General features: G+C 53.2%; 2 protein-coding genes across 2 annotated transcripts in view; one reads left to right on the forward strand and one right to left on the reverse strand.

Annotated features, from left to right (window-relative positions):
• Positions 1–6119: 6119 nt before the first annotated feature.
• MYOCD (myocardin) lies at positions 6120–91221 on the forward strand (the record flags this gene model as incomplete). The annotated part of the gene is made up of 13 exons (XM_084273552.1): positions 6120–6267; positions 68006–68071; positions 72978–73033; positions 77434–77509; positions 79618–79779; positions 83350–83522; positions 84270–84395; positions 84914–85164; positions 85496–85649; positions 86594–87547; positions 88831–88944; positions 90026–90083; positions 90653–91221. 13 exons carry the CDS (start codon positions 6120–6122, stop codon positions 91219–91221), a joined length of 2907 nt encoding a protein of 968 aa, XP_084129678.1.
• A 6615-nt stretch (positions 91222–97836) lies between these two features.
• MAP2K4 (mitogen-activated protein kinase kinase 4) overlaps positions 97837–141951 on the reverse strand; it is a gene marked incomplete at its 5' end in the record, with an annotated part of 58852 nt that continues 14737 nt past the window's right edge. Inside the window, 10 exons of the mRNA XM_084273510.1 lie at positions 97837–98791; positions 99778–99823; positions 102127–102275; positions 102815–102892; positions 110542–110669; positions 110990–111041; positions 112140–112259; positions 117556–117675; positions 126815–126989; positions 140215–140317. Of these exons, the coding sequence (XP_084129636.1) occupies positions 98678–98791; positions 99778–99823; positions 102127–102275; positions 102815–102892; positions 110542–110669; positions 110990–111041; positions 112140–112259; positions 117556–117675; positions 126815–126989; positions 140215–140317 (1085 nt within the window). The 3' untranslated portion in view covers positions 97837–98677. The remainder of the gene's footprint in view (positions 98792–99777; positions 99824–102126; positions 102276–102814; positions 102893–110541; positions 110670–110989; positions 111042–112139; positions 112260–117555; positions 117676–126814; positions 126990–140214; positions 140318–141951) is intronic.

Consider the following 141951-nt stretch of genomic DNA (forward strand, 5'->3'; position numbering starts at 1 on the left):
CATTGTTTAGCAGAGGTTTCAAGCTGTTACCTTCTGGACTGTTAATACTGACCCATCATTTCTCTAGGAATCACCAGGGCTGCAGGAGCAGTAGGCAGACAGGGAACAGAGGGTGTGCTTTGCCACTGCCCTTGCCATGGAGCTCACTGCTCAGAAACATCCCCACGGGCTCAACCCAGATCCCATCCCTGCTGCAGGCTCTCCAGGCTTCCCCACACATCCCATGTCCAGGGCACTGTGCTAGCAAGGGAAGGAGATAACGGCAGCTTCAGTTCTGCAGCACTGCAAGCAGGAGGACAGAGAGGGCTGGCAGCCCTTTGGGATGTCCTGCTGATCATCAAACCCCTCAGGCTGTTGTTCTCCATGGAGACACCTCCTGCCAAACTGTTAGACTCCAGCTACACCACTGTGCCAGCCCTGGCAGCCTCCCTTTCTTACCATGGTCACATTGCACCAAACCACTGTCATTCAGACCGATCTTTAATGTTCTTAATTCTGACATTTTCAGAGCTTTTCTTCCCTTGCTGCCACATAACTACAACATCTGCACTGCTCTATGGGGTACATCCTCTCCAGACTAGCAGGGTGGCTTCTAGGTCCTACTGCAGTGCTCTAGAGGGTCTCTTCCAACCCAGGTGATTCTATGGTTCAAAATGGGGATGTGGCTAAGGCCAGAGCTGAGCTGCTCTCCTGAGAACAGCCCCTATCTCTCATCACTGTCCTGAGGCTGAAGGCCAGGAGCTGTTCTGGATGGAGACAGCTGCCTGGGCTCTTTGCTGCTGTCTTGGGGCACGTGGCCTTTGGGCAGCCTGGAGCTGATGTCAGCACTGGGAATCTGGAGGCTGGGAGGGAGATACTGTCCTAAAACCCCCGGGGGTGGGAACAGTTGGCCAACGTAGCTGAGTGTGGGGATCACAGTGTGACCAAACACTCAGCGTGTCTGCCCTGAGTGGAGATCAGTGTGATGTTTGCACAGCTCTGTTCCACAGGCACCGGGCCCCTGGTTTCACCCGGAGCTGCAGGGAAGGACTCCTCGGTGGGGGTGGGAGGGTATCAAGGCTTGTGACAGGTTTCCTGGGCTGGTTTTCCGTTCACCAGGGAAGTCCCCTGGCCACCTTTCCAGGGGCTCCTCCTGAGCTGCAGCTTCTGGAGGGGAAGTTGAAGTGGTGAGCAGGTCACTTGTCGGGGCCATGGGAGGAATGTGCCGATCTGTGGGAAACAGCCCGTGGCTCCGCGCGCGCCGCTGCCCTCAGCCCTGTCACAGGATGGGGCTTTCTGCGTCCCCAAGGAGGCATCACGGGGTTCAGTGAGGGGAATCACCCAGTGGGGACGTTGTCTGCAAGGAAAACAAGGAGATAATAGCAGCAGTGCATTCCCTGGCAATTCCCTGGCAGCCCCAGGAGGGTCTCAGAGGAGCAAAAGGTCTCTTTCTGGGTGCAAGGCAAAGTGGTCAGAGTTGTCTTCTTGCCTTGCCAAGCATGATGTGGCTCTAAGGAAGACCAGGCAGGATTCCTGCTGGAGCTTGGAGCAGGGTTTGACCAGCATCTGCCACAATATGCAGCACAAATGTCCACAGGACACTTGCCCATGGAAATCCAGAACTCCTCTTACTCTCTGAGCACTGTAAACATCAGCTGAAACACAAATTCCATGTTTAGTGAGATGGGTTTATCAGCAACATTCCTGGAGCAGAAGCCCAGGAACACAAACACACCACAACAAGCGTGAGGAATTCGATAAGGCTCAGCTGCATCCCTGCATCTCCCTCCTGGATCTTCTCTGGCTATTTAAAGTTTTATTGGTAGGTCACGACTGCCTGAGAGGCACCCCACGGGCACCAGAGCAGAGCATACTGACTGGGCTTCAACCTCTGATGGAGCAAACAGGGAAGCAGGGGAGGGTTTGGATGAATCCAGTATGTGAGGAAGAGCAAGATAAGCTTGTTCCCATCTCGGTGCAGAAAGGGGGAAAGGTGAGAAGGGAAGGGAAGGTTAGATGTGTGTGGGTCCATCCCAGGCAGGGAATAACCGTGCAGACCACCAAAGCTGCATCTCAGCAACCTGAGCAGAAGCCAGCCGTGTAGAAGAGTCGTTCACTGAGCCGCTTCCAAAGGTTAGAACACAGCACACTTCAGGGTGCTGCGCCCACCCCTACGCAGGCTGGAGGCAGGAGCCAGCTGCTGACACAGGGGTGTCTCCAGCCTGTGGCGATGCCTCAGGTCCCTGGAGCTGGGGTACCCCCAGGGTGCTGGGGGCTTTGCTCAGACACCAGGATCGAGCCTGGAGCCCGACACGCTGGGTTTTCCCTTCCTTTTGGGTTGCTGGGCTGTGTCTGCAGGACTGGGGTGGCCCTGGGCAGCGGCTGTCCCTGCGTGACAACCCAGAGCTGGGCACAGGGGGGTCTTGTTTTGCCCCTCTGAGTGGCAGATCCAGTTTCTGGTGTGCACCTCAGTAGAAGCTTGCTCCTGGAAGGGTGGAAAGAAGCTTGATCCGGGCATCTCCTTGATAATGTGAGTCCTGAGATGTGGAAGAGGAGACCTGGACAGTGAATTTCTCAGTCAGGAGTTTTCCAGCCAAACAATTCCAGTATTTTTGGTGGAAGAGGGAAGGTGAAACTGGTTCTCATTAAAATAATTCTTTTTTTTTCCTCCACTTCTTAAAATAATTTTTAATTTCAGTGGTTTAGTTCATTTTTTTCTGAGGATAAAAATGTTTTATAGCTGTGCAGTAAAAAATGATGAGTGAAGTGCTACACTTTTTCCTCTGGTTTATCTGCAATATCTTCCCCCCCTGGCTTGGGACAAGGGAGAGTTGTAAAAGTCACAGGAGATTTTTCTGTCTCAGAAAACACTCACTGCAGGACCTGGCTGGGTAGGCTGGGGTTGCAGTGTCCCTTCCACAGCCACACAGGCAGGGGCTGATCTCAGAAGAACCTGAGTTTATGTGTGAACCAAAGGCCTTGGGAAAGAGACGTGACCAGGACCCACTTGGGCCATTGTGGGTGGGCAGGTCAGTCTGTGGGAGAGCAGATTTCATCCTGATTGATGCTATGCTGCTGTCTGAACTGAAAGAGGGGAGGCTGGTGAAACAAGCATCAGCTCCAGAGGATATTTATATCTATACTTATATTTACATGTATGTTTACATGTATATTTACATTCATATCTATATTTATATTCATATCTATATTTCTCTTAGACTTCTTTTATATACCTATATCAATGGGTATATACATTTATTTATATATTTATATTTATAATATTATATATTTATAATATAAATATAAATATATTATATTTATATTATTTATATTTATATTTATATTTATATTTATATTTATATTTATATTTATATTTATATTTATATTTATATATAAAGTGCCTCTCAGCATCACACAGGGAAGTGCCTGTGAGCTACCATGGTGTTCCAGGTTTCTGCATTTCCCTTTCCAGGCAGAGGGGGATGGCACAGGGCCCCTGCAGCCCATCACCCTGATGTGCTGGCAGCAGAGGCTGATGGGCGATGCGCTCCGAGGCTCCGCAGCTCTGTAAATCCAATCCCTTCAGGCTGAAGGGGATGAACAATGTGGGATGTTTTGAGGCCAAATTTGACTTGAAGGGAAAAAAAAAAAAAAAAGAGCCCCATTGAGCCAGTGGTACTTGAGTGTGTTGGGAAAGCAGCACAGCCCGGGTCACGGCGTGACCTCCTGGCGCAGGCACCGGGACCCCCGCACCCTCGCTGCAGATGGAAGCCTTGCACATGCTGGGAGTCAGGGGCTGCACACAGCGCCTGCAGGAAGCCTTCCTGCGAGGCTCCTGCCTCTGCTGGTGGTCCTGTGGCTTCAGCACTGCCTGTCTGGCTCGCGCTCTCCCTATTTTTCAGAAACATTAATAATCATAATCCATATAAAACTGTCATATTGGTTCAACATGTACGTCACCAAAGCCCTGGCTAATTTATCAAAGATTTAGTGTTCAGCTGAACAAAGTCTCATTTTTGTAAGCAGATGCAGTTTGCTGGATGGTCCTGTCATCGCTCCCTGTTTCCACTGGGAAGATGCATCCTATCAGCAACTTCTGGGAGCTAAAAGACCCTCCATTTCTAAAGGGCAATGTAAACACTGGTTGCATGTCCCACGCTGGCCCTGAATTGAAGGGAGAGCTCTGGGGATGGTGCTGCTTGTGCCAAACTGGGTCTGCAGCCCTACAGCCACCCGTGGGTCAGCTGCCCGGTGTGGTGGTGATGGTAACACAGTCACACTGCTAGAAATGAGGCAAAGAGCTGCTCAGAGCAGCTAAAATGCTCAGTCAGAGGTGGAAACTGAGACTGTTGGTTCAAAGATGTGGCACACGACACGGCCCTGGCCTGTCTGGATGCCTGGAGGGGCTGTTTCCACGGGTGGTGGCAGCATGTCAGGTTTTGGTAGGAATAGCTGAGCACAGGAGATGGGGAAAGGGCTGCAAAGGCAAGTGGAGAAGGCTGGGTGGGAGCACACAGCAGAAGGGAAGGTCTGATGTGGGACTTTGCTCAGGGAAGGGCTGTTTGGGTCAAACATGGTCTGCGTTTTGTTTCAGAGCCCAGACAGTGGGGTTGGGTGGGGGTGCTGTCTGTCCTGGGTGATGTGCGTGGGGACAGTTCTGTGTCCCACCTGCAAGGGGACACAGGTCACCTTGGGATCTCCTCTCAGCCAGTGCACCCACCACATGGGCACCCTACATGGAATTTCTCCCAGAACAACACAGGGTGAAGCAGGACAGATGGACACGGTGTGAGATGCAGCCTGGCGGGGGGGGGTGGGCACTGGGGTGGACAGGGATGAGCAAGCAGATGGCAAAGTCCCTGCTGGTGCAGGGCAGGAAGAGGGGTGTGAGGCAGAGCTGGCACACGTAGCGTGGGGGAGATGCTATCACACCCAGTGCACTATTCTTACTGCCTTATACAGTAAATTGGTAACTTTTTTGTATTAAATCAGATTTTATCAACGAATCAATCTTGCACTTTTCTATTCTTGTTCTGCACAAATGACCTTTTTTAGCTCTCCTCAGCTCTTTCCTGATGGGACTCATTAGGAGCTGGTGCTGATTCTTACAAGCATTCACTTTCACTTAGCATCTGGAGGCTATTGTTTTCTTGGACAAGGCTTTGTTGCAACGCTCCTTGCAGCTTTCTCCTGCAGAGCTCAGCACCAGCAGCACTCCTGGGACAGGCTCCTGCATCCCACAGATACGTTTGGTGTGAGCTGAGTCCTTCCCCTCCCTGCTGCCAGTGAGACTGAGGTGTCATCAAAGGAAGCACCTCCTAGACCAGATGTTTTGTAGATGCACAACCTGAGTTTGTGTATAAAACCTGAGCTTTCCTGATGTGTTTTGACTGTACTCCTCACATAAACCTTGAGTAGAGCAGCGTGTAAACAAACAAACAGACAAGTCCCCTCACCCTTCAGAGAGCTTGGAAACATTTCACCTGATGTCCTCATGAAGGCTGTGTGTGCTAACCATGGCTGTGATAGGAAAGAATCAGGATTGCAGGCATGTTTTGCTTTGCAGGGTGTTGGTACACTTGCTGGTGTAAAAGCTAGCTGGCATTCACTACTCATCATTTGCTCTCAGTATCAAGTAACCAGTGGTCTGTTCTGTGTGGTGCAGAATTATTTCCATCACCCAGTTTGCTCAGCTCACCAGAGTCGCCTTCAAAGGAAGATTCTTCTTGTTTGTAGGTCTGTCCTGCATTTCTATCTGTTCAGGAGCTCTCCCGTGGGTGCCCCATGGCTCTGCTTTTCCAGAACACCCCTGGCTGCCTGCAAATAGTCGGTGCTTACAGCTGGGAATTCTTCCAGCCAGGGATGCAGACCCAGCAGACAAGGTGAACAGAGTCCAGCAGGTCACAGGGAACCCTGAGGGCTTCCCCTGCGCAGAGGATCGGGTGGAATAATTGTCTGTCTGGTTAATTGCCTGATTGCTTCACAGATACCAGCCTCTGCTCACTGTCCCAAGGGTTGGTTGGGGGCTTTGTCCTAACCTGCTCTGCTTCTCTTCCAGAACTCACTCTGGTGTCTCCTTCCCAACCCCATCACCCAAAGTGGAGCAGCCAGAACCTGGACGGGTCCCTTCAGGCACGGTGATGAATGGTGGGATCAAGCAGGATCGCTCGGACCACAAAAGCCCCCCAAGTGACAATGAAGAGGAAAAGACACCCAAAGAAAAGGCTGCCAGCCAAGTGAGAGATGGCACCAAGCTCCAGCCACCACCCTTTGCCGAGCGGAAGAACGGTGAGTCCCTCGCGCAGCGGTGTAAGGGTGGGGAGGCTGGGTCAGTGCATCTCCCCCCCAGGCTGGGTCAGAGCATCTCCCCCAGGCTGGGTCAGAGCATCTCCCCCCCAGGCTGGGTCAGAGCATCTCCCCCAGGCTGGGTCAGTGCATCTCCCCCCCAAACTGGGTTTGCAGCTCGTTGTTTTTATGTGTGGTGCTTCTGAGGGTGTTTCTGATGGCAACATTGGGAGATCTGATGGAAGTGGCTCCTCAGCTCAGTCTTTCTGGGTCAGATCTAAACACTGCTGTCAGGCTTGAGGCAGTTACCTTGATTGTTGCAAGTGTTTGGTATCATTTTGCCTGAAATGTGGCGTTTCAAGGTCTTGGGAAGAGACTGGTGTTCTGGCCACAGTCATGGGATGTGCTGGTGCATCAGGGTGATGTGGTCAGGGGAGAAGAAACGGAGAGGGTGTCTTGTTTGCAGAGGCACCGATAGACCTGTTCTGCTCTCACAGAGCACTGGATGCTTCAGATAACCTGATCTGCTGCAAATTTACTTCGATGTGACAGGGAAAACTTTGGCCTTGGCCTCTGCAAGGGTCATTTGTTCCTTGGTGATGGGGCCAGATACTGCTGATCTGAGTTTCAGTGGAGATCTGTTGGTAAGAGAGCTGATGGACAGAAGCCCCCACATCTCAGCCTGCACAAAGCATGCTCAGGCTGAGGAGTTGTTTGCCACTTCTTTCAGGCAACTGTATAATATATGAAATGGAGAAAATTCCTTCTGTGCACTCTGAGGCTCCCAACGTAAGCACTCGGAGCAGCGTGCAGCCCGGAGTGCAGCTCGGAGGCACTACTTCTGCTCTGTGCCTTTGGTTGTTTGCATTATTGCACAGGACACGATTTTTCTCAATCACTATAAATCAGAAATAATCCAAATGATGTCATCATGGCAAAGTACTGGTGTCAGACTGGAGTAACACAGCAGAGAACCAGGCCCAGGTCTGCCCACAGTCAGACTAAGTCACACCAACGAGGGCACATTTCTACAGCCCCAGATCCCAAAGGACACCTGGGATAATGTGGTAACAATGGGAAAGATGACCCAGACTCCTAGAGAGGCAGATTGTTTGGTGATGGAAAGAGATGGCATTTTCTCTGCCCCTTTCACATCCTTGCTTTTCCATCTGCTCCCTCACATGGTCTTTGTTATGGCACAAGGCAAAGAAAGAAACATCTCCAGGTGCCCAGAGGCAAAAGCTGCATCCCAGCACGACCAGCAGTGATGCAAATGCTGACTGTGCTGTGCCCTGCAGCACCACAAGCTTCTGCCTTGCAGCTGACCCCATGCCAGGGGCTTGTGCTCCCCGGGGGGTCGGCTTGGTGGCCCAGCAGGACACGGCTCCAGCCCTGCAGCCCCTCTACTGGGTTGTTTGCAGTTTCTAAATGAGAGGAGCCCCTGACCGTCTGGGCATCCCTCCAGCCCCTTGCTCTCCTCCTTGTGCTGCTTTTCCCTCTCTTTCACACTTCAGACAGGGCAGGGGCTCTGCTCTTCCTGCCGCCCCTGCTTGGGAACAGCCGGCTCTGTTCATCTCACATCATCTCAGGAGCTGGTGGGCCCACCAAGTGTCAGGCATGTCATGCAGCACCCAGGCCTGCCTTTGATGTCACAGTCTGTGGTGTGACAGCTCCTGCAGAGCTGGTGGAGCAGCCTGACAAGCAGAGAGGGAGTGGGCCATCCCGTGGCCCCGCAGCCTGCCCTCCACAGCCGTACCCAGCAGCCCCCCCCCCCGCCCTGCGGGACACCACAGGCTCCTGGAGCAGATCTGCCCCCGTCCCACCCAGCACCATTTGTTGGGTTGTTGCAGCAGGGACCTTTCACCCCATCCCCCCACCACAGGGTGGTCAGTGGATGGGATTGCCATGGGGAAAAAGCAAGATGTGTCTCCTCACATGGGTGTGTTCACCACTGCCACCCTCATTCCCCCATCCCACAAATACATGGGGGAGAGCAGCAAGAGGAAGCAGGGACCCACCATCCAAGGTTATGCCACTGAAGGAGACGATGCCCTGGAATGAGTGTGGTGAGAGATGGAACTCCCATCTGTTGTCTCTAGGGCATGTGAGGAGAAGCAAGTGCAAGGCGTGTGACCCACCTGTCCCCCTGTTGCATCCCATCACATCTCCTGGGGGTAGCAGGGTGTGCACACCTCAGGCAGGCAGGATGTGGCCCCTTCCCCATGCTCTTTCCAGCTGTGGGATGATCTGTGGTGGGTTGGTGGGCACTGGATAGACACCCACCTCTCATGGGCACAGCTCCCCAGAGAGGACTAGCTCCTGCCTGAGCCTGAACTTTCAAACTGCAGCCTTTATTTGACTTAATTTTGATTCAATAAAAGCAGTCTAGCTAAAATATTTTTTAAATAGGAAAATAGTCCTTTTAACTCTAGTATTACTCCAACTGGCTGAGGGGATTTCATTTAAATTTGTAAAAATAAATCACCTTTGAGCAAGCAGAGAGCCCATTCAGGACCTACAAAAACTCAGGACTGGATGCACAGGTCCAGGAAAATAGAGACTGTTTCCTCTACAATCCTGACATCAGCTTTTCAGCTGTACCCCCAAGCCCTGGTCCTTCTCTGCCCCTGGGATGGTGCATTGTCCTGCTGCCCTTTTACCACAGCTGTGCCTAATCCCACAGCCCATGGTGTTTCTATGTTCAATGACATCTTCTCCTCAGAAGTTCTGGTCCACACTGGCCTGAACTGGGAAGAGCTGTGAATTATTGTCTTGGAAAAGCCTAAGGCAAAACATGGCTGTGGGTTTTCCTTCCTTTGTGATACTGAGTTTAGACACAAGATCTGGCTAGACCTCCCACCCTACCCAATATGCTTGCACCTTGGCTGGGTACTGGACCCGTCCTTCACTGGCTCTTACACTGTTGTCTTGCTGGAGATAGGCACTTTGAGCTCAGCACGGTGGCTTCACCCTCTCAATCAATCCCTACACAGCCCATTTCACCTACAGTCCATGCAGTGAGACTGCTGGGTTGCCAGGTCAATGCATGACATGTCTCAGAGCGTGGATATATGATGTTCTGCCCACACCTCTCTTCCTGCCAGAGCTGTTTGGCTGGACAAAGGCAGCTACAAAAAGCAGTAATTTGTGATGCAGTGGGTACCTGGGCACTGGAGTCCCCAGCAGCCACCTCCCCAGGGTGCTGGAGCCTTCAGCCTGGGGATGATGCAGGACCACATCTGCACTGCACAGTATGAACCAGAGCCCAACAGTGCAGCTACAAATTGTCACCACCCCCTGATCCAGAGGGGCTTTGTGTGTGCATCCTTCACAGGCCCAGTCATCCACAGGCTCAGTGCTCTCTGACCAGTGTGGGGTCAGAGAGGAGTCTACAGATCAGACATGGGGTCTAATTACTAGGCCAGGGAAAGAAACCACACTCTCCTCAATACTGTGTCTGCAATAAGTTGAGTGTCCTGCTCCTTGGGTAGGAGCTCCTGGCTTAGGAATCCATAGAGGACAGGCTCTGTGGATGACTGACCATGCGTCTCTCCCAGTGCCAGGTGGATTTCAGAAGGAGTTTAATGATAACAAACACCAGAAAGGGGGTGGAGCACAAGCAGGAGCTGTTTACTATCAAACAGCTCCTTGAAAACTGTGTTCAGGCTGTGAGGAGTCAGGCATCCTCTGGTGCAGTCCAGAGACAGCAAGTCCCTGGCTTAGGACTTGTTCCCTGCCCTAGGACTCTGAGAAAGAGATGTATTTCACTTGCAGGTACCTCAGTGTGAGACATCCTGCCTGATCTGAGGAGGATCTCTGCCTCAGAAGCTGTGCTCAGGATAGGCTCTGTCCCCTCTCCAGGGTCCCATTTCTCTCCAGTGACTATTGGAGTCTGGATGACCAGCTCTGACCAAGACACTTTAGAGAGGAGACTGGTACCCATGTCTCCCTGTTTGGGTCTCAGAGCTCCCACTGCAGGGGATGGATCCATCCCAAGGCACGTGCCCAGAGGCCACTGGCTACTGCGCTGAGGGGAGCGGAGTTGTTCCCACCCTGCCTGCTCCAGCCCTGCAGTACATTCCCTCGCTGCTCATAATGTTTCCACATAGGTTTCCCACTGCTGGTTTTGGAAAATAATGTCGTTAAACTCTTCTGTTTATTTGTGTAGTGAAGCAGACCTCCTGCCCACCGGCTCCTTCAGCCCCTCGCAGCAAAGGGGGGATTGTGCAGTGCCCATCTGGTTTGCATTTAATGTAATGTGCAGAAAGGTTGCACGTTTTCAGGGCCTGTGTTCAAAGTAGTAGACTGTACAACAGTTTATTACACAAATGGAGCTTTTTATTGCTGGGCTTTGTTGAGCTGCCAGTTGGGATAAAAAAAAAAGTAACGTGCTTCATAGTCCCTATCAAGGAAAATTAGAAAGCATTAAATTCTGCTCAAACTATCAGCCATCGGTGAGCTGGTAATCAAATCCAGATAGGCTGGTGGGAGGTCAAGACTTTCTTGCTCTTGGTGTTTCTGAATCAATAACTAGTATGAAAGATGTCTAAGTGAAACAGAAAAAAAAAAGAGGGAGAGAGAGGGTGTCTGACCCAGAAGTCATCCCAATATCACAGTGCATAGGCAAGAAGGGGCGAGATACCTACAGGTTTGGGGGAGAAGCCCCCACATAATCTCCACTCAGTTCTCGTGGTGAGCATGTGTTTTAGTTTAAAGCTATATTGGAATGGTTATTAAATTACTATCTAGTCCCAAATAAAATCTAGCCCTTGTTCCACATAGCCAGGTAAGAGGTGTATCTGCAGGAAGATTTTTCCCAATTACCTTTGGATCCAAATCAAATAAATCCTGCAAACACCGTCCTGACCCCAGGTGACAGCTAATCCACAACCAAATATCAGCCTGAAGCCTCGAACCACACAGCCCAGCTTTAATGCCACTTAAATCAGAATGTAAGAACTAAAGGAATTCCAGGAATCCAATGATATAAACTGTATTTTTAGAGCTGTGAGTGACTTGTGAGAGTGAAACATTGCAGTGCCTAAAGATAGCCCAAGCAAGGTTTTCCATGATTTATCGCAGGAGCGCTCGCAGGGAGCTCGAGCCATCGAACGCTGTGATAGCAGCGTGCTGGCTGCCTCTCAGGACAAGCCATTCATAACATATTTGTCACAGAGCAGAATTTCCACACCAGGCTCTGAGCTGCGTCCCGCTTGCACAAGCACCACACACACACACACACATCGCTCTTCCATCACGGCACTGAGAGGTTCAGTCGCTTCCTGCGGTCTCCTGTTTCCTTTGGGACAGCTGGGGGGAAGCCACTTTGCCTTCATGTTTCAAACCCCTCACAAGCTCTCCATCTGGCTGAGGTGGTGGGGTGGAGGACGAGCCCAGCCAGTCCTGGTCCCACTCCATTCCCTGTCTGGAGTTTAGTCATCATTTTAATGGGCGTTCCTTGGGTGACCCGTCGTTCCTCCTTGGGGGTCTGTGTTGCTTTGGGTACTGAGAGGTTGGGTAGGACCTTTCTTTGCTGATCAGAATGTCTACGGGGGTTATTTTAAGGATAAAGTCATGGCAAACATTTCCTGACACCTCATGATCAGTGTTGCTCTTGGCTCCTGGCCCTTGCTAGCTGTAGTCTGCAGGGGAAAGGAGCTGTCTTGTCAAGAGAGGGCTACGTCGCAGGATGCTTTTGTCCCAGCTCCTCTCACACTGGGATGCATCCAGGCGGAAGTGACCCACCCTGCAGAGCACTCACCTCACAGGCAGGTTGGCCTTTGCCTCCTGCAGCCCCCGGCCTCACAGCCTGAGAGTCACCTCAAGTCTTGTTGCCTCAGGTGTCAAGTCCCAAGGTCAGCATCCAGCACAGACACCCACGGACAATCAGGGCCACGGCCATGGGGTCCCTTCTCTGCTGGGTGAGGACATCTTGTGCAGGGTGATGATGGCAGCTGGGAGATGGGTCAATTCCCCTCTCCCCCATCCTTTGACCAAACCTGGTGCCCTGCCCAGCTGACTGGTCTTTACACAAAACCAAGGCTGTGCCCAACTCTGTGTAGGCATCTTCCCCCGCTCTCTCACGGTGGGACTATGTGTGAGTCACTCCCATTTCTTCTTCTGGTATCTTGTAAGGTGTTTCTAAATACAATCTTCATCTCATTATGACTCAAAGCTGCAGCTTTGTTGTCTTTCAGAAATCAGTCTGAAATGGGATAGCCATGTGTCATGATCCTTCGTGTTCCATCTCCACATGCTCAGGACGAGGTCCCCTGATGTTTCCACGAGCAAACCCATCCTGCTGCAAATCAGAGCAGTGCTGAGGCACAGCTACCTTCAGTGAGCCCATCCCTGGTGTGAGCCTGAGCGCCCCACCAGTCAGGACCATTGCTCAGCACCCAGCAGGACTGAGCCCCCAGGAGACTGGCTCTGCTCACCCTGCTGTCAGAGCAGCCTCCACACTCCGCAAGCAGGCCCTGCCTCTTGTCCTTCCCTTGTAGCCAGGCCTGGGATTAAATAAACAAAGCGTGTCAGTGATTGTAAGCTTCCCCCTGCCTGCTGCTCGGGGCAGAGAGGACTGATCCCCACGTGTGCAGTTTGGGTTTGTTTTGTCTCGTTTACATTTGTGGTTGTTTCTGTGTTGCTTTCAGGATCCGCAGGTTCTTGATGCTCTGAGCACCTGCAGCCAGGTGACACTTGGCATCTCCCTGGGGTTTTGCAGCTCATTTGGGGGACTAGCTAGTCAAGGGCAAAGTTCAACCCAGGACACGTTCCTTCATGATCAAGCCTGGTGAATGGCACGGGAAGGATACCTGAACAGGGAAATCTGGTTTCGAAGCTGATCTGTGGTATAAAACCTGAGAGCCCTGAGAGCATAAAAAGCAAACACCCTCTGCAAGGGGGACACTGTGTTTGCTCCATGCACATTAGACCCCTGGGACTCGGCAGCACGTTGATCTCACTGACACCAAAAATCAGGAGGATTCTAAAAGGTATTTTTGGAGGTAATGGTGATATCTGCAGCATCATAGTGAGCACGTGTGTGCATTCCCAAGGGGAGAATCCAGAGGGAAAGGGAAAGGCACCTACTGGAGGAAGTCCCTAGGCAAACTGGCATCATGAAATGAGGATCAGACAGCTCTTCAGGGTAATTCGTCTGTCAGACTTACTGCATACTCCAGCACTTGAAGCCTTTCAGCTGGAATGTGCTGGTTCCTTCCAGAAGATCCATCCTTTATGTAAAAGGAAATGACACGTTTATGCAGAAACATCTGGGGAAGTTTCTGTGGCGCTGGTTTCGTAGTGGGATGCCTCAGTGCACTCAGCAGGCACGAGGCTGCCACAGGAGACACCAAGTGCTCCAGGCTGCCTTACAGGCAGATGCAGCCATGGCCTTGCTCCACCAGCACACTGTCACTGACACCTCACCGGGGACACTGGCAGCCTCTGAACCCGTGTGTCTGCAGTGCTGGCAGGATGGGGACAGCTGGTGATTTTAGTGGGGGATGGCTGAGCGGTGCAGAGCAGGAGCACTGCAGGGATGATCCTAAGTGATGGCTCTGGCCTTGAGCAGAGTGAGTCTGCGGCCGTCCTGGAGCACAAGATGTTTCCAGTTAAAGCACCATCTGTGTTCGATTTGTCCATTCACAAAGAGGAAACATGTTTTCCCTCTGAGTGACTTTTGAAATTAAGAGGCAACAAGGAGAGCGAGTGCGTAAGTGGTGTCTGTGTGTCTGTGTGTCTGTGTGTCTGTGTGTCTGCGTGTGCACGGGCATGCCAGCCTGTGTGTGTGTGTGTGAACTTCACCCGGGGCTGCCCAACCTCTGCACAGCCTGCTGAGGAATGGCTCACAGACCACAGGCCCCCCGCAGTCCTCATGACATTCCCCACGCTGCAGCACCAGCTCTTTTACTAACTAACTTGGTGGAAATCTTCGTCAGCAGAGGCAGCCCCGGGCGAAGTGCCTGGGGAGGGCGGCTGGACCCCAACCAGGGGCTGCCCGTGTGCACCAGGGGCTGGGCATGGGGCTTTCCTGGGAAGCTGGGGTGGGACATGGGACTACTGCAGGGTGCCAGGCTCCTCAAGGAACCAGGTCCACCCTCAGTGGTGAGCCAGTATCTGGGGTACACTGGGGCTGGCCCTCAGCTCCCCGCACGGGGCATGGACTGCGGCTTCACGAGCAGCGTTCCGCTCGCTGGCAAAGCCCAGAGGAGAGGTCTGAGCAGTCAGGACAGTGATGCCAGCTGCTCTGGGGCTGGGAGGAGATAGTGCACCCAGACTGCTGCTTGGGCAAGGCTTGTGCGCTGACAGTGACCCACCAACCTCATGGAGAGCTGGGGAGCACCAGAGACCATCATGCCAAGCCAGAGCCTGTTCCCATGGCTAACCATCCTCCAGGAAGGTCTCTGTGGGAGTCCTGCTCAGAGCTGGTTGTGTGGGGCTGGCTGGGGCTGGTTCCTCCCTTCCTTTGACATTCCTGTCCCAACAGCTCTGCCTGCCCCTGTGCTCCCTTGCATGCACAGTTCTCTGTGTGGCAAGCCAAATCTCCCAGGGGGATGGACAGGCTGTGATCACAGCAGCCCTTGCAACTCTGTTCCCGTGGTTGTTGGAGATCCTGCTTTCTCAGGGCTGGTTCTGGTCAGGCTTGAAGGGGTGGCACTTCCAGGAGTCTATCTCCAGACCCAGCTCTGCATCATCTTCTGGTAACATCTGGCACAACACATGCACACAGATGTTCAAGGCTGTGGCATCTTCCCAGTAGTTTGCTGGGGTGGTGGCTGGAGAACAGCTCCACAGATGGGAAAAGCTGCTTCATACTGGGATTGTGCAAAGCAGCTCATATATTTTAAAATGAGAAGAGAGGAAATTCACAGCTGTGTCGTTGTCATACATGAGTTTAGGGCCAAATCAGGCCTGTTTCTGGCTTGGGTGTAGACAATGGTGCAGGGAGAGGGCTGTTCCTTCTGAGGCTGCTGAGCAGCAGCAAAATCTCTCCCTAGCTGCTGCACAGCCTTGTGTCTGCACATTGTTTCTCCTGCACTGCATCTCCCAGAAGATAGCTGGGATCTAGGAAACCTTTTGGTTTTACTATGTGTTTCCTCATGCCCAGTTCTGCTGTGTTGCTGGCCCTTTGTTTTCATGGATGATGTCTGATTTTCACAGTAAGGGATGTAAATCGCTGCAGTGAGTCCTCTTTTAGGGTTTGGTAACCAGAGTACTGTCCCACCCACACAGATGAAGGATCAGAAATCAGATGAAGAACCTGGAGATTTTGCAAATACATCAGCACCAGTCCCTGAGCACTTGTGTAACCCTCAGTGCCCTGTTTGCACAGCACCAGCCCTTGGAGGCTCCAGAGAACAACATGCTTTATCACCATGGACCACGCAGGACTGCTGGCTTTCACATCTCCTGGACTAGGGCTCGTGAACCTCTCTCCAGGATGGGTTGGGCAGCAGCTGGTTTTCTTTTCCCAGTGCTGTTTGGCAATTGTTTTGTCTGGGAGAAGGAGGTTGAGCTTCCCCTGCAACAGGGAAAGCTCCCAGGGAGGTGCCCAGCTCTGCTGCCTCTGGCCTGCTGGGATTTCCAGGTGGGGGCACGTGTGGGAAGGTGTACAGCAGGGACAGGGAAGGAGGAAGCCTGACACCAAAATGCTTCATCCAGGTGGGCTTACAGGTCAGGGCCTGTTGCAGGCTGATGATTCCTGTCTTGGCAGAAAAATTAATCTCATGGATAAGCACTGTGATGGCCATGGCTGCCACATCACACTGACCAGGGGACATGGGCACCTGTGAACACAGAGCCAGGCTCTCCCACCATCACTGTGTTCCTTCTCCCCATATTCCTGATGCTCCAGGGCTGATTATGGCACTTCCAAGCACTTGTTAAACATTCTGGAGCTCAGCAGCACCTAAAGAGCTGTAGGAGCTGGAGCAATTGCAAATGGGTTTTAGGGGTATGGCACACACTGCTGTTAGCAGTGGACATTAAACATCAATCAGCTTGGGAGTAATGAACTTTGGTGGGTCCCTCTTTGGGTGCTTCTCCCAAAGCCACAGTCCTACAATGCTCACACCAGATGTGAAGCAGACCTCTGGCCAGGCAGCAGCCCCAGGACAATAGACATTGTCCTCAGTGGTAGGTGGTGTAGCCAAGGATGGCTGAACTGGGAAGGATGCAAGAGACTGTTTGGAGACACGAAAGTAAACACTGAGCAGCACTGCCTGGGCTGAAGCAGAGCTTCCAGCTATCCAGGGAAGCTGAAGGGGAGAGGGAAAAGAAGGACCAGGACATACAAATGCTGTTAATCATTAGATGGTATCAGGGGGCTGGCTGGAGTTTTAGCGTGCCCGTAAACACGGAGCAGTGAGGCTCTATGTGGAGCAAGAAGTCCTGGAGGACCACAAAGCAAGCTTGGAACAGGCTCCAGGCTGTTCCCAACCAGAGGAGCACGGCCCAAGCAGCAGGAGCTCTGGACTGCCAGAGCTGCTGTTGCCTGCAGCTACGAGCAGCCATGGTTTGCTGCAGAGTGACAGGCATGGAGACCAAGGTGGGTGTGCATTTGTCACAGTGCTTGTGTCCAAATCGGCTTCAGGAGAGGCTAACGTAAAGCCAGCAGAAGCACTGCACGTCCTGTACCCAGGGCTGTGTTTGCAGACCCCCAGAGCAGCGTGGAAGGAAGGCTGTTCCTAGCAGAGATGTCAGTAAAACAAGAGGGACTGTAACACTGCTGTAAACAGCACAGATCCCCTCCCCATGGGCGCCTGTGGTCCACAAACACCATTGTCGCGTTGGAGATCTCGCCAGAGATTCCTGAAGGTGCTTTCAAGCATGCTGCAGCCTCCCTCTGTGGTTCCTGGGCTTTCAGAACTATGACCATCTGTTTGCAATTGAGGCCCCTTTGGAAGGGGACAGTGCTGCCAAGAGGCTTCTCCTGGACCGAGTGCCTTCAGTCCTGCTGAGAAGCTCCCACAAGGAGCAAGGGCTCTGCATCCTCCCAAGACGTGGTGGTCAAGCTCAGTGAAGAGCCCTCTGATGGGTACAGTGCCAGGCAGGCAGGAGGAGATGTGAATGTGACAATGACTGCAGGTTTCTCAGATTCAAGGACCAGCCCTGCAGACATCCCCTGCCCAGAATCCACCCATCTGCATTGTGTGGTTTGCCCAAACACAGACTGCTGTCATCCAAACATGCAGCTGGTACCTCTGAAATTCCCACTGATAGGTGCCTGCTCCCTGAGCTCTGTGGAGCCTTGGGAGCAGTCAGCAGCTTTGCTCTACACCCAAAGGTCTCCTGAAGGAGGCTGCCAGGGTTTGAACTGTGGGTTTAAGTGTTAGTCTGCCTTAAAAGCCTCAGGCAGCCACTGATGTGTGTTGTGATCCTGCTCACTCCTTGCTGCAGTGAAAATGAGCCTGAAAGTTGGTAAGAGCCCCTTGTTAGACCTGAAATAGCCCTTTGCAACATGGGGCTGTCTGGGATAGGTATCAGATGAAGGGGAACAGCCACAGACCGTCAGAAAGGAAGCTGAGATCATACCTGCACTTTGGTCCAGCCACAGGTGCACAGGCTGCTCAGAGGTGTTGCTTTGCTTATGCTGTACATCACCCAGGATGTACAGTCCTGGTGCTCCCTGCTTCTGAGATACAGCACCAAAAATATGTAGATAGAAAGAGCAGAGAGAGATTGAAGAGAAAAGAAACAAGGCTGAGAATTGTACTGGAAAGGGTGCAGTGGGTGCAGTCTGGAGGATGGGTAAGGAGAGAGGGCTTCCATCTCTGGGGCAGCTGCAGAGAAAGGACAGAGGTCTGTCCTCAGGTACCTGTAGCTGGGTGAAATGCAGCATCCTGATAGGGAAGTGCCCCAGCAGTGACGTGTTCCACTGCCTCCAGAGATGGAGGAGTGAGTGTTCCTTCCTTGCAGCCTCTCTGGGGCCGTGTGGGGAGCGCTGTTACCACCCTGTCAGCTGGGATGTCGTCATCTTAAGGTTTTGCTCACGACTCCTCTCGCCTTGGTCACTCTGTAGGGATGAAAAACACGTCTGGGCATTCGTGACTGACTTTAAAGTCAGTCAAAACTGTCTGAAAGTGTGTTTCTCTGCTATAGAACAGCAAAATATTATGCTTCTGGCATGGCTCCATGAGAATATTAAAAATAGCTTACTGAGTTACTCTGTGCATATCACTAATGTAACAAGACTTGTGTGTCTTTCTTCATTAATGAAGGGACTCTAATGCTCTGCTTGAATGTGATTCTGCTGCAAAGCTGAAGGAATATTTCTGGAAAAACGCAGTCCTGTTATTCAAAGATATTTTCCTAGGGTGAAGTTAAAAGGAACATTGATTGCCATGACTATTATCCAACTCAATAAGCTGTTTGCATCTGAAAACTTGAGTGCTGGTTAGATAAAAGCATGGCTCTGAGCATGGGATGGGATTTGCTCTGCCAGTTTATTACTGTCCAGTGCAGGGGAGAATGTGTTTGGAAGAGAAAGGTTTGGAGCTAAATCCTGTCCTGACCCCTTGCAGCACAACCCCGTGGCTTTACCTAGGGAAGAGTCAGAGCAGCACAGGGCTCCTGGCTTTTCCTGAACCTCATCCAGAAAACAGCCAGCCTGGAATGTGGCCTGACTCTGAGACGTGGGATCCTGTCCCATTTCCAGCCTCCAATTGTTTGTTATTAACCCCCTGGGTCTGTGGCCATGCCTGATGGATGCACTGAGAATGCCATGGGGAGCAGAGGGATGGTCTGGCAGCGCTGGGCCGGGGGTGCTCCAGCTCACCTTCCCCTCTACAGCACCAGCAGCCAAAAGGAGTGGGAAAACAGGACAGGGACACAGTAGCAACGCTCCCACCCAGCAATTAGCGGTGCAGGACTTCCCTTAGCCAGGAGAAAGACCTTAGATTTAATGGCCTTGGTGGATATTTCTTCCGTGGGCTTGTCTAATTGCCTTTTGAACCCTGGAAAGGGGGTGATTTGCTGCTTCCGCTGCAGCCTACCGAGGGGTGTAAATCACAGCCCTGCCGCAGCAGCCAGAGCCACGGGCAGCATTCCTCCCCCGGCTGCTGCACGCCCTGGCCACTGCCTCTGCTCGCCGCTCGCAGTTTCTGGTGCTTACAGAAGCTCCTGTGAGGCTGTTGTGAGGTTGGAAACAGGGTTCCCGTAACGCCGAGGTGCCTCTCGGTTGGCTCTGCGGGGTGGGAACTGGGGCAGGCAGCAGGAGCACGGATGAGCTGCAGGAGAAGGGTCCTGCTGGACAAGGAACAGTGTTCAGCTGTTAAAGCTGAGAGTGCATCTGGGGGGACATGACAGAAAGCACCACAGCGTGTTGTGAGCCTGGAACTGAGCCCTGCACACCCCCTCTAAATCCATACGGGCACGCTGGAGGAAACCTCTCCTGCCCAAAGCCGAGGTCAGCTTTACCTCAGTCATTCCTGACAGAAGCTTGCCCACCCTGGTCTTAAAAACCTTCTTGGATGGATACTCCAACTCTTGCCCAATCCATCTCCACTCCAGCTCCTTCCTGAAGGGCCAGCCCGTAACTCCTAGTCCTACCCAGTAGGGATGAGGAGAATAAAATACCGTGTCTTTCCACAGAAGCCTTCTCCAGATAAAAACCACTAGCCTTCTCCAGATAAAAACCACTAGCCTTCTCCAGGCTGGGGTTTCCCTCAGACCAGTTTTCACCAGACAGACCCTCAGTCTCTGGGTCTTCCCTTGAAGGTCTCATTTTCTAGATGCCTGGTCTGTCTTTCAAGCTCCCTCCTGTCCCCTCTGATCTCAGCAGGACATGGTGCTCAAGCTGCCAGCATGCCCATGCTGAGCCCAGCAGGAGGTTTAAGTGATTTACTTTGCCCTCTGTGCTGTACAAACCCTCCTCACCCTTGCCCAGCATCATCAATGGTCTGGCCCTGGCTCATGATCCAGGTCTGCTTCCACAGAACTGCTCCACAGCGTTTTGCTGTACACACTGTGGATGTTCAGCAGGCCATCCCTGACCACTTCTCACTGGGTTTGCTTCTGTAAATGTCCTCACATCCTAAATTCTTCTGAAAGCTAATTCCCAGCTGTAATCCTGCTCTGCTGCATGCATGTGCCCCTTCCAACCTCATCTCTCAGTGAATAGAATAATTTTCCTCTGCAGCCTGCAGAAGGACACGTAGAGCACAAGGGTCTCTCTGGCATTTCATGGCCCATGCAGAGCTTTCTAAGCATCTGTTGCACCACCTTGAGCAGCTTCACACAGAGCATGTTTTCCCAATAAGCTTGTGAGAATGTCGTGTCAGACAGTGTCAACAGCCTTGTTAAATGGAAGATGGATGGCATGTACTGCTTCTTCCCTATCCACCAGTGTCACAGAAGGATTAGATTTGACACATTCACACTGGCTGGTTTTTATTTCTTTCCCCTGATTTGTTTCAGTTTTTGTTTGCTGGCTCCGTTATTTATCCCAGGACTTTTCTGGAAATGGATGTTAAACTGGCTGATCTATAATTTCCCCTTTTCAAACCCAGATATTCTGTTTAGCATTTTTGAAAGCCCTGAGTGTTTTTCCAGCCTCGTGTCTTTTAAAATCTGTTTAAGTTGCCAGTACTTAGAAAATTACAGTAGATGGACATCTCCCAGTTATTGCCTAGAAAGCTGAATTAAATTGTACCTTGACTGATTATTTCCAAGCCTTACTCCTTCCTGGGCTGCTGGCCCAGTGGGCAAGTGGCAGATGCTTAGGGATGTGCTTTGCACGAAGGGGTATTCCCCTGAAATGAAACACCCTGATGAGAGGCAGAGGAGAGCACTGGGAAGAGCAGCATGGAGGCTGGAAATTCCCTTTTAATAAACAAACCCAGTATTCCCAAGGCAGAGGTGCCACTGGAAGGGCGGTGTAGGAGTCAGTGCCCTCAGTGTGGGGGAGTTCACAGGGCCTGCCCCTGCCCCTTGTAAACCCTGCTGTTGCTCTGCATGGTCTGCATGCTGCTGTCAGAGTACAGGGATGATTTATCATTGACTCAGTCAAGTTGGAAAAGGCCCTTAAGATCATCAAGTCCAACCAAAAAGCCCAGCACTGCCAAGCCCAACTGCTAAACCATTTCCCCAAGCACCACACCGACACGTCTTTTAGATCCCTCCAGGGACGGTGACTCCGACAGTCCCCTGGGCAGCCTGTCCCAGTGCCTGACAACCCTTCCAGTGAAATGGGATTCATGGAAATGTGGGCATTTTGAGCAGGAGGCAGGACATGATTTCACATCCCCACGCTCTGCGAGGTGCAACTGCCCCCTCACAGGAGACGAGGAGGTGAGGGGCAAAAAGCCAGGCTGGATACAGCATCAGCAGAAGAGAGGAGCAGGCCATAATCTCTCCTGCATCTCCTTCTCACAGATGCTGCTTGTCCATTTAGCTCCCTCTGGTCCCACATTTCTTCCTTCCAACCTGTGAGGAGCTCACATCTTCACAAGTGTTGCCCCTTTCTCTTGCCCCACAAGGAATAAAACACCCCCCAGCTCTGGTAAACCTGTGGTCAGATTCACTTCTCCTGTTGTCCTGGTTCTGGCCAGGCCAGAGTCAACCTCCCCAGGCAGCCAGCACAGGTGAGCTGAGTTATCCCAGGGGAGCTGAGTCATCCCAGGTGAGCTGAGTTATCCCAGGGGAGCTGAGTCAGCCTGGGCTGTTTCCACACCCCCTGACATCACTGCCCCATAAAAGGGGCTGGTTGGGAGGGGTAGGGGTTTGATGCCTCCAGGACAGTCTGAGTTGGTCTCTGCATCGTGCAGCACTCTGTATTCATCAGGTCAGTGAGTTACTCTGTGTTATCACTGGGTGTGAGTGTAACTGGCTGTTATTGTTCTACATTCATGGGGATTTTGTCAGTTAACTGCCCTTATCCCAGCCCATAGAGGTTCTGTCTTTCTCCTCTGAGAGTGTGGCGCTCAGCCTCTGGTTGGGGCTGAACCCCCACACATGTGGTGCCAGCTACAACCCTTTCAGCTTTCTATACCTGTGCAATAGTCTGTTGTCTGGGATTTGGAGCAGAAATCCATTCCCCCCAACTCTGGGTAGAAGCATCCAAATCACAGAACAGGAGTTGGAAGGGACCTTGAAAGATCATCCAGTCCAACCCCTCTGCCAGAGCAGGATCACCCAGACTAAATCCCACAGGACACATCCAGGCAGGTTCTGAGTGTTTCCAGAGAAGGAGACTCCCCAGCCTCTCTGGGCAGCCTGTCCCAGGGCTCTGCCACCCTCACAGGGGTAGGGAGCCACCAGCAATTGAAGAGTGATTTGGAAGGTGGTAGTGTGAAGATATTTGAACACAGTGTGGGATGTGATGGGGGTGATGCCCCTCCAGCCCAGGAAAGGGATTAGTCTATAGGATTACTCCTGAATTACCCACTTACAGGGTGAACTGGGCCCTGAATTCAGTCCACCATGGCATGTCAGTGTGGGTGAGTGCTGTGTTTCAGTGCAGGACTGGCTGACTGCATCTCGCTCTCCTCACAGACACAAAAGGAGGACAGAATGAGCAAAACTGTCTCAAGCTCTGGAATCTGGCAGTGAGGCCAACAGCCTGTATCTTAATGATCTTGGAGATTTATTCATCTTTGCTTTTTGTAAGAAAACCCTTTCCCTGCACTTTTCACCTTCTCCAGACAGTTTGACTTTCACTTGCTCTGGGCTGCTGTGACTTTCTGTGCTGCGTTTTATTTCCTGAATAATATTCTCTGGTTTTTCTCTGCAAGAAAGCAGCAACTTTAGATAATCACCAGAGAAATGCAGCTGTATTTGTGGTGACCAGGACTGGAGTGTCTCCCCTCCAGGTCCTTCAGCAGGAGAGCAAAGGGACTGGGTGCTGTTCATCCGCAGGTGTTAGCATGGTGGTTGCTGGAAGATGAAAACTTGACTTTTTTACATTTTTCCCCTTTGGTACAAGGAATTTCACAGGCTGTGAGGGTGTAGCAGGACGTAGGAGCAAGAAGCCCCATGAATTAGGACCTGGCTGAGCTCTTGAGCACCCACTCAGCCCCAGGGAAGCTGGCTTTGGGCACGCTGCTGCTACTCTGCCAGGTTTTCTTGATATTTCACTTAGGTTTTACCCCACAGGACTGTGGGGTTTCTGTCTCTCTCTGTCTCTCATGGTATCCCAACACTGAGCTGTGGGGTAAAGCAGCTGCAGTGCAATATTAAACACCTACACCAGTTGCTCTGAGCCCCATCACCCTTTCTCCCATGGCAGGGTCTCCCTGCATGTTTTATGAGTTGTGGAGGAAATGTCAGGAAGGAATTACTCTCTTAAGCTCTCCAGAACAACAGTGATGTCTTCTCTTGCATCCTCATGGCACAGAGTTGCTTGTTCTGCCTGTCAAATGGTACATACTGGCAAAGGTTTGCACTCTTCCTTGGACAGAAGGGTCTCCCCACACTTAAGGCAGGTATGAGAGAGGCTTTTCTTGGAGCAAAAGTGGAATGTGTCCATGCATCTCTCTGAGGGGCAGGGAAGGGGAACAGGGGTGCTTGATTTCTCCTCAGGGTAGTGGTGGATGTTATGGTTTGGTTAAACACCCCCAGATGGGCTGCAAGGGAAGGGATGATGTTTGCCACATCCTGGCTTCTGTCCCTGGGGCAGGGATGAGGAGAGAAGGGGAGCTCATGGAGGAGAAATGAGACAGAGCTGGGTGCTGGAGCAGAGGTGGGAAATTCCAGAGAGGAGGAGGACCAACCAGCAAATCCTCTCATCGGAGTGAATGGGAGTCTGCACCCAACAGGAGTCTTACCAGAGATGGTTTCTGGCAGAGCCAAACCCCAGTGTAGGGGTGTAGGACCCTGCTTTTCATGGCAGTGCAACACTGCAGAGGTGTCCTGCAGCAGAGGGCTCCTCTGTCCGGATGGGGAAGGGCTGCCAAGGACAAGGAGCTTGAGAAGTTGGTGACAGAGTCAATCTGGGTGACCTTTGCTCATGGCTGGGCCATTCCCAGATGACCTGGAGGTGGGGAAGTGAGCCAGGCACTTGTGTCTGTCTCAGTGCTGCCTTGAATTCATGGCAGAGCAGGAGGCATGGAGGCAGGCTGCAGCTCTGAGATGTGGAAGATGGTTTGTCCAGAGTGGGAAGGCTGTGCCAGGATGTGTGGATTATTGTAACTGGGCAGGAGGGATAATTAATTTATTAGTTAATCCATATTTCTGGAGAGAAAGCAGTTAGTTTTCCCTGCATTCCCAGGAGGAAAGGCAGCAGCAGCCCGGGGTCCCCAAGCACCTGTTTCCCCCAGGGCTTCAGTGCATGGTGTCCAAAGTCCCACTGCCCATCTCATGCTGGGGTTTAAGGGCTGCCAAGAGCTAGATCAGAGCAAGGCCATCGGGGGCCTTAGCTGTGCACGGGCTCCTGTGTGTGGAGCAGTCCAGAGGACGCAGCTGTCCTGCAAGCAGACACACTGGAAGCCATGGGATACCCTGGCAGCCGACCAGGCACTAGTACATCCAAATAATGTCTGGGTTTCCTTGTAAATTAATAAAAACTGGTGCATTTCCATGAAACATTTTGATGTCTATGAATCAGCATTTTCCAATAAAATTGTTTCATCAGAAAATTCCCAGCACGATCCAGCTCTGATAAGGCCCCGAGCGTTGGCTGCGGTTCAGACAGCAGGCCTCAGCCCTGGGGCCGTCCTGCAGAGTGAGCTCTCCGGGCGATGACGATTATTCCTGACCTTTCCTGCAGTGTGACTGTGTGGCCTGGGCATCTGAGATGTTATTTATAGACAGGAGCAGCAAGTGCTGTGGAGACAGTCTCCAGCAGGCCCTCGAGGCAGCGAGCTGCAGCTGGACGTGCAAGAGCTGCTGGCAAGGAGCTTGTCCAGTGGAAAAGCCACTTTACAGAAACACGAATAGAAACAAACTCCCTTTCAGAGATAAATCATGTCTGCTGGGGGCTTTGTTCGGTGCATGTACTCCTATACAGTGCAGGGATGCTGCTAGCTGTGTGGAATTGCTAGTAACAGTGATCTGTGGTTTGATCTCCTGTCATCCCTCGCCCTGGTCTGTTGTTGGAGGAAGGCTGGTTACAGTACAGAGAGGCTCTGGTTTTGTTGGGTATCTGCAGCTCTGTATATCCATGGAAATACATCTCAAACTGTAATAATTGCCAGGGAAAGCTTGCTGGTATGTGACTGCAAGGTCTATACCACCAGAAACGTGTTACTTTGGCTTCACCTGGAGAATGAAACAATGGTCTGTAATGACTCCTCCTCAGAGCCACCTGCATGGACTTTGACTTTTCTGGAGCTTCTAAGCTCTCTAAAGGCAATTGTCTGTTTTGGCCCAAGGTGCTGGCTCAGGAGCTGCTGGAAGGGTTTTGCAGGGCTGAGGACAAAAAGGGCAGGGTCAGGGAAACTTAGGGTCCAGTTTGCTTCAGAAAAAGAATAAATCTGAACCAGTTTTTCCTAAACTAAACATTATTCAAACTTTCCTCCCATTAGGAAGTTAAGCCTGGCTGTCCCAGGTCTTCTATTAATTACCCATAGCATATTGGAGAAGTCATTTTCTGCTTCTGACCCTGCTGCTTCTCTGTGAAATTAGGTCATTCCAACATCCCTGTCACTCCAAGTTCTTGACACTTGCCAATGGATTTCTCCCCTTGGGTAAAATACAATAAAGAAATGAAATTAAGGTGCAGATTCTGCTCAGATCCCTTTCAGGGACCTGTTCAGAAGCCTCTGTGGACTGGTGAGGCAACAGGCACATGCTATTCCAAGCTAGCACCTTGTTCTGGTGTAAGATATAACCTGTCTGGAATGCTGTTGCTGTGGGTAAAGGGCCTCAAAAGTTAAAGAATGGGGGACTCTTCCACAGTTTGTTTCTTTATCTGATCAAGCTATCCAAAAGGCTTTAATGTCCCTCTGAAGAGGAGAAATGCCTTGGAGTACAGCTCCCTGCAACCTTGCTAGAGCCATCAGAGTGTCTGGCAGGGCCAGCAGAGATGCCTGAGGAAGAATCCTCTCTGGTTCAAAGCATGTGAGGGAGTTTGTCTCTCAAGAAGACTGATGTGTAGATATTGTTGGATCTAGAACATCCCGAGAAGCCAAGGACATAAGATTTGCAGGGTGTCTTTTGTGTGAAGCTGACATCTGAGACTGGAAGGGAAGGGAGCAGAGGAGGGAGTCAGGGGCTGCTCTGGGATCTTCTCTGGGACGCAGGCAGTGCAACAAAGGCTTGGGGCAGAGTTTGGCTTACAGGCACACTTAGGAATCAACAGATTACAGCCTGAGACTGAGGAAAGGGCAGAACAGTGCAAAAATCTGCTAGTTCTGGCTGAATTTATGTAAAGTTGCATTTTAGCTTCCATCAGAACATGGAAGTCAAACACCACTGCCTTAAGACTCTGCATAATTGTGTCTCAGAAAATGATAGGATGGGATTATATGTCCTTGAAAGAAAATTCTGCTTATTAACAAACAGGGAACAAATCCCTTATTCCATTTTTTAATGTCAGAGACAGTTCAGAGACAGATTTATATCTGTGGTTTGATGTAATGCTTTGACAATATGTATATTAATGGATTTACTTCAGAGAGACATTTGTTTGCATACGTGCACTCTGAGTCCCCTTTGGTAAAGAGAAATATTTATTCTGACAGCATATATTGTGTTTCCAAGATGGACTGATTTAGGTTTTCATTCAGCAATGGAGAGTTGTGGCAAATTAGGACTTGAAATGGCACAAATAGATTTTCATTCTTTACTTTGTGCTTCTGCTGGTGTAAGGTGTGCAAAACAAACCAGCCACAGTTCTTCTGACCCGGCAATGTTTTTGTTTGATATCCAGGACCCACCTTGAAATACACTGCCAGGGCAAGCAGTGCCTCCTGACAGCCATCTCTTAAGCACTCAAGGATGCAAGGGCAGAAGTAGGTTGAAAACCAGGTTATATTACTCAGGTAGAGACTCCAAGCACTGAGCAAAACCTTGGAAGTGAGCAAGTGTAGACTCAAGAGATCTATCTGCTTCTTTCCCTTACCTGCCCCTCCATACCATCCAACCTCCCAGCCATCTGGAACACACCAAGTCTCACCTAGAAGAGGTCTTCAGCTTGGAAAGGAGATAGATATGTGGATGGTGTGGAGCAGTTGTGTTGGCTGTAGCAGTGCCCAGGTGATGTGGACCTTGGTTGCCGGAGGAGGTCCAAGAACTCTGGCTGATACTGGGTCTATTAATTGTAAACCCTTCGCTCCCCAACAGCACAGAGCAGACCCTCAGGGGTTTTCCCTCTCCTGTTGCACCTGAAAGGGAGGGTCTGCTCTTACATGTCCCCATGGTGCCCTTGGAAGGTGCTGCTGTCACTGCAAATGTGCAGGTTGGTTGAGATCAGCCTGGGGATGAGCAGCAGATCCAAGCCCCGCAGTGCTCATAGGTGAGTGGAGAGAGCAGGGACAGGCAGCTGCCTGCAGCTGAGGGCTTGGAAGAGGCGCTGGGGCAGGAGCAGGAAGAAGTGAGGGAGTGGCTGGTACAGGGAGGTGGACACTTCTCCAGTCTATCCTTGATGACAGTGATGCAGCAGAACTGCAAACAGGTCCTGCTGCAACTTAGGCTGTAATAATTCATGTCATGATTAATAACACTTAGCACTCGGGGAAGAAAGGATCGGTTACAGCTGAGCTGACATGGCCAATGTATATTACAAACTCCCTGTGTGCATCCTCCCTTGACTGAGAGCCAGAAACTCCTGTATCCAGTGACACAGAGAAAGAAAACTCTGGGAAATATTGTTCTACCCATACTGGAATAGGCAACTGTGGCTCACTGCTGTCCATCTCTGAGAGCTGTGCTATGGCTCTTCAGCTTTTCTGTTATCCCTGGTATTTCTGCTGCTCTTTCTCACTTCCCTCCTTCATCCCAGCATTTGTTCTTTGAGAAGGAGAAATAATTTCCTCCTATTCAAGTTTGTAGGCTCCACAGTTTCAGAAGTGTCATCAGTCTACAGCATTTTCTCCCCACCCCAGTGGAGTCAGTGATGGGCCCTGGCTATCTGATTCTAGCAAAGCAAAACAAGTATTCAGGCCCAATGATCTTCTGACCATATATAGGCTTAAATAGCCTTTTGGAAGATATCACTGATATCTGTGATCACTGTGCAGCAATTAGGAACCATGATGAAACAACCATCCTACCAGTAATTTGTCAGGCAGCCTGAAACTCCTTCCTGTGGGGTGTCAGCTTCAAGACCACCTCCTGCTCAGGAGATGCAGTGAGTTGATGTTGAAGGAAGGTCTGGCAGGGGTGATGCTGGGAGCAGTAATTGCATGAACCTGAGCAGAGTTGCCTCTCAAATACAACGCCCCAAAGGGAAGCAGAAAGGGCAGCTTTAGTGTTGATGTGCTTCTTTCTGAGAGTACTTTGACAGTTACCTACTCTGCCAAAGAATGACATTTCTGTTGTGTAACAAACAAACAGTGCTACTAATTGCAGTTCCCCACTCTGCAGTAGTAGGAACAGGCTGTAGCTACCTGGGATGATGGTGCTGCTGCACCACAGTGCGTTGTGGCTGTGGAGAACTCACCTCCAGCATCCTGCTGCCTTTATTTATGGAAAAGCTGCATTGCTAGCAGCCCTCAGGTCCAAAGCATGGCCTGAGGGGGCATTGGGCAGACCAGCAGTGGCACAGCAAGGTGTACTGTTGTACCTTGGCATCCACAAGCCTAGTTCTGCTGGGCTTGTCAGGGTCTTGGTGGGACACGTGATTTTGTTTGCCACGGGTGTAGTGGAAAGAAGCAGAAAGGGCAATTCCAGGCTCAGAGAAGCTGGGCTTGAAGGTTCCTGTCATTTTGTGGTAACTTTATGTAAAGCACAGAGCAAAGTGGGCAGCTGACAGTTGCTGCTGGGGTAGGAAGGCCCTGGAGGAGGGACCAGAGGTCAGGCATGACAGGAGCAGCGCGGGCAGTACAACAAAGGCTGAACTGCAGACCTGGCTTTTCTTTGTAAATTCATTTGTTACTAAGAATAACCTGCCTGGACAATGTCCTACAGCACGCTCCAACCTAAAGGGCATTTTGGTCTGACAAATGAAAACTAATAGAGCGAGGTTATTACCATGTGAACAGGCGGATTGGAAACATGTGTCGGGTGATTAAAGGCGAAGGCTCGATGACAGGTCGGTGCTGGAGCTGGTGCATCTCGGGGAGGAGAGTCCCTGCTTGGGAAATGCCATATTTTACCATTGAGTTCATTAGGATTTGCCATAAGGAAAACAACTAAGGTTGTCTCCAGCAAAAAGAAAAAGCTCCAGCTGAGATCCTATCGCTGCCTGTGAGATGTTTGCTTTGGAAACACCTCCACGGGGTTTCTGTCAGTGTGTCGCTCTGCGGGTGCCGTCTCACTGACAGCTTAGGATCTCACCCTGCCTGTGTTTGGATTGAGTCCCAGGAGTGTGCTCAGGGTCAGGAATCCAAGCTGGGGAAAGTGTGTGTTCTGGGAGCTCAGCCACTGAACAATGCCCACGTGCTGGGCAGGTCAGGGTGTGCTGTGGGCTGGCACGGGCACCCTGTGATCCGGGGAGTGGGGAGACCACAGACAGTGAGTGCTGTGGGTGCTGTGTGGATAGAGGCAGCACAAGGAGCTGTGAGGAAGTTTTGGTTCAATACGTGTTTATTATAAATCACTTTCTGCCTGTCTGTTTACAATACTCTTCATGTTGTTAAGGTAGTAACAGGCCCTGCATTTTAACCTGACCATAATATTTTTTACATGAAAAAATAATTACAGACCCTTGTTAGTCATATTTTTGGAGGAGAGGTTAACCAGAACCACAGGTCCAAGCACCTCACCCCAAGTGTTGAGATTGAAGGACAAGAACAAGTCTGTGTCAGCACAGAAGCTTTGCTGATTTTTGTGACAAAACCCAGCGTATCTGTGACTCAGTGTGATGTCCCTGCACCAGAGTCACATCTGACAGTCCTTGTCAGTCACTGTCCTTCTTGGTTTTCCACCAAGATATCGCATCAAGCCCTGGTACTTAAACCCCAACTGCATTAAATATTTAGGTCCCTGAAAACACATTGTTGTCCAGGCAGCAGCACTGTGGTGTGGGCAGGGATGTTGCAGCAGAAGGGCTCTCAGTGCAGTGCCACCCCATCTACAGCCCTAAGCAAGAGCTGAAATCAGAAGTGCCTGCTCACCATAGCTGCATCACAGGAAACTATAAACACTGGCTGAGAAGGGCTCATTCAGATGTGTGCCTGGGTCTGTTCACTGCATCTTTTGCAATGTATTGTGATGGACCAGGATACCCTGTCTCTCTAGCCTGTTAAGCCTTACCCTAGTCTGCTCAGAAATGTTTCTCTTTAGTGAAATTTAATCATTCAGGCTTTTGTAACTGCAAAGGCTGGTGAGTGATGGTGGGGAGAATTGATTTTCAGGCCTGAAGGAAATCATGTTACAGCACCTATCTGGCTTGTGTTGTCACAGATTTAGTTTGGAATTGGAATAGTAATAAAAAACTTAATCTATACCATTCCCCTGACCTCTCCTAAGCATCACCTAGGTGGTGTCTCCTGTCACCTGAGTGGTTGTGCTGGCAAAAGGGAGAAGCAGGCACAAGGACTGAATGTTACTATTGACAACATCAACTCTTTGCTTCATGTGACTGCATGCAAGCCAGCAGCATGGCACCTGGGCTGAGGGACACACCAAGCTGCTGTGCCCGCTGCAGCTCGCAGAGCCCACCCGGATCAGTACCAGGTTCTCCACTGTAGCGACAGCATCAGCCCTGCTGCGCTCACCCTGCCCTCCTGACCAGCTGTTTGGAAGCAGCAGCATGCCTGCTGTGGCATCATGTCCCACTCCTCCTCTGGGCCTGCAGGAAGGCTGGCAGATCCCACAGGCTCAGCAGCCCATCCAAGCCAGGCTCCTTCCCTGCCCGCAGGCAGAGCCGGCGCTCGGCACGGGCAGAGCTGCCTGCAGCAGCTGCCTCCGCACGCACCCGCCCATGGCCTAAACATGTAGAGCTCTCTCTCTGCCCATCTGTGTTGGAATACATAAAACTGGTCTGTGTCTCATGGTATTAATAATCCCTTGGATGTCTTTGTTTAAAGTATTGCAGTGGGAAGTGCTATTTTAAGTCTCCATTGAGTCAGGCGGAATGTGAGCCCTCCTCCCGCCGGACACTTCACACTTGGTGCTTATCTGCATGCACACTGGTATTTTGTCTAATACAATGTGGAGATTAGCTCTCCTTGCAATTTCACTTTCACAATTTACATTTCAACGTGTTTGCAGCAGCCACAACAGTCTGCAGGAGATCGTGTCCATATGTTCCTGGTGCATCGCGTAGGCGGCGGCGTAGCTGCGCAGTGGAAGGGCTCTGCTCCAGGAGATGCTGAGGGTCAGGTCCGGTGAGGTGCTCACTGGGCAGACCCTGAAGCTGGCAAGTTGGCCCTGGAGTCATGCAGAAAGTTCAGCTTGCTAATAATTCATCAAGTAGCTACAAACTGTGTTTGGCTCTTTAGCTTGAGATAACACTCAGCTGACTTGCTGCATGTTCAGAAAGTGTTTCTGGTTTTGAAGTGCCTCTGAGTTAAACTCCCTCCTCCTGCTGGCTGAATCGCTGTGGGAGAGGTCCTGGTGTAAGCACTCCTGGACTGGATGGGATCTGCTGTGTGGCAGCCAGCACGTCAGATCTGGATGCTCAGCCCAGCCCAGCACAAGAAGTGCTTTGCTTTCCTGTTTTAAATCAGCTGCTGTTTCATTGTCATTGTGGACTGACACTTCCTTCTGAAACCCAGAAAGGGGGATCCCTTTGGCTAGAAAAAGGTGTAGAAGTCATTGCTGAAAAGGCAGTATTTTTATTACAACAGAAGCCCAGAATAAATAAAAAACTGCCCAAAGAATGGCCTGGGTTTTGTTGACTAAACCTTCATGAGATGTAACCAGGGAAGGGGAGCTGGGCTGCCAGAGTAAGTGCTGCTGTGACTGTAAAACTGTTTGCATAATATGAGTATATATTAAAAAGTATTATGAATAAGAAGGGAGGAAAGGGATGTGCTTCACAAAAGGCACAGGAATTCATGATTTTAGAAATACCCCAAATGTTTTAATTCCTTGTTGTGAAGTGTAGCAATAGTGTGAGTGTGTCAGGGACAGGTCAGGCTCTTCACAGCTCCAGCCGTGCCCAAGACAGATGATAATGTGGGAAGTTTCATCTCTGGTGAATCATGGGGGAAGCTTCTCTCATCCCAGCTCTCTGGAATGGTTTCCTGCCCTGTTTGCCCACCTCCTGGGGTGGAACTACCAGGGGCAGGCAGGTTCCTCTTCCTTTCTATTTGTCTGTCCTCTGTCTCAGCCACTTGACTCTCATCTTGTAGGGGAGGATGGAGAGGAATTGTCTCCAGCTCCCACTCCTTCAGACAGTAACTGGGACAATCTCTTTTCTGTCCTGGAAACACTTGGCCTGCTGAGGGAACAGTCATGGGAATGATTTCTCCAACCCTGGAGAAGAGTGAAACTCTGAGGAAGTGAGGAACCCCTTTGGGCAGATCTGCTCTGCTCTGAGATGGTGAGATCTAGGCTTGGAGGTGTCCCAGGTGGGAGGTTCACAGGAGCAATCCCCAGCACTGGGGATGCCCATCCAGGGCGATCCCAGCAGCGGAGTTATGACTCTGCACAGTGAGGGACAGTCTGGCTGGAGCTCCTCAAAGGAGACAGTTTTGGAGAGGCAAGCTTTGCTGGGAGTAGGCTTCCAGGGCTCAGCAGTGTACATTACTGCTGGGTATCCACAGAGCATGTCACTGCTTCCCCCTCTGCACCCTGCTTATAAGCTCTCTGGTCTCTGTTTTCCCTGTAACTCCGACAGAACAAGTTGATTTATGTTTGTTCTTTCAGCTGTGGCTAATAATAAAGTGTGAGCTCCGTGCAGAGCTGATCTGCACCGGGGGTCCGTTGGTATGAGAGCAGTGAATCCAGCTAGAGGGGAGATGGGGATATGTGGAAGGTGTTGCTGAAGCGGTGGTTGTGCCCCTTCCCATGGGAATGGCTGTCCCAGGTCTCTGGGTTCCCTTGCCAGGGACCAGCTGGTATCTCTTTTTTTGGTGTTTTTTTTTCCAAGTGGCACAAGGAGCTCAGGGTGATTAACAAGTCAGAACCAGCAACATGCCAGCTACACTTTTGAAGCATGTTTTTTTCCTCTTAATCATTTTGAAGTACTTTTCTGTAGAAGCTGGAGCCCTGCTGAGGCTCAGCACTGCCTGCCTCCCGTTTATGGTACCCCAGGCATTGGCCCTGTAGTTCCCTTGCCATCACAGGGCTGCCTTTGGAGACATCAAGCCCCTGCTTCTGGCCTGGCAGGGCTTCCCAAATCACATCCTGCCCCTCAACCATCACATACTCACTGCAAACAAGTGCTTTCAGTTCTTGCTGGGAGGATCCTTTACTCTGACTCTGCTGGGAAACTCAGCACGATGGGGAGGACTTTGTTAAAAAAGGTTAAAACCCAACCAAATCCTCCTAGGCATGACAAGGAAGAAAAAAATTAGTATTTAAAATGCATGTGTGATGTAATGGGACTTAAAATAGTTTGTATCCTGGAAAAAAGAGATTAACTGCTTAAGGCAAACTCATGAAAAGGTCACTTGGACAGTACTTGCAAAGCACTCCCTGCGCTGCATCAGGGACTTATCGGTTCTGTTTGACAGGGACTCACACATGATCCCAGGCACTTATCTCTGTTTTATACTTTATGAAAAATTGATTGACTCCTTTTGCCCAAGAATTCATGTTAAATAAGAAATAAAAGATTGTTTATGGGCAACTTTCTCTTCCCATAATCAGCAGGGGCCAGCTTTGTAAGAACAGGGCATCAAATCTTAATACTGCAAAGTACCTGCATGTTTGACATGGCGAAGTGAACTCTCCTGTTATTATCTGGGCTGGATCAGTTCCTGAAGTTAAACAGAAACAGCAGGGAACTTTTTCCATTCTTTCTGCCTTTACCCAGCTTCCTGCGCCCTCTGGCACAGACCACAACCTGCTGAGGTGGCACGTCCTCCCAGACTGAAATGGGTGGAGATCTCCATCCCTCCCCTCCATCAGCTCATCCCCTGGGCTGTCTGAGCTCCTGTGTGCTGGGGTGCAGCAGGCTTCCTGTGTGTGTTTCCCTTGGGCACCAATCCCCTTCCCAGCACCATCAGTTGCCCCTTGGGTAAGGAGCATCAGTGATGCCCAGTGTGGCTGGCATGGAGCTACCAGTGAAAGCCCATGTCTGGCAGTGTGGCTTTTGAGCCATTTCCACCAGCATCACTGTGGTCTGGGTGGCAAGTGGGGACAGCAGAGACCTCTCCCAGGCTGTGCATGCAGTCAGCAGGGCAGGAGGACAGTGGTGGGAGAACATTTCCTCCCCAGGGATGGGGTCAGCCCGAGGGATCTGGGTGTGGAGACCTGGTGGGACACATCATGGGTGGGTTTCCAGTTCTTACCACATGCCACTAGGTGGAAGGGATGCGATGTGCTGTGCCCACCACGAGCACTGTGGGTGAGGGATGTAATCCTGCTAGAGCAGAAGGTGGTCCTGCATGCTGTGGTGCAGCCTTGATAGAGTAGGGCTGGGTTAGAAATGGTGAATCGGACAGGAGAACACACTCCAGCCCACGCTGAGCTCACACTTTGCTTGCTGGGCTGCCCCAGCAGCTGGATGAGAACAGCTCTTTCCACCTACTTACCATAGCTTCTGCCTCCCTCGTCTTGGGACATCCCATGTGGTTGTCCTCTCTGCCCTGGGCTGAGGCAGCCTTGCTCAGAGCAGCATGGAGGAGCTGAGCTGCTCCTTGCAATAGCTGCCCAGAGGATTTCATGCCATGGTGCCATTTCTGCAGCACCTCTCACCAGTGATAAATTCCTCCAGAAACAGAGAGAAAATGACCCAGAAACGTTGTTACACATAAACCCCTCAGTTATACAAAGTCCTGCAAACATCAGATAAGACCATAACAGAGAAAAGGTCACGGCAACACCAGCTATGTCATGAATAGCAGCAACAAGTAGCAGCCAGTGCCTGATCCAGTCTCAGGCTGGAAAGATGAAAAGATAGAAATGTTGTTGGCTTGAATCCTTTTGTAGTGTGTTCCAGGCAGCTGTCAACTGCTGAATATTGGAACAACCAGGGCCTCCCAAAGGGAAATAACATCTTCGGAATGGCCAGGCTGAAGAAAACACCACATCTCAGATGATGCATTGATGGGGGGAAAATAAATTCAGAGAGAGAGGCTGGTGCTCTGCCGAGCAATGTCCTGCAGATAAGCCTGGACCAGTCCCTCAGTCACGCACTAATGATCTTCGCTTCATTACGTGTTATAAATCAGGCTGATGGATACAGAAAAGGGTAATAAATGGATAAATAAATAGCAAACACTCTGTGGATAGTGCTGGTCTTAGAAAGATGGATTAATCACAAACACTGCTTCCAAAGGCTGTGACACGAAGGAGCATTCCTTTGATATCAGCCGCGCTCTTCTTCCCACCAACTTGTTCTCAAATAAACATCCCAGTAAATATTTGTCTCCTTGCTCTGGGCTTGCAAATAAAAGGAGAAAGGCCACATCCCTTCCTGGCCCACAGGCAGCTGCTCCCTCGGGCTGCTGCTGGATTTCAGGTTGGGATTCACCTCAGCTCACCTCGGGCAGCTTTGGGCTCTCCAGCTCAGTCTAGACTGGGCTCTCTGGGCTCCCTTTGGAGGTAACCACTTGTCTGCTGCCCTCCACTGCTTCCAGTTTCTTTTCTCATTGCTTCATGACCGCAGTGTTCTCCTCTCTGGAAGCAGCAGCTGCTGCTGTGAGCATCCCTGGAGCATCCCCTGCTCCTCTGAAAATGATTCTTCATGGTACAAAGTGTGCCACTGGCAGGGCAGAGGGATTGCTTTGCTGTGCCCAGCTCTGCCGTGGTTCAGCCCATCCCCTGCCCAGCACCAGGGCTGGAAGGGCTGAGTGGGGCAGAGATGAGCCCTTTCGGGGTGCAGGGATTGCTCCCTTGGACTCAGGACAAGCCTTTCAGGGTGATTCTCCAAAGCCCCATTTCCTCTTTCTAGTGCCCTGTGGTTCAAACTCTTGTTTCATTCTCTGCCAGTTCTCCTTCCCAGCCAAGGCTGGTTCATGCTTTTTAACTTCATGCATAACTCTTCCTTACCTCCAGCCCTCCTGTACAGGCTGACTGCATGTGCTCCTGGTAACTCCCCTGAGCACAAACCATCTCACTGCTCCCTTTCTGTGCCTCCATATGCAGCAGCCAGATGCTCTGAGGAGGCATTTTGGATGCATGGGGCTGCAGCTGCTACCCCATCGCTCAGGCTGCAGAGGGGCCACTGCTGGGCAGCAGCCTGCCCTGTGAACACCCCTACCAAAACATCCTGCTTCCACGTGTGACCACGGCCATCTCTCCCTGCACTTGTCCTGTTCAACCATGGGAATCCCTTGGTGACTCCAGCCTGCAGGAGACCTGGTGTGGGCACCACGCCTCAGCCTCCAGCTGTTGCTCCCGGTTTCAGCTTTACCTTTAACAAGTTTTGAAGCCCAAATTCCCATATGTCAAAGGCAAATGCTGCCTCTAAGCTGTTCAAGCTGCTGGTCAGCAAAAGGTTTCAGGCAATAGGAATGCTCCTATAGGTAAATGGTACTCAAAGGGTTTGGGATCCTCTGCTTGGCCTGGAATGTAAAAGCCTGCATGAGCAATGCCTTTTAGCAGGAAACTTGTGATGTTCTACCAGATAAATAGATCTGGTTACCTCCCCATGTGCAGCATTCCCTCTGCTTATCCTCCATGTTAACACTGCCTGGAGATCACAGATGGAGGGTAATTAATGAGAGACACTTTATTGAGTAATCTCAGGCAATCAGCAAGTTCTTTGCTTCCCTTGCTGCTCATTTGCCCTAGATTGGAAGTGAAACGGGTGACAAAAGAACTGGGAGATGTTTTTAAGTGTGGTTCTGGCCTGCACAAATTATATTGCTGCATATTGTTTCTTAATAGGCCCCTCAATTAGTTCTGCTGAGTACAGCACAGTGGGAGAACTGGTTTTATCTCCCTGCCTCCAGCCTTGGTTTTAACTCTGCCAAGGAAGGCTGTCCACTGCTCTTTCCCAGCACAGGGCTTGAGGAAACACTGGGCTGGAGACAGCACAGAGATTAGTGCAGCTGCAGGAGGAGAGGATGGAGAAGCAGATGCCATAGTCAGTGGCCTCAGCTGACAAACTGTCTTCCCTAGCTGGCACCACAGGCTGTAAGAAACATGCTGGGCTCCTTCCAGATGAGATGCCACCATCAGTAACAACAGACGTGCAGGGCTTTGTGATGCTTGGTTTACATCCCAGCCTCAGAGACGCCGGCACAATCCCCTTGCGTTCGCTGTGACTTATGAGATGCCTGGGCAGGAGTTCGTGGTGTAGCAGGGCAGCACGCCCATGGCTGGAGGTGGAAGAGGCTGGTTTCTGCTGGGTGATGAGGTTCTGTTTGGTGCTGGTGATGAGGTTCTGTTTGGTGAATGCAGAAGAGCCTCCAGACTGCAGGTATGGCTCTGAAACGCCTCCTGTTCAGCCCTGGAGCACATCTGGGTGATGTGAACACGCTCACTGGTGCAAAGGACGACACTGGGCCCTCCAAACCCACTGCAAGTGGGACTGCTCTTGTCTGTCCACCTAGAAATAGTGCAGACCTGTCACTCTGCCCACTCACAGAAGTGTTTCCACAGCTCTGTGTGCTGTGGACTTGTATTTTCAGGTCCTGGAGGCCTGGCTGTCCTTCCTCACCCCATCTCCTCTGCATGACCCACAGTGGTTCAGGAGTTCAGGCAGCCTCTTCATGCATCCCAGCAGGTGTTTCTTGGCTCTGTTGTTCTCTTCTTGTACACCCATAACTAATAATTAAGCCACCTCTTCATTCATTGTTGTCTTTCTGCCTGCAAAAACCAACCTAGGAGAACAGATGGACATCTGAGAGAGAGGGCAGGCTGTAATGAGATTAATATTAAATAATGCACCGATGGCTTCTCACAGTGAAGTGGAAAGTATTGCAGGTGTTGGAAAATTATATGGCTTCAGTGAAAACTGGAAGGAACCCAGCTAAACTGAGGTCAGTCTGACAAGTGAATTTCTGAGCTGCTGGTAGAGCTTTGCATCCAGAGGAATTACGTATGCTGGGTCCAAGCAAGAGGTCAGTGAAAAGCTTAGTCAAAAGCAACCAAAAATGGGCTTACTTTTCCTGATAGTGAGGGTAGAGCCTTACCCTCCAACAGGCTTGTGTGACAGGCTGGCACTCAGCTGGCATGGAGCAGTCACCTCTCCTCAGGGGAGGGAAGATACAAAGGCAGAAGGATGGGGAGGCAGGAAGCATCCTACCTGGGGACAAGGCACAGGGCTCAGTGTTAGACCCAACAGGGAGGGAAAGCAGAGGAACACCAGAGCGTGTCGAGGTTCCTGCTTGGTTTTTTGTGGGCATCACTCAAGTGCTGGACACATCCAGTGCATTTACACACAGCCTGATGAAGGTGGGGCAGAACCTGATGTGTGACTGCAGAGACCGTGTGGATTCCGAGCACACCACACATTCATGTGGGTAAGAAATCTCCTGTGACGAAGCTCCAGGGGATAAATTTAGGTCTTTGAGGCTCTCTCCAGCACTGCTTTAAAGTGCAAAGTGCTCACTTGAACTATTTGTCTGATTTTCCTCTGGAAGTTTTATGTTCTCTGCAAAGCATCCAGCACAGCCCGTGTGTGGGACGCACGGACTGGCTGCTGCTGCGGGCAGGATCAAGAGGCTGGTGTCCCACGGAGCTCCCCTGGGGCATGCAGGCCAGGTAACAGTACACCTGTGGTTTGGGGTGATGGCAGAAGACCTGGGAGTTTAAAGGAGCAGGGCTCAGGGGAGCACTGTTTGGGGGTGTATGTGCACAGGGTGACTCTGGGTGGGATTAGTGTTATTTGTGGCACTCAGTGGCCTTTCTTCCTCTCCTGGAGAGGTGGGACACCTGCCTGCTCTGCCTGTTGGTACCTGTGTGTTGGTAGAAGCTGGACTATCCCTGGAATGTTTGGCTGCTGGCAGGATGCTGTCCTTGTAGCTTGGCAAGTCAGGAGGAACAGCTCTTGTCTTCACAACTTTGCCCCTGAATAGTCCTTCACCTACTAAGTTTCTCTTAGGAAACTCCTACTTGCAAAGAGCCCCAGGGTCTCTGACTGACCCCAGATCACAGTGTTGGAGCCCCAAGTTCAGACTAGTTAGACTGAGCAGAACCAAGGTGGAGCAAGCTGAGGAGCAAGCTGTTTTCCTTCTGGGCTTTGCATTCATCTCAGGTGACTGTGGCTTGTCCAGCCTCCACCACCCCACCCAGACACCCTCAAGTTTCCTCTGCCAGGTAGATGTGGACTCCTCAGCCCTGTTCTCTGAGGCTGAGTGCTGAAGCCTGACCAGGAAAACATCTGTGCTGGGCAGCCCTGTCCCTCCTTGGGACTCTTGGGTCTCAGTCTGTGGCCAGAGCACCACAGAGCACGAAGGTAAAAGTAGTATCATGCCAGTAGGTGTGAGTCCATTCCAGATCAGCAGTTGAGGGGGGCACCCATCCTGCCACGCAAGAGGTGGCTCCACAGAGTACAGGAGGTCCTGCCAAGAGCTTTTTTTGGCTGTTCAGTCAAAACTTCCCTTTGCCTAATTTTCCATTGCTCCTGGGCACAGTATGTGCGTTCTTGGAGCACCCCAAATAACCCTCCCTCGCTACCATTAAGTTATTGTTTCATTTAAATGATATTGGAAGCTCCTTCAGCCCCAGCCAGGGAGAAAGGCTTTCCCTCCCTGCCAGGGGACTATGTAATGCAACAAGTTTCCTGCCAGTTCTTGCTCTGTGGGGGCCAGGAGAGAAGCAGGAGGGACATAATGTGCTTTCCATGAGGGAAGCCCGTCCTATCAAGGTCTGCTGGGGCTTGCTCTGCTGCTGGCATGGTTGCCTCTCCCAACTTGCACAGGACTTGATAGAGTCGGACAGCTGGATGAAAAGGCATAAATACCCTAAACTTAAACATGCTATTGAGAAGCTGAAGGCAGGACATAAATAACTGCACTCTCGCTTTCATGTTTATCATACAATTGCAACAGGACCATATTTGGAATAAATATGCCAATATTTGAATGAAACATGTGATTGGAGTTTATCTGTTGTTATGTTTTGGATAAATGCTCAGGAAAAGTCATTATTTTGGGTATCCCCCTCTCCTCACTCTTCCAAAACCACCGTGGAGATAGGTGGCATGGACACTGCTCGAGCTCTGTCGTGTCTTCAGAGGTCCTGAGTCTGTCCCTGGGACTGAGCTCAGCACTGTTCCTTCCTGAGCCCTGTGGGAGGCAGGATCTGTGCAGGGCAGTGGCTGGTCCTGCCCCACACACCCCACACCATCCCGGAGGGATGCCCACTCTGCTGAGCCACAGCTCCTCCACTCTGGAGGCCTTGTTGGGTAGGTGACAGTGCAGCTTTCCTCTGGCAATGACAAAGCAAAGGCCATGGCAGGGTAAGGTCATGGCAGCTGCACCTTGAATCGCTCTATTCTCCACGGACAGGCTCCCATCTCTGCCTGTCTGTGGTTTCTAGACAGACTTCCAGTGGTACAGGGTCAATCCCAGGGCCATCAGCTCTTGAGGACAGAAGGAAACTCTGGTGCCATGTCTCAGGGCTGCCAGAAGTGCTGTGTTGCAGTGGCACACGGGTGCTCAGGTGATGTATGAGGCGCCCTTGAGAGGCTCCTGCTCCCCTGAGTGCCTGGAAAGTGTGAAGCACAAATTCTTGTCCAAAAGCTTTGAGAAGAATGTAACAAAACCAGAGGATCAAGGCAACTACAGGGGGATCTTTACCCCCAAATCAGTGTTAACTGAGGCTGTGATTATACACTTTTGTGAGAAATTAAATTCTGCTGAGGGGTGGAGGATGCCCAGTCTGCTCTGCAAGAAGGCTGGAGGGCAAATCCTCTGAGGGGCTGAGGGAGTTGGGGGTGTTGAGCCTGGAGAAGAGGAGGGTGAGGGGAGACCTTCTCCCCACCTCCCCTGCCCTGGCAGGAGGGTGCAGAGAGGTGGGCGATGGTCTCTGCAGCCAGGGGACAGGAGATGGGACAAGGGGCAATGGGCTCAAGCTGCCCCAGGGCAGGGTCAGCTCAGCTGGGAGGGCAAAGTTCTTCCCTGGCAGAGTTGTGGGGCTGTGGCACAGGCTGCCCAGGGAGGGGCTGAGTCCCCAGCCCTGGGGGTGTTTAACAGAGGGGAGATGAGGTGCTCAGGGGTGTGGGTCAGCACAGGACAGGGACAGTTGGACTTGATGGGCTTAAAGGGCTTTTCCAACCTGGTGATGCTGTGACTCTGTGATGCTGTGAGCACTGTGACACACACAGGTGGAGAACTGTTGCCATCACAGAGATTGTTTAAAGACAGACCTGGGGTAAATGCAGCTTTCACACACTGGAGGTTGGTGTCCCTGCCTGTGGCAGGGGGCTGGAGCTCTGTGACCCTTGGGGTCCCTTCCAACCCAGACCAGGCTGGGACTCCATGGTTCTGTGACTGCTCACAGCCTGCTGCAGCGCTGATGCAAAGCTTGACCACTGCCCTCAGCCAGCAGCACGGCTCAGCGCTCCGCAGGCTCCTGTGAGCCGGGTCCCCAGTCCTGTGTGTACAGCTCCTTCCCCAGCTCTGCTGGCTGAGCTCTGCTCCAGCCTTTACAAACACAGCGGGTTAATGTGGGGATACCTCGTTAGGACAATGTGGATCTGATCAGAGCTCGTATCCAAGGTTATCTGTGCTGGGGAAATGCAGGGCTGCAGAGCAGTGTGACATTCCACCCATTCTCCCTTTCACTCTTACTAGATCAGATTTTGGCAGAGAACCTTTTATTTATTTTTTTTTTTTTTTGCTTAATTCCATTTACTGTTAAAAACACAAGTTCTGCAATTAATTTTCATCTTTCTATTGTCTCAGAAATGTTGGTCAACAGGGAGAATAATGAGCCTTCTGGGCCTGATTCCGAGCGTGCATGGGGGCACCACACTGCCCCGAGCTGCCAGCTGACTCCAGGCACGGGTTGCATTAGAGAGGAGCTGAAATGGAAGGGCACAGTGTGGGGAAACTCCCTGCACGCTCACACAGCCAGTGGCACACGTGTGCTGAGCACTGCCAGAGGGCTCACACAGCCCTTCACCGTGTGCTCTTACTGCCTGTGGTAAGGCCCACGGGTCCTGCACCAGGGACCTGCACCATGTGCTGCTGCCCTCAGCACGGGGCTGCTGCCATGTCAGGGCGTTTTGGCTCTAATGTTTTGGGCTGTGACCAGACAGGACACCAGGTGCATTCCTGGGACTGGTGGAAATGCCATCCCTGCAAACCCTGAACCATGCACCTTCACGGAGCCTTCCCCAGCTGTCCCTGCTGCAGGGAGCACAAGCTGTGGATGGGCAGACAGTTCACAGCCTTTGATCATGTCCTCCTTGCTGCTGGCTCCGTGGCTGCACCCCCATTTGCTTTGTGACTGGGAACACTGGGGTACAGAATCTGCCACTCCATTCCCCCAAGTGCCACTGTCCCTTTGGCAGAGGTCCTTGCCAAAGACCCAGGGGCAAGTCCTCACTCAGTCTCTTCACTGCTCTGCATGCAGGCTGGGGGCATCTGGAGCATTCCTCCTCCCTGGGTTCATATCAACATCCAAACACCCCATTTATACAAACTCATGATGTTCAGCTGCTCTTCTTTGAAACTCCATTTTCACCTCTTAAGAGAGCAACGTGAAGAGGGGAGCAGCTGGGGGGTACAGAAAGAACTGTGTGTGTCCCCAGGTCTGCTTCTTTGTGATCTCCAGTGCCCTGGGATAGGGCACCCTGGAACATCTTCTTCCTTCATGAGGTCCTGCTCTGAGTGTGACTCAGACCCCGCAGGTTCGAGCTGCTCCTAAACACGCTGCTCCTTCCCTCCGAGCAGCTAACTGGGAACAGCGAGCAGCTAACTGGGAACAGCGGGTTGAATTTGTTGACACATCTCAGAGAGATTGCACTGATTAATGTGCTGAATCTCAAACAAAGGCTAAGAGCATGAAATCCCTAACAGGGGTTTAGATCAGAGATAACATAATAATACACAGAACTCTTGGAAACATTCTCAAGCCGTGTAATGTCTATATTCTTAGTGTTCCTGACACTGCTAATGGAACCAGCTAGTTGACAAGATCTCCTCTGTATTCAATTCCCTGATTGCTTTTAAACCTCTGTTCATGTAGACATGGTTCTTCCAGAGCCGTTTCGATCTCTCCAGCAGATGAGAGCTGGTATCTCAAGTCACTGTCACTCTGTGGTTGGGGACGAAGGGCTCCAAAGCCTTTCCCAAAAGACACGATGCAGGACGTGAGCTTCACTGCTCAGCTTGTGAGTCTCTGTTCTGCTTCTCAGCAGTGTGGGGAGGGGAATGATGAAATGATGTGTCTGAGGCAGGTTAGGGAATGCTTATCACTGCCTCATCCTGCAGGGGAAGGCACAGGAGAGGGCAGAGCACGCAGTGATTCATTGAGGAGCTCCGCTTCCCCTGTTAGAGCCTTACATGGTGCACAGCTTACGCCTGCTGCCCTAATCCTCTGAAGATGCTGGGTCAGTTCTTCCTGTTCATCTGGCTTTAGCTGCACGTGCTCTGGGTTCAGCAGCTTCCTGACCTGCAGGAAAGGGGCAAAGGCGAGTTTTAAGTCTGTTACTTCTCTGGTCTGTGCCCTGTATTTTGTTTGCAAAGGGAAGCAGAGTGGGGCTGGTGCCCCTGCCTTTCCCCACCCAGCCCCACACGGCCCGTGCCACCCTCTGTACCCTCCTGAGGATGCTCAGGAGGCAGCTCTGGGTTTTCAGGCTGCAGCAGCGAGGGGTATTTTCTGCAGGTTGTGAGGCAGCGAGCAGGGGGGAGGGTCCCACACCCCCCTCCGAGCTCTGGCACTGGTGCAATGCAATGAGCTGGAACAGGGCCCTTCCCAGCACGGCCGTGCCTGTGCTCACAATGGCTGGTGCTCGCAGGAGGGGAGAGGGTCCCCAGCCAACCCCCCCACACAGCTGGCTCCGGAGCCCACTTCACCTTCACCTGGCTCACTTTCGGGTCTCCACTCTCAGTCTGATGTTATCTGCTCTGTTCAGCTTGCTTCCTGCCTGCAGCAGCTTTCCCTGACACAGGACTCCTGGCAGTGAGCAGGGCAGGACTGCGCCGGGAGTGCTCCCTGAGGAGCAGCCTCCAGAGGGAGATGCCAGCCTGGCTCTGGCACTGACACCTCTCCTGTGCTTGAGCTCCCTGGCTCAGCTACACGTGCTGCTGGAAGTGTGGAGCACTCTGTGCCTTGCAGATAGCAAAGGCACTCTCAGAAGTTACCCCCACCGATCTCTGTTCCACACAGACCCCACAGGGCTCTTTTTTAGGGCACACTCAGCTCCTGGAGATGGTCATCCTGGTTCCTCCCCAGGAAACCCAGCTGTGCACAGCCCAGGGAGTCCCAGCTCCACTTCTAGGTAGGGAGACGCAGGGAATGTGTGGAAGGCTCAGTGATGGGGGTGGGGGAAAGATGGGCACATCCCACATGGGAGCTCGGTTAATCCTTCCTATCACACACTCAGGGCAGGGAAGAGGTGGGAGCCTGCTGAGATGTGAGTGGAGGGAAGGAAGGATGTGCTTGTTGCCCCTTAGCACAGGGTAGTGACAGCTTCTCTCACGCTGAGGAGCTTTTAACCCCCCTTTCCTGGTGACACCCAGCAGGTCCTCTGACATGAGCCGTTGGCAAGGGGGAGCACTGAGACCCCACAGCCAGGAGCCCGGCTGCTCCCCAGGGCTCTGCCATGTGCTTTATTCATGAGCAGAGAGTCTAAGCAGCTACCATGATTTGCTGGCCTGGTGTGACTGATACTCTAAATCATCTGCCATTGTTTCTGTTCCCTAGCTGGATGGCTTTGAAAGGGGACACCCAAAAATACACCCTGGTGAGGAGTATCAGCTGGGTGTTCTCTTGGGACTGGCTTCGCGTGCTTGTGCCTTGTGAACACTCGCCCCAGGCTGGAGTTGTTGTGCACGAGCTCTCCAGGAGCCCCAGTGCTCCCAGACATCCCAGCAAGCTGGATGTTGAGCCGTGCTGAGCACACATCCTGGCAAAGCTCTTGTTCTTTATGGGGGTACTGAGCACCTGCATTGAGCTGGGGGGGGCGGTGAGGTACCCTCCCAGGCTTGACCTGTTTTACACGTCAGCTTTGTCCTCTCTCCTGCACATCTCCCCGTGGAGGCAGTGGTGCTTTCAGAGCCCTGGTGTGACCTCTGCACTGCACAGCAGAGGTGGGAATCATGGATTAGTAGAGTGTTCATGGCATCTGTCTGGGCAAGTAAGCAGGGTGGCTAGCAGCCCTGTGCAGTGTCTGTGCCACAGCCCCTGCTCCCACACCTCTTGCCTGGGAAAGGTGTGCACAGGAGGGATGCACTGGCTGTAGCAGCATCCCCTGGCACCCTTACCAAGCGTCCCAACTGGGCAGCCTTACCTCTCCCTGCTCCTGCCTTGGCTGGAGGGAGCAGGAAGGGTATGGCAGGAAGGTGCAGCCGTGGGGCAGTGACTCACCTCAGCCAGGTACCCCACTCTTCTCACTGCCTGTCTCTCCAGAGGCCTCCTGGAAACAGGAGCTGGTACCTGCTGCAGGTCTCTGAGGCCTTGCAGGGAAGACAGGGAGCCAGACACTGCTGAGTAACCTCAGACAAGGGATGAATCCTGCTCTTGGTGTGGGACAGGGAGCTTGCCTGGCAGGGAGGCAGTGGTGTGCTGCTGGACCAGACAGGGAGCAGAGCTCCTCTGCACTGTGGTGAGGAAGCAGTGTGGTACCAGGCTCGGGCACACTGGCTTTCCAAGGAAGTGCTGTGAGAGTTCCTGGGAACTGCTGTGTGACCTCTGAAGGGCAGGGCAGAGTGGCTGTCAGGCTGCCAGGCAGCGCAGCAACGGGGACTGATGCTGGCTGGCAGGGAAACCACAACCAGTGCTAGGGACAGGAAACCCATTCCAGGAGCTTCCCAGAGCAGGATGGGGGTCCTGACCACATATGGCTGTCACAGGAGTGGGTATCTCCAATGCAGCATTGCTCTGACCTCAAGGTGCATTTGCATCTTGCCTGCTGGCAAGGTGAGAAAAGCTGAGGGTGAGGATGGCAGGTGAGCACAGAGCCCGTGGGTGAACTGCTCACTGCTTCACATCTCTCCTCTGCTGCCTGGGAACTGGGAATACTGTTTCTTCCAGACAGGTTTCAGATCCCCCTGCCTCCCTCTAAGGAGTCAAGGGCACGTCTGTGCCCAGAGCTTGGGGCTCAGAGCTCCTTATCTCAGGGAAGACTGGCCTGGCTGTCAGCCCCAGTGCACAGGGGCAGCAGTGTGGGTGCAGCCACGCAGGGTTACTGCTCCCTCAGCTCTCCTCCAGTCCCTGTACACCCTGAGAGGAGCCTGGCTTGCACAGCAGGGCAACCCCTGCAGAGAGAAGCAGAGGGTGCAGCTTCTGCTTGTCTCCCATGGGGCTGCACAGTGCCTGGCTCTTGGCTCCTTCCCCAGAGCCATCTCTTGCAGATGCAGCCCTGCGCTGCAGCTGCATTTTGACCCCTGCAGTGCTCAATACCCGTGCTTCACACGGGTGCTTGAAGGCTCCTCCCCTTTCATTGGGCTTCTGAGCATTGCTCTGCACTTCTCCTCTCTGCATTACTTGGTCTGTGTTGTTTTCAGCTGCTCCCTGTCCAATCTGCAGTCCAAACACTTCCAAGCAGTTGGGTTTGCCTTTTTTTTTCCCTGCTGGGTGAGTTCCTTGAATTCCTCTGGATCCCAGCTCATGGCAGGATGCAGATAGATACTTTCAGAAGCAGACAAAACCAAACCTCTTTTTTTTTCCCCTCCCAGGCTGTAGTAGATTTTCCCTTGCTCATTTGGTGTGTGGCCAAGAAGGGATGGGAACTGTCCACCACAGCAACCTAACAGTGGCCATGGAGTTCTCTGCTGAAGGCACTGATTGCATCCCCCAACAAGCAGAGGCTCCAGCACAGCTCTGGGTGCTGTGCAGTTGGTTTCAGCAGGGGGTTCAGGTTTACAGTTCATGATGCCATGGAACTGCCTTCTGGAGGACAACCTCTGCCTGCAGAGGCTTAAGAGTATTTTCCAGCCCTAATGAAGGATGGGAGAGTGTAGGCACCAGGAGGCAGAAGTGCTTGGGTGTGTTAAGGATCTGGAGAAAGGAAAGTCAAGTGGGTTGTCCATCCAGGACACGGAGGTGGGACTGAGGGAGGCAGTGGCAAGGGCAGGGGCTGTGGGACATGCCTGCCATCTTGTGTTCCCAGGAACACACACCCCATCATCCCCAGCATGTCTACTGGTTGTGCCTTCTGTCACTGGGGTAATGGTGGAGACCCTCCAGTTAGATCTGGGAGAGGTTCTGCTCTCTCCCAGCTGGAACAGCTTGTGCCCCCAGCCAACCCGTCCTCCCCGTTTGCCTTTCAGAGGCATCAGGGACTCTAGTTGAGGATAACTTTATATAATCCTCTTAGCCAATCGTTTCCCTCTGGAAAAAAAAACAATTCCTTTCTGGAAAACACTGGAATTAAGCACATTCTGCTCCAGTGAGGTATGAGCAGCAGCGAGGTTTCCCTTGCGAGCGGCTCCCGAGGCAGCTGGCACTGCCTTTCCTTGGCCCCACACACCATCCTCATCAGGAGGAGCATGATTGCTCCTGCATCACGACTTCTTAGCATCCAGTTCAAAGCCTGTCCCCTTTTCCCTCACCCCAAGGATTCCCTTGCTGTGTTCTCTAGGTGATGTTTCTGTCACTTGTCTGCACCTTTCAGCACACACACACTCACATCAGAGTTAATAATAAGTAAAGCTATTCCTTCCAAAACAGAAACTCATTCTTGTCAAGATTCCCATCTATAAATATCCCTGGAAAGGACAAGAAAGTTTAGCTTGGCATGAAAATGTGGGTACCAGGAGGAATACCAGTTTTCAGTGCTACCAGAATGGGCCCCACAATAGATGCACAGTGTGGATCCATCCATCCATCCATCCATCCATCCATCCATCCATCCATCCATCCATCCATCCATCCCAGAATACCTGCCTCTCCTGTGCCTGGATGTGCACTACAACCTATGGGTTGGACACTCCTGGTAAGCAAAAGCTCTTGGAAAGCTGTAGGGTGCTTCAGGTGACCTGACCAGCCAGGCAACTGTGCACAAATTCCAGGAACAACCACCATGTACAATGGGTGAGAAGAACAGGAGGTGTTTGGGTGTGAGTGGCACAGGCCAGGACAAGGGACAGCCCCATCCAGAGGCATTTAGCATCCCAGTAAAGCCCATCTGGGAGGGGAAACAGGCCCAGAGGTGACTTGCTGGGGAGGGACTGCCCTGAGCTGGCAGGTTGCAAGGGCAGGTGCCCTCAGCTTTGCTGCCAACCCGTGCTCTGGCTCCTGGACCAGCTTCTCCAACTTGAAGTGCTCCCTCCAGCCCCAGAAACTGGTGGCCCTACACTGCTGCAATCACTGCACTGCATTCCTGGCTACCCCCTGGTCTCTCCTTGAGCAGTCCTCGCTTCCTCCACAGAAGCCTGCCCCATCACTGGGAGAACCTGCTCTCCACACATGGATTCATCTCTTCCCAAGCCCATCTCCCACCTCCTGGGAACCCTGCTGCTCCCAGGCCATGGTCCCACGCTCTGCATGCCTGGTTCCACGCTCTGTAGGAGCAGGTAGGAGGGCTCAGGGCAGGGGTAGCTTTCCCATGTGCCTGAGCAGTGGAAGCACCTGTTTCTCTGGCTGATACAACATCCATGGGTAGGTGGATATTCCCCCAAATCAGATGTCTTCTCAGTAACACCAGCACAAGAGACTAGCAGCTTTGCTTCTCCAAAGGGATCATCCCTTTCCCGAGCAGCTGCTGTGCTCTGACTGTGTCTCTGGCACACCTGGGGATCAGAGAGCAGAACAGAAGGGACATTCCCACCCCCTGCACACCAGGCACTGAGCTGGGGTGGGTGATGGGAGATCAGCCCCTCCTCCCTGCTATCAGCCAGACTCCTCTCAGAAAGGCCCCCTGGGTGATGGCTGCTGGGGCTGCTGACAGTGATGTCTCTCAGCCAGGCTGCTCCTGAGTGAAGCCCCCTGTCTCCCCTCAGAATCCTCTCCCAGTGCAGGAAGCGCTGGCTGGAGAGCCCAGGCACTCTGGGCAGGGGTGCATTTGGCTAATCTCTGTGCCTGGCAGCTGGAAGTGCAGCTGACACCTGTCACAGCGATAGTGAAGGTGGCTTCCCAGAGAGGCCTCTCCTCTGAATGCCCCCAGGCTCACAGCAAGCAGGAGCCAGTGTCCCTCAGCCCTTATCTCCCCGCTGCACTGAGAGGAACCCGAGGTGTGTGAAGGCAGCTTTATCTCCCCAAGTGACAAAACGCCTCCTGTAAATAAGCTACTGGGTTGGGGAGGGTCCCAGATGTGTTTCTGGGGCATGCTTTGAGCCATCACAGCTCACCACTGGAGAGGAGTGTCCACAGCCAGCACAAGTCTTCCTCCTGTCCCACAGGGAACAACAGGACCAGGGCAGGGAGCAGAGACCCACAGCACTCGGCACATTAGACCCCTCTGAGAGCAGTCAGAGGATGTGCCGGCCTCTGATGGGCCTGGGCACGGGCAGGGTGTCACAGGCTGGCCCAGGAGCAGGTTCCTGGGGCCAGGAGCAGGTTCCTGGGGACCCTGATGTCAGTTGCCACAGAGATGTTGATCTCCTGTACTGATGGAAGATGGAGCTGGATCCCCCTGGGCTGGAAGCTCAGCATCGCTCTGGGTGTCACCAGGGGAACTCTCCCCTCTTTCCCTTCCCTCCTTTCCCCAAAACCAGGCAGGTGTCCCAGCAGCAGCAACAGCTCTACCACGTACCTCTAGGTGGAGGTGTGGGTGCTCACTGGCCTGCTCACCAGGTTATGCACACCAAGGGTGAGGAACCAGCCCAGGGAGGAGTACATCCAGGGAGGACGGGCAGTCCCAGTCATCTCCCCCTTTTAGCTCTCTCCCAGCTGCTTCCCTCCTTCTCCCACACGAGGGAAACTGGTGACCAGAGCCCCGGGGTCAGGGCTGTGCTCTCAGCAGCCAGTCCTGCCCTGTCCTGATTATGTCATTGGAAGCCAGAAAGAAAAACCAGGTTTTTTTACATTTTTTCCCCAAATGTCATTTCCATTAGGTCGTCTGTTTGGGCCAATTTAAGCTCTCAGCAGAATTCCCACCAAATTTTACATCCACTATTTTAGGGAAGAGTTTAAAAAAGTGAGAGAGTCAGGCTAATTTTAACCCCAGCTTTCCCAAGGGGCACTTACCCAAACAGCCAGAGTCTAAAAACCTTTTGCTGTTTGGAAGAGTTCAAAATAACATTCCAGAAGGGATCTGCAGCAAAGCGTTCCTGCCCTGCTCCTGTTCTGCTGCTGGGCTGGGCTGCCTCCCCTCTAATGCACCACATTTGTTTTCCATTTAGTTATCAAACCTATATTAAAATGAAAGCTCAGGGTAAACGAAGTGAGGCTGACCTGCCCCCTCTCATCTTCAGAATATTTAGGGCATATTAAAGGAGCAGAGCCTGTCTGTTTGCATTTCCAGAGGGGGGTCAGGTACCAGAGCTCGTGCCTCTGAGCCTGTATGATGGAGACAGGGCTGAGCACACCTTTGCCTTTCCTGATCCCACGCTGGGATGGGCTCTGCAGCATCAGTCCCAGAGCCAGGACAGGCTCCTGGGCTGTCCCCACTGTCCCCACCTCAGTACAGACACATCCCTGCCTGTGAAGCTGCCACTTGCTGGGAGCACAGTGAACCTCTGCAAGCAGATCAAGTCAAAACAAATGTCCTGCAGCACCCTGAGTGGTTTTGTGCCACCAGGATCTCCTGCCCCATTGTGCATCCTCTGATGCCACCATTCCTTACTGCTCTGCCCTGACTCCACAGATCCCAGTCTGCTCTCTTCCTGCCACCCCTCTGCATCCCTCTCACTTCGCTCTGTGGTCTCTACAAGCCCATTTTGTCCACACTTCTCTTTCCATGGTGTCCAGTGGTCAACTGTCCTCTCTGTCCCTTGGTCTTGGCCACATCTGGGGGGATCCATCTCCTCTCACGTTGGGTATCTGAAGGTTAGGATCTAATCTTAGCTGTCTTCTGGGCTTCCTCTCTGCTTGATGTAAAGGGAGTGTTTCCTCCACAGACCAGTTCCCCCCAGTCTGAGCTCGGGGTGGAAGATAAGCAGAGCAGATGGCCCTCTGCCAGCATCTGCTTCTGTCCTTCACCTGTGCAGGAGACCTAAAAGTGGAATTCTCAGCTGATGTGTAGACAGTCGAGTTGGGAAGGATGAATGTGGCTCTCACAGCCCAGCAGCCCTGCTGTGTACAGCAGAGAAGGGGGCTAAAGGCAGCCCCCTGCTTGTCCCAGGACTGCCTCCTCCCACCAGCACAGGGAGGAATCACCTCACACAGGCAGCACTGGTCAGGTGTGGGGTTCTCACAGAGTCTTTTCTTTCTCCAGAGGGATGAGGCTCTGAAAAGCCCCTCAAAAAAAAAAAAACCCAGGAAGAGGAGAAAAGAAAAATAAAAATAGAAAAAGAAGTGATTTCTAAAAAAATATATTTGTAAGGAAGGGGATATGGTAAAGAACAAGGACAGACACCTCCTTTTGGTTGGTTTTCCCTCAGAAAGGACAGGAAAAGGCTTTTAGAGCAGGGTGTGAAATGATTTTCTTTCCAAGAGTTCCCTCTTCATCTGCGTTACAGCATCAGCTCTGTGTTTACACAGCAGCTCAGAGCCCTGTCCAAATAACTTTCCTGACTGTTTACAAGTCAACAGCAGGAATCTCCCCATCCCCAGGGCTGTGGTGGCTTCTCGGGGCAGAGGTGGGACTGCAGACACCCAGCTGTGTGTGGTGGGCGCAGTGCAGCGCTGGCTCCAGCAGCAGGTCTCTCTCTCAGCGTTCAAACCCCCAAACCACTCACATGTTCAAAGGTCACCCTGAGCACTGATCTCTCTCTTCATAATCTTTACAATAGTAGGTAAAGCCCCAGGGTTAGATCAAACTTGCCCCAGTTTCTCCCACTGTTTATTTGGGTTTGATCATCCTGGCAGAGGCTCTCTGGAAGTTCAGGGTCTCTGCTCAGCACGGTAGCAGAGCAGCAGCACTCGGGGCTTTCCTCAGGTTATTCCTCTCCAAATCTGTGTTTCACAAGCCTTGGCACCTCCCTATCCCTCCCCAGCTGGGAGCATTTCACAGCCTCTGTATCTCTCCTGCTGGAGTAGTGGGAGATGTGGGGAGGCTGCTGCACGCAGGACTGGGCAGCAGCTCCCCTGCCCTCACAGCAACGCTGTGAGCTGGTGAGGGAGGCATCTGGGATGCCCGGCTGAAGGGGGTGGGTTTTGGCAGAAGGGAGCTGCCCTGCCTGGGGCTGTGGGGCTCTCAGGGGGCTCAGGGGTGATGAGCAGCCCCGTGTGAAGGGAGCTCAGGTCCCTGCGGCGCGGTGCTGGCAGCAGGGGCTGCTCAGCTGCCAGCTGAGGTGCAGGACAGTGGCAGCCTGAGGTGTTACAAACACACAGCACAGGGAGATGGGCAGGAGCAGAGTCCTGCTCCAGCCTCGGGCTGCACGGACACGCAGCCCCCGCTGCTCCCTGAAGTGTGGGGTGCCTGGGGTGAGCTGATGGGGGCTGCCCTGGGCACAGGCTGTGCCTTCACCGTGTCTCATGGTGCTCTGAGGAAAGTCACAGGTTCTCTGGGTTTAAGTGTTGTCTGATCTGGGGGTGGAGGTGAGAGGATTGTGCTTGAGAAGGTCCATGTGTGAGGGAGCTGTGGTAAATGATTCCTGGGAGCCAGGAGCCTCCCAGGATGCTCCTGGGGAGGTGAAGGAGCTCAGAGGGCTGGGAGCAAGGTGCTGGGCACCAGAGACATCCACGGGCTCCTGTTCTGCCCAAACCACTCAGTATTCCTGCCAGATACTGTGGTCTGAGGGGAATCACTTCCACAGCAGGGAAAGGTCCAGGCTCAGGCATGAGGGGTGAGCAATGGCAGGGCACTCAGAGCATCTGTGGTGGGGATGGCACCTCCAGGGGGGAAGGACCGTTAGCCCAGGGACACCAGAGCAAAGCCCTGTCCTGAGAGGCTCAGGAGGGATCAGCATCCCTGCATCCCTGTGCCTGAGGAACTCACCTGAGCACAGAGGTCACCTGGGTAACTGCAGGCACGGTCCTCCAGGAATCCAACAGTGTGAGTGAAATTTGGGATCCATCCCCAGCACCCTCTCCCATGGCCAAGGCAGGGAAGCAATGGCACGAGCTGCAGTGAAATAATGCATCTAATCCGCCTGAGTAATGCTAATGCAAGCCTCTTGATTAGTGTTTAGAAACCAGGCAAACAATTGATTTAAAATAATTGGTAAATTATGATTAAATAAAAACATTTATACAAAAGAGTTTGTCATTGATATGGTTAAATAAATATTTGTAGAAGTAACTTATACTTGGCCCGGTGCCTGGGCGATGAGCTCTCTTGGGCTGGCTGTGGTTTCATTTTAATAAAGACCAGAAGGCATTCCAGGAATACATAATGCTCCCAGCCCAGCCCATGTGTATCTGGGGCTTTAGCTCTGCTCACCACTAACCTGGGCCCAGCTTTGCTTGGTATCACTCACTGGTGCCCGACACGCCCCCTCCCCAGAGCCCTGCTCCTTCCTTGGGGCTGAACCACGAACGAGTGGCTGCAGCCAGGCAGTGGAATCGGGCAGGAGGGGAGGGCTGTGGGTGGAAATGCTGGATTTGCTGACACCCTCCTGCATCCTGGAGCAGGGGTAGGGCTGGGCAGGCTGCTCTGTCGTGAAACCTCAGGCTTTGGAGCTGCTGCAGGGCTGACAGCAATACAGCTCTTATCTGGCCCTGCTCGGTGGGAGATTTCCAGGAGCTTTACGGAGGGGTTAGCCCCATAATCTGCCATTTAGAGATAAGGAAACCAAAAGAAGACGTGACTCCACCACGGCTGGGCTGCAGAGGGAACACAAACCAGGTCACTGCACCGAGCGGGGCCCTGTGGCCCCGGGCAGCTGGCAGGGAGCTCAGGCACGTCTCCATGGGCCAGCCAGGCTGAAGGGCTCTGTGCTGCTTGGCCAGCAAGCTGCTCCTGAGGACTAACAGGACTTGTGCAGCCCCTCCAGACACCTGCATACTGCTGAGGATCTCTGCAAACTGAGGGAGCAGTGGGTGAGGGGGGCACAGGTCAGCAAACGTGTAATCTGGGGCTCTGGGTGCAGTGCTGGCACTGCTTGTGCTTCAATCCCTCACTTCCAGCCAGCCCTCGAGCCTCCAGAGCCTGGAGCAGCCAGGCCAGACACTAAATAAACCCTTTCCTGCCTGCACTGGCCATCCAGTGAGCAGCCAAAGGTCACTGCTGCTTGTGAAACATCCCAGCACAGGCTGGAGGCTCTCCTGCTCCTCAATGCTCCAGTAGTGGTCCTGCAGCTTGCACAAGATGGGCTGGCTGGGAAGAGGTGTCACTGCTCGTAGAGGTATCCCTGTGGCTTCAGCTTTCCCCTTCCTGTGCTTTGGTAGAGGGTCCTGAGCACCCAGTGCCACCTCAAGGTGTGCTGCCAAGCTGAGGCAGGATGAGGGGTGCCCAAAAGGGACGCACATGTGGCTGGCAGGAAAGGCAGGGGGGCCAGGCAGTTCCTGTGTGCCACAGCAGCCCATTCACCCTGACATCCCTCCAGGGACACACAGTCAATCTGCAGCCTACACAGCACATAGACTGCACCTAGCAGCGTGGTCTGGGGATGTGAAGGCTGCTGGGACTCCTGCCTGGGTTGACCTGTGTGGCTGGATGCTCAAGGGAGGAGGAGAAGGAGGAGAAGCTTGAGGAATGCAGGAGGAAGGGACAGGCAGCCAGCTGCAGGCTGGGTTTGCACAGTGCACGGGGCACTCCTGGGTGGAGGAGGCACATCCCTGCTCTCCTGAGGGCAGCGTGTGGGGCTGAGCCTGGGCACTGCTGCAGGGGAGCCCAGCACCTGAGAGCACCCTGCTGCCCAGAGCCAGGGAGAGGGGGGTGCCTGTCAGTGCACCCACCATCCCCACAGCCTGCCCCCCAGCAGCTCTCAGCACTCACTGCCCATCCCTGCTCAGTAAACACATCCAGCAGAGTTTTACAATCAAATATTTATCCCAGTACAAAAACATTTTACATAATCTTTAAACAGCTCTGTCATCTCCCTATTTCCATTCTCTGATCTCTCTGTTTTGAATTGGGATGGGAGAATTCAGCGTATTTACCAAGAAGTAAATATTATGATGAAAAGATGGTGCAGCTTCATAGTAGCTTTAGGAAAGTGCAGGAGGATCTTTGTGTCCACGTTGTCAATTGCATAATATCTCCTGGGGCATCATAAATTAAGGGAGCTTGCTTGGATGCTCACAGCACTGTGATAAATAGTTCACAGCTCAAATTCAAGCAGGGCCTGTCAGAATGGGAAGAGCTCACGACATCTCCCCCACAAACTCCTGCCCTGGAGCCCTGGGAGGAGAAAGGGAGGTGACACAGCAGTCCAGTGCCTGGCAAGCAGTGCCAAATTCAAGGCAGGTGGATGCTGCTGTGATGGTGCTCACCTGATGCAGTCAGGAGGTGAGGACTGGGCTGTGTTGGACCATCCCTGCTCACAGCTTCCTGGCCAAAGAAGCTCTGGGCTAAGCCCTGAGGTAGGACCAAGCTAGGATCATTCTGAGCTACTCCCCAGAGAACATCTCTGCTTCATGGTGACACACACTGCTGTTTTGTTGGCTCCAGCTCAGATAAGCTGTGTTTGTCCCTGGTCATGGAGAGGAGCATCCTGACTCTTTGCCATGTGGCAGCCAGAGGACCTCTTCTCTGGGCAGTTTGCTCCTGGGCTCTCAGGCATGCAAAGAGAAACTCATTTCTTTGCAGGTTCCTGAAGATCATGTCCAGCAGACAGCTCTATGCTGGGGCAGTCTCAGAGCAGGAGAGTCATACCTGCCCTACCTTCTGATGACTTCAGGGACCTGGGTCTCCCTCATTGGGACCCATTAATGGGCAGTTCACCTTCCTCCTCAAGGGAAGATTGCTTCTTCCACTCCCTGTCAAGGAGATGACATCCTGACAGTAGGTATCTTCAAAGGATGCCCAGAGCTCTGTATGAGCCTTGGCTACTGGTTTCCCAGTAATGCCTGTCCTGTGCTCCATTTCCCAGAGTGGTGATGGTTATGGATGGTAGAACACACTCCTCCTGAGTAAAATATTTTAAAGGCTCTCTCCAGCCTTCCTCCTCCTTCAGTGTCCTGTTACAGCAGCCTGGGGGCATTCAGCACACAGCTCTGCCAGTGGAGCTGGACCTCCCCAGCACAGCTACACAAGCATGCAGCACATAGTCACTAGTCTACACGTGATGGGGAGAGTCAGGGTCATGGCTCCATCCCATCAGAGTTACCTTCTCAGAGCTGTGGGGATTCAGGAAGTAAGGCCATGACAGGAAGGCTCTGCTCCAAATGGAGCTGCCAGGTGCTAGAGGGAAACCAGAGGCAAACTGGGATGGGAGAGGATGGTCTGAGCAGATGTGACCAGCAGGATACCAGATTTGGGGAAAAACTGTCTGCTTGGACAGCTGAAAACTGTTTGTGAGACCTTTTACTGGGCATCCCACCCAGCCCTTGCAGTGAGCTGGGTTTTTTGAACTCGGGGGTTGCTGCTGGCAGTGCTGATGAGGACACTGGCATCACCACTGGATGACTCCTGTCAGATGGCAGGATTTCTCTGGTGCAGGGCTGGGTCTCCTGTGCAACCAGAAAGCAAATGGCAGAGCAGTGTCCCAAGCAAAGGGAAGCCCCTGCACACGGCTGGGAGGACCAGAGCCAGACCCCAGCCTCACCTGGTACCCCCCAGGGGCTCTGGCACACATCCCTCCCTAAGGCTGCAGCTCCACAGCCCTGAGACCTGCTGGAGTCTGGCCTTCTGTGGCACAGACAGTGTCACACACTGACCCCTCCACGTCCCCAGAGAGATCTCACAGAAACATCAGCTCGTTTGGCTCTTTTTCCCACAGATGCAAATCGACACAGAAACAAACAATCTGCTTTAAAATAAATCAGTCCCATAAACACCAGGGTGTGCTGGGAGATTAGAAGGGGCTGCTTCCTGCTATCTGGTGAGCAACCAGAGCTGATATCCTCATGGCTCTGGGGTGTGACTTCTCAGTTCAAAGGAATTCCCTATCATGACTAATTTATTCTGGTATTTAAGGCTCACTCCTTCACTTGATGAAATCGATCTGACCCTCTTTGCTGCCTATAGCAGTGCTGGAAGCAGAAGAGGGAGCAGCACTGATCTTGGAGGCCTTTGGTACCCATGTGCCTATTTCATCTTCCAAAGAAAGGTGGCAGCTGGTGGTCCTGCCTGCCCTGCTCAGAGCCACAGGCGTGTCCAAGGCATGGGAGGACTGGGCAGTCTGAACTCTGGAAACACATGAGGACCTTGAGGAGGGTTTTACAATTTCTGGGCTACTGAAAGCAGATAGTCTCCAGGAGAATGGCTCGATGTATATGTCATCTCAGCACCTGTCCTCCTTGTCTCTAGGCTGAGGTTTATGGGACACAACTTACCTCAGTTTCCTGAGGACATGGAGAACACGTGGTCAGGGCTGACTTCCATGTCACGACCAGCACAGGGAAACACCAGCTCTGGACTGTGAATTCAGCAGTTGAGTCATTTGTGGGGATGAGTCCTCTCACAAAGGTTGCATCATCCCCCAAGAAACAAGCATGGGCAGTGAACTGAGAGCTTGCAAGGTTATACACTGCATTGTTTAACAGTCTGACTAACTGGCTTCCTTCCCTGGCACTTAATTCTATCACAGGCTCGTCTCTGCATCAAATGGAGCACTAAATAGCACAGAGGTTTGTTTAATTCTTGGAGAGGATGTCAGGTGGGAAACCAGCAGTAGGAACCCAAGGAGGGTGCCTGGTGGAGCTCATGAACTGACCTGCCTCTCCCCCAAGTACCTGTGTGACTGACCTTACCTTTCCCACCTGGCTTGGTAAGGGCAGGGCCCTCATTTGGGATAAATAACTGCCATACTATGTAGAGCGTCCCAAGGAGGGAGGAGCAGCATCACCAGGAGAGCAAGAGGTAGGAAGGATGGTGACCAGGTAATAAGAGCTCCAGGGCTGTTGAAATAGCATCACAAGTGATTTTAGAAGAAACATGTGAAATGAGTAGTGATGAATCTCTGGGACCTGGTAGTCTGTGAGGGCTGCAAAACTCTGAATGTTCAATGCTCACAATGTCTCTGCTGCTAAACACAGTGTGAGACCCAACACCCCTGTCTGCCACGGCTGGGGGAGAGAAGTGATGCTCATTTTTAAAAAAGCTCCAGTGGGGACCTAAGGAACTCTAAATGGGTAAATACTCATTCCAGTTTGTGAATCTGCTGAGTAGATTTAGCAGAAATAGGGAGGAACTCTGTGTATGAGGCTTATCACGGCCACCAGTCCCTCAGAAGTGTCTGTGGGTTTCCAGCAGCCTTTCAGTGAGATTTCCCCTCAGACACCTCTAGCTCCAACCTTGCAGGCAGCAAGAGGAGGAGCCTTCCAGGGACTAATGACTTGTTAAAGACAGGAATAAATTGGCATCTTTCAGACCTGAGTGAGGCTGTGAGGAGTGCCCCAGGAACTGCTGGGAGCGGGTTCTTCACCAGAAGCGTCAGGGAAAAGGGCTGATGAGTCAATGTGACTAAAGCTGTTGGAAGTGAAACCTCCAGCAAACCCTGCTGAATGCCTGAGAGAGAACATCAGATTAAATCCAGCATCAATACATGTAAATAACACCCAGAGCAGGGAAGAGAAAGGACCAGGCCAGAGACTGGATCCCCCAGTCAAGATCCCAGCATCAGCAGTTACAGAATCAGACTCCACTCCTCCTCCACTGGATTCAGAAGACTGGAGGTGGGAACTCGCAGGCAGTGGCTGTTCCCCAGGTGAGACCTGAGTGTCAGGGAAGCTGAGCCCCATCCTTGACTCAGCCTGACTGGTACCATTTTTAACAAGGCCAAAGGTGCCAGTGGTTCATCTCCTTCCACTTACCTCAAGTGAACCAGAGCTGGGCTTGGGGACAGAAGAGCTCAAAGGGGCTGTGTCTCTACTTTGTGTGTTCACAGAAAGTTTTCCTTCTCTGAGAGAGTGTTTGGTAGGTGGAGAAACCTCCATGTCCAGCACATGGCTGTGCCCAGCCTCTCCGGGACTGCTGTGTGCACCTGTAGTGTAGGAAACATGAAGCCAAGACTCAGCCCTGCCTCACCTATTTGGCATCATTCTGTGTGCCTGTGCAGCAGGAGGAGAGACGTGTTCTCAGTGCCTGCAGCTTGTGCCCCCCGAGCCAGGGGTGTGTGAGCACCTCGGCTGGATAATCCCACAGCTGCATCCTGATGAAGATGCTCGGGGTGCAGAACAGCTCTGGGCACAGGAGGGAGAGATGGATGAAAGACCTGAGCACCCCTCTGCTCACTTTCATCCCCCCTCAGTGCAGCACCAGGGCACTGCCTGCTCCTCACGCCAGCACCCAGACCAGGGGCAGCAGCAGCTGCCGAGCAGCCGCATCCTCCGGCTCCCTGATGGGAAGAGCATCCAACGCCGCGCTCTTGCCGGAGGAGCCGTCCCCAGCCAGCCCCTCACCCGGGACACCCGCCCTGAGCCCGGCCCAGCCCTCCCGCTGCCTCAGGGGCACCCAGACCCCCGAGCCGCAGCGGCGGGGGAGCCGCAGCCGGCGGGCGCTGCCGTGCCGCTCGCTGCAAAGAGTTAAGCCCGGGCGGTGTTGATACTCCCGAGCTCCCGGAGCCGTCCCGGGCCGGGCAGAGCCCTGATTGGCTGCGGCCCGGCCGGTAGTAATTAGGATCAGATATCAAACTTCTGTCTTTGCGGAGACCCTTTCCGATAGTCGCTGCTCCCCGCTAGACGATGACATCAGCCAGGACACCCAGCTGCTGGTAGTAAACTCCGAGCGGGAGGAGGCTCCGCGTTAATTAGTTGAACACAGCGCAGGGGCAGCAGTTGGAGGGTCAGTGCTGGATGGGACCAAATCTTTCAGGAGCCGCTTGCCGCTTCTTGCCAGCCGCCTGTAAAAGCCCCCGGCGAGTCCAGGGGAGCTGGAGGAATCCCGAGCGCTGGAGGAATCCTGAGCGTTAGCTGTGGTCTGGTCGGCTTTTCTCTGTGGAGGGAGTTAATGGTTTAAGTGAGGGGCGTCTGGATCCGGTCCCCGAGTCACCATGACGCTCCTGGGGTCTGAGCACTCCTTGCTGATTCGGAGCAAGTTCAGATCAGGTAGGGGAAACCTTGAGATTTCTCTTAAACCTTCTCTCTGCGGCGAGCTGTACCCACGGGCTGTTCTGCATTAAGTGTCTGGAAGCAGCATGGGAGCAGAATATTCAGGGAGCTGTCACAGCTTTGCTCTTGCAGAGGCTGTTCCGCCAGCGGAGAGACGCATCTTCCTTCCCCTCTGTTGCTCCTTTCCACCCCCCCTCCCTGGTTTTTCATTGTCTTCCATTTGTGTTTGTGGTTTATAGAGGTAAAACTTGAGTTCCCAGCTCTCCTGCCCTGGCCCTGCTGCGAAGGATTCGGGCAGGAAGCCAGGAGGGCATCTGGGATAAACAAGGTGCCCGAAGCCATCAGTATATTCCAGGTGCTCCCGCGGGTCTGTGGGCAGTGACGGGCGTGAGGATGGGCCTGACACTCTCCCTGACAGGCAGGCAGCTGACTTGGTTCCACTGAGTTGTGACTAATTGGAGAAAAATGGGTTTGAAGAAATGCGTCATTTTTAGAAGTAAAAATAACAAATGGAACATGAAAAGTATTTAAAGTGACATCATCAGAGAAATAAAACCGGAGCCACACAATTGATTGCCGCTCTCGGGTGGCTCACAAGGAAAACATGCCTCCGCCTCCTAAGTTAGGGACAGCACTGGGAAGGGGCTTCTCAGAGGACCTGCAGCGTGAGTGAAGGTGAGTGAAGGTGAACTATGGGACGGTCACTGCTAAATCAGAGCCTCTGCTGGATGTTCGTGCCTTTATTCCCTGGCTGTATTTATAGTAAGTATGCCGTGTTCGTGAGCGCGGATCTTTACTTGGAACCTTTCTAATGAGCAGAACATCCTGTAACATCGCTGGTACTGTCAGAAAATACCCTTGAGGGGCTTTCTCTGACCTTCCCAGAGGTGAAGTTCTCCCTGGGAATATTATCTGTGGGGATGTCCAGACAAACCAGCTGTGTGTGCTGTACGGGACGCTGTAAAACCGGACAGGGGAGTCACGTTGGAACAGGCACCCCGTCTGGCGTGTCACCCGTGCCAGGGGTGTTTTTGCCTCCTTGTACATTGTAGATAATGAAATTAGAGATTTATGATACCGATGGTAGATATGAGTGGTGTTATCAGGATCTTTTAGATAGCTGGGTGGTCAACTTAAACTTTGTTTTCTCAGCAAATACAGAGTTGGCAGTTGGTTGAGAACCCAAGAGTGTGTGTGCAAACACAAGTGTCCTAGTCTGGCTGAATTATACAAAGCTTGGGTCCAGGGCTTTGCTGTGGTTTCCATATCTCTCTGATCTTACATTTCATTAGATTAAGTCATTCTTTAGATTTTGTTGGTATATTATGGTACGTTGCTGTTCATTTGAAAAAAAAATCCCAGCCTGTAACAACTCCAAAGCAACACTGCCACCTTTCTGAGGAAGGAGGCTGGGCTGCGTTACATGGCCCTGCATTCTTTTCAAATGAACCAGTATTGTTTTTAAGGCTCATTTCTGGTTTATTTGTAAGCTGGCTTTATTATGGAACCAACAGTGGGATCTCTAAACATATTTTTCAAATGATTCTCCAGTAAAAGTAAACTTTGCAGGCCCCTCCGTCCATAAATCCTTCTGCCTCTCAGCATTTCTAGGGCAGTCGCTTCGTGGGGCATTCTTTGGTTCATGACTTATTCCCACAGCTGCCATCCCTCGCTAATGCCTGCTGAAAGATCCATTTCCCATCTGACAAGATCGGTCTGACTGTTTATGATGCTTGTGTGGGGCTTGCCAAAGTCCCAAGCGCCTGTGTGCGCTGCGCTCGCCCCGCTGCCGGAGTGGCTGCAGGTAACGAGGGGCACAGCCAGAGCACAGGCCTGCTCAGCGCAGGAGGAGGATGCTGGGGAACACAAATAAACCATCCCAATGCTTTTGGCTTGTGCTGGAGCTTTGGGAGCATGGGGAAGAGAGAAGGAAAGGCTAACATTTCGTGGTTGAAGGGCTCAAACCTCTTGGGGTGCAGAGTCTCCATGGGACGGGGTGTCCTCTCCAACCTGTGTAGCTATAACATCCCACAAGGGTGGCAGGAGGTGTGCTGCTCAGATTTACTGTCCTCCACGTGCTTGGCAGCAGGATGAACGTCTCCCACAACCCAGGGCCCCGCACCAGGGCCCCACACCAGGGCCCTGCACCACAGCCCCACACCAGGGCCCCGTACCACAGCCCCACACCACAGCCCCGCACCATGGCCGCGCACCACAGGCCCCTGCGTGGCTTGGGGGCTGTGACGTGCCAGCAGCTTACAGAGAGCGATGTGTAACCTGCACACAGAGGGGTCGTGCCCTGAAGTGCTGCGGCTTCCCCTTGCCTCGGGCAGGGTGCTGCACAGGCAGGCGCAGGGCTCTGCTCGCTCCCCAGGTTCGGGAGGGATCAGCTGTGCTCCGTGACTCATGGCGAGTCCCAATCCCTTCTGAAGGATTCCAGGGTTAATGAGGGCTGAGGTAAATCTTAATAACTTCACTTTTGCTGCCTCTCCTGCACACGCTGAGCAGCTGAGAGAGCTGTGAGTCTGCACGTGTGTCTGTTAAAGGGTGCTAGAGACGTATCACCTGCTTCTTGTTTCCTCAGCCCAGAATCCCTTTAATCTCTGTGGCACACAGCAGGCAGAAAGAGGGGCGAGGAGGTGGAGGGAGGACAGGGCTCAAGGGTCAGCTTTCCTAGGAGTCTCTTGCTTCCATCTGGCAGCACCAGTAGCAGGAATGAGAAAGACTTTGCCCAGGAAAGGTTGATGTGGCGGAGGCAGCAGGTTTTTCACACAGTGCCCAGCAATCCTTCCTTGAGTCCCCTGGTGTTTTTTCCGGCTCTTCTCTCTCTGGTGGCCCACAGTGAGGGATCAGCATGGCTGTGCAGTGTGGAGAGATGGTAGCTACCCCAGTGCTGGGCACCAGGAATGACTCCAGAGGAGATGGACCAAACCACAATCATGCTGCAGGCCTTTGGGTTCCCCCTCCCCTTCCTTGAGTATTTGTGTGCCTGTTTATTTTGTCTGTCTTGCCAGAGATAAATAGACTGATCTGAGGTCATCCTGACAAATTTTGCAGGAATGATGACCCTTCAAGCCTGCCATGCTACCCCATGTGCTCCAAGTGTCAATGGGAATGCACTAAATCAACTAGGACATCTAAGGGCTGTTCCAGAAACCTATTTAACTCTTCCCAGAGATGGTCATTTGTGTGAAGGGATCTCCTGCTTTGAATGCAGACATTGTACTCCAGCAGCAGAGAGGTGTTGTCATTGGGCAGAGCAAAGCTGGCAAAGGCAGACTAACCTTAACTCTGACCTTTTCTGCCTGGTGATACAGAGAGTGAGTTTACAAGGCTGACATGACATCAGGGGTAGTTCAGATAACTGGTGAGAAGTGAAAGTTTAACACTCTAAATATGGCTGCACGTGGGGTGATGTCCAGCCCTCATCGTGGGCATGTGAATTTGCAGAGAGACTTGCCCAGCTCTGTGTAAGGAGGAAAGGATTCCTGCTTACACACAGGACGTGAGTGAAGCTGGTGGAGAGGGGAGAGGAACTGATTCTGTCTGCCTGTGGGACCAAAATCAGCAGGTTGGCAGAGGCAGGAGAGAGGAGGTCTTGCTAGGCATTCTGGCAGAACCTTTGTCTTCACTCTCCCGGTGTCTGAAGGTGAACCATGTGCATCTGTTTCCTCTCAGATCCTGAGCTCAGGCAGTTCACAATCAGTGTGTGTGTTCACACCACGGCCTCTCTGCAACTGATGCTGCTGCTCTATGATTTCATGATGGTTTTGTACCACACTGGCTTGGTGGAGATCAGCTTGTGCTTGGGTTTGTTTGTCCAGCATCCCAAACCTCGGTGCTTTAGCTGACAGATGTGTTTCCCTGTCAGCTGGGCATCTGTTACAGCACAGACTGAAACACACCTCGCTGTGCTGGAGGAGGAGGATGTGTGGGAGCTCTGGACAGAGTCTGTCTAAGGTGTTTCTGCCAACAGGAGCCCCAGAAAAGCAGTCCCTGTGATGAGCCAGTGCCTCACCCTGCAGTGGTGGTACCCAGGAGGCTGGCTGGCTTCGCACCCAGCAGCCCCACATCCTCCCAAGCACATCAGGAGCCTGATGTCAGCCCGTTGCTCAGCCAGGATGGAGCAGCCCCTGGCTCCCAGCGGATCTGGAGCTTTGAGCACCAGTTCTGGCACAGCCACGGCCCCGAGCCAGCCACAAGCTGGGTGGATGCACCCTGCCACCCAACCAGCCCTGCCCCTGTCCTGCTGGGACTCTGGACAGCTGAAGAGTCCCATGTGCGTGTCCCACTGGGCAGCTTCTCCCACAGGAGAAAGCCTTAGACACCCTCTGTAACACCAGCTCCCAAGCAGGCAGCAGTTCTGCCTGTCAGTGTCCCAGGCAGGGCCGTTCCCAGGGCAGGAGCAGGCGTGAGTGGCCAGGCTCCTCTGGTACTGGCCATGGCCAGACACGTTTCACATTTGCTCAGCTGCTGTCTGACAAGCCAGAATGCTGCTGCTGCTGTTGAAGACAGGAGTCCCACCTCCCCATCGCTGATGCAGGTGGTAAAAGCCCTGTCCTGGACAGCTGCTGAGCACTGGACTCAAAGTGCCCCTGCAGACTGGTGCAGAAGGCCAGGTCTGCTGCTGGGGTGGAGGGAAGATTCAAACATTTCTTTTCCAGTGCATCACCAGGCCAGGCAAGACCCAAGCTGTCCTCTTTGTTTCTAAGGCTCTGAGGTCAGCTCCTAGGCAGCAAGATGAGTCATGACTGCAAGTCAGGGGCAGAGCTCAGAGCTGGGGCCATCAGAGCTAGCCCCACTGCAGAGGATGTTTCTGGAAGCTGTATTGCTGAAAGGGACTTGGTGCTAGTGTAGAAAAGAGGATTATTTCCAGGAGAAAAAGCCATGGAGCAAAGTCACTGGAATACTTCCAGCATCCCTCACATCGTCTTGGGAGGGATGTCTCACCATGGGGTGCCATAGGAGGAAGCAGGTTTGCTGAAAGCTGCTGATGGCAGCTGACAGAGCCAGCACTGCTTGGTACCAAAGGGTCACCAGTGTGTGTGACCGCTCCCTTGGGGTACTCAGAATGGGTTGGAAGTGACCTACAAAGATCATCCTGGTTTCCTCATCACCCAGGCTGGTGCAAACAGGGAACAAGGATGCTGAGGGGTGTGAGACCAGGATTGTCTCACCAGCACAACCATTCTCTGAAGTGTTAACAAAGCACTTTCCTTGAAAAATAAGATTTTTTCCAGAAAACCCTAATTCCCAGCCATGGTCGGTGACAGCATCCTCAAAGTGAGTCACTGGCAGCACTCAGAGCTCAGGCCTCCAGACACACAGGAGCAGACAGGAATGTAGCTGGGGTCAGACACAGCTCCCACAGACATTAAGTCCTCTTCAAGAAGCACCTAAGTGGTGGTGGTCTGGATAGTGCCAAGGATCCTCCAGCCCTGTTTTTAAGCCCTGTTGTTTGTAAGAGAAAGGTGCAAACCCTGAGCTGGCATCTGCTGAGCTGCAAGCTGCAGCAGCACCTCAGAGCCTGACCCAAGTCATGGCTGCTTTACCTCTTCCCACAGGGACGTGCAGTCTTGCTGTCTGGCTCTGTCCACAGCTACACCTCTTCAGACTGTAGCTATACTTCTCCAGGTTGTTTGCAACAAGATATGGAAGTTCACATAGAAGATACCTGGGAGACAAGGCATGCATCCTGCTGCACGAGGGGGTCCAGCTCTGGATAAATTTCCAGTGGCTTCCACCAAGCTTGGGCTGCTCCTGGAAATGGCCAGTCTTTGCACACACCTGGCCCCACATCTCTGTCTGCTCATCCTGGACAGACACAAGGCTGGATAAAGTTTTCCTCTTTTCCCTGTGGCTTCAGAATGGGCAAGGAAGTTTGTAAGCTCAGCGTGGCCCGAGATGGACCCAGCTGCCTGGAGAAGGCTGCCATGACACGGGCGCATGGCCTCTCACCCATGAAGAGCTTCGCTCTCCCTCTCCGAACAGCTTGTGCCGCTGCTGGGTCACAGCCTGCATGCCTCTCAGCACGAGAAACAACTTGGAGACCTTTTCTCCCTGCAGGAAAATCACCATGAGGGAATATCAGTGCCCCTCTGTGATGATCTGTCAGCAGTGCTTAGCGCCAGACGAGGCCGCGGCCTGCCCCGAGCACCGCGCTGCTGAGGCAGGGCAGTGTCCCCTGCACTGTGCACCCTGCCTGGAAGGCCTTAGGGGCTGGTTCCCGTTAAAGCAAAAGGAGAAACAGAAGAGATTCCTAAAGCATGGAATGCCTGGTTTGGTTCTGAGCTCCCCCGAGGGGGTGACTCCTGCAAAGGGGTGCAGGTAACTAGGAAAAATGTAGATGCCTGGAGTGCAGGGGTCTGAGTCCGTGTCCGTGGGCAGAACCAGCACTGGCTGAGGGGTGCTGTGGGGGGCTACAGACTGCCCTGGCAGCCAGTGGCTGCTGGCTGCCAGCCCCACTCTGGCCTAAGGGGAGGAGCACGTGTAAAGAGGTCCTGAGGCTACATTTGCCCCCATCACGGCAAGGATCTGCCTCTGTGGCGTAAGGAGTGCTGGGATTCAGCAGGAGATTGTTGTCTCACAGGAGGCCTTTGCTCAGCATGAGACGTGGCTGGTACAGAGGACATGGGAAAGCCACAGGCAATGGCATCTCAGGGGGCTCTGTGCTTTGGGGACTCCTCTGGAAGGGATTGTTATTCAGCTCCATCCCACAGCATGAGCTGTTGGCAGAGCTCATCAAGCTGCACAGGAGAGCTGTTCCTCCCTCTCTTCCCCTCCAACACCGGCTGTCTCAGGGCAGCAAAGGGGATGCTGTCTGTCTTGCAAGAACAAAGGTGTGGAACATGTTACCAGCTCGAGGTATAGGCAGGGTTACCTGAGTGACGGGGTGAACAGACGTGAGCCACGCAGAGGTCTGTAGCCAGGCACAGGCAGGCTGCAGGTGTATGGTGGGCTGGCACTGCCTGCTGTAAATGTGGAGAGGTTTCTGCTGTGTGAGCTGCTTAACTGGTGTTCTGTAGCTGAGGTCATGCCACTAAGCTGCTCAGCGGCTCTGAGTTCAGTCCCATCACTGCCATCCCACTCAGAGCTTTGTTTCCAAAAGGAAGGTATACTTGGAGACTGCAGGTCCTTGGAGCCATGGGTTGGTAGGCAGATGCCACTAATCTCTCCTCACTGCATTATCTACACCCTCCTCAGCAGAGTAAGCATGTGAGCCTTGCAGGTCTGAAGATGTGCTGCCAGCTCCTCAAGGAGCAGCAAGGATCAGTGCCAGACCCCTGTGGCACACACAGACCCCCAGACACATTGTCCCTGACCGATTATTAGTACCCCAGTACAGTCCTGCATCTTTGCCTGACACTTTCTCTCTCTCTCTCAGTTCTACAGCTACGGCTTCAGCAGCGAAGGACCCGTGAGCAGCTGGCAGACCAAGGCATCATGCCACGTGAGTATCGTTCTCTGCCTTTCTCACCCAGCCCTGGCTCAGGGGGGCTGTGTTCTGTTCATCTGGGGCACTGCTGGTGCACTGTGTGGCACCAGCCACCAGCTCAGACCCACCCAGTTCTGAGCAGATTGCTGCCAGGGTGGATTTTGCCTCCTGCCCTGTAGAAATATCACGGTTCCTGGTGCTGTACAATAGTGCCCAGCATTTCCCACACAGGTTATAATGCTGCTGCTCAGGCTGAAGTCAGGAGAGATGCTTAGCTTGCACCATCCAAAAATTCATCTGCTCCCTGTCCCAGAGCTCACTGTAGCAGGGTGAGAATATCCAACTCTAAGCAGAAGACTCATTAAGCTCTTCAGGTAGCAAGGGCAGAGAAACTCATGTCCTCCTGAAACTCCAGGAATCTCTGTGTCAGGATCCGACCCAGAGAACAGGGAAGAGGTAGGGAAGGCTGTGGCAGAACTAAGTAGTGGGTAACTGCCTTGGTCCCAGTGCGGGTGGGCAGCCCCTGGATGAGTGAGACACAGGGACAGGACCTCACAGGGCAGAGCTGTCAGCAAGCACTACAAACCAGTGAAAACCAGGGCCCAGTGAAACCCCACCTGGGCCTGCCTGCTGCAGGGTGATGTCCATGCTTTCCCCTCTCTCACCAGCCTGGCAGCCAAGCCTGAAGGACAAGCTCCAGGCCACCACTGCCATGTAATCTGTCAGCTTCAGAAAGCTGGATGTTAGACCCCAAAGAGTGAGTGGCAATGATCCCCTTCTGCACCCACAGGTGCAGCATGAAACCAGTAGCACTACTGGAGCAATGATGTTGGGAGCCCTGCCCTGCTTGATGGATAACTCCATCCTGACTTAGCTCAAGCCCCTTGTGTAGGAATCTGAGATTACCTGGGACCCAGGTAGAGGATCATCCTTTCTGTCTCATCAAGGGCCCCTGGGGCTCACTGCTGGTATCACGACTTTCCAGAGGCTGTGTCACTTTTGTCTCTTCTGGTTAACTTTGAAGACTATGATCCAGCTCTTGTCTAAACAGCAGAACAACTCACCAAGAGCACACCCATCACACTGCTTGCAGCACCCTGCCCATCCCTCTGCCCTTCTCTTGCAGCCACAGGATCATGTCAGGGTAGCCAGCAACAGACACCTTCTCAGTCCAGTACTGCCAGTATCAAGCATTAAGAAAACTTGGCTGGGATGGCAAAAATCAGGACTGTCAAGATGATCCCACAGTTTAAAGCTGATAAATGCAGGGGTTTTTTTCAGTTTTCTTCTGCTTCTTTCATAGAATCCCAGGCTGGTCTGGGTTGGAAGGGACCCCAAGGACCACAGAGCTCCAACCCCCTGCCACAGAGGGCAGATTTTATGCTGTCTGCCCTGAAAGGGCATTTTAATCACAGGCCTCCAGGGGCTGGAGCTTTAAGCAAAATATTTGTTCCAGCATCAGGAGCAGTGGTGAAACAGTCAGTGGCCAAACAAACTGCCTAACAGCCCCTGAGCTGCTCAGTCTGCTGTGTAAAAGCATCACATTCAGCCCAGGTGCAGGACACCCCATCACACCTGTACAGAGCTGCAGTGCCAGCTGAGAGGTTTGTGTGCCTGACCTGTTAGGGCAGATTTGTTTGATGGCAACCAAAGGGTACTTTTCCTGTTGCTTGCTGCTTCTTTACACTCCCAGCTTCTGGGCTGGCTGTTTCAGTCTGGTTGCTGTCCAAGAAAGCCATTTTGGGAAGTCTGAGCACATGAAAGTAACAGAAGAAAAGGCACTTTTGCCATGATCAAAGCAAACAGGCAGAATGTAACTGTTGGATTTGACCTCAGGAGGAAGGGTTAGACATTGGCATTTAATCCATGGGAGCCCCAGCCAGCTTCCCCATGGCATGAGCATGTGCAGTCTTTGTTTAACCATGTTTTGCCATGGCTTGTTGTCTCTCAGGACCAGGAAGTCCTGAGAGGTGGGCTCTGGGAGGTGCACCAGGACAGGATCTCAGTTCATGTGTTGCAGGTGGCTGAGATATTACCCCATAATGCTGTAACCCACAGTGGTTGAGCAGAGCCCCTCTGGCAAGAGAAGAGATGGGCACTGCTGGTCTGCCTGGTGAGAGTCAGGTTTGGCACCAGGCTTGGAACATGCCCTTTATCCCACATCACACATCAGATTTTGCACAAGGATTGTTTTCAACTCATTGCATGTGTTTTCTGCCAATACAATCCCAGGACAGAGAAACTTTGTTTTTCTAATTGCTCCAGAGAGAAGGACAGTCAGAGCAACAGAATAGCACTGGATGATGCTTTGAGGGTTTGTAGAAACCCTTGTAGGAGTTGATGGCTACACACAGATCCTGATGAGCTGTTAGGCAGTGCAGCATGCATGAAACACTGGAGTAAGTCCAAGAAAGCTGGCTGGATTTTGGTATCCAAGAGAAGAATGCAGGGAGAAGCATCAGTGTTGCCTAGGCATAGAGCAGTGAGCTGATGATCCTTACCAAAGCCCAGTCTGTGTCTGGCTTGCCTGGAAAAGATGACAGGCATTGCATACCTGAGCTCTGTTCACACTGCCCTGGAGGTTCCTCTAAGAAATGTGAAAGCCTCAGATGGCCCCATCAGTGGAGAAGGCAGGAAGCTGCCTGAAGGAGGATGCTCAGGAGCAGAAGGCAGTGGCATCACACAAGGCTTCAGGTTCATAGCTGGACTGTGGTTGTCAGCTGTTTTCAGGCTGTAAATTGAACAGCTGTCTGGCAAAACAACCAATGCTACTGAAAAAGGCTCTACAAATGGAGACAGACATGAACTAGTAAGCAAGAACAGCCTGCAGGCCCTTCAGCCCCATGGCTTTGTGTGGGGGAGTCTCTGAGAGCCAGGAGAGGTCCAGGCTGGCTGAGCCAGAGTCCTGAAGCACAGGGGTGCAGGGAGAGCAGAGCCTGACCCATTCTTGGGCACGTGGTGCAGACCCAGCAAAACCATTTTAAATCAAGAGCATGTGGGCCCACTTGAAGAAAGGCAGACTGCAGGGCTGAGCGTGGGTGGACCCTTCCTCTAGACCTGCACCCACCCCCACCCCAGGCCCCAGCCAGCCCCTGCTCACCTACCCAAAACTGGGGGGGGGGGGCAGCTTGCAGGACTAGGATGCCTCAAGGCAAGGTTTCCCCTACTGTGATGGGCTGCAGAAATAGCTGTGCCTGAAGACCCTCTTGCATCCTCTAGCTCAAACCTTAGAGGCAACAGTCCCAAGATTATCCCCACCAAGCCCAGCAGCTCTGCCCCATTGCCTTCAGACACACAGCCATTCCAAGCTGACATCTCATCCCTTGACAGCCCTGAAGAACCAGTGCTAGCAATATCTTTATTTGTTTTGCAGACTAATCCAAGCTGCAGCATCCACATAATTCCTCCAAAAATCTTGGTAAATGACTAAATTCTGCAACATTTTCCTCCTGCAGAGCATGGTCAGTGCCCATAGCACACCCCCAGTGCCCACAGCACACCCCCAGTGCCCGAACTCCACAGCGAGCAGGGCTGTAAACATCCATCTCTCTTGCTGACTTCATCTTCTCCTGTGCACCCACCTTATTTTGCCTGATGAAGCTGTCACAAGTCCTCGTGGCTGCTCGCTGCAGCATGGCACAGTCACGCTTAGCTTGTCTGTGTGTCCGCTGTCCAGATGTCGGGAGCAGGAAGGTGCCCTCTGGGCTTTACTGTGATTCACTGGAGGCTTGGGAGGGGGGGGTGTGGGGGGTTCCCCTGGGTGTTGCCTACCAAAAGCCAGCTCAGAGGGCTTCCAAACATTTTCTGGCTACCCCCCAGTCTTCTCTTCATCCTCCTCTGGGCTGATGGAGGATAACATGTCCTGTGTGAAAATAACGTCTGTCCTTGTTGGATCCCATTCAGAAGACAGAAAGGGAATTTTATGTTGCCAAAGAGTTGTAGCAAACTTTGTATGGGTCAGGACACCTTTCCCTTCCCCCTCCCAATGGGAGCAGTTCATTTTGCTTGCTTACACAGCCAGAAAATAATCTTTAGTGGGATCTGAGAAATACTAACCCTTTCACTGCCCAAATCCTGCTCTGATTTCTACTGCATAAGGAAACATGCAAGCTCCTCCATGACTCCAGTGCAGACTGCTCCATGGGACTGGTGTGCACTGGTCCAAGAGCCAGGGGTTCTTAGCTTTCCTTTGGGAGCCCCTCTGAGTTAACCCTCCCTGGTGTCAGGTGATGGTAAGAGGGATGCTGACCTGCTGCCGGGTACCTGGCCAGGCAGCTGCTCAGGGAGGCCCCATGTCACACAGATGCTTCTGGGCAAGGGAGTTGCTCAGATTTCCAGTTTTGGAAACCCAAAGGAGATGGAGGGGTAGTCAGCAACAGAGGAGGGTCACAGGACCACAGCTTTCAGGGTCTTGCCTGGAAATACCCTCACTGGAGGCTGCGCCCACATGGCCCCACGAGGCAAGGCAGGTCTTCTTGGTGTTCCTGCTTGCCTCAAGCCTCAGCCATCCGCAGGTTTGACTTGCAGGTGAGGTCCTCTCTCTGGTTGTTGCCCTGCCCAGACCAGTCTCCTGGGGCTGTGGTGCCTCCCACGACCTGCCAGAAGCACTCCAGGGGAAATCTGCATCTGCTCTCTGACGTGTCCCGCAGAGCACTCCGATTCCAAGCCTGCACCCCCTCCCTGCCCACGTGCCTCCCGCGCTCCCCGTGCTCCTCATCCCCCCTGCACTCCTGCCATGGGCTGGCTGAGAGCACGGGATTTCCCAGAGCTTCCCTGGGTTATTTTTAGTCAGCACAATAAAGAGAACAGCTAGTTTGCCTTGCTATTTTTATAGCACTCATTAAAATGCTGTTGCTGAATATCCTGGTGGCTGCTTGCTTCCACTCCTGTGCTGACTGCTCCTCTTTCTCTCCTGTTGCAGCACTGAAAAGCCCATCTGCATTCCATGAACAGCGAAAAAGTCTGGAGAGAGCCAAGGTAACTCCCAGTGAGGGGACCATGGGATCCCACTGCATGCACTGCGGGCTTGAAGGCACCTCCCACCCCTGTCCCCTCCTCTGGTATCCCCCATCCAGGGTCGATGAGGGTCAGGGTCTCTCCCCAGCTGACAGACGTGGTGGGGCCAAGCCAGGTTCACAAGGGCTGTGCAGCACCCTTCTCCAAGCAGGGGGGGTTTAAGAGGGCAGAGGGGCACTGGTAGAGCCTGAAAGTGATGCACCCAGAGCTGTGGGGGTTCACAACAGCCCCGGGTTTTACAAGAGGCTGTGGCCAGAGTGTAGTTCACCATGGAACTGGCAGTCCTTCCAGCTAGCTGAGCTGCTCTTTTCTTCTCCAGGCCAGGTCCGCAGCCCACTTCTGGCTGTGCTGGCTGCTCTCCACTCCAGCTCAAGTCAGTGAGCTCAGAGCAGGGCCAGCAGCAAACAGGACCCCCAGAGCCTGACTGCTTAGCAAGCGTGCAGGAGGAATGCCTGTGCCCTTTGTCACCTGGAGCCAGTCCCCAGGGAGCCCACACTTGTCATCAGAGAGCCTGGCTTTTAGCTCCTCAGGGCAGCTTGGCCATTATGGCATAAAACATCCAAGAGGCTAAAGTGGGCCAGGCTCCCACCACCCCCTTATCTGACTGCACTCAGGCTGCCCTAAATACCACTGGAGGCAGAGATAAGATAAGTTGCCATTTCCAGAGCACATCACAACATCTGTGATGCCATCGCTTTTTTGGGGAAATCACATTGGTTTCCCAAGCACCCACCACCCAGCCTTGACCAGGCTGGAGGAACATCCATGGAAGAGGCAGCAACCAGCCATGCAGCCTTTGCTTGAGCACAAGAGTTTGTTCCATTAATCTCCAGAACGTGCTGGCAGTCACGTGGAGAAGGACTGCTGGGAGGAGGAATGAATGTGAAATATGGAGAAGTGCTCCTCAGAACTTAAACACACTCCAAATCACTTGCCCTGAGCCTCCTGGGGTAATAAATGGCTAGCAGAAGAAACATGACTCTGAAAAATGAGTATGCTTACAAGATTTCAAGCAATCCAAAGTATCCTTGAAGTGTCATATATTTTACAGCTTAAGTATACATTTGTGTCTCTCTGCCTGTCTCTTCAAAGGCTTTCACTGGCTGGTTGCCTGGGGAAAAGGGGAAGGGATGGTCTAGTCTGTCCCAAACTCCATGCATTTTTAGAGCATGTTAATGAAGACACTAATGAGCACAGCAAAACATGGACTCCTTTGCAAGGATGCCCTGCTTAGAGCTGAGGCAGGGAAGGAGCAGCGGCTGTTTCTGGATAATTACTCAGTGGCATTTGTTGTTTGGTTGATATTCCTCCAAACTGATGCTCTGCAAACAGAAAGCAGATAACCATAACAGCTCTCATGTGTTTTGAAAGCTCTTCTGCTTCAGATTATGCTAAAAAACCCACATCTGGGGTCTTTCTCCACCACTTGCACCCCAGTGACACAAAGGCAGTGGATAAAGGAAAGGTCAAAAGGAACTGAAGTCACAGGAGAAAGCCAGGCTAAGGCAGTGTGAGTGCTGGGCTCAACTCAAGCTTAGTCCAAACCAGGACCTGATCTAGAGATTAGCTGGAAATGCATGAGGTGAATTTAACTGCACTTGGGTGCAGACACCAGCTTGGTCTGACCTGGCAGGGGAACAAGGCAAACCTACACGTGGTCCAAACAAGGGCTTGTGTTGGTGAAAATAAGCTGGGGGGGGAAATACAGGGGGAAGGGTAAGAAATTGGAAATACTTCAGTAAATAAAATGTCTATTATTTGTTTAAACATGTCACTGGCTATGTTAGAGGCTGGCAGCAGGCCAGTGCAGCAGGCTTTGAAGTCAATGTCCTGTAATAGATTGCTGGATTGGAGGATGGAGAGCAAGCTGGCTTTCCTGAGGCAGTCTGGCTCAGCAGGGCTTTAGTGCTTACTCCCAGCAGCCCAGCACGTGTGGCAGGGAGGGACTGGGGAGAAGAGCCACCCTGCCACTGCCCCAGGGCACAGCAGCTCCCCCTGGGTCCTTCCTGACAGATATGTGACCACCCACAGACACCCCACCCGACAGCAACCTGCTCCAGTGCCTCCACCCTGTGCTGTGGGGAAGCTCCCAGTTCCCAGCCCAAGCTTTCCTGATGCAGTTCAAGCCCCTTATTTCTTCCCTCTCCATGCCTGCACGTGCAGAGCTCTTTACCTTTTTACTGTAGCACTTTTTAATGGTATTTAGCATCCTGTTTCCCTATAGCTGTTTCACCTCTGGACTGACCTACTTCCCCACCCTTCAACCTCTCCTCTTTGAGCCCATCTCTGGCTCGGTAATGATTCCCACAGCTGCCCTCCAGCCCCTTCCCATGGACCCTTTCAAATGCAGGGCATAGAATGGGCCCTTGCTGTGCCTAAGGTCCATCTGACATTCTTCATTGTGTCTCCTGGGAAGATGCTTGCTGGTGTGGGGATGGGGTTCAGGGTCTGATCACTGGATTCTCCAGAGCTTTACATCCTTTTTTTCTCTATGCAGTAACTAATTTCTGCCAAAGGCCACTGCCCACTGCAGAACCATCACTGGTGGGTTAAGTCCAAATCAAATGTATTTGAGATCATTTCTTCAACTACTCCAAATCTCATTGCATTGTAACCTCTTGGCTTTGAGTGATTCAGAGGTAAGGAGCATGTCTTCTCTCATCCAAGGCATTAATGACTCTGTTGACTAGTAGGGGAAATTCTTCTGTTTAGTCTGTGAGCCATTCCTAATTCCTTTGGTGACCCACAGCTCTGCTTCTTCTTTATGTTAAGCCTTACCCAGGACAAATTTCTCTGCCAGCATGAGAAAGCCATGTGAGATAATGTCAAAGCATGGTGAAAGACAGGCTACATGGCATTCCTTGTCCGTTGCTCTTACAGAAATCCATCACCTCTCCATAGAAGGAAATTAGGTTGGTGTGATGTAATTTGTTCTTGATGAATCCACCCTGGCTGTTACTCAGCTCCTTGCTATCTTCAAAATCCATTTATATAGATTGTTTGATTACTTGGTCCAATATCTTCCTGACTGGTTTACAAGTTCCTGGTTTCTTCTCTCCAGCTCTTTTAAAGCAAGACATTCTGCTCTCCCTTGCCCAGTTTCCTGCAGACCCACAGATCGTTGCTGTTCCTCTGGCCTTGTGTATCTCAGACTGTTTGGGAACATTTAACTCATCTGAGTGTTCTCCAACCTGTTCTCCAACCTGATAACTGAAGCTTCTACCCTTTTGTTGCTGAAGGTTCTTGGCGTAGTCATCCCATTGATAAATAGCCATTTATCTTCTCAGTGAAGGTGGTTTTAAAAGGCATTAAATCCTGTAGCCATCTCAGCAGCACCCACAATTACATCTCCTGTTTATGGAACACAGACAGCACTTTCCATTGCCTTCTCCTGGCTACAGAAGTGCTTATAAAATCTTTTTCTCATGATCCTGTACACTCTGTACTGTGGGTTTTCCAGTTTTGCTCCAGCTGTTTGTGCTGTTCTTTATATTTATCCTTAGAGTTTAACCTCTTTGAACTATGTACATTTTTTGTACTTTTCCATCTTGCATCTCAACTTAGCAAGCAGCTAAGAGCTTGTCCCAGCCATGCTCCAGCTTCTCTTCACCAAGGGATAAGCTTCTATTTTCTATAATATGTTTTTGCCCTCACCACTGACTTTCTTGGCCCCAATGGAAGGTGCTCTCATACTTCTGGGTGCCTTTCTATTCCAAAAGCCATGAGAAAGTTGGCTCAAGGCTCCAGGTCCATGTTCATCACAAGCTCAGCTGCAGAGATCTGCAAAGTGGGTTTTTCCCAACCCCCACATCATAACTGGGGTTATAACCACGTCCCTGCTGTGGGTAGTGGCAGAGCACAGGAGCTGCAGGACTGTGCTTCCTAAGCCTCCTGGCTGAGCTGGGTAGAGAATCTGGGTATCTTCATGATTTTCTTGGCACTATATCCCATCCCAGAGTGCCAGGCTTCCTGCCATTGCTACCAGCACACTCTGGAGCTGCCTTGGTGAAGCTCTGGTAGATGATTTGATATGCTAAGCTAGGAGCAGATCCACTCCCAGGGAGAAGGTCTCATTCTCCCCATAACCTCAGGTGTCAGAAGCCTGAGGAAATGGGAGAGACCACAGCTCAGGAGTGGGAATAGGAGCAGCCAGCAGCTCCATGCAGTGTTCCCTTTCTAAAGAACTTCTGCCCAAGAACAAGCCAGTGTCTGAGTGGAAAAAAAAAACCCAAGCCCATTTAGGAACTGGGTCAACCCAGCTTGTAATAAACACAAAAGAGCTACAGGATGGCACGGGGGCAGGTGCTCCTCTACCTCATTGCTGCTCTAGGCAGGTAACACTCTGCATTTGTGTTCTGCAGACTGAAGATTTTCTCAAGCACAAGATCAGAAGCAGGCCTGAGCGATCAGACCTGGTCAATATGCACATTTTACAAGGTAAGACTGCCTGACTTCCTCCCACATGCTCCTTGTGACTCACATCCCTCCTGCCCCACTTGGGTTCCCTTCAGGACTCTCATCACCACCAACGTTGTTCCAGCTGCTCAGGAGAAGCAGATTCAATTGGTTCACACATCGTATGGAATTCAGCCCAGACCTGGTCTTCAGGAGGCAGGACACACATTTGTTCCCTGACAGAAGCAGACCCAAAGCCATCTAATCCCTGTCCCATCTCTGGCAGGGCCCAGTGTAAGATGCTCTAGAGGACAGCAGGGAGAGCACAGCTGTGAGAAGATGCTGTTAGACAGAACTGATGAGGTCTGATCCTCATGAAAAGAAGCCCAACACATTTGTTGCCCCAGATGCTGAAATCCCTGTAGCAGGTTGTTGCTACAGCTACTGCACATCCTTTGTTTTGCCATAATTCTAGATATTTCACGTGAGAATTCCTGGTGATGCAGTCAATGACCCAGGCATATCTGTATGAAAGAGGTGAGCCCTGCTATCAGCCTGTGAGCCACAGCAGCTCTCCCCTCTCCCATCCTGGTGTCCCCTCTCAGGCAGAGAGTTGGCACAGCCCCACTGCATCCCATCACAGACAGCAGAACACTGCTGTGTCCCTCGTTATCTCCAGAGATAACGAGCTCCTTAGAGACAGGAAGGATGTGCAGCCTCTCTCCTTGAGTCCTGTCAGTCTGCTGGAGGCAGCAGATCACTCTCTGGCAACTGTAAATGCTCTCAGCATGGATGAAGCCTGTGTTTCTTTTCCCTCTGGCACACAGGAGGCCTGAGGCAGGAGCCTGTGCTGTTCCCTTGGGTCTCCATCCCTAAAACGAGCCAGCACCATTGCCTGTTTAACTGGTGAAAGTGTCTTTCCCTTAAGTAACAAGTGATCCAGACTGGAGTTGGGGTCTGGGGGCTGTAAACCAGATGTGGAGGCAGCTGCAGTCACCAGGCACAGACTGGGCCAGCGAGGCACAGGTGGAGGAGGAGTGGAGCAGACTGCCTGGCCGTGGTGGCTGACACAGGTCTCAGCCAGAGCCCTGCTCACACCTCTGCCCGTCACGCTCTGTGCTTCATGGAGGTGTGTCCTGGTGCATCATGTCCATCTGGTTCACAACAGGACGTAGTGATGATTGAAACTGGCCAGCTCAGATACCTTCTACCATCTAAATCCCATCCAGGCACACCTTCTGTCCCTGTTCACCTCAAAAGGCTCCCGTGTGTTCACTGCCCTCCAAAGTCTGAGGGCAGCAGTGACCCCAGACCCTCTCTCCTGACTCCTGCAGAGCATCTTTCCTTGGTATCAGGCCCTGTAGCTTGTTTTGCCAGCAGCATTTCATCTGCAAGAGTGTGCAGTCCTTGAAGATAGCACAACCTAGATACAGCCCTTCCAACCTCAGACTTCCAAGGGCACAGACGTGGTCTAGTTTAGGATCCTGATCCTTCACCACTCACGCCTGTGCCACCAGCAGAGACAGATCACCCTTGTTTGGGAAATCACCACTTTCTATCCTAACTGGCCACTCTTCTGTCACCACTCAGCAACTGGGAACATCTCAGCCGAGTTGGGTAGGGCTGTAGGTTCCAGATCCAGCTGCCTCTGACGTGCTTCTCTCTACGGGCCTGTTCTTCCCCTGAGGGCCTGGGGCACTGCAGTCCCACCATGTCCTCATGGCTGCTCCCAAAGACTGCTGCTCTCTGGTTGTCAAACACTGTTACTGGTTCTTCTCTCCAGCTGTTCCCCAGAAGCTGGCAGCACAAGGGCCAGTGGGATCCTGGTGGGTAGGAGCTGGGGTCCACTTTGGCCCCTGTGTTCGTCGGCTTCCACTGCAGATCATTCCCAGGCCTCAGAGAGGATGCTCTGGCTGCCAGTTGGGTTTGCAAGCCTAGTTAGTTTCCTACCTGGGAATGGACCCAGGGCTCAGAGGGGAACCCACCAGCCCATCTCCCAGGCTCAGAGCAGCCTCTGCTGTGCACTGAGGTGTGCTCAGGCCTTGGCCACAGCCCAGGCAGGCTGTGCTGAACAGGGAGCACTGCCTCAATGAGCACTGTGCTTACAGATGCCCCAGTCCTGAACTGATGCCTCCCATCTGTGCTTTCAGACTCAGCTGCAGAGGGGTCCATCCAGTCTACTCAAATGAAGCTGAAAAGAGCCCGACTGGCAGATGACCTCAACGAGAAGATCGCTCTCAGGCCGGGTCCTTTGGAGTTGGTGGAGAAGAACATCATTCCTGTTGATTCAGCTGTGAAGGAGGCCATAAAAGGTGGGGACAGTGGGTGTGTGAGGTGTGTTGTGTGCATGGCACGGCCAGGGGCTGGCAAAGTTACCAGGACGTGCCAGTCTGACTGCAGAAGTGACCAACCTGGAGATAGAACTGCATTTATTGCTTAGATGTTGTTATTATTTTCATGGTAAGCAGCCCAGCCCAGCACAGCCTGTGCTGCCCCATCCAGGCCTGTGAAGAGAGAGCTGTTAGAGCCATGGCCACAGAAATGTGTACACTGGTTCAGCCACATCTCCCCATCTCAGAGCCCTTCCTTCCCAAGGTTTGGGAGCATCCATGATACCCCTGCACACAGGGCACTCCCTCCTCTCTTGCACAGGAGAGGACCTGGCTGTACTCATGTGGTTGTGAGGCCAGTCAGGGTTCTCCCACGTGTGCCCTGACAAGGTTTCACGTCCCAGTAGGTGGGGGTGAAGTGACCCCAGCTCAGTGAGGCTGCAGGTCTCTTCTCCACTGACATTACTGGTGAGCAAGGCCTCGCAAACTGGGATGCTACATGGTGTGGGTGGGGAAGCATCCCTGGGGTGCTGGACTCCTGGGGAACACGAGTAGCAGCCTGTGCCCCAAACCCTCCTACATACCAGCACCCAGTGCTTGGTCCATGCCTAAACTTAGTTTTCCTCCATCACTGACCCTCAGCTGGAGGAAGGAGCCAGAATCCTCCACAAAAGTTTCCCCCATGCTGCTGTGATGGGAGCTGACACGAGGCAAAAAGGTGCCCAGACAGCGCCTGGGATGGCAGTGCCAGGACAGCAGCCTGGCACCATCTCCACATGCCCAAATCAGCCCTCAGGTCCCCAGGGAGACACAGATGCTCTGGCTCTGCGATCTCCCCCTTCTGTTGCTCCCAGTTCCTCAGTTCATGGGAATGGCATCATCCCATGTGAAGTCCCTGCTCTGGGGTCAGAGCAAGCTCAGGGCAGTGGCAGTGTTCTGGGACGAGGAGGAGTGATGCCCCAAATGAAAACTGAACCAGGAAGCACTTAGACCTTCCTTTCACCTCAGCAGGCAGCGTAAAGGACATGAAATGCCTCAGGCTCAGGTTCTGCCCTGCCCTGCAGTTGTTCCTGCTCTTGGTTTCCCTGCTGTGAACTGCACGTGGGGTTCACACGGCAGCTGCTCCTCGAGCTGCTCCGTTTCCAGCGTTTCACAGCTCTTGCCTTTGAAGGTGAAATGTTCCAGGACTCTGCCTGAAGAGGAATTTTTAAGGAGAGTTCAAGTAAAATCTCCCCAGCCACTTATCAAAGGAGAGAAGAGTGGAAAAAAAAAAAGTTTTTAAAAAAATCCCCCCCCTTTATAAACATTGAAGGCCGTTTGAGCATGACTTTATCCACTGGAGCTCAGCTGGGAGGCTGGGCCAGCGTGCCTCAAGTTGGAACAGAGTTTCTTTCCAGCTGCCTTGTCAGGAGCTTGTGGTAAACAGAGATTTACAGGATGAAACTGTTAAAAACAAAAAGTCTGGCTTAAGCTGATTTGCTTGATTTGAAATGTCTCACTTTTGCAATGCCCATCTCACTGCGGGGGGAAAAACGTGACCTGTGAGTGAGTTTTAGCCCCTTTAGAGTGAAACACAGAGCGTGTTGGAGTCAAACATGAAGTTACTTGGTACTGTTGAGTGCCATGAGAAGGAGGTGATGCACCTGCACCGGGAACACAATCCCAAGCCCCAGGTTTCTGCAGAAGAAAGGCCCTGACTGAAGGATCCTCAGGCTGATTTGGGGTGCCAGAGGTGCTCACAGTTCGGGGTCAAGGGCTGAACACAGAGCAGAGATGAGCACTGGCACTTCTGAACGTTAAGCCTTTTGTTTTTGCAATACCAGAAAGATGACAGGGTTTGAAATCATTTTACTTTAACCTTGGAATCTCAACTGTTTATACAGTGGAAAGTTCAGCTGACGTGTTCCTCTAATCACCTCCGGCAGGGCGAGCAGAAAGTGCCAGACCCCAAGCGAAAGCCCTGAGGTCCCGGTGACAGGAGCCTGCCAGTGCCCTACATAGCTGAGCAGTGATATAAGAACCCTTTTTTACCAGGTCCTTGTCATCACTTTGTCCAGTACCCTTGAGAGGACAATACCCAGTGCATTAGAAACAGCCCCAAGCAAACACCATTATGCTGAAGATTACGGCAGGAACACGGGATGGAGAAACAATATGGGCAGCCCCAGGCTGGGTGAGAGCAGGACAGATAAGGGCAGCATTCCCCACCCAGCACAGGCCCCTGGTATCAAGCAGCAAGATGCAGCACATTCTTGTCATGCTCCGGGCGGCTGCTGTGTCCTGAAGGTCCCTTGGGCTCCCAGCTTTGGCACCATTTGGCAGCTCAGGTTTATTAATTGCCAGCCAAGGGGGGGTCTTGCAGAGCCACACCTCCCCCTTGCCTGGGGTCACTCTTCCCTGAGAGAGGATGTCCTGGCTGCAGGCATGGGGAGCAGCTCCAGCCAGACCAGGTCATAGGTGTGCAGTGCTGCAGGTCCTCAGGGAAGACTCAGGGTGCTGCCTCTGTCAGAGAGGGGACAGACCCTATTTCCAGGGACACAAGGAGTCCCGTGCCCAGGAGAGCAGGGAGGAGAGGCTCTCCAAAGTGCTCAGCTGCTCTCATCTTCCCACCCCATATGGTGGCTGGGCAGCAGCTCAGGGGGGGGACCACGGCTCCCTGCTTCCTTGCCCACCCTGGCACCACGAGCTGGAGCAGGAGAGATAGCCCTTATCTCTGCAATAGGGGCAGGGGTCGGGAGGGGGAGTGTGTGCATCGGTGAGAAGGCACACATTGCTCGACCAGCAGCAGGGACAGGTGGCAGCTTGTCCCCAGACCCTTCCTATTTCCTCATTTGTCACCTCACTATCAGCATGCCAAGCTGCCTGACGAATGCCAGACCCCAGCACGGGGAGATTACCAGCCTGGCTGCACTGCTCCTTCCTCTACTCCCACCTGCAGCTCTCCTGAGGCTCCCATCAGACCTTTTCCTTTTTCAGCACTTGATTTATCAGCAGGAGCCCCGGGGGGTCAAGAGCTCTTTGCCCATCTCACTGGGAGATAGCGTGGGGCAAGGGGACGGGGGGACGGCTGGGGCAGCGAGGAGGCGATGGTGGTGCTTGGGGTGAAGCTTGTGGACGGGGTCTGGAAGCAGGGTCCCACGTGGAGTGGGCTTGGGGGGCTGAGGTGGGAGAGGAGCCTTAGGGTCACCCTTCCCCATCAGCTCCCACGGGAGCTGATGGGGAAGGGTGACCCTAAGGCTCCTCTCCCGCCTCAGCCCCCGTGGTGGGGTGGGATGGCAGAGCCCCCCCTGCCCTGGCCAGGCTCCCTGAGGCTTCCTCTCTCCTGAGTGACCTTATCCGTGGCACAGGGTCGATGCCACCCCCTGCCCCACCATCCTCAGTGCCCCCAGGGTGCTGCCCCTGTGCCTTGGCTCCCTCAGCCCACTGCCCAGCCCAGGCCAGGCGGGCACAGGGACATCCCCACCAAGGCTCCTCACACCTCCACCGAGCTCCTTCCCCCTTCTTCCAGCCGGGCAGGGCTCCTCTGGACTGACACCCCTTCTCCCCCGCCAGGCACCCAGGTCAGCTTCCCCAAGCCGGCCGACGCCTTCGCCTTCGAGGACAGCAGCAATGACGGGCTGTCCCCGGAGCAGCCCCGGAGCGAGGATTCCCCGGCCTCCACCGAGTCGGCAGCCGGCCCCAAGGCTCCGGAGCCAGCCCCCGCCGCTGCCGCCGGGCCGGCACAGGTAGGGCAGCGGGGCGGGGGGTCCTGGGGGGGCGGCCCGGCCGAGGCTGCGGGAGGGACGCGGGGCTGGGCTCCCCCTCCTGCCGCTCCCGGGTACTGCAGCGGCGGCCCGGGGAGCCCGAGCGCTCTGGGCAGGCTCAGGGGTGGGGAGACTGGGAGGACTGGTGAGAACCGGGCTGCAGCGGGAGGGACTGGGGCAGGTGCCGAGTGGGCTCTGGGGGCAACTGAGGGGCCGACGGTGCGTTGGGGTAAATGGGGATACAGGGCCGAGGTGGGCTGAGGCACTGGGGTGGACTGGGATGGACTGGGGAGACAGAGGGGCTGGAGGGGCTGGGATGGACTGGGGAGATGGAGGGGCTGGAGGGTCTGGGGAGATGGAGGGGCTGGAGGGACTGGGGAGATGGAGGGGCTGGAGGGACTGGAATGGACTGGGGAGACAGAGGGGCTGGAGGGACTGGGATGGACTGGAGAGATGGAGGGGCTGGAGGGACTGGGGTGGACTGGGGAGACGGAGGGGCTGGAGGGACTGGGGTGGACTGGAAGAAGTGGGGATAGTGCAGTGGGATAGACACGTGAGGGACTGGGATGGATGGAGGCATCTGGGATGGACTGGGCTCCTGGGGACGCCATGGGGCAGGGCAGCGGGGTTACCAGGTGCCCTTGGTGGGCAGAGGCTGTCCGGGCTGGCCAGCCCCTGTCACTGGCCCCACATCCCCTCTCCCATCACACACTCGCCTCTCCCTTGCAGGACCAGCCCCACGGCAGCGACGGCCACGCGCTGGACCCAGCCCCGGGCCAGGGCAGCCAGTGTGACAGCCCCAAGCAGGCAGCAGGCCAGGAGAGCCCTCCCCTCCCTGTGCCCTCGGCTGTGAAGGTAACTGTGTCTCCAGGCTCCCCGGGACAGGGAACAAGCCCAGGGGACCCAGCTGCACCCAAGCCTGCAGTGCCTGCATGCTGCACCCCACATGTGTGGGAGGGATGTGGGGTGGCCCTTAGGGCTTGGAATAATTCAGGGAGCCACCCCTTGTTGTGAAAAACTGTGATTTTACTCATTTTGCAAAGGAATAAGGTGTAGTATTGCACCCTGCAAGAGCCAATTGCTCAGGTCCTGCACTGGAGATGGCTCCTGGGACTAGGAGCAGCAGCAGATACAAGGCAACACTGAAATACCTTCCAGGCAAGAAGGGTCATTCTGCATCTCATGTGCTCTCCAGCACAACTGAGATGAGACATGGTGCTGAGGGACTCCCCCACACACAGGCTCAGCAGCTCTTGGAGCTGGAGTGCCAGGGTGCAGGCAGGAGCTGCCCTCTCTGTCCCAGGCCTCTGACTTCTCACAGGGGTGGCAGAAGCTGTTCTCCCTGCTAATTCATTTCCTTCTTGGACCCACAGTCCAAATCATCCAGTGACAGCAAGAACCGCCACAAAAAGCCCAAGGACACCAAGCCCAAGGTGAAGAAGCTGAAGTATCATCAGTACATTCCTCCAGACCAGAAGGCAGAGAAGTCCCCTCCGCCCATGGACTCCGCTTATGCCAGACTCCTCCAGCAGCAACAGCTCTTTCTGCAGCTCCAGATCCTCAGCCAGCAGCAGCAGCAGCAGCAGCACTTCAGCTACCCAGGGATCCACCAGGGCCAGCTAAAGTGAGTGGCAATGTGCTGGTAGCAGGGTTTAGCCTTGTCTCCATCCCCTCCATACCCGTTTGTGCCAGTGGAAGTGGGATGGGTGCACGTGAAACATGAAAGCCTGGCAGCACAGCACAGCCCTGGCTTAGTGCAGTGTCTGGGCCACCTGTCACCCACTGGTGGGTCACCAGCACTCTCCCTACAGCCCAACCTGGTTTTTCATGGAGTTGGCAGTCCTTCAGATCTCAAACAGGCGTTACCAGCCCCAAGGGAGCAGAGAGATGGTAGACCAGGCACAGACGCCCTGGTGGGGCAAACAAGTTACCCCAAATCTCCTTTGTCATTTCAGGCAATCAAATGAGCAAATGGTCAAAAGTTCAAATTCTTCATCAACTTCTGTCACCACCAACTCTCTTTCTCCTGTGAAAACCACCTTTTCAGGCCAGACTTGTGTCTCATCTATCAAGCCAGGCCCTCTGCCTTCTAACCTGGATGATCTGAAGGTAAGTGTAAACTTTGTCAGCACAGGAGCAGGATCTTACAACCCAAATGTGCTCTGCTGCCCCTGGAGCAGCCAGAGCAGTGCCCCAGGCTGTTACAGGCAGCAAGCCAGACCCAACATGCTGTGAGCAAACCCAGCACCACATCACACCCAGCCAGGGGCTGGTCACCACGACTGTGACTGCAAAACATGGGTGTGCTGCTCTGTGGGTGGGTGGGTGTCCTGCTCCAGAGCACCTGCCAGATCTTTGGCACAACGTGGCTCCAGACCTTCTCTGGTACTATGGTGGGCAGCAGGGATGCTCAGCTCCCTGCACAAGCAGGTATCTCCCAGAGCCTGCAGCTCAAGACAGGGCATAAGGAGAATCCCTGAGATCAGCAGCTCTTTTGTTCTTTGCTAGTGGAGCCTCAGCCATGGGAAGGCCAGGCCCTTTCAGGAGCAGGCATGGGGACAATATTATTAGAGAAAGGAAGAAGGTGAGGTAGAAATAACATGAGTTTGGCCATACCACTGCCCAGGCTCAGATGCCTGACGTGTGTGCAGGTGCCTGAAAATGCAGTGTCTTGCTCCAAGGTCACACTCTCTGAGCTGCAGGATGCCACCAGCTAGTTCCTGCTCTGTGTGGAAGTCCTCTGCTCATGTAGAAACCTACTGCTAGGAAGGGGATCCTGGGTGACTTCTGTGGGTCAGGGACCACTGCTGGTTCCTGGAGGGCTGTCACCATTCCTGGAGGAAGAATGTTTTCCTGTTGGGAAGGGTGAAGGTGCTGCAGGACGTGCAGCAGCCAGGGCTGTTCATGGTGGCTGCAGGTGGGACAGTGAGCACCCAGGGCTCACAGCTGTGAGGCAGGGAGCTGGGAGCTGGGGATCTGAGGCTCCTTGTCAGGCACATTGGGTGTTGAAAGGGCTCACTGCCACTGGGACTGACCCATGGCTTCCCTTCCAGGTGTCAGAGCTGAGGCAGCAGCTGCGGATACGAGGGCTGCCAGTGTCAGGTACCAAGACGGCGCTGATGGAGCGGCTGCGGCCCTTCCAGGAGTGCGGCAGCAGCGCGGTGCCCAACTTCAGTGAGATCACCACTGTCACCTTCCCCGTCACTCCAACGAGCACCCTGCCGGGTTACCAGTCCCAGTCCTCCACCAGCATGTTGTCAAATGGCTTCTACCACTTTGGCAGCACCAGCTCCACCCCACCCATCTCTCCAGCCTCCTCCGACCTCTCGGTGAGCGGTTCCCTGCCAGACACGTTCAACGACGGCCCCGTGGCCTCCCCACAGTTTGGGCTGCAGCCATCCCCTGTCCATGGCAGCGCTGAAGAGAGCCTCATGAGCAGCATGAACGGAGGCAGCATCCAGCTGGAGCTGGAAGGGATCGACACAGAGAAAGACAAGATGCTGGTGGAGAAGCAGAAGGTCATCAATGAACTGACGTGGAAGCTGCAGCAGGAGCAGAGGCAGGTGGAGGAGCTACGGATGCAGCTCCAGAAGAGAAAGAGAAGCAACGGCCTGGAGGAGAAGCAGCAGCCCACCCAGCATTTCTTTGGTGTCCCCATCAAGCAAGAGAACGTGGTGTCCAGCTGCCCCTTTGCGTCCAAACAAACCGCCCTGAAAGGCCAAGCCAGCGGCTCAGAGAAGCTGAGTAACTGCGGGGTGCCACAGCTGCCCCACATCGTCAACAGCCACTGCCTGGAGCCCGCAGGGCAGAGCAGCATCACCTCCTCCACATTCCTGAGCCCACAGTGCTCCCCCCAGCACTCCCCGCTGGGGGCTGCCAAGAGCCCCCAGCACATCAGTCTGCCGCCGTCCCCCAACAGCCACTATCTCCTCTCCGTGTCCCCCGGCTCGCAGGCAGAGGGGCGCAGCGGGTCCCCGCAGGGCAGCAGCTGCCTCCGCACAGCGCCGGTGAGTGGAGCGGCCCGGGCAGCGCCGGGCAGCGCCGGGCAGCTGCTGTGTGGGCAGCTGGTGTGTGGGCAGCTGGTGTGTGGGCAGCTGGTGTCTGTGGGCAGCTGGTCTGTGGGCAGCTGGTGTCTGTGGGCAGGCAGACAGCCCAGCTTGAGTCCTTCCCTGTCAGCCTGGGACTGAGGGCACCCAGGGTGGGTACCCAGGGGGCTGGAGCAGCACGTGGGGCAGAGTGGCCCCGCTGGGCAGCAGGTTGGAGGCTGATGGCAGCGCAGTGTCCGTGGCAGGGCATAGCCTGGGGACCCCTGCTGCCACCACACCCTGCCTGGGGTGATCACAGCACAGCTCCCATGGAGCACTAGCACAGCTCCTTCTGCCCTGGGGCACCCTGGCACAGCTCCCCTCTTCCCCAGGGGACCCCAGCACAGCGCTCTGCCCCTGGGTGAGCACTGGCAAAGTTCCCTCTGTCCTGGGAGAGTCCTGGCACAGCATCCTCTTCCCTGGGGAGACCTGGCACAGCTCCCTCTGCCCCTGGTTAAGCACTGGCACGGCTCCTTCTGCCCCAGAGGAGTCCTGGCACAGCTCCCTCTGCCCTGGGGGAGCGTTGGCACAGCTACTTCTGCCGTAAAAGAGCCCTAATTCAGCTGCCTCTCCCCTCAGGGGGAGGCCCTGGCACAGCTTGCTGTGCCCCTGGGGGAGTCCTGGCAGAGCTCCCCCTGCCCCACGGAGCCCTGGCACAGCTCCCTCCACCTTGGGGAAGCCCTGGCACAGCTCCCTCTGCTCCATGGGAGCCTGGCAAAGCCCTGTCTGCAGTGGGGAAGCACAGGCACGATCCCTCTGCCCCTGGGAGAGCCCTGTGCAGGGCTCCTCAGCATCTTGCTGAGCCACAGCAGCTCCCAGCAGTGTGTGAGGGATCTTTACCACTGGATTGAAGGGGGGCAGTTACCCTGGCCATATGGGAGATAGAGCAGGGCACAGGGGAAGCCTTGGTGCTGACCTGGCAGTGACTCTTGAGTGTCCTTCCCTGGGCTCTGTGAGATGTCAGGCAGTGATGGAGAGGGTCCCCAGCAGAGGTGCTGGGGCACAGCTGGCAGCTGGGAAGCTCAGAGCTTGGCTGGTGGAGCCAGTCTGCCTCCCTGTCTCCTGCCCAGAGGCTTTTGTCTGAGTTTATTTGCCCCAGAGAATCCTGAGTTTCCCTGGCACCACCCTGCTCTGAGCAGGAGTGAAGGAGAGCTGAGCCTCCCAGCGCTGCATTGACTCAGTTTCCCTGTATCTCCCCCATGCAGATGGCTACCCAGGCAGGTCAAAAGTTTTCTATTCCACCCCCAAGTTTTTGTCAGTCAAACCAAGCCCTCTCAGAGGGAAAGCAGCCTCCACCCTATGAGGATGCAGTGAAGCAGGTAACTGCATGGTTTTTACTTCCTACAGGGCCAGGCCTGCACAGGGGGTTGTTCTTCTCTTGGGGTTCCTGTAACCCACCCCCAGGAGTCACAGCCTGTTAGGGGGTCTCTGGGCAGAGCTGGCCTGTTTCCACTGGGAATGGGCTTTCCTGGAAGGGCTGCTCTCTGAATGCCTGCCACCAGCAGCCAGGCACCACGCTGGATGGGGTAACACCTTCCCTGCTGATGTGAGGCCACCCTGGGGTGCTGACAGCCCTCACAGACATCCCAGGACTCGGGGGTACTCTCTCTGGGGTGCTCAGTGCTGTGTGTGAAACACTCTCAAGCATCTTAAGCAAGATGCCCCATCCCTGGGGGTGTTCAAGGCCAGGTTGGATGGGGCCCTGGGCAACCTTGTGTAGCTCCAGGGCTGGAGGTTGGTGTCCCTGCCTGTGGCAGGGGGTTGGAGCTCTGGGACCCTTGGGGTCCCTCCCAGCCCAAACCAGTCTATGATTCTGTGATTCCCAAGTCACCAGGAAACCTCACCTTCCCTCTGCCCCGTGACATCTGCCTCCCTTGGCCCTGTCCTGGAGGGCTGTCTCCATCACCCAGGAACCCCTTACTCCTTGTGAGGGTCTGTCAGCAGCCTCAGAGCTGGTCAGGATGGTGCCTCTAGGAAAAGGGAGCGATGCTGCTGGCAGTGCTGAAGCTGGGCTCGTGCTGGCTGGCAGGGAGGTGTGCAGAGAGTCCTTCCAGTCTCCAGAGGCAGGAGGATGAGGATGTGTTGCCCCAGGGAGTGCAGGGAGGCCCATGTGGGTGCAAGGTGCTGGGTCCACAGTCAGTGTGTCCTGATGGCCCCGGGAAGAGGCAGTTTGTGGTGGCCACTGAGCAGGGGGTGGGTTGGCACCCGGGTGACCTGTCCCTGTGCTCCCTGGACCCGCCACGCTTGTCGCAGGGCGCTGCAGCGCTGCCCGAAAGCCCCTGCCCGCCCCTGCCCCGGCGTGGGGCCGCCCCTGCCGCGGGGACAAGGCTGGCGGGGGGTGGGGAGCCCCGGGCCGCCCCCCCTAACGCCCTCTGCTCTCCTCTTTGTCCTTTGCTGCAGCAGATGACACGAAGTCAGCAGATGGACGAGCTCCTGGACGTGCTGATTGAGAGCGGAGGTATGACCCGCGCCCCTGCCCCCCAGGGCCGCCCCCCAAGCCGGCGTCGGTCCCCGGGGCTCCCCGTGCACCCCGGCAGGGCTGCCTGGGCTCTGCGCACCGTCCCTTTGCCCTCCCTGTGCCAGCAGCCCCTGAGAAGGGACCCAGAGGCACCCTGGCCCCTCCTGGAGCCGCCTTCTGCCCGTGCAGAGCTGCTGGGGTCATGCTGGGATGCTCAACACCTACACGGGCTGCACGGAGAGGGGGGGCACAGCCCTGTGCCAGCACCCCCCAGTCTGACCAGTGACGCCAGTGCCACCTCCCCGTGCAGAGCGCTGCCTGTGCCCGGCCCCGTGGCCAGTGCCCGGCCCCTTGGGGACAGCTGCCAGTGCCCGTGGCCTGGGGACCGTGTCCAGATCCAGGGGAGCTGAGGGGCAGAAGCTGCCCCCAGGTTGGGGGGTGGGCAGTGCCGGGGGGCTGAGGGGGGAGCGGGTCCAGAAGCCCAGCTCGGGGGGACTGCGTGGTGCCCCCTGTGCCCGGCGGTGCTGGGCGCTACCGGAGCCCCTCACCCCCCTCTTGTTTGTTGGCAGAGATGCCGGCCAACGCCAAGGAGGATCGGTCCTGCCTCCAGAAGGTGCCGCAGATCACGGTGTCCGCCGGGGGCTCCGGCGCCGCCCTCCCGAAGCCGCCCGCGCCCTTCGAGCCGGCGCCCCCCGCGCAGCCGCTGCCGTTCGAGCACTGCCCGGGCTCCGACCCCCCGCTGGAGCTGCTGCTGAGCGCACACAGCCCCCTGGGCAGGGCCGGAGACATCGCCCTGCTCAAGATGGGCGGGGAGGAGCCCCACTTCGAGGGGATGATGGAGAGCTTCTCCAGCAAAGCCGCGGACGAACTGCTCGCCTCCCAGGAGATGTTACAGACTCCCCTGTCCCCCATGGAGACCCAGCTCTCCCCCTCCCCTGCCGAGGGCTCCGCTCTGCAGATGAGCTTCACCGAGTCTCCCTGGGAAACCATGGAGTGGCTGGACCTCACCCCCCCCAGCTCGGCCTCGGGGTTTGGCTCGCTCACCCCCGTGGGGCCCAGCATCTTCAACATCGATTTCCTGGATGTGACCGACCTCAACCTCAACGCCAGCATGGACCTGCACCTGCAGCAGTGGTGAGAGCAGCGTGCTGGGGCAGGGTGCTCAGCAGCCAGCACCGTGTCTCTGTCACGCCAGGGAACACACAGGGCCCGTCTGCCATCGTGTCCAGGGGAAGCTGGAGCCTGTTTCCCAGCAGATAAACTCTCCTGGGTCCCCAGCTGCTGCAGATGGGCAGCACAGCAGCTCTGGTGCTTTGGTTTCCCTCCATCGCCGTGTCCCCGCAGAGGACACCGGTGCCTTCAACGCCACTTCAGATGGACAAGAACTTCAGTCTTATTTCTTTTGCCTCCCCCCAGCCCTGCCAGGTTTAGCAGCCAGTCTCATGAGAACTGGAGCAGCTCATGACATAACTGTGTGGTGAGGAGCCCTCACCTGGGTGGCAATGGGAAATCATGGAGAGAGGAGCCCGTTGCAGCCCCCTCCTCTACTCCCCACACCCCCCATCCCCACCCCCAGCCCTGCAGGCAGCCCTGCTGGGCTCCCCTGGCTGTGCCCAGCACAGGGGCTGAGGAGCAGGGGGCTTCCTGCAGCCAGGCCCCCCTGGTTCCTCCCTCCTGCCCCTGAAGCTGCTCAGCCCCTGCCCAGCTCTGCTCCAGGTGGATGAGAGATGGAGACCACCCTGTTCCTGGTGGCACCTTGTCATGACCTCACGGTGCCTGGGGGGCTGAGAGCTGGTGTCCCACCCCAGCTGCAGTCTGGACTGACCCAGGCTGAACCTGTGAGCGTGGGGCAGAGCTCTGGGTGTTGGAGGCAGCTGCTCAGGCTGTGGGTCCAGGCGTGGAAGGGACGTGTCACCCCGTGGCCCTGCCGTGGTGCAGAGGGGAGATGTGTGATGTGTTCTGTTCCAAGGGAGGGGCAAGAAGCTGCAGCCAGGCCCTGGGGAGGGGGTGGGGGGGGGGTGTCCTTTGCCCACCCAGCACTCAGGATGGATCTCCACCCACCCCTTGCCTGACCCAGGTGTGGGGAGCCAGAGATGGGCTCTCAGAGGGGCAGAGCTGAGCAGGCCCTGGCGTGGCTGTGGTTTTGTGTCAGCTCTTGCTGCCTCCACTCCTCTACCACCCATCCCTCCAGCCTTCATCCCTCCTGCCCACCTTTACCCAGCACAGAGCAAGGCTGTCTGGAGAACAGCTGTGAATCACCGAGCCTGGAGGAGCCCGTTCTCCTGAAGCCCTGAAGACGCTCCCCCCTTTTTGCAGTGATGCCTTTTGAAGCCACCAGCATTCCTCCTCCCAGTCCCTGTGCAATAGTAACTCCCTCAGGCTCTGCTCAGAAGGTGCCTTTTTCCTATTCCTTCACTCCTTGGCTTCCACCACAGAGAACTTGCCAGCAGACTGATGGACACGTCTGGGGTTGGCCAAAGTAAATATTGTCCCTGACAAAGATGCTTAAAACTATTTACAGACTGAGTGTATTTAATGTTCATGGTACTGGAAGGAACAGCACATTGGAGATGCAGTGATTTGAGGGGGGGACAGCCTGGGGCAAAGGGCCTGGGGGTCGCCAAAAGGCGACCCCCAGGCCCTTTGCCCCAGGCTGTCCCCCCCCAGGGAAGCAGAGCTGTGGGAGAAGACCCCCCTCACACTGCATCTCCCACTCCCAGAGGTGTTGCATGCTGTATAAAGCTTTCAACTCACTATTTAAAAGCTCCACTTTGCTATTGTACAAACTTTGCTAGGCTAGGCAATCACCAGCTGCTTCTTTTTTAAGCCTTTTTTTTTTCTAAAAAAAAGAAGAATTCCTTCTTTTTCTAAGTGAGAGATTCTCTTCCCCCCCTTTCCCCCTCCCTCCCCCCCAAAAAAGCAACCCTGGAGAATATCACCAGCACTTGAAACCTCAGCAACGTTGGCTGCTACACCTCATCCTTGTACAGGGCTTTACTGGAGAACTTTCTCCTCTCAGTGGATGGTGTTTCCTTCTTGAAAGGGTCAGCTTGAAGCCTGTAGCAAACACGGTGCCTTATCTATGTTACCAGCCACACTTTGATTATTAAAACCCCTTTGTCTTGCCACTCAGCCACAGGCAGTTTGCTGTTTGATTTCACCGGGCTGGGGCAGCCCCAGTTCTCCCCAGCTTTGACCATTTGGTATCAGCTCCGTGTCCAGAGGCAGCTGGAGGCTTTGTGAGGGCAGAAGTTGTCCCTTCACAGCAGCAGTTTCTCCTGGAAGATGTCTAAGCCAGCCAGCTGCAGCCTCCTGTTCCTGAGGAGGTTTTTCTTCTGCTGGATTTGGTTTCACGTTGTTCCCTGAATCTGGACTGGTTCAGCCTGGAGAAGAGAAGGCTGTGGGGGGACCTCACTGCAGCCTCCCAGTCCCTGAAGGGAGCAGAGGAACAGGAGGGGAATCAGCTTGTTAAAGGGCAGAGACTGGCAGGACAAGGGGGATGGAGTGAAGCTGGAGGAGGGAAGGGGGAGAGGAGAGACTGGGGGGAAGTTCTTTGCAGAGGGAGTGGTGAGGGGCTGGAACAGGCTGCCCAGAGAGGGGGTGGATGCCCCATCCCTGGGGGTGCTCAAGGCCAGGTTGGATGGGGCCCTGGGCAGCCTTGTGTAGCTCCAGGCCTGGAGGTTGGTGTCCCTGCCTGTGGCAGGGGGTTGGAGCTCTGTGACCCTTGGGGTCCCTTCCAACCCAGACCAGGCTGGGATTCTGTGATTCTATCCCCTCCATTCACCCCTGGCCCAGCCCTTGGGGTTTTCCAGCAGCAGAGTGGCTGGGGTCTCCTCCCAGGCCCCAGGTGATACCTGCCCAGAGCTCCTCTCTGCCTGGGGAAGAGCTCAGCTCACCACTGCCCAGCTGGCAGTTTTCCAGCCCTCTGGGAGAGACAGGCTGTGCTGGCAGGACAGGACCTGCTCTCCCCCCTGCTGCCTTTCCAGCAAAGCCCCATCCACACTCAGCCACCATCATGAAGCTCCCCAGCAGCTTCCTGGCTGGACATGACCCTTGGGTCCCTTTTCGGAGGCATTTCAGGTTCCAGCCATCCCAGGCAGGGATGCCAGAGCCTGACCCTGCCAGTGGCTGCGGAGCCCTCACACTTCCAGCTCCAGGCGTGTTCCCTGCTGCTGTGTGAGCCTGATCCTGTGTCGTGCTGTCCTGTATCTCTCTCATCCTTCCTGGCACACCTCCTGTCAGAGCAAGGCCATGGATGCTCTGCAAACCCTGCCCCTTTCCTGGGGCTCTGATCATCTTTCACTGCCTCTCTGGAGCCTTCAGCACGGAGGAGGGGGGGTGTGGGTGCCCTGGCCTGTGTCAGCATCCTCATCCTTGCCAGGAGAAGTAAAGATGTTGGTGCTGAGGGATTAAAAACTACTTTACTATCAGTTGTAGGAAGCTGGGGTCATTCTTACACCTCTGCTGACACACTCCTCCTTGGTCCATGCTGTGGTTTAGCCCAACCAGCAGCTGAGCACATGGAGACCGCTTGAATCCCAGCAGGATGGGGAGGAGAACAGGGAGACAGCAGCAAACCTGGTGGGGTGGGATAAGGACAGGTTACTGGGGCAGCAAGGGGAGGGGGAACAACAGCAATGGGACTGAGAACATACAGAACTGGTGATGCACAAGGGCTGCTTCTCACCAGGACTGTGCAACACAACTCAGCCCACACAGAGCCATCCCCAAACTGCCCATCCTGGAGCTGTGTGCTCCTCCCCACCAGCCCCCCCTCATGCCAAGCAGGACATCATGGTATGGGATATCCCCTGGGTCACCTGTCCCGGCTGTGTCCCCTCCCAGGACCCTGGGTGCTGTAACACCCCTGCACCTGTCAGGCTGTAACACCCCCGCACCCGGCAGGGTGTAACAAACACCCCTGTACCTGTCAGGCTGCAGCACCCCCGCACCCAGCTCTCCAGCACACCTGAGCTTTGCTGCCCGCGGTACCGGCGCTGGGCGATCCCAGCTGTCCCCCTGCTGTCCTTTTCCACCCGGGATTTACACAGTCCCGCTGCCTCCTGGTCCCACCCCCGGGCCGCCAGCCCGGCCCGCGGCTCGTCCCGGTGTGCGGGCGGCGCGGGGCATCCCCAGGAGAGGGAGCTCCAGCCCCGTCCTGCGCTCCAGGTTCTCCGGGGCTGCGCAGCCCGACGCGTCATGGGGGAGCATCAGGGGCTGGGGTGGCCGTGGGAACTGCCCGGGACTCTCACTCTTCGCTCAGCTGGGTTTTGCAGACATCGACTGGTCCTACAAATCCAAAGCAGCCCGCACGGCTGTGAGCATCAGCTCCCCAATCCCCAGCACATGGGGATGGCCACCTGCCCTGGGACAAGGTGTCCCGAGCCACCAGAACCTCCCCTGAGAGGCACCCCGTCAGCAGAGGGCTCAGCAGTCTTCCCAGGGAGGAAACTCTCCCTACAAGGTTTTGTTTCTTACTTAATTTGGGACGAGCAGTTCCCAAGGCAGCTTTTCTCCTGCAGAGCTGCCTCCAGCTGCAGAAGGTCCTGAGAGCCAGGTACTGCCACAGCTTCTGATGCATCTTCCCATCCAGGGCTGACCTTAGGAAATGAAAACACCAAGGGCAGAGTCTCATCCTGGGTTTATTACCACTGACCTGCAGGCAAAGGATGGGACGGTACATCGACACTCTGCTCCAGGGAGAACATCGTAAATAGAGGAGGGAGTCAAACCAGGACACTGGGTGAGATACTGGAAGCTCTTTGAGGCAGTTCTGCTCCTGAGCTCCGCTGACCAGACAATGAGGCAACATCCCTGCCCATCAGCTTCTCCAGAGCTTCCAGACAGCTTTCTGTGGTACAAGGAAAAAATAACCCCAGTTCCCACTGTGCAGTTGCCCATTCTCATGGGCTGCTGAACACAAGACACTTTATTTTTCTCCCTTTTTAATAAAGACATGTTGCAGGTAATGATGCACCCTCAGTGCTTTCTACAATCTGTGGTCTATAAGCTGACCCCTGTCCTGCTGTGCAGCCTCCCCACGCTGCAGTGGCTCAGCCCTGACAGTGCCACTGGCAGCTCAAAGCTTCGTGGTGCCATTCCTTGTCTGTCCAAAGTGACCTGGCTGGGCCTGAGGTGGGGTCAGCAGCAGGGAGGGGCTGACACAACACTCAGCCCTGCTCAAGAGGGAGGGGAACCAAATTTTGGGGTGTCCATCCCAGTGTTGGCCCTCTGAAAGGATTTTGGGGTCACCGGGGGGATGTGGATCAGACTTGAATGTCTGAGCTGGGGCGTGTGTCTCTCTCAATGGGGTCGATGTCCCTTTAATCCCCCAGCAGCACCCGGTGAGACTCGGTGTGTCCCAGGTCCCCGTGCAGGTGGCTGAAGGCTGGGGAGATGAACACACCACAGGGACTGCTGAGGCTGAGAGAAACCAGTTTCCTGAGGCTACAGGGCTGGGGAAGAGCTGCTGCTTCAGATACACTGCAGATCTCGTTCCTCTGACCCTCTCATTCCTCAGAGCTGGGGGGAAGGACGAGCTCTGCAAGCTCAGCCTTGTCCCCTTGGGGAAGATTCAGTGGGCACCTTGTCTGAGGAGCAGCCCCGGAGCAGCACAGTGAGGAAGGACAGGAGGACAGCAGCCCCTGGGCAGGGCACAGGGGTCACATCGGTGTCAGCCCCGGTGCCAGAGGGACCAGCTCCAACAGGAGCAGGAGATGTGAGGTGCTGTGAGCCTGGGTCACCTCTGCAGTGGAGAGATGCCGGGGTCCAGGCGAGCGCGGCCTCTCCCAGCCGGGCAGCTGGGCCAGGGATGTGCTGGGGCAGGGATGTGCTGGGCAGGGATGTGCTGGGGCAGCCAGGGCAGGGATGTGCTGGGGCAGGGGTGTGCTGGGCAGCTGGGGCAGGGATGTGCTGGGCAGGGATGTGCTGGGCTCCAGGGCTCCTGCATCAGCCCAGCTCGTTCTTGGCAGCATCGGTTTGTCGTGGGAAGCCCCTTCCTCAGGGGTCCTGCCAGTGCTGCTGCCTTCACACCCACCTTGTCTCCAGCTCTCTGTGTCCTGGGTCTGGTTTTGGTGATGAGGTGCTACCAAGTGCCTAAACTGGACAATTCAGAATGAAATCAGAGTTCCTGCAGCCTCCATCACACCCCTGGGATGGTAACAAATGCCTGAAAACCATAATGTGTTGGGAATAAAATGTTTCCAGGTACAGCTAATCTCTGAGAAACAAGCCAATTTAGGGAAAAATATAATTGCTGCACTTTTTTGCTCAGCAGGTGGACATCTGACATCTGGCCTGGCCTTGCTGTGTCTGCTAAACCCCACTGGGCATCAGACGCTCCCTGCTCCACACAGGCTTGGTGAGGTTGGCTGAGGGTGCAGCAGTACGAGCTGTGGGGGGGTCACAAGAGAGGTTAAATACCCCCCAGTGTGGTGAAAAGGGGCTCCAGCAAGCTGAGCAGAGCACAACACTGGCAGCAGCAGGTGGGCACTGGGGTCACCCCCACCGTCCCCCTGGCTGTGGTAAGGAGGAAGCACCGAGCTTGGGCCTGGTGAGGGACACTGGGCTGGTCTCAGAGCAGCAGCCAGGCACTAGCATCAGGGCTGGGGACAGGGAGGAAGGTGAGGAAGAGTGGCTGGAAACCAGAGACACGGGTCTGCAGCTGCTGGGAAGGGTGCTCCGGGGAGACACGGCAAAGCCAGCGGGCGGCGAGCGCTGCGCAGCCACAAATCAGGTCACAAGCAGCTTAAATTCAATCGAGTAGTTTAATAATTCTTCAGGTCAAAGGTCTTAATCTTACCAGGTAACAATTTACAGGACACCTAGTTAAGAGTGAAGAGTGGCTGGCTTGGTAAAAGGAGAAAGAATACATGATGTCCCATCTCTGAATAGTTTAATGTTAGCCTCTTCCAACGCAACATATTTTTGGTAAAGACATATTCACTATATTTAACATGATCTCTCTTTAACAGAAGTTCAGCTGAGCACACTGTCCCCAGAAAGTACACGGCGACTGTAAAGCAACAGAATTTCATAGCAGTAAATCTATTGCACTTTGTGAAGAATAAAACTCTCCTTTGCCTTCCCAGCTCCAGGAGGCAAAAGCTTCTCGTTGGTTAAGCAAGTTCTTCTTCCCTCCAGGCAGAGCCTCCCGCTGTTCAGAGCCTGCCTGGTGTTTGTTTGCTGTTTATTATTACTTGAAACAACAACTGGAAGAGTTTGAGAGCAAAAAAAAAAAAAAATAATCTTTCCAGTAGCTGCTGAGAAGTCTCCAAGGTTTTGAGTCTAGAAGTGAGTTTTAGGTGCTATCCAATCACGGTCAACAAATAAATGTACTTATTTCCACATTTCATGAATATGTCCACAAAAGAGCAAGATGAGGTCTCTCTTTGACCAACACTAACACTGTGTGATCAGGTATTACAGGGATGCACTTTATATGTGACAACAGTATACAGACAGGATGGAAATAACACCAATATTATTGCACATGGTGTCTGGGCGAGCATTAAAAACACTGCAACATGTGATGAAAACTCTTTACAGCTCGTTTTCTCTCAGCCCTTTTTCTAGAGTTTGATGTAGCAGCAATATCAATCCACGTACATGGGAGAGCTGGGAGTTGCTGGCATTTGATCCAGGATCTTACAGACATAGCATGCAACATCCACTGTGCGTTCCTCATACATCAGGATGAAGGGATGTTTCTGTGAGCAGAGAAAGAGGATGAGGTTATGTTCTCCCCTGACACAAGCTCACCACCCCACAGAAAAGCTTAGTGCATGGATTTGCCTGATGCAAGAGCACAGGGCATGGTGTGGCTGTGGGACTGCTGGACATAGCCTGGTCCATGGCTTCTATGTCCAGAGAATCCTTATCTCCAACGAGCAGTAGGGAGGTGGGACAGGACTTGGGGTGTTGGGAGCTGCTGGGCAGGAGGCAGCCAGGCACAGTACGAGCAGCACCTGGCTCCTCTGCAGCACAGATGGGTGCTGAAACATGTTCAGGAGAGGTTTCATCATCAGCCTGGTCAGCAACAGGGAGGCAGGAGTGAGAGGGAGACATGGCTGGTCCAGCAAGAGGTGAGGACTCCAGCCCAGCTCTCTTGAGCCCTGACCCTCTGCTCTGCCCATGCTGGCTCAGAGCAGCTGCAAACTCCTTTCGTGCCACACAGCCACCATCAGGGACCCAGGGCATGGTTTCACACACAGCTTGAGGTGACATCCAGACACCCAGAGCTCCCTGACCGTGCCTGACTGCCACGTGTGACACACCCATCCCAAAGCCTGCACTCCCTCCCGCAGGACCCCACCTCAGGCAGGTTCTGCTGGGGCTGCCCCACTCCTGCTCTCAGAGATCTGACTTGTGCCAGAGCACTGGTGCCCTGTGCCAGCCAGGTATGACAGAGCTCCTGCACAGTACCAGGACCTTGGGCAAAGGCAGCGGGGTCACTGCAGAGCCCTGCCCAGCTCAGGGATCACAGACACACCGTGATAGGGCATTTCTCCCCACACTGCCCCCTGTGCTTTGTACAGACACCACTGATCCAGGCCATCCCCACCACCACAGCACAGAGGTGCTGCTCCTCCCCAGGCTGTGGAGCTGAGCACCCTGTCTCCATGCCTGAGAGACAAGGGGTGACCTTAGAGACACGACCCAGCCCCGCTGTGTGATGGGCAGCACAGGCACTCACCAGAAGCTCTTTGTACTTTGGCCTTTTGGACTCATCCTTTGTAAGGCTACAGAAAGCAGAAAGAGAATTAGAAGGTGGGAATGGGGGAATGGATACAGACATCAAACACAAATGTTGAACCCACTGCTGCTTCCGTGGGACTCACCAGCTTTTCTGGGAAAAACCACCCTTGTCATATGGTGAGTGAGCACAGGATCCCTCCTCTCCCCCCCTGGGTAACCAGAACCAGCAAGTGAACAAGCAGCCCAAGGGCACTGTGAGCAGAACATCACCCCGACTGCCTGCCTCCGCATGGGAATGGCTTGGGCAGCAGCACCAGCCTGCCCTCCCTCCATCAGGCAGCAGAGGACAGCCAGTGCCAAGTGCCAGGGCAGAGGCAGGGGACACAGGCACCACACACGCTGGGCAGGGCCCGGGCTGCAGCAAGGACCAAAGGGCCACAGTGCTCTGCAGGGCCAGGCCCCAGCCCCGGCTCCTGGCTCATCCCGGCGCTGGGAGCACACCCGGCGCTGTGCAGGCCACAGCCACTGCGACGGGGCAGGACGGGGCCACCGCTGCCCAGGGGCACCTGGGGACTCTGGCTGGGACGTGTCCCCTCCTGCGGGGCACCTCTGGCACCTCGACCAGCCGCCGGGCCCCAGCACGGCGAGGGGACAGGAGAGGCCACAGGAGCCAGAGCTGCGGGACAGGCCGCGCTCAGTGACAGGCCGCACCAGCCTCCCCAGCTCAGGAGCCAGAGCTGCAGCACTGGGAGGGGAAAAGGCAGATGCAGCAGCTGTCCCAAAGGAGGGAGCGAAGCCTAATTTCAACAGCTGCATTTCTCTGGCTGGGCCTCTGAGAAGCTCCAGCCCCCTGCAGCAGGGGCTGAAATGCTGCGCAGGAGGCGCCGCGCTGTCCTGGGACCGGCCTGTGCAGGGCAGCGGGGCTGGAAATCCCAGGGCTGCTGCACAAACACCCTCACCTCAGGCTTTTGCTACCCATCAGCAACCTGCTTTCTGGTCTGGGGGTTTGGATAGGCCCCTCATGATGCTTTTAGGGCAACCAGGCAGAACTTCAGCTCCCAGCGCCTGTTTTGCTGTGAAATCCCCACGCAGGACCCGAGGAGGTCCTGGCGCTGCAGCTGCCAGCACGAGGCTCCCAGGAGCCAGACACAGAGCTTGGATACTCTGCAAAATCAGGAGCACAAAGCTGAATCACTGCAAGCTGCTCCAGGAGGAGTGTGGCTTCAGATAAGCAGCTACCATCAGCAGGTGGGCTGCAGGGAGAAATGTTCCGCCCTGGCACTGGCAGCGCTGCCGGGATCCAAAGCCAACAGCAAAGAGAAAGAAAATCCCAGCAAATCCCACAAACCTTTTACCAGCATTGGGAATATCCTTCCCTCACTGATCTCTCACACTGAGCAGCCAGCAGCACTGCAGGGCTCCCGGTCAGCATCCTTCCTGACTCACAAAAAAATAAGATGTGTGGATTCCTGTTTGTAGGGTGATGCCCAGGAGGTGTCTGCCATCGTCTAGGAGAGCCTTTTGGAGGCTCCCCTGCCTGCTCACCAAGAGTTGCTGACTGTGCTTAACTAAAGGTTATTAAGAGAAACATTTATTACAGGGTGCTATAAGGACATCAGAAACATCCCAGGCAGGGGCAGAGTATTTCCAAAACCAGATCCTGCACTTGGGTTGGGACAATCCTTGCTACCAACACAGGCTGGGGATGATGTGGCAGAGCAGCCCTGTGGAAAAGGACCTGAGGACACTGATGGATGAAAAGCTGGACATGAACCAACAATGTGCACTTGCAGCCCAGAAGGCCAATGGCATCCCGGCCCCTAAAAACCTGTAATCCTGAGAGGAAAATCCAACCCCAAAGCACATCTCCAGTGCATGGAAACCCTGACACAAAACCTCCTGAAAGTTAAAATCGTCTAGAGCAGAGTCTCCCTTCCTCCCACATCACAGAGATTGGAGATGGACATCTCTGTGCTGGGGATGTTCATCCCCTGGCTCTGTCCAGGGCAGAAGGTCTGAGAAGACAAGTGCAGGTCACACTGGTGGATCTCCTGTGTGCTTTGGTATCGGGTTAAGGAAACAATGCTGACCACCCTTCCTGTGCTGACAGAAAAACACTGCAACCAAGAATTCCCCACAGCACAGGCTTCATCCTTATCCCTTCCCTGCAGAGCAGCTTCCAAAGGCCCTTCAGCCCCACCCAGACAAGTCACCTCCGGGACAGCGAGACGCCCGGTGTCGTCGCCCTCAGGGTGGTGACACTGGGAGCGTGGGCACACAGCCCCTGCCAGCTCCTTGGCAGTGACACACACAGCACCTCAGAGCACGTCCAGCAGGAAACACTCACCACAAGTTGACGAAGTTGATGAAGCTGGGGGAGAACTCCCTTTCCTCTGAGTTGCTCAGCTGTGGTGGGTCTCCTTTTACTACTTGTGTCAACTGGTCGAACACGCTGTTCCACTTGGGGTAGGGGAATCGCCCCGTTGCCAGCTCGTACTGCAGAGAGACAGCGACAGCACCAGGGTGAGATCAAGCAGGGGAAGGAAATGTCTGCAAGGACCCTGAGAAGGGATGATCCTTCCAGATCCAGCCAGGGAGGACACAGCTACTGGGATCCAGGATTGACTGACATCACCTGTCCTGCCAAAGCACGCCGGGCACCAGGGCTGCACGAGGCTTGTTTACACAGGCTGGATGCTCAGTCCTGCACCCCCACCCTCACTGCTCTTTCCCATCTAATATTCTGAAGACAGAATTCATCTGTGCTCCAACCCTTCTGCCCATCTCACATCTGTTCCTCTGCCAAACAGAGCAGCAGCTGAAGGTATCTCAGGGGTTCAGCAGAACCTCCAGCCTGGAAGGGATTTACGGGTTCTGAGCCAGGAGGTGCCCACTTCAATCCCAACCTGCAAACACGTCCCAGCAGAGCAGAGCTGTGCTTCAAGGACATCTTTAACACCAGCCAACCCTGCCACCCCACCAAGGGTGAGGCTGCCCCGGGAAGGCACCATGTAGCTCAGGGCAAACCCACTCACCAGTGTAATCCCCAAGCTCCAGACGTCTGAGCGCACGTCGTAGCCTTGCCTGGAGGCGCTGGGATCTATCCTTTCGGGCTGCAGGAGGAAGGAGCAGCAGTCAAAGCCTGTGCAGTGCAGGAAGGAACCAGAGGCCTCTGCGAGCTCAGAGCAGCCTGCGAGCTGGCCCCAGGGGCAGAGCCTGGCACGGCTCTAGCAGCTCACTTGTTGCTAGGGCCAACATCCAACCCCAGCAGAGAAACACCTTGAGGAACCAAAGGCTGATTTTAGGATGTAAAAGGTGTTCTGAAAGAGCAGGTCAGCACATCCAACCCCTTTTCTTTTCCTTTTGTAGGAGCAGCTTGAACAATCGTTACCATTTGGTTATGCAGTGGTATTTAACTCTGGGATGTCTAACTCCAAGTCTCGCTGTCTCTGGTTGTCTCCAGGGAATCATAAGACCTGGAATAGACATCTTCTCATCCTGAGCTCACGAGCTGAGCTTTAGCAGCATCTGCCAGAGCTTGTCTTCCCAACTGGCTGCCAGACCTAGGGAGGTGTTACCAGCAACATGCTCTAAGAACAGCTCTTTACAAGGCTGTGGATAACCCTTGAAGTCAACTACGATGTTACAAGGTCTTCAGACAGACATCATAAAGTCTTCCACAGAAAACAACATTGAGCAGATAAGGGTGATTTGTCCCTAAGAACAAGTTATCTAGAGAGGAGAACCAGCACAAAACATCTTTATGGTCATCTTTGAGAGGAACCTCAACTCCACCTCCTTTAATTAAAGGAGCAATGCCTCCATGATATGCAATACTGCAACAAAACACTGAATTATCAGGGAAAGGAAACATTCTGAAAGCCCTGGGTGCTTTGCAAGCTGCATTTTAATAGAACTCCATGGCAGATGCCAGCTGAAGAGTGCCAGGCAATGACGTCCCTTAGTGCCACCTTCTCTGGCAACAGAAGATTCCCTCGCTGGCACGTCCCTTCCCACCCTGAAAATCACAGTTCCTCTGCAGCAACAAGGACCAGCTCTGTCATCCCCCGCACACCACCATGGGCCACACCACCCATGCATGGATGGTGGTGGGAGGATCACGATGTCTGGAGGCTGCCAGCAAGTACCAGGCAACACAGGGACACCCAGGATTGACTGACATCACTTGTCCTGCCAAAGCACGCCGGGCACACAGGGCACCCCACGTTACTGGGACACCGGCACTGGCAGTGCTGGGACTCCCACACCACAGATCCACAGGGATGTGCCACAGCAGGATGAACACCTCACAGCTGCAGGAGGAGGACTCGCTCTCCACACAGCACAGTGAATTATGGGATGCATGGCAAGCTGTACTTTGGGCAGGGCGTGATGCCCAGTGAGGCTGTGAGTTACTGGGACTGGTGAGGTAGGTGGCACTGGTGAGACAGAGCCGCTTGTCTGAGCGCCCACCCCAGGCCAGCCTGCTGCCCTGACCCTGCAGAGCAGGAGGACTTGGCCCTCCACCACGGTGGCACAGTTAAAGGGGAAGCAGGACAGACCAAAATAAATCCCAGCTAAATACAGAGCAGGAAGAATCCTGGGAATTTTCCATGTAGATGACACAGGAGCAATTAACACCAACGGCAGGAGAGCCGGCACGTCACACTCCAGGGACCTGGAACGAGGGCTGCAGACAAAGCCCAGCTCCTGCCAGGTATCCTTCTGAGGCCAAGCAAGGAGAGGAAAGGGCTGGGATGGAGGCCTGGATGTGCTGATGGTGCAAGGAGGCAGGGTACAAATGCACCCAAGGGTGCTGGCTGCCACTGGGCTTCTCTCCGTTGCAGTGCACGCCTCAGCACCAGCATCCTGACTGGGGAACCAGGAGCAGGGGACAGCCTGATCCTCCCTCTCCCCAAGCCCCTGATGCCTTTGAGCAGATGCCTGCAGGGCTGTGCAGCAGCAATGAAACCCATCTTTAGGACCATAAATAACTAGCTTGGAGGAATTCCTCTACTGTTTGGTAAAGGAAACTGCTGTCACTCACTTTTCCCACTGCTGCACTTCCCAGGGATATTCCTGTGGTGAAGAGAAAGCTGTTCTTCCTTCAGGGCTCTGCTGCACAGGTCTCATCCAGCACATGATGCAGCAGAGCAAAGGACATGCAGCGTGATGGGTGGAGGAGCTGACAGGGAAGCAGAGAACATGAGTTCTTCTGCCTTTGCTGGCTAGGTGGACCTGCTGCTTTGTCCTGCTCCTCAACCCACCCCCTCTAAGCCAGCAGCAGTAACAGCATCTCTGTGGGCACCACTTCTACACCTTCTGAAGGAAAACCCTCCGTAGGAGCGCAGCACAGTGTCACTGCCCAGCCCAACCACTCAGCCCTGCTCAGACTGCTGCTTCCAGACACCTTCCCAAGCCCCCTCTGTTCCGGGGTTTCCTGTCCCTCGCCCAGGTCAGCCCTGAGGCCGGTGGCTGCACAGAGACTATCAGCAGAGATCACGGTTCTAGAGAATGGCCTTTCCTCCCCTCCTATTTCCTTTCAGTATTTACTCTGAGAGAATGTTTCATTCCCAAGTGTTTCCAGCAGCATTTTCCAGGTGGAGACGCTGGTTTCCGTTCGCATGGGATTCCCATCCCCGCCCAGCTGGCTCTCCTACCAGCGGCTGAATTCCTCCACCTCAATAGCAGGAAGATCCCAGGATGGATCAGTGGATGGGGGACACTCAGGAGGCACAGAGATTGTCAGGAACATTAATGGAGGCCTGTTGGGCTTGGTATGGTGTATTCTCAGTGAGCTTCATTGTGGTGAAACAAGTCAACGTGTGGCTGTAATGAACTCGAGCCTGGGCTGTGACTGCAGCAGGCATGGGTCGGCTGTGGTACCAAACAGCTTCACTGACAGAGCTCAGAGGGGTGCAACCAGAAAGGGTCTGCTGAGCAGGAAAGGGATCCATAACAGGCCCTCAGTGGTTCCTGCCCTTGGCCTCCAGCTAATATCCAAGAAATTACAGAATCAGCATTGCTGAATTCTCCATGTGAAACTGGCTCGTGGGATAAACGAGGGTTCTGAGATGTCTGATGAGCTGCACTCTGACTGCAGACACAGGACAGCAGCTCTCTGGGCTGACAGATGTGAAATACCAGGAGAGCATCACAACTAAAGGCCCAGAGACACACCAGGAACCTGCATTGTTGTTATATACTCTGCAGCTGAGAGAAACACTCAGAATCTGCTAAATGTTGGTGTCTGTGTTTGCAAAAGGATGCTAAAAACCTGGGGGCTTGTGGCACAGCCATAAATCCATCCAATCCAATCTGCTTTAAGAGCATAAGATGTTGAGTTGTTAATCTCCTCAGAGAAAAGCTTAGGAGGTCACTACATCAGAGTCAGAGGTACCTGCACAGGGGAAAGAGGCTGTGAAGTGAGAGGCTGCAAACAAAGTAGGAACAAGAGCCCGTGGCCATCCACTGCAACCAGACTGACTTGCATTAGAAGCATAATTAATGACCAGGACAACTTCAAGGGCACTGCTGAAGAGTCACCCTTAAGGCAGGCCAGGAGCTCTGATGGCTAGCTCCTGAACCTGGCTTCTGGGCACTTTCCATGTGGATCTGAGTGGCCAGAACAATTTTTTTCCTCCTTTTTAATATTCCCCCCCACAAATCTCACATCCCGCCCGCAGCGCCTCTGGCTGAGCAGACACAGGCAGCTGCTGACAGATCCTCCCTGGTTTACATAAACTCCCTGGGCAGATGAGCATCTGAAGGGACAAGGAGGGAAACCCCTTCCCAGGGCTGGGAGTGCCGACACACGGGCAGGAGCTCAGCTCTGTGGTGGAGCCGCCAGCACAGCTCTGCCTGGTGTAAGCAGCTAAGTTTGGGCAGAGATCCCACCATGCTGGGCAAACCTCAGGGATGATTCCAGTCAGTGAGTGAGTAAGCAGCAGCTCTGTTCAGAGCTGAAACCCCCAAAGCAGGCGGGTGGCAGCAGCAGCACGGGGAGGGCTGTGCTCAGGGCTGAGGCATCTCCCCCTCCCCAGCACTGGCTGCGCAGTGGGTGGCAGAGCCCCGACCCAGCCTGTGCTGCTCGCAGAGGGACAGGGCCACACGTCTCCCAGTCTCCTCCCAGATTTGTTTTCTCAGCCATAACAATTACAGCTGGGTGCCAAGCTTCAGAGTGGGGGGGGGGGGGAAGGAAGAAAAAGTCCACCCCAGAGTAATCTTGAGGAGGATCCAGGATGATTTAAGCTGTGTGAACTCAAACCAGCAGCCTGACTGCTCAGAGTCGAGCCACAGAGCCCGGGAACACAAAGCTGAAACACCAACTTGCTGGGACTCTGCCTGCAGAAAGGATCCTGAGACTGCCACATCCCCACAGCCTCTCCCTCCTGGAGAGGGGGGCTCAGAGGGGTCACTGTCACCTCCCTTGGGCATTCTCCCTTTTCTCTGTCTCAGCCATCTGAGCACGGGGACACGGCCTCCCCCAGCCCCAGCTGATGCCAGCAGTGACCACCCAACTGTGCCAGGCAGAAATGGGGAGTGGGAGACACCCCACACACTGGTCTGCAGCGGGCTGGCACAGGCAGGGACCAGCAGAAGAGTTCGCTGGGACAGGGTCATGTAGCAGCACCAAGACGACTGCTCATTCCCCCAGCACCACTCATCCCCTCCACGACTCATCGGGGACAGCCCAGGGAGTGCAGGGGAAGCAACACGGGGCACCAGCACTCACAGGGCACAGGGACTTGGGCACAGCTTGCAGCAAGCAGCTCCCAGGTGACCTGGGAGAAGGGCTGAGGCACCGAAGGTGCATGTGACACCATCAGACCCTGTCCCCAGAGCAGGGCAGATCATCTGTCCTCACACTGACTGGGTCCCTCTCTACCTAAACCAGATGCTTCCATCATCAGCCCTCTGCTCACACACACAGACTGGGTTCACTTGTGTATTAAGAAGGTAAAAGCAGTATTGCCATGAAGACCACCAGGTTACACGTGGCCCACAGCCCCCTCCTTTATCAGCAGCACCCACTGCAGCCAGAGGATGCACTGCAGGGGTTGTGGAGAGCAGCTGATGGGGAGGACCAGGGGCTGGCCGGAAGCAATCTCACCCCATGGCTGGTTTGAGGCTGCTGTGAGCACACACTGGGAAACCTCTCCTAGAGCAGCCCTACAACACTGGCACTGGCAGAGGTCTCAGGAGCACCCAGCAAACAGCCCGGATTGCTCAGGGCACTGGCTGTGTCCCTTCTTCCCTCCAGAGAACAGGAGGCACAGACGCCCCACCCTCACCCCTCTGACTTCAGTGCAGCACCACTGGGTCCCCACAGCCAAAAGGGAAACCACCTCCCCAGCACAGGCAGCCCCAAGGCTGAGGTGCTGCTCCCTGTGATGGCTCCCACCACGTCGGTGGGACCACACAGCACTTGCTGAGCAGCTGGACACGGCTCCTGCTGCCCAATCAGGCTGCTCACAGCCCTGCTGGCTGGTGTCCAATGTTATTGTTATCAGGAGCTATTTGGGGACCCAGCTCCAGCCCAGACGGTGTTATCAGGTTCCTTCGGTGGGCAAGTGCTCATGCCACAAGAATCACTGCAAGTGCCAAGTGGGCCTTGCAGAGCAACAGGCTCTGATCACCACAGAGCATCATCAGCCATCAGACCCGCCCTGGCTGGACACAGTCACCTTATTTTGCACCAAAAATAGTTGCCAAAACTCAAAAAGCAGGTTCCTTTTGAAAGGAGTAGGACTGGCCTGGCTCCCTCCCAGGGACGGTCAGGTTTGACCACAGCATCACCAAAGCCAGCAGCCTCTGATGGCTTGGAGAAAGAGCTGGCAGACGTGCCTGCTCTGGGGGACATGTCCCCATTTCCCAGGCTTCTCAGTACATAGAAATGCCCATGTACTTGGAGAGGAGTCACAGTGTCCAGAGAGCAGAAGGGAAGAGGCCAGCCATCTCCCACACTGTCTGCCAGCTGCTGGCTCTCCCCACGAGCCCTGCACCACGCCAGGGCTCTTAAAATCACACACCAAATGGAAACACTTTCACCCATTTAAATCCCACCAGAGTCTGGAGCTGGTGCTGGAGAGGCAGAGCTGGGAAGGGAAGGAAAGGCAGGGGGCTGTCAGAAGCACACCCCCACCCGAGGCCCAAGGCAAACCAAGCAGCACAGCTATTTACAGACACACTGGAAACCATCACGTCAGAACTAAACCAACAGCCTGTGCAAAGCCAACCACCTACCCACGGTCTGGAGAAGAAGTGGGAACATTAATTCCTGTAATTATAGCCCACTGAACCTGGGAGGGGGAAAGCAGTGAGCACATTTTTCAAGAGCCCTATTTGCAGATCAACACACACCTCAGAGGACAGGGAAAAGCCAAACCCAGCTAGAACTCTGCAGAGAGATGCTGTTAGACATCAGACTGCTGTGCCTGCAGTCTGAGATGAGAATACCCAGCCTCTGATCTGACCTGCTCTGGTTCCAGCCCCATCCCAGGACACCTCTCTGCCACATCCCTCCAACACACAGACTGGACAGCTCTGACCGATTCCCTTCTCTGCAGGAGCTCCACACACTTGGGCTCTGAGAGCAGACACAGCTCTGCAGCTCTGCCCCCTCCCCAGCCCCACAAGGGCTGTACTGAAACAGCCTGCCCTGCAGCTCGGGAGCTTGCACCCATCCAGCTGTACCACAGCACTGGGCTCCAGGAACAGATCTCATCTCTTCTTCCCAGCTTGCTGCATAACTGGCTCTGCTGGAAGCACAGCAAACAGAACTCAGCCTCTGCTTGTGCAGAGCAGGGTCAGGGCTGAGAGGTTTGGCCTCAGACACAGAGTCAGATCAGAGCCACATAAGAGCCACGACCTGGATGGATGAACGCTGCACCTTCAGAAATTTTCTCCTTTTCTGTTGCTTTGGTGGTAGGTAGGAGCTCACAGCCCAGTACATGTCAGCACACAGAGCCAGATGATAAGTAATGAGAGTTAAACCCTTACACTGACAGCAGCAGACACACAGCTCCCTGCACAAGGCATCCTCTGCTCACACAGAGCCAAGAGAAGCATTTTCAAAGCAGCTCGATGCACAGAAGTGTTTGAAAACCCCAGACAGCTCCAAAAATCACACACTCCCCTCCCAGCTTTCCTCCTGGGGGACAGGAGGGAGAAAACAAGCAGGACAGACTCCCAGGAGCCACAGCTCAGCCCCAGCAATTTCCACACAGCTGCTCCGCTGCCCCTGCCATCCAGAACTGCATTCTCCTGGAATTAAGTTATGGCACACTTTGGAATTGAAGTGGTTTGCAAGAACTCACTGTAACCCTGCCCTGCAGTAACTCCTGTGACATAATCTTACCACAGCAAATGGATTTCTCACAGGCCAAGACGACTCCGCGCCCAGGCGGCACCGCCGGCCTCCTGCGCTCTTTGTTTCGGAGGGAGAGCGGATGTGGTGGCAGGGATGGAGCAGCTCTCTGCTCCAGCAGCACAGTGCTGGCTGCAGCAGAGGAGCCCAGCAAAGAAGAGGGGGGAGAGGATGGGGATTTGGCCACTTTGCCAGAGCCTGGGTGGCTTTGCTGACGCTGCCAGCAGCAGGGTGCAGCCCAGAGCTCAGTTTCATCTGGGGAGGGGGTGCTCACACCATGAAAACAGACACTGCAGCCAGACAACAGGCAGGGCCATGCTGAGCCAGGCCTGCCTGGGGAACAGGATCCTCAGAGCCCAGGGCCACACCAGCTCCCTGCTTGCCCTCACTCACCGCCATGTACGGCCGGCACCCCGCGTCCCGTGTCTTGGCGATGGAGTCCACGAGCTGCCCGCTAATGCCGAAGTCACAGAGTTTAATGTTTCCATTTCTGTCCAGAAGAATATTGGAAGGTTTGATGTCTGCAAGGGAAAGAAACTTAACCTGGTAAGTCATGGCTGGAGGCTTCAATGTCAAGAAGAGCAGCTGCAGAGAACCAACACCAGCAGTGCCGCACCACTGCCATCGCCCCGGGTGCTGGGCAACGGACTGGCTGTCCCTGCCACCACTGAGGATGCAGACTGGGAGCAAGAGGAGATGTAGCCAGCCCCAAAGGCACCACGTGTCTGGAGGCAGACACTCACCCACTCTGAAATCAAGCTTCTACAAACACACACAAACTAAAGGGGCTTCAAATCCTTGCAGTGATTTTCATAGGCAGGAAGACAAGACATGAACTCACCTCTGTGAATGATTTTCAAGTTTTCTTTTAAGTGGTTTAGTGCTTTCACAGTCTAGGAAAGAAAAACAGATGAACAATAAGTAAATACCATGAGAGCCCTGTGATCATTAAACCTTTGGAGCTCTAAAACCAGGGGGAATGAGGATCAGTGTGGTACTATAGCATGTAAAAGTGTTCTTCTCCCAACCTTTCCTGCAAGCAGCAGGGGACAGGAGAGGACACGTGCTGAAGTAACACATACAGAGGCACCTAGTCCATCTCTCACCACATTCCCCCCACTACTCCTGAGCTTCACCTCTGCAGCCCTTCACCCTCCAGTAGCTTTCCTGAATGATGTCATTTGGCTCAGCCTTTATTTTTTATTGGCCTGAAACTTCCAGGTTAAGTCAACTGACCATCAACCAGGTTCTCCACCTGCTGATGACCTGCTTGTACTTTCAGAAGCCTTTGCCTGAGGCTACCAGTGGTTTCTCTGGTCTGGAGAACAGCCAATGGACCTGACAGATTTTTATGGGCAGCAGCAGGACAGAGGTTTCAGGGGACCTTTCAACACCCTTTTCTCCACAGCCCAAAACAAAAAAATGTGCTTTGCAGGGCCAAACCTTGCCCTTGTGTTTAGACAACTCAAGGGTTCATTTTGGCACAGCCAAGGATAATTTCACAGGGTGAGACAACTCACTGACACCAGACCCTCACTCTCAGACAGCACGGTGGGGTTCACATGTCCCAGCTGTAAATGACCCCTCATGCCCTCTGCAAACAAGGGAAGAGGAGACAGGTCATCTAATTTTAGGCACCTTCCTTGGGATGAGACAACCTGTGCCCAGCTCCCACTGACACCACAACCAGCACGTGAAGCCATCCCTAAGGAGGGGTCAGGTGGGTGCCTATGCTGTCAATGCCCATGTCCAAGCAGACAGAGCAGGAGGCTGGTCCTGGGGTCTCTTTATGAACTGATTACAGACCCCAGGACCTGCTTTTCCATCATGTAACATGCTGTGGGAAAGCCAGAGAGTACTCAAGGATCACTAAGACCACGGAGCAGTTCTACTGCACAGAGATCAACCAGCTTTTGCATGTGGTGAGAGAGATCTGAACTGCTCACAGCAGCTTCAGAAACACACACAAACAGGTTTAACAAAATACTCACAGCTAAAGTGATTTTGCCTAAGATTTCTTCTGGAATAACATCATCTAATACGCTATATACATATTTGTAAAACTTATCAAACGAGGTAGACATGAGCTCCATACAGATCCAACAGTCACCCTGGAAAGAGAAGAGAATTTCTGTTACTGTGGAGATAAAAACTGAGCAGCAAAAATCCATGTGGCATAAGGAGACCCCTTGGACCCAATAAAACACAGTAGAAGCAGCGTGTGTTTGGCAGGAAGGATGGAATTCCTCTGGATTCATTTTGGCAATGGGAGACTCGCCCCTGTCCACACTCAGTCCCCACTCCAGTCACCAGCAGAGGCATTGCTGAGCAGGGCAGACTTGACAGTACAGTTTAGATGCCTGAACCTGGATGAACCCAAGTCCCAAAAGCTGTTTGGCTCTCCAGAAGGCTGAAGGCACGGGCCAACACCAGCACAGTCAGCCTAAGAAACACCCCTTCAGCCCCCTGTCCTGCAGAGGACGTAAGACATTTCCCATCCAGAGACCTAAGCAAGAGAAAATGAAAATAAACCCAAATACAGGGGGGTTGGGGAGGTGGAGGGTCTCTGCTGACTGACATCTTGCAGTTGAACAGTTTAAATGCACAAAACCATAAAGCACACTCATATCAGTGTGAAACCAGGCTGAGCTCTACCATCATACCAGAGGAACTGGTCTTTTTATCAAATTCTCTCTGGAGACCTGTAAAAACCAGCCCATCTGCAATGCATTTGCTGGGATGAGAAGCAGATGCCCACAAGGACTTCAGATTTTGGTTTAAGTAGGCATCTACCATGCAGTGCTGGACAGCTAAGCCATGGATTATCTATTTTTTGGAATGTTTTACCTCCAGTTGAGGCTTTGCATGAGCTACTTCTCTGGACCTCAGGCATTTCAGGCAGCTCTGCACTGCTACAGATACTGAAACACTAGGACTAGACCTGTCCTCACCAGAAATGACACCTCATACCTGTCTTCCACAGGCTGCATCACAGCCTGGAGTGTTAAAGCTCCATTAGCAGTCCAAAAGCTAAGCACAGAATGGAGTTATTAGTCCGGTTGTCTCATCCTGGCTAAATACCACCAAAACACTTGTGTGCCTCACCAGCTATGTCCAACCTGCACATAAATAGAGAAGAAACACCCTCAAGCAGTTCTCCTACAGAAGACAGGTTTCCCACGACCAGACAGAACACAGAGCAGCCAGTATGTTAATACTGGAAGTGAAATGAGGGAGAAACTCCAGGGCATGGACATGCTCAAGGTGTGGCAAAGCTCCGTGCCCCCACCCTGCACCCAGGGCACTTCTCTTTGAAGGGATCTCCCAGTCAGGAGTGGTTCCCAAGTCACACTTAGCTGATGCAAAAGCAAAAGCTTGCAATGCCATGGGGCTTAAGGCCAAAAAGGGGTTTCTGCCACTCAGTGACCTCCTATGAAACCTGGGTCAGGACAACCCCCATTATCCATACAGGTCAGAGAGACTTGGGAGAACTTGGTGATGAGAAGCTGGATATGAGCAACCAATGTGCACCTGCACATATCCATATGTGACACAGGGGACACCCTTCCTATGGACCAGAAACAAATCCTGGGGACAGATGCCCTGAGCAATGCCAACAGAGCCAGAGATTTTCATCCACACAGGGTGCTGTGTACCCATAGCAAAGACAGCAGACACCTTGTATCAACTGATGATGGGTATGTCCACAGTTCAGCCCAACATCAGCACTGTCCTGCTGACACTTCTGTACCAACTCTTCTCTCGTCCCAGCAGAAGGTCCCCATGGGATAACACCTGGGCACGTTTTGCAACTTGCAATTAACTTTTCATGGCAGAAATTAATCAACTACTGAGCTTGACTGTTTGAACTTAGCTTGCTACACTCACACTGTGTGGCCATCACTGCTGAGATCCCAAACCAGACATGGCACTGGAACAGGAGCAGTGACTTGGAAAGAGCAATTAGTGCGGTCAGGATAACTAACCCCACGTTTCCAGCCTCAGAGATACCATCCCAAACCTTTCTGTTATTGAAAAATAGAAGTCTGATTTTTTTCTACCTGGGATGGTTACAGAATGGAGCAGGAGCAGTCTGCTCAGCAGCTGCACCAGCAGAAGGAAGGATGCTGTGACAGCACGAGAAGTGCAGCACAGTGACATGAAGGTCACAACTTCACCAAGCAGCAGTGACCAGAGAGCTGTCCCATGCAGGACCTGAGCCCAGCAGGCTGAAACAGGCTCCTGCTCCTTCAGCTTTGCTCCTGTCACATTAAACAGGCAGCTCCATTTCACCTGATGGGCACCAATGAACTCCCAGGCCTGTACCTGGCCACCAGCCGCTGGTGCCTGCGCTGTTCCAGGCTGCAGGACAGACACAGACGCACCCAAGGACACCCCAGGACTAAGGCAGCACGTTACACACATTAGGATGTGGTCAAGGGTCAAGCAAGACCAGGTCCCAGAAGAGCCCTTTCCTCTCAGAAACCACTTGCTGAACAACTGAGGGAGCACAGAAACAGGTGTAGCATCTGCAGCCTTTCCAAATCAAACTCTTCGTGCCCATGGGGGCTGCCACAGCAGCCTGCTGTTCACAGCCACCTTCCTGACTGCCAGCTGTGATACTTGTCCCTAAGTCCATGATCAGTCTTGTCCAATCTGGTGTAGTGCTCCCACTCCCCAAACTGCCTGGATCCAACAGCTCAGCTCTGGTTCTCCACACCACGCCTCCAGAAAGGCTGCCTGCCTTGCAGAGCACCCAGCTGCCCTGCTGCTGTCCCTGAAGCTGCTGTAATCCCCTGGTCAAACATCTCTGGACCCTGAGAGCTGCCCACTCAACATTTAGACTTCTCTAAAGAGGCTCAAGCTGAAGTCTTCTACATTTTAGGAACAGGCAGAAAAAGACTTCACATCAGTAGCCCCATCCATCCCTGGAGAAGCTGAACCCCTGCTCAGAGCAGGCAGTCCCAAGGGGCTTTTGGAACTGATCTCCCTACTTTTCACCTTGGAACACTAGAACAAAGTGCTTTGTTTACAGGGGTTTTGCTACAGGGCTCCCTGAGAGAGGCTGAGTCTTTAGGAACCCCCATGCTCTTAGACACTGGGGATGGTGCAAGTGACCTGGATCATTCACAGCTACTGGCAAACAGATCTGTTTAGCAGAGTAGGGACTGAGACAAGCTCAAAAATACTGAAGAAATGATTTTCTGCCTTCCTGTGGGACTCTGCTGCCATGGTTTCCTCGCTTTAAAAGACGTAATTAGTATTAGAACACATAATTAACACAACAAGACAGAGCACACCAGCTCACCCTGTGTCCCTCTGAGGTACACGATGTGGAACATCACCTTGGCAGTAGGGGACCGAGGAGAGAAGGCAGCAGCTTTCATCTCAGAAGCCAACAGTGAGGTAAGGGTGGGGGAAAAGGGGATCCCAGGGACAAACATGATGTAACCCAGAGTGACCTGGCTGAAACCAGGAGCACCCTGCCTGGCTGCAGAGGGACAGGAGCTTTTGACAAGACAAAAGCACAGCAACAGCCCCAGAAGACTCTGCACAGGCTGCTATTCCTGATAATATGCAAAGATGATTAGTGACCAGTGGGCCTCTATTTTCCTTCTTCCCCTGAGCAGGTGTACTGGATTTGTGCTGAAATAAGTAGAAACAGGTGAGGTTACAAGTCTATTCCCCTCCACCCTGCCAGCTTCAGCACCTCAGCAGCTACAGGAAGGGAGTAACCACCACTGCAGGAGAGCTGCTCTCTGGAAGAGGGGGAGGCAGTAGTCAGGTTTTGACATTCATCTTCCCCAAAACTCTTGCAAACAGACCAAACTCTCACAATCCCACACTGCTCCCCAAGTGCTACATCCCTCTTCTCGTGCCTGTACTGGGCAGACTCAGCTCAGAGTCAGGAATGGCCTCCAGCCATGGCACAGGCCTGTCCAGCCTGCATGGAGAAGGCCAGCTTCCCAACTGCTTTTACTGGTCATTCCAAGTTAGACAGCAAAGGGAGTGCCTGGGCAAAGCACAAGGAGATGGGAGGACACCTTCTGTGGTCCTGCAGAGTAATATCTTCCTTAAACTACAAGTAGTAGATGCTAAAACAGTCTCAAACATGCAGCTATTTATTAACTGCATACTCCTGGCCATGAGCAGCTGAAGTACATCTGGATTAACTGTGTCCAGCTGATGCAGCTTTCAGTGCTCCTCTGTTCTTCATCTGGAAGCACTCATGGAAGCACCATGCTGAGTAACCCACTCCATGCCCACACCATCTATATGCATAAAGGGATGAGGAAAATCACAGCCCCAAGGCTGGCTACTGCAAGTCCTGCTCCTCTCAAGAACAGTGATGCAATTTCATCTCTGTCCCACAAGGGCAGTGTAGAACTGGGAAAAGATGCAAAAAACCAGCAAGAAAGATGATGAAAGGTCTGGCAGGGGTTCTGTGTGTGACACAGGCTGGCACTTCTCAGGCTCTGTAAGATACAACAGAGGGGGAATATGGCAGCTGTCCATAAATCCCCAGCAGGCTGGGGAGGATGGAGAAAGATCATCTGTTTACTGCCTCTGCAAATACCAAACCCAGGGGAAGCACCAGGGGCCTCACTCAAAACAGCAGCATGAAAATGAACCAAGGTGCTGGGCCTTCAAATGAGCAGTGAGCAACCAAGGGAAGCTCCCCTCAGGGAACACCAGGGATGGTAAACAGGTACAGGTGTTTAAAGGCATTTAAGGGGAAACTGACACTTTCACAGAAATCCAGGAAGAATCATTCAGCACAAAGATCAAGCTCAGGAAACACCCAGCTGCTTATGACTGAAGCTACGGTGAGGTATCACACAGGCTTCCCCAAGCAGATGCTGCAGGCCAGACACAACATCCAACCAGGAACACTGGTGTGGCTGCAGGTACAAGCCAGATGCACATCAATCCAGGCACTGGCACAGCCTGAAGACGTATGTACAGCAGCACAGACACCCTTACAGGGAGCTGTAACTCCTCTCATGCAGCCACCTTCACTGCAGGGACACAGGTCCTACACACAGTCCCATCTTGAAACCACTGGTATCAACCACTCTTGCATCCAAGCACCGTGCCACAGAGCTGCACCCAGCCCAAGGGGAGTCACAGACCCAGGGCTCCTCAAGAGAGGAGAACAGCAGGAGGGACTGAAGCACATGGAGAGGTGCAGGGACAAAGAGGAACCGCATCCTTGTGCTCAGCAGCACCCAGACGTCTGGGTCTCCTGGTTAAACTCCCCAGATTACAAGCAGAGCTAAGGAGCCTAACACAAATTAACTTTATCCTCCTTACTGCAAGTTGGAAACTGCAAAGAGAGAGAGAGAGAAAAACCCAAAAGGTAAAAGCCAAACTGTGCTCTGAATGAAGCACGTTTGGGGTGCCCACCTCTCTGAAGAGCGCGCCATAAAACTGAACAATGTAGGGGCAGTCACTGCTTCTCATCACTACATCAAGGTCCATCAGAAGCTGCTTCTGTTCCTTTTCATCCACTGTCGACCGAATTCTCTGAAAGAGGAAGAGTGGCAGAGACTTTATCACTCACAAGCCATCACTGTATCCTCAGACCTGCTTCTGGAGAAGCATGCCAGGGCCCCCAAGGCTGAGCAGACACCCCCCAAGGCATGCTCAAACACACTCCAGAGGGTTAAGCCGTGCTCTCAAATAAGAGATATAACTGAAAACCCCCTCAAGCTGTTTAATTCAGGCTGTAAAATCCCCAGTCCTCCCATGAGCATCAACATTTTCAGAGGAGATGTCAGAATGAAACTGGAGAGCAGAGATTTCAGTGAGAACTCCAGCACAGCAACACATTCAAGGCTTTCATTCCAAAACAAGTTCCCACACAGTTCTTGGCCACGTTGGATGGGGCTTAAAGGCTGGTTTGAAATTTAACCAAGGACCATTATGCTTAAAATTTCTAAGAGGAGCACAGAAGACAAAAAAAAGGCTCTTTCTACCATGCTTCCTCCACGGTGAAAAGGGACCATCACAGCACTGGGGGGACACATTGCTCTGGCAGTGCTAATTGCCACGGTCCCATCAGCTCTTTCCAGACAACTAACAGTTCTTGAGCTAGTGCTGGCCAGGGGAGCATGAACACTACATAGAAATACTCATTTTTACATATATATATGGTGTATACACACACATAATGTGTATATAAACATATATATGCATCCACACACGTTATACTTTATATATACACTATATATAAAGAAAAATCTGATTTGGGCTTGAAAGAACACCACAGGTTTTAAAACAGAAAACTGTCCATGTTCCAACATGAAGCTTGTTAAGGGAGTGATGGAGAAGACCATCCACAGTTTTCCAGGTGATTTTACAGACATATTTAACTTGCATCAATTAATGCAGCCCCTGAATCACAGGGGAGGAAAATTGTGATCCTGAAGCTGTGACTCGTGTTGAAAAATCACTGAAGAAATTACATCAATATATGGTGAGAAGTCCAAAGCAAGAGGCGTAGCCCAGACCCTCCAGGAGGAGGAAGACTACTTGGCTAGCTGAGATACAGAAATATTTAAGGTTGTGGGCAAAAAAAAACTGCCAGGTAGCAGCCCCCATCCCCACTGACCCAGCTGCCTGCTGGTGGCATCACCATCAGACCCACCAGCAAGCACAAGGCTGGGTACCTGAGGGCACCTCCTCAGGGCTGGCTGCTCACGCTGCACCGTCTGAGCAGCAGTGTGTGATGGGGTAACCTTAGGAGTGTTTTGTGATGACCCAACACAAAATGAGGACAGCATTGACACTGATTTTCCTTACCTTTGGTGTGTCCTGATATTTTTGGGATTTCACCACTCCTTCTTAAGGGTCTAGTAGCTCTAGTTTGGCCTAGACCAGTAACTGCCCCATTCATATTGTCCTTTTCCCCTCCCAGGAAATTTTGGAGTAATTGGGAAAACTGGGCAGAGACTGGCCCAGCACACCCAGGCCCTGCAAGGCCACCAAGCAGGTGGGACATTGTAGTCACAAACAGAGCAAGAAGATGGCTCAGACTAGTAATGAAACTAAAAAGCTTCACCTCTAGGTCACTGGTTCAAGGACACTGAAGTTCTGACGCCCTGATGAGTCTGATTGTCTCACAGCTACACCGTGTAAAACTCTACACCCCCTGCTGAGAGATCAAAGGCCGAGCAGACTGTCTCCTCCTAGGTGGCAGACATCAGCCCCACCTGACAAGCCAATACCATTGCTCTGACCTCAACAGGAGACAGCAGATGCCTGAGGCACCACGGGGGCACCTCTGAGGACAGTTCAGCCCCTGATATGCTATCCACTCCTCTGAAGCGTTTACAGTGAGGAGCAGGATTAAAAGCAGCTTTTCTCCACACTGTAACTTGCATCTCCCTGCTGTGCCAACCCCAGAGCTGTCTCCAAAAAGCCTCTTTCCTGCTCACTAACCAAGTCTCACCAGTCCCCTCTGCATCCCCCTTCATCTGCACAATCCTGCCACAGACATCCCCAGCGCAGTCCTCAAGCTCCCCAGCTGCCCCTGAAACATCTCCTGCCACGTTTGACCTTTCCTCCTCTGCTGTCACTTCTGGAAAGAAGGTGAAATACATGTTGTTTGGAGGTGACTTTAGCAACACCCCAGATCAAGACTGAACCCCAAGATTCCTCCTTTTTCCAAACACAATCTCCCCAAGGAAGAGAAAGGGCAGGCAGAGGACCCAGAGACAGACAGTGAGGTGGCTACAGGCAGACACAGGAACCGCAGGGCACCTTGAGAAGCCAGCATGAACTGCCCAGCCAACACTGCTTCTGGGAGAGGAGGTCATGACATGATGTAAGACTGGGAGGTCTCATACAGGAGTGCTGGAGACTGGAGATGGGCAAATTCAAGAGGAGAGAAAGGGCAGCATGGAGCTGAGCTGGGCTCAGCCCAAGCTGGACAAGATGCCTGTTCAGCTAGAGCACTCCAGGGACAATTGCTGCAGCTGAGAAACAAACGTTCATCAAAAGAAGAAGGAAAGAGGAAAAGGTGACTAAAGTCAGCAGCAGCCACCATGAGCACACACACCATAGTGACCATGTTCTACCTAACTGCAAAGCAGAGAGCAAGACACTGTGACAGCTCCCAGAGTCTCCCCCAAGAACACAGGAGACAGCAGGGCAGGAAGACACAGGGTGAGGCTACAGCCTGGAGACACCATTTAAGACAGGGATGGATGGACAGGTCTGACTCAGCTGCAGGTCTCACTCCTCAGCCTGGTTACTCTACCACAAGTAGTCACTGACACAGCCAAACGAGTCATGTAAGGAAAAAGCAGTTCCTGTAGTAGAGGCTTATGGAAAGTTTCTTTCTTAATGGTTCCTTGTTGGGTTCAAGCTTAATCTGCATCAAATCCTCCAGGAGAAAACTCTCCAGTCCTTTTAATACAAACCCAGGCTAGGACAAAGCCTTCTGCCATCAGGAACAAGAGCTCTGAAAGCTGTGCCCTAGGCAGCATCAACAGCCACACACCAAGCTGCAGACTGGACAGCTCATACTTAAAACCAGACAGATCCCAGAAATCAGACCCCAAACCAAAGACATTCAACCCCAGTCAGCACATGAAAACATTCAGGTGCAGTGGGGAGCAGCACATCCAGAAAAGAAAAGGAAAGAAAAGGTTTTTTAAAAAACTACAAACACCAAAACTGAAACCCAGTTCTTTGAGTTGGAGACACCACAGTGCTGTCCTGTGGACAGGGCTCACAGGTGTCCCAGCAGAAACTACAGCCGTGCCTGGCAGTGGACTGGTGCTCCCTGGGCACAGCAGGGGATGAGGACACCGAGCCAGCAGGAACTGCTGAGAACAAGAATATTCATCTATCCATCTGAAGCACATTTACCACCACCTGTGTAAGGTTCTCACTCACTCTCCCCCTTTCCTTTTAGCCCTTGCTCAGTTGCTCCTTTCCCAACATACTACCAGTACTATCCTGGCTTCCCCAGTTCATAGCCAGCTACCCAAATGGGTGAGTGAACCAGGAAATCTGCTCAATAAACCATAAGGACTTCACTTGGGAGAGGGTACCTAACTGTGTGAGGAATGGAAATAGTGATTTGCAATGAAGCCAGCTGGGAAAAGCCCCAGGACTTCTCTTCAAGAGTCATAGGGGAAATCAGAAGGACTGGTGGATTTGCCCCTTCACTGAGCTCAATACGCTCATGTGTCATCTTGGTGGGATTTTATGGGCTATCAGGCACCCAGGTACGGCTGGGAGATCAGAGATAAAGGTTCAGTCTCTGCTGACACTTAGAACCTATTTCAGCTGTGAGAAAACCTGGGAAGGCCAAAGACATGAACATCTGGTTATGGATGAGAGAGTGAGCACTGCCTACAAGGCAAAGCGATGTGGAAAAGGCACTGTGCTCTCAATGAGAAACAGCTCCACAGCTTAGCGGCTTCTCCAGGAAGAACAGGGATCTTTCACGGCCTTGGCCAGGTTCTCCCATTACCCACTTGATGTTGAAAACGGTTTCTGATTTTACTAGGACAAGTTTAAAGCTGAAGTGGAAGCCACCCTGTAGCCTGGTCAAAACTTCTGCTCTGATTAAAGAGAAAACTAGAAACCAGCAGCAGTATCTGAGGCCACAGGCTGGAAGCGGGGCCTGGACTAGGCCTGAGCCAGCTAGGCCGATTTACACACCAGAGCCTGGGAGACACAGGAAAGCCTAGTGTAACACCGAAATTTGGGAGTGGGGGAAAACTGGGCACACAGACAGTGGATAAAACTGCCCTCTCCCCAGCTGGCTTCCTCTCCTAGGTGTACCTATTTCTGACAGAAAAATAACTCCATTAGAAAGCGGTGCAAGCCATTTTCATGGGGCCACAAGCAGCAGCTTGAAGCTGAACCAAAGCCCAAACCACTCATCTCTTGATGGGTTATTGCTTTGACAGATCAACTGGCTAAAAAGAAACTGGCAGAAACTGTTAAGACTGAACCCCAAATGTCAGTGGTGCCTGCTGCAGGGCAGAAAGGGCCTGCCCAGCCCCAGGGGGTTGACTGGGAGAAGAGCAGGATGTGGATGTACCCTGCCAGTCGCTCAGGACATCCCTGCTGTGCTCAGCTCCTGCCTTGCACAGGCACCACCAAACAGGTTCACCTTGGGCTATTTAAAATAGCTGCTCATTTGCCTGGTGAACTCTTCCAACAAGAAACTCCCTTTGCCTTTGAGAAGCCTTAAGCACTCTGGCTAATAAACCCATGCCAGGTATTATGGACACTAACGCAGAGCATCCAGCTCCAATGGGGAGACCACTCCTTTCTGTTCCAGTTGAGCTTTTTTTTTTTTTAATTTATGCATTTTTATACCAGTTCAGAAAAACCCCAAGCATGCCAAAAATCTTCTCAAGCCCCTTTTGTACATGCACTATCACCAAGTGTCAGAAGGAAACCTCAAGATAGAAAGACACCCCCCCAGCTGCTTGGTGAGTTTCCCAAGAAAGCCATTTCACCCAAATAAAATGGGGCTTCTCTGGGGTTCCTCTGATGTGCCAAAGACTATCCCGATCCTCAAATCGGTGGTACTCTCACAAAACAAGATGCACAACCCCCAGAGCAGCCAGGACAACACCATGTGGTGATGCTGGAGGACACTGCAGGGGGGTTGGAACTAGATGATGATCTTTGAGGTCCCTTCCAACCCAAATCATTCTATGATTCTATGACAAATACAGTATGGGCTGTTCTGCAGCCCCCTTTGGTGAAGTGTCTAGGATAAAACCAGGAGAAGGGATCAGGGCTCCCCACAGAGTGAGGGAGCTGGGGAGATTAGTCACAAGTTACTTCTGAACCGACCCAGACCAGGCAAAAACAGACTAAAGAGAAAACAAGAAACCAGAAGCAAAGTCAAAGGACACAGGGTGGAACCAGAAGCTGCACAAGGCAGTAGTGCAGAGAGCTGGTGCTGCAGGCACATACTGGCCAGGGCAGGGACTTCAAGGAAAACAAAGAGCCCAGAAGAGAAACCTACCAAAGAGGTGAGGAGTGAGTTAACATACGAACCAGCCTTGCAACTGTGACTTCACACCAGCAGAGCTGGCACCAGGCTGTCCTCTTTCCCACCTGGAAGAGACTTGCCCTCGTACTAATAAGCCTTCAAGAGAATGAATAGGGTTTTGGGGGTTTCCTGATAAGAGTGAGACAGCAATGCCAGCTGACATTGAGCAAACAGGGACATCTCATCTCTAGGCAGACCTGAGAGAGGAAGGGACCTTCTAAAAAGACTGTCTGTTGTTACGTCTTAAAGAACATAACACATTTCCCAGGGGCAAAACATGAGAAAGGCTTGAATAAAAATCCTCTGAGTTGGTGAGACCACCCCTTGAGTGCTGGGCTGAGGTTTGGGCTCCTCATTTGCCAAGTCTCTGGGTGCTGCAGACTCCTGGGGCAGCTGGAGCCAGCGTGTTCTGCACACAGGCACCAAGCGGGAAGAGCCGCAAAGGCCAAGCTGAACCACGCTGCCAGGACCAAGGACTGCTCCTGCTGTGAACACAGGACAGGCTAGAAAGAGCCAGGGGAAGGAGCTGGGAATGGGGGTTGAGGGTACAGGCCAGCAGCTGCATCAGCAGAGAGGTGAGCAGGACAAGCACCCAGAGACCCTGCACTGCCTCTCCCCAGGAGCTGCCGTCAGCCAGAGGAAGCCTCTGGCACAGGGAAACAGCAACGTTTCATCCACACTTTGTGATGTGACCAGAGCAGACTTGGCAAATGAGGAGCCACCAGCTCTGGCTGTGGCAGAAGGGGCTGACAAGTCACGAGCGATGCAGCCTGGCAATGGCAGCTCTAAATAGGACTTGGCCTTTCAGAACTGGGCGAGGAAGATACCTGACTGTGCTGGACATCTGCAGCAGCGCCAGAGGCAATTTGGGTGGTGAAGGATGGAGGAGGAGCTGGGGGAGGTCCCTGTACCAGCTTTCTCTGCATCTGATGAGCAGTTTCTGGAGCTCTCTCTGTGCTTCACTCAGCAGCACAGAGCAGCCAGCAACTTTTGGCTTGCAGCCTCCATAAAGCTGTTTCCTACTGCTCAGTGTCCTTCCAAGGAGGATTTGCCTGTTGTGCTGCTGCTGCTCTTGGGGCAGCATGGCAGAGGGACAGCAGCCACCACCAAACAGCCAGAGACATGGGCTTCTCAATCCAGCCAGCTGCAGGGCAGTGTTCCCCATGCCCTGCACACAGCACAGTGCCACACCATGGAGCTGCAAGCAGGCATCACTGAGATCACAGCCAAGACCTCAGATCACTAGACTGACACGTTTTCTTCTCAAATCACCATCCCCCTTCCAAACCTTTTCTTACAGACAGACATTTTTCTGAAGGAGAAGAAAACCTTGCTTGGAGAGCAAGGAGAGATCATGGAGAGCAGCTGGAACTGCAGATGGACCTGACTACAGATGGGGGAGAGCTGGGGGCTTCCAAAGGCAACAGCTCTACAAGCTGTCAGGACACCAGAGCCTTGAGGGAGACAGAGCAGGAGGAGGACAGCCCCAAGCACAGTGGCCTTTAGGGCAGTTTTAGATCCAGCAGGAGCCAGGAGATCAGCACACAACCCCGTCTGCCCCCAAAGCAACAGCAGCCTGAGAAAGAAAAGGCCAAGGAATTTGGGATGACCTAGTCAGTCCACAGTCCAGGCTCAGCCCTGACCTGAAACCTCATCTCAAACAACTGCACCACCCAAGCTGTGGAATGCCTGCTGCTGCCGCCCTGGAGACCTCACTGGTTGTCCCATTCGCAGGCAAAGGAACCTGTGCTCAACCTCCTGCTTTACCCCACTGAGACAGCCCCTCACCACTAACACTTTGGAAACCCAGCTGCCCAGGCCTTCCAACCTTCCTACTCCTGCAGACATGCCCACCCAAGGTTCAGAGAAAAGAAGATGGCACCATCCCAGCTGGTGATTTTGACATTTCAAAGTTCAGATGCTGTGAACCTGTCAGGTTTTGTTTGTGTAGATGTGAGTGTCCAAGCCCAACACCCCCCAGGGCTCAGACCCCCTCTGATCCCTTGGGAAAGCCACCTCAACAGCCTGTACAATGTCATCTCCAAATGGGTGCTTCCAGAGCACGGCACTGGTGCCTCTGCCTCCTAGACAGGAGCTGTAGCTCCATCACAGACCCTCAACACTGGCAAGATTATCTCACCATGCCCAACATCCCTTGTGCAAAGAGAGTTTGGCTTAACAGCACTTCTGTGCCAGCAGAGTCTCCTCCCCAGCGATGTGAGCTGATCCAACAAGGAGCTCTTCCCAGCCCACCACAGAGCTCTGGAGAACAAAGGACTCAGCTGTAGATATGCCCTTATCTTACCCACAGCTATCATGATTATGGCAGCAAAACTGGAGTTAACCAGGTCCCACACCCCTGGGGGTGCCCAGGCATCACTTCAACACTTTTCAACCTGTCACCTGCACACTCATCTGCCAGTTCCACCAAAGGCATCTAAGGCAAACAGGAGTTTGCTAACAGGCAGCCTCTAGCTCCACTGGAGACTTTTCAGGATTCAAAACAAGGTTGAACCACCACTGCATGGTGATCCAAAGCACTCAGACCTGGCCAGGGATCCCACTGCTGTGAGAGAGTCAGTATTTACTGGAGAAGACCCAAACGATAGTGGTCACTCACTCCAGAAACATGAGTCTTTAAGGGACAGGTATGAATTAGGTTCACAGCAGGTAGAGCTGGGGCTGAGAAGCATCTACCTGGCACGTGAGACCAGAGTGAACATTTCCAGGTCAGATCAAGGAATATTCCAAAGAGGAGAGTTGGAGAAAAGAAACACAGACCTCTACACAGCTCACTTCCCCTTCATGGGAGCACTTAGAGTTGACAGCATCAGAGCTGAAAGATTGATGCCATTAGCTCCAGCCAGCAGCAAGCAAAGGGAAGGAGGGGAGAGAGGGAGAGCGTGCACATGAATGGCTGCTGCCCCTCACCCCAGCCTGATGGGCCAGCAGCTCCCCAAAGCTGCCCAGTGAGCATCTGCTGTGGGAAGGCAGCTCCCTCCACGCCACCCAGGACCCGAGGCTGCACATCACTGCTGGTTCTGAGGTTGAGTCTTTGAGCAGCAAAAGGTTGAAAATGGTCAGTCCAGAAATCTGCTACACTTTCCATCTCCAGACCAGGTCCAGCATGGGAAGCACAGAGCAAAGACACCCCAGCAGGAGCTAAACATTCCCTAGAAGATGTCTGCTCCATTCCAGCTCCTCCTGGTGAGGCTACACCATGGGACATGCTTCCATAAAAACCAAACCACAAGTCACTCTCTCATTTCACCAGAGACACCAAGAAGCTATTAGCTGTCAGCCTGTGCCTACCACCAACCTCAGCTGTATCCGAACCAGTGACCCAGAGGTGAAAGGCCTGTGCCCCGTTATCAGTCTGCAGAGACATGTGATCCCCTCAAAACAGTAGGTTTCTGATTGGCATGTTCAAAAGGGCACAAGGAGTTAGGAGAGCTTCACACACCACTTGACAATAAGCCCATCACACAACGTGTTGTCAGCAAACAGCAGCCTTGACACTGGAAATAAATACAAAAGAGCAGTAGATGGGTGTTCGATGGAAGAACATTAATTCTCCATCACATTTAATCCCTAATGGACTGAAGTACAAATGTAAGTATGGGCATCACCTACTTTAACTGCCATAATTTGCCCACTTGGTTTGTGGACCATTTTGTTGACAGAACCATAAGCGCCTCGTCCAATTTCTCCAAGGTCTTTCAAGTCCTCTGCTGTAAAATCCCAATGTTGTTCAGGGGAAATCTTCAATTTTCCTGATGATTCAATGCTGTGTGTTCTCAGTCTCTCTCTGTCAAAAATATTGGGAAGCAATTTTTCCACATTTTAAATAGTCTGTAAATGTCTCTTTTTCAGCACTTGATTAAACATTAGAAGAGAGGGGGGTTCACAAAGGCAACAATCTGACTCCACGAAGGATTTTGGTTGGGGTGGGGGGGTGCAGGGGTGAGGGGAAATTGTTAAATCAAAGATGACATACACTTGCCTGCAGCTTCAATTGAGGCTTTCTCCAGCTGAGGCATAAAACTCAACGTGTCTCATACTGCAGAGTCATTCTAAGCACTCAGTTACACAGTTCTTTCTACTTTGCACAAAACACATGAGGCTTCAAGCAGGATCTGGTAACATGCAGAACCAAGAGTCTGAAGAGCTCTCCCCAGCCCCTGTGTCCCCAAAGCTTCTGCTGCTCTACACCACCACGCTCCCAGCAACTGGCTCCCTTCTAGCTGGGTTCCTGTGCAACACAGGCAGATCTTCTGTGTGTGTCAAGGGTGATTTAGAAGGTTTGCTCTTAATGGAAAACTGCAATTAATTAAAAAAATCCCATAACATTTTAAAGTAATCATTTAGTTTATTAAAAACAAAGATCCAATAATTTATAAAGAAAACAAGACAAGTTGTTTGACATATGAAGACAAAACCTGCCTGCTCAACACATCTTTACCCAACATCTGAATTTAATGCTTTCAGCAAACATTGCTCCTACTGAGGCCATGAGATTTCTCCAGGTAAGGAGCAAAGCAATGCCTAAAATTTGTAGGACAGAAGGGTTCCATAGTTGGTTTAGGGTGCCCCAAATTACTCCCTCAATCGCAGCAATGTATCACTGAGTTAGTAGGAAATGCACAAGTATTTTTAACACTTATCATCTTAATGCCATGAAATCTTCAGTTTTTCATTAATTAATTAGCTGATTCACACTTCTTTGGGTCATAAAGTAAGCCAGGAGCCTGAGTTCCCCACTTTCAAGTAGCCTGAACAGTATTAAATACAGTTCCCACTGCAGGGCACACAGATCTCACGTGGGTATCAAAGCACATGGGTACTTCTGACAACCCTGTGTACAAGGGAGATTGTCAAACCCACCCCTCAGACTCTGATCACTTCTCATGTTCAAGCCACCTTCCCCAGTCCACGGTGTGGCCAGAAGAGCAGAACATGCATGAGGTACCCAACCAAATGCACAAAGCTTATTGAGTTTATCAGCCAGAGGAATCAACTCATCACAGCCGATTCCCCGCTGATAAACGCAACCGCCTGTCACCCAGCAGCTGCAAGCACTGCCCGGTTGGATGGACAGAAGACCCAACCATGACCTCCAATGGGTTTTATTTGGAACCCACAGTTTGTGAGGGCAATGAGGTCAGGTCCAAAGGTCAACAGACCCGAGCAGCGATGGGTCAAATGGCTTCATCTGCCACACTCCAGAGCTGCTCTGCGGTGCTTCGGTTCAGCAGCTTCTGTGCTCTGAGCAGCTGCACACCCTGAACCTTTGACCCGCTGGAAGAGCCCTGCTGTACAGCTCCTCTCACCGCTTCTGTGCTGTGCCTGCCCTGGTCTTTCTGCTCTCTAACCTGCCCAGCTTGAGATATTCAATCCATTGCTCCCTACAGCATCCCTCCACTGCCCTTAGGAACAATTTGGGAGACCTACCTACCGCTAGCGCTCCAATGCAGCAGGGACATGAAGGACACAGCAGCCCATGGGGGCAGAGGTGGCACCCCTTCCTTACCACTACTCACAGATCTGAGATCCTGTACACAGCAGCCCATGAGGGCAGAGGTGGCACCCCTTCCTTACCACTACTGATAGATCTGAGATCCTGTACACAGCAGCCCATGGGGGCAGAGGTGGCACCCCTTCCTTACCACTACTCACAGATCTGAGATCCTGTACACAGCAGCCCATGGGGGCAGAGGTGGCACCCCTTCCTTACCACTACTCACAGATCTGAGATCCTGTACACAGCAGCCCATGGGGGCAGAGGTGGCACCCCTTCCTTACCACTACTCACAGATCTGAGATCCTGTACACAGCAGCCCATGGGGGCAGAGGTGGCACCCCTTCCTTACCACTACTCACAGATCTGAGATCCTGTACACAGCAGCCCATGGGGGCAGAGGTGGCACCCCTTCCTTACCACTACTCACAGATCTTTGAGATCCTGTGCATAATGAAACACTGCACCGAGTGGGGTTCTCCATGGAGTTTGCTTACTAAGTAGTAAGGGGTGAAAAGAAGGCAGTAAAATGATCAAAAAGAGAACAGAAGAAAAGGAAAAAAAAAAGGGCAAGAAACATGACCTCCAGCCTCACCAGCTGCCTTGCAGGCAGCTCATAATGGAAGCGGCATGAATCAGTCACCGAGCGCTCCACCATCCTGTCCTGTCAGTGCCAGAAACACTGTTCTTCTGATGGGACAAGGTAGGTGACAAGCATCATGCCAAGGAGGTGCTGGCAAAGGGGCATTTCCTGCCCAACCCCTGAGAGTGAAACTTGTTCAAAGAGGCAGGAAAAGAGGCGGAGAGGTGTCACCAGGAGGGAAAAAATGGGAGATGCCATTTTCCAAGCAAACTCTTTCCATCTCTTGTTTCAAAACACTGTTTAACATTGAGGTTCTCATGGAGTTTAATTTAAATGGTGACATGGTTTGCTCAAATAAAGCAATAAACCCATCTCCACTCTTCCCTCTGTTTTTCTGCCCAGGAAACTTTGTTCTTACCCTCTATCAGAAGGGAAAGCGAGTTTGCATTCATTATCTCCTTGCTACACAAGGAGCCTGTTCCTCCCCAGCTGTAGCAGAAGCTGATCTGTGCCACTCATTGTTCTGCAGCTGCAGGACAGGATGGTGCTTCCAGCAGCAGGGAAGATATGAGCTAGGAAACCCCCCTCTGTGGGTCTGCAGGGAGCACCCAAGGCAGCTGAACTCTGTTGGGGACCAGGGGAGCTCCAGGGGTTTGGATGGAGATGTACAATCTCCATCCACCCACAAAACCTCACAGGCTGGGGCTTGGCTTCATTCCCATTACATATTTATGATGCCATCTGCCTCGTACTGCAACTGTGGCTCCTGCTTCTCCTCTTCCCAAATACCCAGGGAAATGGTCAAATAACCACAGGACAAGTTTGACAGAGCAGCAGACACTTTCATATGGGTTTTGCTCGTTCAGCTGCGTTGTCACATGCAAAAGATGTGGTTTGCCTTTGGGCAGCAGGGCCTCAAGTCAGTCACTGGAACAGGACGGACACTGAGCATCAAACACCATCTTCAGCCAGGGCTTTTGCAGTGTCAATCCAAGTCCCAAGGGATTTCCACACCAAGAAAGCAGCTCATTAGAACACTGACCCTCTGCATTGATTTAAACTGGGAATCTTCTGATGGCAAACTGAGGCATTAACAAATAACTCATTAAGACAGCACAACTATTACTAGCTACACACTGCTGCAGATACACCAGGATGTAAAGTCAGAGAGCAGACACTCTCAAAAGACAAGAGAGCCTGCTTAAACCCAGCACTGCACTGCAGTGTGTTGCTAGTAGTAGTAGCTCTGTAGTGTGCTACAACAGCTCGCTTCAGAAGAGTAACAGCCCAGAACAGCATCTAGAGAAGAGGAAAAGAAACTAACACCCAGCTCCTGCCTCCGGAACCCATCAGGTCTCATTCCCTGCACTTAGTGCTCCTTAGAGCCTACACAGATACGGTCAAGACAGAAGCCACACAATTCCAATCTAAGGCTGGAAGTGTCAGGGAAAGCTGGACATACATTCTCCTAAAATTGGCTTAATGTGCAAGTTAAAGAGATACGATGAACAGCTCGAGGGGGCTAGATGCTCCTCAAACAGAAGCAGGATTTCCAAATGTACCTTCAGGACCACAGCTCCTGGTGACTTGGCCAGGACTGGAGTTCCCAACTCCACATTTTGCTTTTCAAAAGTTTTCAACGAGGAAAAGAAAAAGAGGGGGGGAAAAAAACCCAAACCCAAAAGCTGATGGGCTCAGGTTGCCATCACCGGGCTGTGGCACTTGAAAGGCTCCAACACATCATGGCTCTGACTGCAGCCAGTTACTGTGCAGTGGTCACCCCAGGGATCCGGAGCGCTGGGCAAGACAACAACTCCCCGAACAGTCGCCCTTTGTGAGGATGAAGACGCTGGTGGGTCCGGCTCGGCAGGCGGACGGCTGGTACTGGGCTGCGCAGCCGGGCCCAGGACAGGGTCACACACACCCAGGACACAGGCTGCTCACTGCAGGCTCAGCCAGCCAGACCTCTGCAGGAAGGTCTGCCACAGCTTGGGGCCCACAAAGCCTCCTGGGAAGAACCACAGAGACACTGGGAAGCTCCTGGACAGGCTGTGTTAATTCCCCAAGCCCAGCTGTTGGCACCAAACTAACTGCAGGGATGCCAAGACTCCTTTAAAAAAGCATTTCCTTGGATGTAGGGAGAAGCAGAGAAAAGGTGATGCAGTTTTTAAGCAAAATTGAAAGTTACCAGACATGAAGAAAGGCCAGGAAGATGCTGTAGAGGTGGCTACCTAGCTGCTCTTTGCTTTACATCATTGAGTTCTGCAAGACTCAAGCCCAGAAGTTGAGGCTGCCTACCTTACAGCGACAAGAATAAAGCAAACCTGCACCCTAAAAGATCCATGGAAACCAGCCGTGCTTCACAAACCTGCCTGGTGCTGGATTCTTCTCAGAAGTCTCTCATTAAAGCTCCCAGTCACACTATGGTTAATGAGAATATATTCTACTTCTTTCCAAGTTTGGTAAAAGCTGCCCGACACAACAGGCCTCAGAGCCTGATTTGTGCCCAGTCACCCAAAGGAACAGCAACATGTAAACCCAAACAAAGGTGCTGCCACATAAACCACAGGGTTCCAGTAACACTGTGAACTGGCCTAAAGTCATGGCCTATGACTCTGGCTAACACAGTTCTACCAAGTCTTTCAACAGCCTAGAGAGGCCCTAAGGCCTCTGTCTCCATGTCACCTATAGAACAGGTTTCAGGCCCTGAGAGGTAATGCTAATAGAACAGTAAGACTAGTTCAAATTTCCCTGGAGAAAGCTTCCAAAAGAAATGTTCCTCTTATTTTTCTAGAGAGCTGAAAACATTGGTGCTCTCACCAACCCTTTGGATTTTCACAAGAAGAATTTTCTGGTTCAAATAAGCCAACAAGCAGCAGCTACACTGGTCTGTAAGCTGTCCTGAGGCACAGTCACACTTAATAACAGATTCCTGGATGTGAAGTAAGCACAGAAAACACCTCAAAAGAAGGAAATTGTTTTGTTTCCCCTCTCTTAGCTACTGGGGCTAAAAGCAAAGCATACCTGCTCCCCTCCATCATGACCAAGAGGCAGTTCTCCCCAGCACTGCCCTGGCTTTCCACCTTCCTCCGAAACTCTGAAGCAATGATGCAAACAAGATGCCACAGCCCCTCATGCAGCCCCTCAAGACTCGGTCCAGGACACGCTCAAGGCTGCAACGTCTCCCTGACTTCAGCAGGGTTTGGATGAGGCTTTTGCAGCTTGATGTTTTGTATTAAGGCCCCTGGTAAACCACAGAGTTGGAACAGGTTTCTGGTTAACCCTGTCCTCACCACAGCACAGACCTCTCCACTCATCATGATGGAGCCTGTACTGAGTTTAACTGAGCACATTAGCCTCAAACTCCCTTTGATTTGGGCATGAGCCTGGACACAGCCCATTTCCAAACCCACCACAGCTGAGTGTCCAGAGCTCACCCTGGATTCCAGCATTTCAGAACACCACTGGAAGAACCTGAGGTAGTTAATTCAAATAACCCTTCTGAGAAGGCTGACTTAAGACATTATATCTCCTGGGCCATGGTCATTATGTCTTGGGTCAGCCACGGCCTGAGAAGGAACAGGAACCAGACACAAGCACATCCATCAGAAGAACACGAACATACACTTTAAATAGCTTGCAAAGTGATACTGAGGAGCAGTATCATCACTGTTACATGGCATGACACTATTTCTGAGACAAAGCCCATTATTTCACAGATGCCATTTTTGTGGGTATGGAAAATCTCTGCCACTGGCTGACAGAGGTCATGCTTACTGTAGGCTGCTGGGAAGCTTCTGGATGAGCTCTGCTTCTCTCCTTTTGAAACTGGACAGTGGGATTACTACCCAGAGCTGCTTGTGGGTCACTTCAGCCAGGAAAAGTTGTGAAGACAACAGGAGAACACGGTGCTGTTCCCACATGGACACAGTGAGGTGTAACACAACGCTCAGTCACGTCACTCACCAGGCACTTGGCACAACAAGACACTGAGCGATGGCTTGTTGGTCCAGGTTCCCCCAGGCAGCGTCCCCTCACCAGCACCAACACAGCACCTGGAGACTTGAACTGTGTTTTAATGCATTTGTAAGCCATCTGCTTACACAGAATCCCAGACTGGTCTGGGTTGGAAGAGACCCCAAGGGTCACAGAGCTCCAACCCCCTGCCACAGGCAGGGACACCAACCTCCAGGCCTGGAGCTACACAAGGTTGCCCAGGGCCCCATCCAACCTGGCCTTGAACACCCCCAGGGATGGGCATCCACCCCCTCTCTGGGCAGCCTGTTCCAGCCCCTCACCACTCTCTTTGGAAAGAACTTCCCCCCAATCTCTCCTCTCCCCCTTCCCTCCTCCAGCTTCACTCCAGCCCCTTGTCCTGCCAGTCTCTGCCCTTTAACAAGCTGATTCCCCTCCTGTTCCTCTACTCCCTTCAGGGACTGGGAGGCTGCAATGAGGTCCCCCCACAGCCTTCTCTTCTCCAGGCTGACCCAGCCCAGCTCCCCCAGCCTCTCTCCATAGGGGAGGTAAAGGCACCTGAAATGAGCACCATCTGAAATGGTTTTGGAGCATGGGGCTGCTTAACATCCCCGCTGATCTCAGGCAGGACAGCAGTGAAGTGCACAGCTCAACAGGCCCCAGGGCACCTTGAGGCACAGACAATACACAGGTGCCACAGAAGGTTCTTCATCAAAAAGCTGAAGTGCCAAAGACAGCTCATCACCAGAGGAGGGAGAACTTCCAGCAACTTCCAGTCCCACTCTGGGCTTCACATCTCTCTTTAAATCTCCCAGTTACTGGTCAGTGCAGATAATCGGGTCACTGGAAGGCTCAGAGATGGCAACACACCACACCTTCTCTGGAGGCATGGAATGGTTTAGGTTTGGAATGGCTTACAGGATTTACCAGAGAAAACAGCACAGCACAGACACAGGTCTTAAAACACTCTGGAGAACAGACCAAGAGATTCACACATTATTGAGAAGTCCAACACTAATGGAGCTGTGGTCTCCTGTTTCCTCCACCCCTCCAGAGAAGATCAGGGTATTTTGGTGTCCTGAATCCTTGGACTCCACACACCAAGACTTACAACCAGTTTGAACAGAATCCTGCATGTTGCTGTCCTTGCCAGGGGATACAGCACCTAGGAACAAAGGAAACCAGGAGAGAAGATCCTGCTCCTGGAAGAGAAGAGCTGCTACCAGCTCTGAAGCTGCCTGACCTACTTTCCCCTCTCCAAATCAGCACTGCAGTAATTACATCTTGGTGTGAATTATGCAGCTATGCCAGCACCAGATGCATCCCTCCTGATGTGTGAAGAGGGCTGGAACCCAGGAATCCCCAGGGTCTGCTTCTCCTGCCAGACCCCAGCCCACCTCCAAACCATCGGGACACGGGCAGCAAAATTAAATTACATTGAAATTCTTAACCCACAGCCACCCCTCTGCAGGCTGAAGCTTTAAACTGCACTCCGCCAAGAGCAGCACCATGCCCCACCTCAAACACAGCCAGGAGACAGCCCTTCCAAACCCACAAGCATGGGGGTAGTTTCCAGCTCTGCAACGGTCAGGATGACAGAGGTTTCTCCAACCATCTTCCTCATCAGACCACACAAATTAGCACTACAGAGTTGACCTCATAACCAGATTACAAACCCAGGCTATTTCAACCAAGTTGTCTAAGCAAGAAACAGAGTCACCCCCTGGCTCTTCTCCAGGCTCTGGAGCATAACAGGTACCTCAGGACCAAGCTCCAACTTTGGAGTTTATTTTGGAAGCAGCAGACACCACGAAGCTCCTCTGCAGAGCAGGGTTAGCACTTTGAGATGCCAAACTTTGGGAGGGGAGACCCACCAAAAAACCTCCAGACCTTTATGGAGCACGTTCAGTCAAAATCTCCTCCTGATGTCTGAGTCTCATGTTCAGTCATGCTACCAACAGGAGCTCTGGTAGCACCTTCTCCTTGTCTCTACAACATGTTTGATGTGCTGTGTGTGTTTCACAACCCATACCACCTCTCTGTCACATATGCCACAGAGATCACTGGCCAAACCAACTTGAAAGCTTCTGGAAGAAGCTTGAAGGTTAAACACAAGATAGAAGTCATCAGTTTGTCAGAAAGCTCCTAAAACAAATGCTTAAGAAACACCTGCTCCATCACCTGAACTACAGCGATGTGTGTACTGCAGAGTGAGAGCCCAGACTCAAGCATTAGGTGTATCTGAGGTACGTGTACCTGGGGAGGGATCTGTTCTTGTGCCCACCTGCAAGCAGAAGCCAGTTTCCTGGTGAACAGGCTCAGACACTCCCAGGAAATGTTGCAGAACAGCCACAGGGTCACAAAAATGTCAAGTTCTGACCTGAGACCTGTCACACCAACACCTATCCCCAAGGCTTCCAGGCATCACACCCTGCCATGAGAAGGTATCACACAGCAGGAAGGAACCCAAAATCAGTAAGAGTAAAGACAGAACTCTGATAGAAACAGAGAATGGAGAGAGAAATATCCACAGGAACCGTGGACATGCCAACTCAGGACCTTCTGCTTTGGTCTGCAGGTTTGTCAGACCAAGGGTGGTCAGTCTTATACTTCCTAATGAGTTCAGTCAGCTCTGCAGCAAGAGCCTGAACCACACACCTGAAGACTCTGAGAAAGCCTAAGAGGAGATTAGAAGAGAAGCAGACACTTGAGAGACTTTAGGACAACCAGACAAACCCCTTCCAGGAATGACAGTCCCTGAAGTGTAAGGAAAAAGGAAGCAGCAGAGTCTGACGTGCAGCAGGACCTCCATCTGCTCTGAAGGTCTATCAAACAAACATCTGCCAACACATTCTTGGGGCATCTATCTGAAAGCACGTGACTCTCTCCAAAGTCATGAGGAAAAGAAGGTCCCCACAGGGCACCTCTGGAAGCTTAACTCACAATGAGCCCATGAAGACACCCACATGCTACAGGGAGTCTACAGAGTCTGACAGGCGCCCACCAGACCGTTCAGAAGCCAGTTTGTGAGCATCACCTCTCCAGGTGAGCCTGCAATGCTCTGCTGTTCAGGTAGGAGAGGTGGCACCTCTAACAGTGAAGACAGGACCCTCAAGCAGCAACATGCTGTGAACAAGATGCCAAACAACATTCTTCCTGTGTGCTCAGTTCTCAGCAGGGGGATCTAAACCCTGAGCCTGAGGTCAAGATGAAGGCATCACTGCACCAGAGCAGCGTAACACCTTCCAGAAAACCTAAAACCTCATCTACAGCCAACCAGACTGGGCAGGATCTCTGCATTCCAGGTGCCTTCTGGCTCCAAGAAGGGACATCTCAGCACCTCCAGGAGAGGAAGCTTCAGGGAGCCATAGTCCAAATTCTAGCAACTAGACAGTCACCTCCAGTTTCTGGCCTCAAGCAGAGGTGCCAGTCAGTCTCCTGCATAAAGGTCACTTCAAAGCACCTGGATTTTAACACATACTTTGGGCAGAACCTGGCAGCACTGGAGACCTGAGGGGTTTTACTGCTGGCTCCAGACTGAGCAGCTCCAGCCTCTGCTCTGCCAGCCTCCTGATTACTTGGTTTCCTGGTGGTCTGTGACAAAGGTGACCTCCTTCATGTCATGCCAGCTGGTAGCAGACATTCTGCCAAGGGGCAAGAAGGGAGGTGTCCTGGCCAGGGCTCAGGGTGCCATGAGCTGGGATGGGACAGGAGCAGTGGGGTCGTGTCAGCTGCTGCCACTCAGCCACTGCAGTCCTTGCAGCTCTCAGCTCCAAGACCACCACAGAGATGGCACAGCAAAGCTCACAGGTCCTGGCCACACACTAGCTCCTCCACCTCCTGCATGTGGCCTCACATTCCTACCTGTTTGCCTGTATCCTGCCCTGGCACCCACCTCCAGTGCTCCCTGCATACCTGTGGCCTCACACCCATATGTATCTGAGGGGCACAGCCCCAACCCAGGACCCAAACACACAGCAAGGCTCAAAAACCACAGCAGACAGGGAAGAGGAGACAAGTAGGGGACAGGGAGAAGACTTGGGAACCCATGTCCCAACTGTCTATCCCAGCAATGTTTAATCTGTGCTCTCCCACAGCCTATAGATCAACAAAAAGCTTCTACCCCCAAGAGCAGTGAAGCTCCAGCAACAGCCTCCAAGCAGGAGCACCACGGGCTTGATGCTCCCAGAGTGTTCCACACTGTGGGACGCCAGGTACTGGGAGGCACTGGTCAGTCTTGGTAACACCAGGATTCCCTGGCCTTTGAAATCATTCCTCTGTGTAACATCCAGTTAAACCATGGAACTGGTATGAATGAGATCACGTGTCCAAACTCATGCAGGAGCACTGGGGAAACCTCCCTGCAGAGCCCCTTCCCACCAGTGTGTGCATCCCCTGCTCAGTGGAGCTCAACTCCATCCCAGCTTATGCCAACTCCTCAAAATGGTTCACTCCACACTCCCCAGCTTCTTTTCCAACAATCCCCAAACCTCTCAGACTGAGAAACACCATGAAACCAAAGCTAAACTCATGGAGCCCCAGCACTGAGGAGGAGAGAGGCTGCACCCACCGTCCTGAGACGTGCCTGGCTCCCTCAGGCAGGAGCTGCCTTCCCTGCACAGCAGTGATGTGCTTTACGTGGAGGTTGGGGGTTTCCTCCTCCCCACACACGTGGGCACAAGGAGCCCATTTCCTCCTTTGCTCCCTGTGCACACAGCAGGAGCCACACTCTTATCTGGGCATCCCCCAGTCCAGCCTCATTCGTTCCCCAACCAAACCCTGTTACCCAAGAGAAGTGCAGCCAATGGGCTTCTGGAGACAGGAGCTACAGGACACCTCTGGACTGGTGAATCCAAGTCACAGAAATCCAGATTTCACAGGAGAAACTGACCTCTCTGTATCTTCAGATCCACCCACCTGGACCAACAGACCCTGCACAGGGAAGTCCCCAGCACCCATCTCAGGAGGGTGCCAAGGCCACTCAGCTCCACCAGGCTGGTGACACAAGCAGAAACACACTTGGCATCGGAAACACATCTGGGCCAGGAGGCCTGGGACACCCAAATCACACCTGATGTCTGGGAAGCTTCCCAGACAGCAAAGCAAAAGCCATTCCAGCCTCTCCTTGAAGCTGGCTGGAGATTCAGGCACATCCCTGTGCTGGCCCCAGCTAACACCTGAGAGGAGCATGCAGCCAGGAGATGTGAGCTTTGCTTTTAGGGACAGGATCCACCACAAAGGACAGGAGGATAAATGAGCTCTGGGCTTAGTCATCCTCAGCCCAGGAAGCACAGTCCAACCACCAGCATCCACCTCATGCAAGCAGAAACGGCTGTTACAGCTCACAGCCTTATCACAGACACACCACTGTCACTTTTGACACCTGAACAGCTATCATCTCCAAGCCAAAACACTGCCAAGCCCTCAGAACCACTCACACCACTGACCAGCCCAGGATCCAACTCCTACCAGCTCCCACAGAGGCAGAGCAGCACCTTCTCAACAGCCAGAGCTGACAGTCACTAGCACAGACACAAAGCCTCAGATATCACCAATTACTAACAGAAGCTCTTCTGTGCTGGGCAGGAGCCACTGTGACTTCCAGTGGACCTGAGACACAAATCCATGTAGATAACACAGGGAAGAGTCAAACTCTGAATGGCTGATGGGCTGAACTTGTCAGGTGAGACAGAGTCCTTCATTTAATGGACACGGGGAGGTTTGAGAGAAGAGACTCCCAAATGGGGTTCTACAGGAACCTGTTACAAGAGTCTGATGATGTGATGGGACACAAAGTATAAAAACACTGGTCTACAACCAGTAAGAGAACACTATTTCACCATGGGAAAGAGAGAAGCAGAGAGGACAACTTGCTGGAAAGGTCACTTGGGATGGTAAGAAGAACTATCTGAAGTACTCCATGTAATTTCTACTTGTGTAAATACCATGGGTAACTCTTCAGAAACCTGCCTCTAACTCAAAGGCTTGCTTGAAAACCCCCAGCATGAAGAAGCTACCAGAAACAGGAGCAGACCCCAGAGGGTGTGTGCTGGGGAAGCAGAAGGCACTGAGCTCCAGGAGAGGGGCAGCCACATGCAGAGCCAAGCAGAAGCAGCTGGTAACGAGGGGCACCCCAGAGAGCCCAGGCAGTGGGGGAACCTGTGGGTGCAGCCCCTGCAGCTCACCACTGACAGAAGGGGACACCTGCCAGGGACCTTGGAAAGGAGAAAAATCAGGGACATCTTTGCATGCCAGCTGCATTCTGCCACAGGGACAGGCTGTGGGTGCACCACCCATGACCTAGGTTGGTGGATCTGAGGAGACAAAGCTACCACTCTCTGTATGATGCACTACTCTCACTAACCAGTGTGAGAACAGCTCTGTGCCACCCTTGGGCTCACACTTTGGGCAGGGACACCCTGCAGCTAAGCTGGTGAGGAAACTCAGCACGAGCCCATCCCTGCCTAACCCCCAACATCCCCACACCGGTACAATGACAACCCTCAAAGCTTGATTTCAGTGCTGAAAATTAATTAAACAAATGAATAAACCCAACAAAAAACCCCCAAACCTGCCAAAGTTTTCATCTTTCACAAGTAACAGGCACAAGAACTTCTCTCTAAGGAGAAGTAATCACTGAGTGGAGAGATGGGAAAGTGACAGCACACAGGTTTGGTGATTAATTACAGGCATAACTGGCATTATCTTTATCAGTGTATCTCGATTCTGGAAGGCAGCAGCTCCAGTGGAAAACAGGAAGATCCCAAATGTAATTTTTTTTTAAAATCTGGGGAACACACCCCCTCTCCCCGCCCTCCACCCCCCCCAAAATTCAAACTGACATATCTGAACAACCTACAAGTCACTGGACTCATCAAATGGGGCTCAAACTGACACCAGGCACTGGGGAAGGGACAGCAGAGTCGTTCCTAGTTGGGCCGTTGGCTTCATACTCACATGTGTGGGTTCTGGAAGGGAACTCCTGAAGTGTTCAGAGTGAATCTTGCTGTGGACTTGAAGGGTGGGTTGGCAAAATTTAACTTGAGCGCTTTGCGTTTACCTGGGAGACAAGGGACAGAAGGGAAACGTGTGGTCAGCACCAGAACACTAACAGCTCCTGGGAATAAACCAGAAAAAACTAAACATCTTAAGGAAAAACCCAGCCTTTCACAGCATCAGCAAGTCAGAGCTGATGTTAGGGATGGGGAGGGCAAACAGAGTCAGCTCTCACCCCAAGGTCTCTCCCATCTCCCTCCCAGTCAGTCGGTGCCCAGAACCCCTCCTGTGCAGCTCTGCCACCATCAGCTGCCAGGGCCACCCCCTGCCACTGCCCACACCACCACACTTCTACACAGATCCACCTAGAAACAGCAGGTAACACACAGTCCAGAAGTGTTCCTCCAGTCACTAGTATCACTATTGTTACTTCACCTTGTCCAAGCCCCTGAGTCCCCTCCTCTATAAAAAAAGCAATCCTAGCTTCTTCCTAGGATCCTCCTGCCCCCATCCCCACACACCTCAACTACAATGTGTAACCTGGAGGTGGTCAGCAGAAGAAAACACTTCCCAAACATCAGCAGTTTAATGGGTTTGGACTGTTTAGGTTTCTCTCTTGCAGGGGTATAACCTGATCCCTGCCCAAATGCTTTCCATGGTTCAAATCCCTGGTGTCAGCCTCTGGCTGTGTGAGTGTGACTGTCATCATGCAGCAGTGACTGGTCCCTCTGGCCAGATGCTGAAGCCTCTCTGCTGTCTGTGGAGCAGCAATACACCAGGAACCAAGTCTACTGGCTATCTCCTTACTCTAACACAACCAGGAACAAAATACAGCCACAGGAAAACGAGTCGTGGCAGCAAACAACAGGAAGACCAAAGGATCTGCAGTGAACTCTGCAATCCTTTTACCTCACCCTGGTAGAACTACAACAGCCAACAAAAATAGAGCTAAAAGGGATGGATGTCAGGAGGTCAGATGGATTTGGTCCATTTGGGACAGGGAGCTGAATGTTTGTGGTTATCTCAGCAGAAAACTGCCAAGTATCAGCTCTGGTCTCTGCCAGGGCATTGCAAAGCAAAGCCAGAGCCAACACTCACCTGAAGTGGAAAAACCCCACCAACCACTCAACCAACACACCAGGGATCTCCCTGCACTTCCAAGAGCTCCTGCTATGCAAATGGGTAGATCCTGCCTGCTATCAAAACGCCTCCTTTGATGTAGAGACAGCAGAGGAATGTCTGCCCGTGTTCAGAGCTGCAGCCTGGAGCTGCTGACGTCCTCACCACCCCCAGGATTCACAGCTCATTATCTGTGAGCTGTGAGCACAGGCTGCCTTCCCATAGACCTTCCAACCTACCATCTCCCAGTTTTATTCCCTTCCTTTCCAGCCCTGCTCGTGGATGTACTCCAACAGCAGCACAACTAAGTGGAGAGTGAAGCAGGTTTCCAGCCTTGTCCTCAGCACAAACCATTTTTCAAGGGGAAAAAAAGTCAAATTTTGAGAGGAAACATGAAGGACTCTGGCAAAGAACAGGGTTTATTTGGGGAGCCTGAAGGAAAGGGGCCTGGGTTCAAGTCATTAAGAACTGTAACTCCAGAAATCCACTTCCAGGGGTAGGAGCACTCCCAGGACGTCTGTTACTGACATTTCCTGCTCTTCAATGAAACCTTCAATTTAGTGCAGCCCCAGAGGCAGC

This window comes from Gallinula chloropus (assembly GCF_964237585.1).
Source record: "Gallinula chloropus genome assembly, chromosome: 20".
NCBI classification, from domain to species: domain Eukaryota; kingdom Metazoa; phylum Chordata; class Aves; order Gruiformes; family Rallidae; genus Gallinula; species Gallinula chloropus.